This window comes from Lepisosteus oculatus, chromosome 2 (genome assembly GCF_040954835.1).
Source record: "Lepisosteus oculatus isolate fLepOcu1 chromosome 2, fLepOcu1.hap2, whole genome shotgun sequence".
In the NCBI taxonomy this organism is placed as follows: domain Eukaryota; kingdom Metazoa; phylum Chordata; class Actinopteri; order Semionotiformes; family Lepisosteidae; genus Lepisosteus; species Lepisosteus oculatus.
The window spans coordinates 72,690,730-72,803,218 of NC_090697.1; the positions used below are offsets into that span (position 1 = coordinate 72,690,730).

General features: G+C 39.3%; 3 protein-coding genes across 7 annotated transcripts; all 3 read left to right on the forward strand.

Moving 5' to 3' along the window:
* The first annotated feature begins 28,600 nt into the window (after positions 1 to 28,600).
* Positions 28,601 to 56,211, forward strand: adrb3a (adrenoceptor beta 3a). 2 transcript variants are annotated; one of them, XR_001477882.2, is made up of 3 exons: positions 28,602 to 30,743; positions 41,708 to 41,859; positions 51,945 to 56,211. XR_001477882.2 is itself a non-coding variant. In XM_006625303.3 (2 exons), the coding sequence occupies exons 1-2, from the start codon at positions 29,449 to 29,451 to the stop codon at positions 51,970 to 51,972; spliced, it is 1,323 nt and encodes a 440-aa protein (XP_006625366.2). In that variant the 5' UTR covers positions 28,601 to 29,448; the 3' UTR covers positions 51,973 to 56,211. The 2 variants fall into 2 exon arrangements, 1 of the variants encoding a protein (XP_006625366.2); XM_006625303.3 differs by lacking the exon at positions 41,708 to 41,859 and having other exon boundaries at positions 28,601 to 30,743.
* Positions 56,212 to 63,620: 7,409 nt separating this feature from the next.
* On the forward strand, positions 63,621 to 71,036 carry npm2a (nucleophosmin/nucleoplasmin, 2a). Of its 3 annotated transcripts, XM_006625474.3 has the most exons (7): positions 63,621 to 63,766; positions 66,373 to 66,485; positions 68,202 to 68,284; positions 69,749 to 69,865; positions 70,106 to 70,199; positions 70,458 to 70,511; positions 71,000 to 71,036. In XM_006625474.3, the coding sequence occupies exons 2-6, from the start codon at positions 66,425 to 66,427 to the stop codon at positions 70,508 to 70,510; spliced, it is 408 nt and encodes a 135-aa protein (XP_006625537.1). In that variant the 5' UTR covers positions 63,621 to 63,766; positions 66,373 to 66,424; the 3' UTR covers position 70,511; positions 71,000 to 71,036. The 3 variants fall into 3 exon arrangements, with proteins under 3 accessions (XP_006625537.1, XP_069042369.1, XP_015212253.1); XM_069186268.1 differs by lacking the exon at positions 70,106 to 70,199; XM_015356767.2 differs by lacking the exon at positions 63,621 to 63,766 and having other exon boundaries at positions 64,832 to 66,485.
* Positions 71,037 to 73,618: 2,582 nt separating this feature from the next.
* got1l1 (glutamic-oxaloacetic transaminase 1 like 1) lies at positions 73,619 to 81,576 on the forward strand. Of its 2 annotated transcripts, XM_006625473.3 has the most exons (8): positions 73,619 to 73,869; positions 75,089 to 75,270; positions 76,141 to 76,264; positions 77,360 to 77,577; positions 78,032 to 78,182; positions 78,675 to 78,840; positions 79,442 to 79,584; positions 81,426 to 81,576. In XM_006625473.3, the coding sequence occupies exons 1-8, from the start codon at positions 73,752 to 73,754 to the stop codon at positions 81,563 to 81,565; spliced, it is 1,242 nt and encodes a 413-aa protein (XP_006625536.2). In that variant the 5' UTR covers positions 73,619 to 73,751; the 3' UTR covers positions 81,566 to 81,576. The 2 variants fall into 2 exon arrangements, with proteins under 2 accessions (XP_006625536.2, XP_015202972.2); XM_015347486.2 differs by lacking the exon at positions 73,619 to 73,869 and having other exon boundaries at positions 75,214 to 75,295.
* The last annotated feature ends 30,913 nt before the right edge of the window (positions 81,577 to 112,489 follow it).

Sequence of the window (112,489 nt, forward strand, 5' to 3'; positions counted from 1 at the left end):
GGCAATTTCCATATGAGACGAGAAACGGACTCTCTGTGCTTCAGTGTTTGTGGAAGTGCATTAGCAATTCAGTTTGCATCATTCGTGTCAGGTGCAGGTACAGGCTTGATGGCTGAGGTCCTGACACATTGCTGGAAAGTGGGAGCTCTTTTGTAACTTTTCATCTGAGAGCATGTGAGGACAGTGGGAGCTTGCAGGCCTGGGAATACCGCAGTAATGTCTACAGTGCGATTAGATCAGGAAGGGTGCAGAGGCTGGTATTTTTGGTCTTGTCTGATTTTCATTTTAATCAGGCTTGCCACGGTCAGGAGACTGCAGCCTTTGTAATGGGGATTGAGGGGACTTTCTTTCCAAGCTGAAGTGGACTAAACTCACTGTTTTCATAGATGGCTAGAGGTCCGCATGGACTCCATACCAAAACTGTGTAGACTGCCTGACTGGTGCAGTACAGTTCCCCAAAATATGGCCCCTCGCTTTTCCCTCACTATTTAATGGGAATGTCTGTCAAAGACATGCAGTTCTCCTATCCATAGTCTCAGTCACTGACATTGGCACACATGTGTTTTATTTGAGTAATGCTCAACATAATTGTCAAATTATATAGATAACTTTGCGATTTCATTATCTGTCATTTCTACCCTTGCACTAATGGGCTAGTTATAAACAATGCAGAAACATTTTAAATGTGGCATCAGTGGTAATAATGCCTTATTAGAGAATTTATAAGAATTTTCTCTTTTTGCTGCCATGTTGTGAATACAGTATATAATACTGTAGTGTAAAGTTACTTTAGAGATTTAAAAACATGGTAAGCAGAGAACCCTTAACTATGGGATGGGGTGGGGTTCTTCTACTCATTCTTCAACATTGGCTCTTAACGTCCTCTACAGCATCCATGTCCAACTGATTGCAAGCCAGGGTCTTTTGGAAGAAGCAGTCTAGTAATTACAGATCGAGGAAATGGAGGATGATAAGTCAATAAGTCCAAATCCACAATAAGGCCTTCTTCTAATCCTTGTGAGATATTAACCTTCCTTGGAAAGACAGTTGGACTTTCATGACAAATAATCAGTGATTTTAGACCTCCATTTGTGTTGCATTTATCCTGTCCACAGCCCCGCACTTCACTTCTGCAGCTGTGCCCATCTGATCCATGGCAGGAAGGGGAGAGCAGACCCGCACCCGAAAAACTGAGCAGAAAACAGCTTCCTCCAAAATATGACACTTTGGCAAAAAACAATAATGTCATACAAAGAACACTGCAGAAGAATGCAGAGAATGCTAAAAGCAGAACTTGACATGGATAGAGCTGAAGCCACAAAGCCTATGCAAGAACATGTTATTTTTCCTGACAATGATACATCAATAAATAAAAAAGCAAGTTGAGGGTACATTAAGGCTCATCTGGGCTCTTTGATGTTCCTAACCACAGCCATTTATCTCTAATCCCTAGGAACAGAGATGCCCATTTGGCATTGCAAAAGGTCTAAGTGTCACACAAACAGGCCCAATGACAGACTGGGAGCTTCCTGGGAAACTGGGGACCCCGAGCGAAGCCTCCGCTCTGATAAGCAGTACGGTTCAGCTCTCTGCTGGGCATGAAAGTCCATACAAAGCCGCTGATTTTAACAAGCACATCTAGTTTAAAGTGGAACACATTCTGAACATCGTGTATTGCGTTTCTCGGCCAGGGAGCAACGGAAACAGCGCTGGTCCGTCAGACTGCAGCCACGGAAGTGAGAAAAACCAAGATGGAATCATTTCAGTAAATATTGTTGATGTATCGGTTTTGTGAAGTAACCAAAGTGTTGTGGTGCGCGTTCTGTGTCTGCACACAAGACAGAGGCCAGACATCTGTGGTGTGAGTTGAGTTCTTCACGTTTGACGGACGTGACAAACAAAATGACAAGAACTACTGAGAAAGGCTGAGCAAGAGCTTTGATCTGCTGCCCTCCTGTTCTGCCAGGACAAGGTGCTTATTCACCTTGAGAGACAATCTCAGAGTAAACACTGAAGTAAGTTTTATTTACAATATTAATAACAGGACAGCACGGTGGCTCAGTTCGTATTGCTGCCTTGCACTTGGGCCCTGGGTTCAATTTCTGACCCTGGGGTGCATGGTGTTTGGGCTCCATATGTTAATGTGGGTTTGCTGCGGACGTTCCAGTTTCCCCCCACCCCAGTCTAGCTCTTGCTGGTTGATTAACTGGCTTCAGGTAAAACTGGCCCTGGTATTACTGTACAGTATGCATGTCTGTGACTGTGTTTGTGTCTGTCTGCCCTGTGATGTGCCTGTGATGGACCGGTTTCCTGTCCAGGGTGTACTCTGTTGTGCCCATGGTCAAACTTGGCCTTTACCAATCATGGCCTCCCAATAATTTTAATCAATGATGCAGATTATTATTATTATTATTATTATTATTATTATTATTATTATTATTACTACTACTACATTATTACATACATGTCAGGCTCTGCTCATACAAACAGATTCCCAGCAGATTATTAGGCTTGAATTATTAAGATTTTAGCTAGTGAGCACATTATGTTATTGGTAAAATATTTTTGTGTCATTACAAGTCTACCCTATTTTAAAGCTATAATTCCCTGTCATATAGTGGTGCATATTTCTGTTTTTAAATTTGTTCAAATCTACATTTAAAGCCAGTTTTTCAACATGGCAAATAGATGGTTGGATTGGCTCTTTATAGCAAATGTATTTGTTTTATGAAGCGGATAAATGAAAAAAAAATAAATAATAATAATCATTTAGGCAAAACCTGTGACAACCCTGGACAAATGCATCTCCTAAACAAATAACGAAAAGTGTCATCTGTCTTTTGCATATTTTGCTAGATCATTGATAAAACAAGTTCTGAACAAGAACAAAAGTCCTGAATAACAACATAGACTCAAATTTGAATACCCCACCAACATGTTTGGCAGCACAGTTAAACCTGCACTATCTAATCTCCAAGAGCATACACAGGCCCATAGAGCAGTTTTCTGCGGTTGCTCTGAGGTAAATATTCATCACGGATTAGAGAAATCAAAACACAGGCCCCACACAGAAGTGGTGATCAAGGGCATTAACGTTTTATCGAGGGAATGGCGTTTATTCGCCAAATAGAGGGTGGTATGAGGGCTTAGGACAAACTTCTGTGACAAGACACCCCTTAACCATTCTTGGCTTCTGCTCAATCCTCAGATCTGTTGTGAGAGAATGATTTCCCTCCCATTTTCCCGCTGTAGGAATGACAGACCCAGGACGGGCTGTGTTCTTATTTCAGTGTGAAATCGCAGGAGAGGTATCAACCAGCAGTGTGGCATCATTTAGCAGAGAGATAACCTGAGACTGGGATCCACCAAGAGACTATCACTGTTAATAAGTGCCATCTCCATCTTGCTATCAATTTGACCAAGACCAGCGAACCAGGCTTGAAATCATGAGCTTGCATGGAGAATTCCTCTCCTCTCTTGCAGGGAGTTTCTTTATTTCTCACCCACAGAGTGCTGAGTAATGAAGACAAATGTGCGCAGCTATTCCTCAATTATAAATGTTCATCTTCTCAGTCGGTATCATTCCCCACCCCTCGCAAAAAAAAAAACCCAACACAATCCAAATGATTGAATACCCATCCTGTGCAACTCTAAAGGTGAGCAAGTGGCTAAGATTTTTTTTCTCTCTCTCTCCAGCTCCATCCCGTGTTACTTCACTATCTCCCTCTCCGCCGTATCTGGGTAGCTGTGTGTCCCCTTGACCGAGTTCACGCTGGATCAAGGTGTTCTGCCAGCAAATCCAAATATTTGTCCAACCCAGCTCCAGCAACAGAGTATTAAAAAAGTAATTAGATGTTAGGAAGCAGGCTGGTGGGTGGCGTTATTTGGTTAATTAAATCTGTCGGTTAAGCTCTGCGCTGGCTGGTTTGCAATCGCGGGCACTCTACTGTCACTGTGCTAAAGGCGGATGGGGGGAGACAATCTTCACCTTTCCCTCTGGAATTACACTCTCAAGATAAGAAATAGCTAATCTCAGCCTTGCAGATTTAATGGAGTTTGTACAGCACAGAAAACCCACAGATGTGGTCCATACCTCTGGGTTCTCTTAGCTAAGCTAAAAAAGAAATAGTGACAGTTGCTAATCCCCCAACTATGGGGACATCCTGTTATATCAATTTTGTTTGTCTTTCTAACCCCTTTCACAATGTGTGGTTGTTGACTGCCATGTGTTTGAACCCTATATGACTTTTAATGGCAACACATAAAAAAAGTAATAAATACTGTGATTTAGTGAGTTCCTGGACAGGAGTGAAAACAAAGATGTACTTTAAACATCTGCTTTATAAAGGAATGGAGTCCTTTGACTTCAGCAGGTGGACAAACAGCTTATTTGTCCTGTCTCATCTGTCCATCAGCTCATTAGCTCATCTCAAACAGATAGAACATAGTCCTTTAAAGGGTCCATTAGCTAACAATGTGAAGATGTTTGCTGTGACTTCTTGAAGGTTTCTCACTGTGATCAGTACAGTACATTTATGTTCAGTATTAACCTGCAAAATGTGTGTTTTTGAGGGAGAATGTACTTTTTCTGCGCTGTTCTAGTGACTCAGGACAGAGTTTCCTGAATGCTTCGGGAAGGTAAAATTCTGTCCTGCTCTGTGCTGACTGCAAAGACACTGCTGCCTGACCCTGACTACCACTTGTCCCGTTACACAAAGCGTTGTCAGACCTTTGGTAAGGAAGGGGGGCTCTGATGTCTTGAAGTGTTGCTTTTATTTCATTCTCAGCATTATCCTCCTTTCCTTTTAGTTTTTCGTTCTTGTTTTTTGGAGGTACATTTGTATTTGAACAAAGTCATCTTATCTGCTTCAAAATAGATTGGGACAATACTGTATTTAGCTATGTCTAAAAAAAAATATTTTGACGAGTTTCATGAAAACTGATACTGATGTTATACTTGACAAGTTAGAGAACCCTAGTTTTTTAATTCATTCCCATAACATTAGGTTAAAACACCATATTTTTATTTTTGGGGTAAGATATTAACTATCTGTCCTGTTTATCTGAATCAGAAATTATTCCATAAGAATTAAATTCATAGGGTATGATCTACAGTAGCTTGATTTTAAAAAAGCTGAAAAATAAAAGTTCAGCAGTGAAAAAAAGGCGTACCATACCCCAGGCACACTTTTTTTTTTCAAATTTCTGCTTTGACAATTTCTACTAGAAAATATCTCTTAAACAGAAATGTGGGTCATCATCAATAAGGGGAAGTTATCTGAAAAAGACCAAAACCTTAAATGTGATTGACTTCTTCATTACTCCTGTGTATTACAATTGAAAAAATCTGGAACAGAAATTTACTACTGTACTGTAGCTGTGCTGTCACTTGAACTTACAATATTTGGAATTTATTTGGAAAATTAAATACAAATCGTTTAACTGTATTTTGAGCAATTGAATGCAGACCTAGCATAGTTTTTAAGAATAAGGCAATTTTGTCTCCATTGATTATGTGAAGAGAGAGGATTTTGTGTCATGTATATATTTAAGAAGTTAGCTTTCTGGAAAGGAATTAAAGAATTGTCACATTCACGTGATTCTTGCCAAATACCATTTTGATCACTTTTCACGAAGCAAAGATAATTTATCAGGATTAATCTGGAGTCTCCTTGCAGTCCTTGTCTATAATTTATATTTTTTCCTCTATGCATTCATTCGCCTCTTACCTTATTCTTTCACTTGTGTCTTTTTCATGTATGTTTACGAGATGTAACCAATGTCAAACAACACTGTGATTTACTACTGAAACTGAGATATGAAAATTGAAAGCTGGCAAAAGTAAAAGGGATTTTTGTTTAATCTGTTTAAAAAAATCTACTGCAAGAGAGGAATCGTCGAACCAACAATTAGCTTGACATCAAGGGCAGACTTGCAAAAGTCAATTTGTCCTATCAATTACTGGACAAACAGCACAATATAAATCAGACTCTGCATACTGTCCTATACTCGTATGCTACATCTGCTGTACAGATTAGTGCACATTAATATGTAGGATGTACAGTATGTGTTAAAATAAAGTTGAATTTTTCAACATTTTCCATTACGCTTGTATAAAACAGTGTTGTTAACAGTCTGTGACCCCTCCCTCAACTCCTTCCCAGCCTGCTAAAGTTGCCTGTTGTTGCAACTGCAAGCTGTAGATAGTTTTTGTTCCACTAAAATCTAAAATGGACAGTGAAAATGTTGAGCTGAGCTGTGCTTCCGTAATTAAGAGATTTTGATGTATTTTTATGGAGTAACAGTTATAGCTCTGGACTCCTGAGCAGTGTAAGTGGGCACCATATTGTGTCTGTAAAAAAGATAAACACTGTAACCGTATAACTTCTGAGACAAATATTAGACACACCAGCTAATAACTAATATTTACTACAATAGCAAAATATATTGTTGGATCCTTAACCAGTCTTCGGTACAACAGTTTCCAAATGGATGCAAACTTAAAATTGGATTTGAGTGTCAACTTCTTCCATTGGTCAGCTGGAGATTATGAATTTACCTCCACTGCAGTATTGGCCTAGGCTGAGACATTAATCATTGATGTATTCAATAATCTGTTGTCCTAAAAACTCACATTCACATTTCCATTTGGCTTTACGATGGCTTTAAGATGCCCTTTAGAGAATTCAGAGGATATGTGTGCTAAACACCTTAGGTTTAAATAAATGGCAGTTTTGAATACAGTAGGTTTTGACCCTATGATACTACCTACTGTCCTATCTACCTTGCCAGGGGTACAGACAGAGAAGCTTGCTTCAACTCAAGTTGCAATTGAGTGAAAAACTAAGAGGGAACTTAATTTAAGAAGTCGTATAAAAATTGTTCATTGAACTTTCATATCTATAAAGCAGTTCTGTTACTAAGTGGGATTTCACAAGCAATTGTTAATGAAAAATTTGAAGCAATTAAGAAGAAATATGCATTTTGAACTTATTGACTTTCATCACAGGTTCTCAGGCTGTTCTCACAGTCTGTGGATTCGATTTTAAGTGCCGTATTATATGCAAATATTCGAATTATGCATTTAAGTGATAAGATGTAAAGCAGAGAAGCCTGTGTTTCATGTCTCAACAAACTGAAAAAAGCTCTGCATTGGCAATTAGTTTTGGAAACCGAGAATGATTTAAGTTTCGAACTGTGGCTGAAAAAGTTCATCAGCAGAACAACAGACTGCAATTGAAATTAACTCAGCCGAAGCCACAGACTTCTGCTTAAAGCAAAACGAAGTGAAAGCAGATTCAGAATGACAGCCATATACCTTCTACTGAATCAATAAAGATAGCAAAGCCCATTCGAAAGGCTTCCAGTGAAATCATTGCTAAACCTTGTCCTTGCAGGGCTTTTTTTACCATGTACCCCTTGTACACACAGTAATGAATGAGGAATACTGTTTCTTGTTTCCTTGGTTTTGGAGTAATTTAGAACATTTATGAATAAATTGTTTAAAACTTGGTGATGTTCTAGTTGTTTAATTATTTATAGTAAAACAAGAAACCTTTGTGTCAAGACTAAGTAATTAGTACCCTTAGGGACCGTTGCAGAGAGATATTGAACTGCTCTGGAAAAAATCACTGGCGTTTTTACTTTCTGTGTCTTGTGGTGTAGTTTTATGGCACAATCTAAGCAGGCAAACATTCATTAAACTAGCCCAAAGATTACATTGATGTTCAAAATAAATTAAAACAAGCTACAACTGTGCATGTCCTTTAAGTGGCAGATTTATTAGGAAAAGGGTGTTAAAAATATCCCCTTTGTGCAAATTAGGTTGTATTAACCTTTGTGAGGATCAAGGTTAATGCTCTCTTATTCAAAATGCTACAGCAATGTTGTAAAATAGGGTTGTGTTGCTGTACCTATGCTTTAATGAGAATGCCCCCCCTCCACCATAAATGAACTCACTAGTGAGAACTAGTAATAGACCTGTGATTTGACATTAATCTCCACTGGCTTATATTATTAGAGACAACTTATATTGTCTTTAGGTTTGCACACTAGGTTTGAGATGGTGTGCTTTTAGTTCCCCCTTTTCTCTCTGTATCCCCTTATAGTAACTTTTCATAGGAGTAACTATTGTAGAAATAGCTGATGAACCCACTCTAAATCCCATGGCTGACTTGAACCATTTTGTCCCATGTTTAGGCGAAGATCCCGACAGGGGTGTAAGCCTGTAAGGCATTTTCAGTGACCACCAAAACATCCCTTGGAGCATCTTTGACATCTTTGTCTCATTAACCATTTCAATCTTCGGCAATAGGGAGTAAATTAAACAAATAAAACAATGAACTTCCCAGGTGCTGATTTAGCAAGTCAAAGTCAAAGTCAAAGACTGTTTTAGCAAGTCAAAGTTGTGGTTATTAAGGCAAGTGGCAGCCTGAGCCCAGGTTAAGGATGGATCGTAAAATAAAGGCCCAGTAGTGAATTGCATATGGTTATTCGTCTGAGGGCAACACTCTGTAATCCTATTACCCCATTATGGCTCATGAAAGAAGTCAGCATCTGCTTACAATTACAGTGTAATAAAGGTTATTTCCCTGGAACATGTCCTGTGTGATTACTACAGTGTGAGCAACAGGCTTCACTACTTCTCTAGAGCCTCAGTTCCATAGCTGTGGAGGGTAGTAGGGTATGAGGGGGCTTTTCCAGAGGGGTAATTTCATCCAGTTCAATTGAAGTCTCCTGCTGTTAATTTCTGATTGTTTTACTACCCTACAAGGCAACATAAATGGTTACACATGTTACAAGGTGAATTTGAATGTGAGGGTAGAAGACAGTCTTATTTTGTACATAGTTTATCAGCATCAGAAAGAATTCATACTCTTAATGTCAGCCATACTATGCTAAAGTATTTCACTAAGTGAGAAGCGAATTGCAATTTAAAGTTTTTTTTTAATTAATCTAGAACTCAGAGCTGCCTTTCTAAGAAATACAGTGTAAACTCACATCTCTGCAGAAAAGAACATGAGTATCACAGCATGCTCAACAAAGACCATGGAAGCTGACAAAATCCATTTTTTTACAAAATCACCACAATGCAAAAATTCTGATCATTTTAAAATTGAAGTGTTGTATTTCTGCAAGTGGTGGTAAGTACTGTGCAGTGCTGGGAGACTTCTAAATTGCTTTAAATCATCAATGAAAACATGCTATAAGTTCGGCCAGTCACCAGTGAAGAAAATGGAATGCAAACCAGATGATGCTGGGTCTCTGACAGACGTGAGCTTGCTACTCCAGAAAAACAATGACGTCAGGTCTAGCTAATCCCAAGATAAAAAAAAGAGGAAAACATGATTGACAACATGCTGAAAAGGAAGGTGTCGATAATCCAGCACATATTCTTCTCCTAAAGCTGGATGTCAAAATCAGGCTAAAGAGCTGAGAGGAAAGACAAAGAGTCTGTTTCATTCTCCATTATCATCTTTCCCCTGCCCACAGCACATGATTCAGGAACTGCAGTGAATAACAGAGGGCCTCAAATCAGGCATCTCACGGATTTATTAAAGCAATAAAGTTTCACTTCTCACTACGAAAAAGGTACACCTTTGAAAGGTACACCTCTGAAAGTGGAAGCAAAGGCAAGCTGGGTTTCACAATTGGGTTAAAAATCTCCAGAAAATAATACTGAAAACTTTACAACAGAAGTATGCCAAACAGGTCTCTTCTTGTTGGTCCATTATTCTTAATAGGGACATGTCCTGTTCTCACATGAGACTCTTGCTGGATGGTCTGCTTGCATGTAAAGGGTGTTGGCATTATATGGGGCACCACTGGAACCCTCCCCATCTTGATATGGTTCATATGGAGCTTTGACTGCTGGGATATGTGGCGCGTGTGGAGAGATGGGGTTAGGTGTGTAGTGCCACTGCTGATGTAGCCAAACCCTTGCTCTGCCCTACAGTGGGGGTTCCACTGTAGCTATTTGCCCATCTTTTAGGGGTCCTTAGATAGAAACTGGGGCGACGCTGAGGACAATGGAGGGATGAGTGAAGGGGTCTTGTGGTGTGGGGGAAATGTTCATGTTTGGAACACATTAATAAAGATAAGGAAGACAAGATAAAGAACAATGCACATCTACAGTGCATTTTCCTGCAGCCCTGCTGTTGCCTTTCGTCCTGTTTTGATAATGACCATGGCTTTCAAATTAATTCCCGCTTATTTGTGATGCATTCTGTCTGCGTGGTAAAAACCGTGACATTTTTAGGGCTAAAGGTTAAGCTTCTGGCTAGGTCATTCGACCAATGCAAGAAGCTGAAGGACAGCTATGCCCTCTCCTCTGGGTCTCTTTGAAGACTGAAGAATGTAGCATGGACTGGCAAGACCAAGAACTTCACCTCAGTGAAGTTGCAGCGACGTCTCCTTTGGAAAGGACAGTGATTTCCAATCTGTGGTCTGGGGACCCATGGTGGCTCACGAAGCTACTACAGGGGCTCCATGGAAAAGAAGAAAGTGATGAGCAATCAGGTTTAAGGCTAAAATTATCACGACATCCCGTCTTTGAAGTCAGCGACGAGGCACTGACTGTCTCATGGAAGCAATTTACTCAGCACACAACTGTTCATGCACAGGCACGGCTGTGTTTTGCAGATCCAACTGTCGAGGTGGTGAATAGGAATGTCACACAGTTTAAAGTGTGCGCATTACAAACAACCAGCAGCAAGATCTGGAATTGAAAAGCGGTCTGCACACACGAAAAGCGTGGGAAGATCTGCTATACAGTAGGTGAACGGGCTAAAGAGCTGTTGCATGTATTGTATATAATGGAGGTAATGCAGTAATATACTGTAGTAAGCCTGTGCTTGGAGGAGCTTAAAAGTCTTAAGTGAAGTGGGGTGGGAATGTGAGTGTTTTGCACTTGCTAGTTTCCTCTTCTTCCTCCCACCCCCCTGTTCTCTCAATTAGTCCTTCCAGCTAATGTAGAACTTCCTGTGTAAAAAAAAGAAGCAAAATAAAAATATTTTAAACAAACTTAATCAACCTCTCTGTGGAGATAAGCTGCAAAGTCACGACAAGCTGTAAGAGTCACTCTGAAATGCATCCCGACTACACGAGCTGGGCGCGGGGGTTTGGACTCCTTTCTGCATATTCTGTCTGCTGCCCAAACCTTTAGAAAAAGAAGTAAAGATAATGATTGTGGTTTCTGGTGTATCCAGCTGCTTTTTCTGAGTTTTAAAACCCTGCCGACACCCTTTCCCCTTGGCCCTGTTTCACCAAGAAACGCATCTAATTTGCACAAGCGAATTATGAAAGGAATTTGTAAAATCATCTACAAGCAACCCTGCTGTATCCCTTGCTGAGCCATTACAATGGGATTTTATGCTGGCTAAGTTACAGTTTACAGTATGTATACAATACAGTACAGTACAATACAGTATTGTAGTGAACACTGACCTATCGCAATCACCACCAGACACTGTACAGAATGTACAGAAACCCCAGGTAGGCTCAGATGAACAGATGAACAGATTATATTCACTGGAGTCCCCGAATTTTAAAAGCAAGCAGATTAAAGACCATGTAGGGTTAATGCTGGAATTTGCGTTTGGAGTTTAATGAACAGATCCCTAACACTGTTCTCTATCCAACTGATGTGCTGTAACCAGTGAGACTCCACATATTAATCTACATCACAAGCTTTGGGGGAAAAAAGGGCTTACTTTGCTGGGATTTGTTGTCCTGTGTTTAGATAGATGAGCACAATAATGATTTTCTACCATCTTACGTTTTCAAAAAAAGAGTCTCTCATCTGTCAGCTTTTTTTCAAAATATGCTGCAGGCCAAGCAAATTCCACTAACACAGCCTCAGGGCAAAGGAAGGGGGGAGGAAAAGATAGTAAAAACCTTAATGAAAAGGCAAGATGCCTGATAAAGACCCCTACTTCCACAAGACATCTTAAAGATAAAGGCTTTTTTATTGCAGCTATTGAAAGAGCGATAAAGTAATAACTGAAAACTAAATGTGTCCAAAAAGAGCTCTTTCCATATCCTAGCCAAGTAACGGAGACGCTCCTTGGGTTTTCACAGTGAAATGTTTCCCTTCAGGTGAAACATTATTGTTCAGGTTCTGTCTGTTGAGCTCAACAGCACACATTAATGGGGCAAAGGATATTTTATATTGCCTAAGAGCCGATATGTTGTTCTTCACCTAATACTAATTCTCAGTCAGATTATTGTGTTCATTACCTGGAACCTAGATGCAGTTAAATGGTAAAACCTTTAAAAAAATAATATACACTAATGATTTATGGAGAACTATGTAATTAACATTTTTTAAAACACCAAAGATTTCTCTTGATTCAAAAATTAAACCTCCTTTGATATCATGCCTGAAGTGTGATGTAATCAAAAGGCACAGTGTTCGGCATTGTACTGTATACGTACCTGGTTTTAGGTTGGATTCATTTTCGCCTGTGGCATGCCCACCTCAGGCAGTGTAAATACACGCAGCTAGAAAGTTTGGTTTTAGAAACAAGTTAACTGCACAGGTCCATAAGGTTTCATAGGTGTTATTCTTTCAGTAGTTAAAGAAATATTCTCATGACAAATTGGAGGAAGGTGGGTTATAAACAGGCTTGCTCTCCCCTTCTGTGGCAGCCCTCATGATTTACCACTTAAGAGATATAACTGGGCAGACCTAGAAGGGCTCTGGAGTTTATAAACTGGTTTCCTGCTCTGAGAATACAATTGGCTTTAAAGCCTGTGGGCTGGTTTTCAAAAGCCTTTCAAGTGACAGTAAAAACATTCATGTGATTAAGGTCAAACAGGGTGGAGTAGCATGCAACATGCGATTTATATAAATTAATAGATTCTTTACCTCAACCTGCCACGCTTGCACATTTATTGTTTTTTGTTGCTTGTAAGTATTGATTGGGGATAAAGGGGAGCAATTTGAATTGAAAAATAATTCAAGATTTGAATGTCTGGAAATCACATTAGGATGTATATCACTTTATCTGCATGCTTCACGGCTTCGTAGCATCTTCCTTCCAACTCTTCCCAAAGATCATCTTGAAGACTTTTCTTTTAGGAATCGCGGGGCCTGGCAGTGGGAGTTGCGAGACCTCTCTTCGGAAACAACATCACGGACAAAGAATGCAAACTTGGATATTCACCAAGCGCGGAGCAAGATCTCCCAAAAGTTGGGGTTAGGAGGCGCCCCCCCGAAGCCAGAAGAATAGCCACAATAATTCATTTTCCCTTCAAGAACTGCAGACATTAATGTTCAGAAAAATCAACTGAAGGGAAATGAATGTGTAACTATCACTCGCTTTTCAGTCTGCTGAAAAAAAAGCCCTGAGCTCATTCAAGCATGGTGCAAAAACACAGTGTGTTATGATAAAGTACAGGTATCCAGCAGGATTTAAACTGTAGATCTTAACATCCATAATCCTCCACAGACTGCACTGAAATAACGCTATCTAGTGTATGGCTAATTAAGCCTAGTGACAGAACTGGTTATAGCCAATGTTCAGAGTGCAGGCTGGAAGTCACAGTCCAGAGATCCCATTGTAATATAAATGGTAACTTTACTGGATTCCTATTAATACCTGGTTTGGATTTCTCCAGGTATGGTAACACGGGTTGAAGCCCTGGTGGACATTACATTATGGTGGTTGGCCAATTAGAAGAAGAATTGGTGAGATTCGGAATTGAGGCTGGAGCACGGGAAATAAAAGAGGCTCCAGCAGGATGAAGCCGGCATCACAGAGCCCTCAAAAAAATCCCTGTCAACAGCCCTGAAAAGTCCGATCCCACCTCAGTCCCACTCGCAATCATCAGCAGCTCTGTGTGCCAGGCCCAGCGCCTGCTTCGCAAACATTCCCATACAGCTCATGTTGTCTTCTCACGCAAAGCACATAAACTGACAAACTCTGCCAGCCCTCGGACAGTCTGACAGCGATCTCGCAGGGCCCCTTGTCTTCCGCTGCGACCCAGCACGGCTCTTTCAATAATCCGCTGAAACGGATGTCCACTTCTGAGAGTATCTCTCACTCTTCAGCAAACGATTTCCTTTGGAGAGGGCTGCAGCTATACTGGGACTAGGCAAGCACACTTTCATCGCAGGGTAGCTGCATTTTCAGATTTCACTAAGTGAATGAAAGTTCAGAGAAATAAAAGAGTACCACATGTATTGTGTGACTGTTGTTTTTAACTGTATTAAATCAGATTAAATCTGGACTTCAAATCTACTTAGAAACCGCTCTAAAGAAATAATGTGCATTTCCATTATTAAACAAATTGCATCAGGAAGCTTGTCCTAAGATATAGTTTTAAACATTAATATACAGATGTACCGATGAGCCTGTCTGATCACAATAATTATTAGCTGAAACAATTTGCAGAGATTTCTTATAGGACAAAAAGCATCTTCAGTACCACAAGAAATAGGTTAATCTCTGGCCATTAACCTTCAGAGAAGGGCGCAGGGTTTGGGAGGCTGTATAAGTTCCATGGGAGAACAGACACTCACTATATAAGGGACAAGAACATCCATATCCGTTAACTTACAGAAGTCATTATTATTATTATCATCATCATCAAACACCCTTTGTAAGGCTCAGCAGCACATGATAACTTAAATAAATCGTTTATACCATAAGTGAGTTTCCCAGCTTTCGTTCCAGAGAACCAATATTTTGGGTTTCTTCTTTCTGGTGACTGGTGGGGCTCAATGAAGATTCCCACAATAATTTAAATCCCTGATCATGAGAGTGTTCAAAAGGCAACATAAAGCATCACAAATTTAAACATGAATGATGAGGTGCTGGCTGGATCAAAAGCATGGACTGGGCATTCTCTGCAGGACTGGAGTTGAGAAAGACTACCATGGGGAAAGAGCCCAGTGTGCTGGCTAACGCACACTTCAGAGATGGGCAGGGTTATATAGAATTTTTTTTCAGAAAACCGTCTCGCACCACAAGAGACAGGCTCAATTGTGAAGCTTAAAGAAAGTCCTCATGGGACGAGCTAACCTCTAATGTCATGGGACAGGCTATGAGCACAGCTTCTGGGTTTAGACATGGGCCCCACAGGGAGCCCAGCTCGAGGTGTTGGAGAAGGCTTTGACAGCTAGGACACCAGGCTGCAGGAAAAGAGCTTGGAAAAGTACCATTCGGCAGAGGAAACAATATTGCAAAAAGGGATTTATGTTCCATGCCAAACCCTTCTGTCTGTAAATGCCCCTGCCAGCGGACACACAGCAGAATTTAACTAAAATAAACTGTGCTTGGTTTGTACAAGAAGCCTCAAATCAATCAAGACTGAACAATGAAAGGCTCTGTAACCCACTAAAAAAATACCTTTTCCCAACAGAAAGCAAAGAATATTAATAAGCTTTTTACTGCAAAAGCATGACCAACAGCAAGTACTTGTTTTTCTCCATAAAAAAAAACAGACTGAGTCAAGAGGAACACTGTTTTTTATTTTATCTACTTCATTAGGTAATAATCAATAACTTAAAAACTTATTTAAATCAAATGTTTTTACTGGCCAAATGATTGGAAACCTTCAGAATCAGAAAAGTTCGTTTCTACATACTGAAAGAAAACTAGAACACCTTCTATCTGATTTCCATTTTTTGTATATGATATTATCAATTCCTATCAGGGTCTACAGGTTTTCTCCATTTTTGTCTGCTTATGTTATTAATTCTAATGATGAAACCAAATGCATGAATTGGAGGGTTGGCTAACATATTCATCCAGTTGCGTCCCTGTGACCAAATTGCGACAAAGGACTAGCAATACAATGCAATTTGTAAATCTAATACAAGGACCAAAAATAATTCATTCCTACTAGTGTCATCTCTGACTGATTAAGCTGGCCACAAAGTTCTCGTAGAGGTGACACCATTAATATTATTAGGAGAGAGAGACCATTCCTGAGGAGGAGTGAAAACACTGTGCACAACATCCTGAGAGTGGTGACACTCAAGATAAGGGCATGACCTTCTTGAATACAGCCTCTCAAGGCTTAATCATTACAAATGGAAAAAAAAACTCCAAAAGAGGATAAAGCTAACAAACAGCATAGGTTATTAAAAATAAGGAGATAGTAACATATATACTAATAGTAGTTCAGGTGGGTAGCTGCGTCAGCATGCGTAGGCTGCAAAGGAACAAGTAATAGGTTTATTCGATGCTGAAAAAAAGTAGAAAGAGAACACAACGTTTCACCCATGGACCCTTCTTCAGGTTTGTATATATACTAATATTCCAGCAGACTTAAATAATTATTTACATTATTGTGCTCTGTAGCCCTTTAAGAAACAGTAGATATAGTGTTTCAGGTCTAATCAGCAAGACAACTGTAATCAGAAATGCAATATAAATATGTGAGCTTGTTTTATCACTTTGAAAATACCAATTTAATTAAAGACACAGAGGTTGGGATAATTAAGCAACTGGAGGATTCCTAATATTCAGTCCCTGGGACACCTCAATCAATTAAAGTTGCAACATAGTCCTCGACAGGAGAACTGAGAAGCTGTTCAAATACACAATTTTAAAACCCAGGAAAGGACCATTTTTTAACTGTATATCCATTTTCTAACTGCGTCATACAATTCAGGGTTGTGGGGGAGTAGGAGCCTATCCCAGCAAGCAGCAGGTGCAAGGCTGGGTACAGTCTGGACAGGATGCCAGTCAATCACAGGGCAGACTCAGACACAGCCATGCACACACTCATACCAGGGCCAATTTCCCCAGAAACCAATTAACCTACCAGTATATCTTTGGTCTGTGGGAGAAACCAGACCACCTGGAGAAATCCCACATGAACATGAGGAGAACTTACAAACCCCATGCAGACAACACCCCAGGAACTGAACCCAGGGTCCCAGTGCTACGAGGCAGCAAAGGTCACTCCTGTGCCACCAAGCCAAAAATAGACAACAAAAACACTAATATTTTTCCTCTCTAAATTTATAACTAAAGATAAAAGAAGAAAACAATGCCACAAAAGCCCACAAACCACTTTGTAATGTTGTGTATTCAGTACTGCTTTCCTGTGGAAGGGCATGTGTTAGAAGAACTCTGAATATCTATTAACTGAACACGGTGTGCTAACACACTTACAGTACATTCATTATCCTTCTGGTTACCATCTCAACACCGACCTACAGTATATTGAATTACTGTTCAGTTTCCAATTCATTTATTACAGACCCTCCCAGTTCTGAAAAGCCTGCTGAATAAAAAGTCTAGTCTTAAATCTCTACTAAAATGCTTCACGTGAGTACAGAAGTGCCTTCCTACTGTATGAAGGGGAGGCCTCACCACCTTTCAAAAGTGTTGCTTGCTGAACAACACCCCGGGCAACGTCACAAACAAGAGCAAGAGTGGGATACTTCTTCAAAGCCTGCAGCTCTGAAATACAAAAGCCCTCTGCTTCACCAAACCCAGGCCAACGTGCTTCCTTCACGATTTACTGCACTTTGTTTGACTGCCACCACCCTGAACCGCAGTCACCTTTCATGGGCTGTTGACATAAAACACAGGAGAAAACGTGGTGTGCAGCTTGTTGTTTTAGATGGTGGCGGGCCTAAATGATACCATTGTTTCTCGGTCTCAGCAGATGTCCGCTCTTTCGCCTCTTTGCCCCCTTTTTCAGAAAGTAATCAAACACATGGTGCAGGAACAGGTCAGAGCGCATCCTGCACTGATCTTGTGCACAAACACACACCACTGAATGTGCTGATTTCACCAGGACAAGCCCTTGGTTTTCTGTTTTTACCTCATTCCTGCTAATCTGTCTGTTTGGAGATCATTGCTCGTGTTGATTTTTAAGTTGATTCCTTGACCTATTCTTTTGCCATGGTCCAATATGAATACCAGTCCTTTTTGATTCTCTCATGCATTTACTATGTTACAGGAGAACACCGGTTGCCAGCAAATGTAATGACAGAACATTTAATGCTTGGTAGGGCTGCACTATTTTGGATGCAGAGTCACTGCACACAATATCATTCCACAGCCCAAACACTGAACTGCACCCATGACGTTAAATCAAATTGCTTTTCTTTCTATTACGTTCACAACAGTTAAGTCAGGATACATTCCTAGGATCTATGTCACCCTGCGACTCACAACTGGCACCCCACTGAGGCAAAGCAGGTGTGATCCTGGCCAGCACATGGTTGGGAGACTTTCTGGGAAAGCTAAGGTTGCTGCTGGTAGAGGTGTTAGAGGGACCAATAAGGACTGCTCACCCTCTAGTCTGTCTGTGTCCTAATTCCCCAGTATAGTGTTAGTGTAAAAAAGGTGCTGTCCATTTTTTACATAAAATATTGGCCCTGACTCTGTGTGGTCATTAAACACCCTGTTGCATCATCCAGGTGGAGGCTACATATTGGTGGTGGTGAAGGGGAGTCCCTATTACCTGTGAAGCACCTATAAATTATCCAGAAAAGTGATGCATAAAAGTAAAGCTTATTATTAATAAAGCTACTGTAGTCTTATTCTTATTGTCAATAATAATGTAAAGTAGATGTAAAGTAATCTATGTAAAGTAGACCTTTTCTGACTTTTACTATTTCCTTATTATTCATGTTTAATGGAAAATAATATTTCCATTTATGATTGTCCTTTGTGATGCAAAGTCATTCTGTATTGTTCATTAGCTGATCCTGGATTGGTCTCCCTAAGGATATGACCTTCTAATTTTGGGCTTATGTTCAGAAAGACAATAAGAAGACAATAACCGCTTTCAGTTGATGTACATAATGGCCGCTGAGAAATCTTTACTGAAGCCAATGATCATGGGTATTGGTCAATGCTTTTGTTTAAAATGCAGAGATGCTGCGGAACCTCATCTAGTGTATTTTACATTGGGCAACGATGGGGAGCTGTTGATCATCAGACAAAGGTCAAAGGTCAGAACACTTTTTAAAATGGCTCCCAGGTGGCTCATCCAATAATATTCCCTTCTTCCTGCAAGTTACTAGACTGAGTGCAGGCTGTGTCCTTCACTGACTCAGCCAAACTGGTGAAAATCATTAAGTGCTGCAAAGCTAGGACAGGATGGGGTGAACTACGCTCTCCCTTTGAAATTTTAACACATAAGCCAGCTCAGTCATTGGCTGAGCACCTTTCCCACTGTCAGAAAAATGACTCAGTATGATTTCAGCATCACTAAATGCTGTATTTAAGAGATTTGTACTGAAAAACAAAACCATACAAAATAGAAATTCTTGTGTTTTCCAGAGACATATTACAGGCTTGCAACAGGAGATATTAAATATTTGTTTTGAAATAATAGCATTAGTGTGACACAGACTGTATACAGTACAGTACATACACCTACGCAGACAGACACAGACCTATCCATACACAAATAAAAGGCATTGTTCACTCGGAATTTAAAATCCCTCCACTGGCAGAAGGAAAGCTCACAATGGGATCTTTGAGAAGAAATTCTAAGTGGGAAATCAAATTTAAGTGAGTTAGTGACTCAAGAAGATCTTGAGAAAAACCTTATTGTTCAGAAGGAGGACAGGATTTCTGGAAATAATCAGGTTTTTTACAGAACGAAGAAGACTTTGAAAATGCTCTATTTCACAGCTGGCACTAGTGCTGCTGTATCTGTATTTGGATGAGATGGAGTTGCATTGGGAAAAGTACAAATAGAAGTGTATCTTATATACACTTCATATATCATCTTTGAAGAACAGTCTCATGAAACCACCTTAACAAGCATTAAGATTTCAGGTAACCATTTCTTACTATTGACACGAGAACACTGTATATTTTAATTTTAAATTTAATTTTATACCTGGAAACAAGCTGCAGACAGATTAAGAAAACAAATCTTTTGGATTTGTCCTGGATGCTACAAGTGACAGAAGATTCAATCTTGTGTCTGAACTTGGTGAGCCCATATCTTATACAGCAGTGAAAAATTCATTTAGCACACACCATAACTTGTGAAGCCAAGACTGAGAAATCCAATTAAAATTAAAATACTAGGGAGTCTCCGAGATGTCAAGCAAGTCCTGTATTTTAGTAAACAGGAGTGTAGAAACTTTGAATAACCTGACAAATGATACAGAAATTCATGAGCCACATTAAGAGAATTTCCAGAATCAAAGACCACCTAGAAAAACTTTCTAAAGTTGTGCCTAATGTTTGATTTTATTACAGTAATGCCCAAATTAGTTTTGAATACTTTTCATTGCTTTAATATTTTTCCCCCAAAATACAACTGTAATTTATGGATCTCATATAATTTATTTTAATGCAATAACAGTCTCCAGCATACTTGTTTCCCAGACAGCTTTATTTTTGTTTTTTGAAGCTTTCTGAAAGGCACAGATGTTTCACTTCAGTCTGCAGACTATAAAGCTTTCAGAGATCGCATTCTCCTTTAAACTCAAGTCAAACAGGAATAAATACACAAATTATATGAAATTAAAAAGTAATGCACAGTTAGGACAAAAAAGGACCTGATGGACACTGTGTCAGCAAGCATCGTCCTTCTGTACTCATGCAACGTGCACCCAAATCCTGATTTACACACCCCATTCTTTCTGACATGCGCCCCACTTTACAAACATGAGAGCCACATGTCATCTGCTGATGTACCTGCTGTGCCACTGCCTGAGAAGGATACCCTGATCATAAAATACACACATCAAATACAGTACTTTAGTTTTATTGTATTTACTTTAATTATACTGATTTAATTCATAGTGTACCTAATGATGTACACATAATCTGTATGTATCCTACCCTTCATCCAATATGTAGTGTAGTGCAGTGTCAAACAGGGATGAATACTGCACATGGAGACAAATTGGTTTAACAATGGGGACAATGTTATGATTCACATCTGAAAATCTCACCGTTACACCTCCATATTGCCATTTTATCTCCATTCCCTGCTCACAGGGAGTGATATGTGTTCTTTGGAAATGTGAAAACTGAACAGAATCTTTGAGCCACTAAAATGAAAAAAAAAGGATAAAATTCATCAGTTATAAAACTTACATTTATAACCATTTAGACAGCTGGGCATTCTGATAAGGTAGCAAAAACAGACAATTGAATGTGGCTGAAACTCAGACTGGAGACGGATAAGAGTGGTCTTTTCTGAGACTGATCTTCCCTCATCGATTTGACGGAGCATTCTGGGAGATTTGAGGCACTAGGAAAAACAAACAGGTGACGCGTGACGGGAAGAGCGATGTATACAGTTTACATGAGCCAAACATTTCTGCCTTTTACAAGCGAGTAATGCAGAAAAGGGCATCCATTTAGAAACAGTCTCTGAAAAGTGCTTTAGCATCAGTAAACACAAAGCATGGGAAAAAATAATGGGAAAAGTAAACAGTGTTAACCCGTGGCATGTATGGTCTGTGAAAGACCTACAAAAAAGACAGGAAAATATGGGTCAGGATGCGAGAAAAGACAAATTGTTAAAACAGACCCACAAACAGGAACCTCCAGCAAAACTCAACCATTAAAATTGTAGTGGACATCGGTAGGATGGAATCTCCATTATTTTGGAGGATATTCGATGAAAGGGAACTGATGCCACCAATCCAGCAAGTTGTTTATATACTGTAACCGGCACATTGGTTCAGTACTGGCATTAAGGCACTTACCAACACTGGTCACATTACATTGAGTTTACAAGAGAAATGAAATGAAATACTTCTCATTCAGCAAGAGAAATGAAATGAAATACTTCTCATTCAACAAGGGAAATGAAATGAAATACTTCTCATTTGTAGCATCTTGTACACAGTGTTTTCCTAATTTTATTATTAAAAGGAAGTCCCCAGGATGAGCAAGTCTTAATCTTCTGACAAAAGGTCAGGATTCAAGTATCTACAACTGAAGACATGAAATGCTCATATTAGAAAACAAGCCTTCATGTGTTATTGTGCATAATTCATAGTTGGAAAAGTACCAAACAGAAAAATGCCGAGGAATACCCTGACTTACATACTGTATGTCTGTCTCACATGTGACAGTCTTTCCTCTCCCCATTTTGGCGGTGAGAACATAATCGCTTTTAGAATACTTCAGAATTGTGACACCTGCGAGGGAAAAAAAAGGAATTAATCACTGTGATCTTTCATATCACTGTGATGCATGCACATTTTTAAACTTGCATGTAGTATTAAACTTAGTCGCTCACACTGAAGACTTCTCAGGGTAAAAGAAGTCACAGTAAATTGCAGCAAAAAGAAAAGAGGAAAACTGCTAAGTATTCAGATCCGATAGGCTTCTATCACCTGTGCACGCTGGGTTGGTGCACTTTCTGCCCTTTTGTCTTGGTCTATTTACTCAGGCTCTCTCAGATTGCTTGGGCAGCAGTTTACAAAACTTTTCACTGATTCAATAGGATTCAAGTCACTTGACTGGGCCACTCAAAGACATTCACTTTCTCATTCTTCAGCCAGTCTAGTGTAGGTTTGGCCTGGTGCTGTGGATCACTGTCCAGCTGAAAGATGAATTTTCAGCAGACTGAAATAGGTTTTCCTCCAGTATCTGCTTGTATTCGTCTCATTACATTCTTCCTTCAGTCCTACAGTAGGTTTCTAGTCCCTGCTGAGAAGCAGCATCCCTATAGCAAGATGCTGCCATCACCATGCTCGACTGCAGCAATAGTGTCGACAGGGAGGAGAACTTGCTGGATCTGTTCCAAACGTAACACTTGGCATTTAAACCAAAAAGGTCCAATTTGGGCTTGTTTAATTTGTTTTAATTTCAAATGTTTTGTTTTTAGTAATGAATCCTTTCGTGCCACCCTACCATACAGGCTAGTTCTGTGAAGTGGTCTGGAGATCGTGGACTGATGCACATTTTCTTCCATCTCGTACCCTTATCCTGACCTGTGTGTTTTCATGACGTTCTTTGAAAGCTCTTTAGTCTTCCTATTTTACTCTTTTAACATGAAATACTGTATACTTACAGAAAGTGCTCTGTGAGTGGCTCATTAAGGTAATTTTGTGCACATAATTTAATTTACGTTTACATGTAGCACAACAAAAGGTTACTTATCTATTTTTGTTTGCTTTGAATGTGTTAACTACTATTTCAAAGTGTTTTGAGTGCAAGCTTTAAAGTTACAAATACTGAAAACTGCACACTGGTATGAATACTTTTACAAGGCTCTGTATGTTGTCAAACAATACACTCAGTCTTTTATTAGGAGGGACAGAAATTAACTGTATGGTTATAATACATGGAGACTTACTGCAAAGAAGTAACAGGTTTGATTGTAGTTTTAAATGACTAATCTAGGTATATTGTTCTGGTATAATGACCGTCAGTCATTTTCAGAGCAAACTGGAGTCATATCAGTTCAACTACGTTCACAAATGCAGTGTGTGCTTACATTTACAGCTTCTAAACATTAATACAAAAAACAGAATGCAGGAAGAAAATTCTTGACCATTTTATGACTCTTATAATGATTTAATGATTATTTATGATGTGGTTATAAAGGTTCATTGATATCTTCTACAGAATGTAAAAATCTTTTACTAAAATGCACTAAAATTAATTGTAAAATGGGAACCACTGCACCCAGCATGCACACCTGTTGAAACTGATATGTACTCCAGTTGCACCTTACCAACAGTACTTCAGTATTTAACAGCACAAGAAGGACATTTCCACAGCTGGTACAGAGAGAAACTTTGCAGTGGTTTTCAGGAACTTGCAGTAAATCTCTCCTGAAAGAAAACAAAACTAAAATCAGAAAAGACTCTTAAATATCAAACGAAGGTTAAAACAACGCAGAAGTTTACCAGTCATAAAAATCTGTTTTAATATTGTTTGAGTGTGTCTAATTATTAAAAGCAAACACAATATAAAATAAATAATAATAAAATAAAAATTACTTTTAGTTTTAAAATAACACCAAAATTGTAATACAATTAGCTATATTTCACTATATGAGCAAATATTGCATCAATATAAAGGTAACAAAATTGATTGCATGTTTATTGACCTGATACATGTTTCATCCTACAGAACGTCAAATTCTAGCTAAACCTATTTTAGTACAAAACAGACAAGATGAACAAAATATGTACACTCATAGAAGCAAGTGGCCCTGAACTTTAAGCTGAACAATGCACCTGTGCAATTAAAAGCTATATCTTCTTGATTATTTTTTACTCATACTTTAATCACTTTAAAGTTATAAATCAGTACTTAGAATCTGTCATAATTCCACCAAAAGGAAGAAGAAAATACTTTCACTTACACTTTGTTTCAAGCCGTTTAACATACAGTATAGCACCTGCTCGTAATTCTTGCCTTGTAATGTTGTGCAGGGCTGTTGCAGCACAGATGTTATATTCATAGTCTAGTATTATCCTGCTCTCCAAGTCTTCTCAGTCCACCAATGTACTGTACCTCTCAATATTTTCCTCCACTGCTGTGTGAGCCACTTGATTCCCATTGACTCCAGGCAGTCTTGTATTGCTCATCTTTGAAACGTTTCATACTGTACAGCATAAAGTAGAAAACTTTACGATTGTGGAACCTGTCTGCACCGTAGAACCAGGCCTTTGTGCAATACACCCCTTTTGCCTCATCTGCGAACTGCTGTGCTATATTTTCTGTCATTTTCTTTTGTTATTTGGTACAGTATATTCATATTGATTTGCACAGTGTATTGCATATACCAATGATATGGATACATTATATTATAGGAGAGCTTTTCCCCAGTATACGCGTTTTTCATTATATATAGGTATAAATATATAATATAAAGGAACAAGTAATAGGTTTATTCCATGCTGAAAAAAAGAAGAGAGAAAATACAACATTTTGGCCGTGGAGCCTTCTTCAGGTGTCAGAAGAAGGCTCCACGGCCGAAACGTTGTGTTTTCTCTCTTCTTTTTTTCAGCATGGAATAAACCTATTACTTGTTCCTTTGCAGCCTACGCATGCTGACGCAGCTACCCGCCTGAACTACTACAGCCTATATATAATATAATGTAATTAGGTGTACAGTTGAAAATTTTAACATTAGCATCACAAACCACGTGCACTTAAATGATGTTGTCTCCTTTCCGATATAAAATGCGATGTTCATCAAGTCAGGTGTAGGCAAGATACACCAACAGCTCCTTCAAGGTTTGGGAATCCTGCAGTGGAAAAGAAATACCTTTTCATTTTGCTAAAAAATATTAGAAACTCACAGAAACGGAGACAGTCTGGTTGTAATTTCCTTGACTACTTCTTGAACTATACATGAACCACCATATTTATACAGTTCCACAATATCTTCCTCAGAATGTAAAATCAAAATAAAATCAAAGCACCAATAACACCTGAGGTACTTGAGGTGACTCTATAGTATCCTTAACACCTTCAACTAATTTTAAGATGTGGTGCCTAGGTACAGTAAGTGAATCTTTTCAATTGCTATACCACAGTTTCTGAATAAACTTCCCCTGGATTTTTATGGTCTGTTAACACTCTTTTCTTGGCACTCAGACAGCCCAAGCATGTGGCAGGAGGCCATGATTTCTCTCTTCATGTTTGTGGTGTCCATGGAAACATGGGTCTCAATTACCAATTAGACTGGGTGTGAGAAGACTACCTTTTTAAGCTAAGAATTGGCCACTCTGGGTTTCAGTTTATCTATTTAGCCGACTGGTAGTCTAACACAAAATAAATGAATCGTTATGACAAGAAAAGGAAAAGTTGAGAAGGAATGTCTTAGGGCAGTCTGTCAGATCTTTTCTGAGCATCCTGCTGCCTTTCCATTTTGACCCAGGCCTGTCCATTTCGCTCCTTTTAAACTCAGCTAGTTAAATAATAATTGCATACATAAACACTACATTTTAAGACAATCAATGACAAGGTTTTGAAATACATGATCATTTAGATTCTAGATAAAATGAGTTGGGGGAGCATGGTGGCAAAGTGGTTAATATTGCTGCCTCGGGTTAGCAGTGCTGGGGCCCTGGGTTCAATTCATGGGGTACTATCTGTGTGGAGCTTTTATGTTCTTTTTTTCCGGCTGCTGTAGGTTCCTCACACACTCCAAAGTCATGCTGGTACAGTAGGTTAAATGGCTTCTGTGAAAACTGGCCCTGATGTGTGTGCGTGATTGTGTATATTTGTGTCCTGTGATGGACTGGAGTCCCATCCAGGATGTACCCTGCCTTGCACCCAGTTCTACCCAGGATAAGCTATGGGCCGCTGTGACCCTAAACTGGATAAGTGGTTATTGAAAGTGAATGCGGTGGTAAAAAAAAAAGTCTGTCATCTGAAGTTGAGTGGAAACTGAGATACAGTTCTCCTCAAATCTACTGCATGGGTCCGCATTCTTCTGTAGAACTGTTCTCATGGAAGAAAGTACTGTATATCCAGGTTCCATTTGGTAATGTAAAACTGAAACAGGGTGGTCTGCAAGCTCTCGTTTTTTTTTGTACGCGCTTTTCTGATCTTGTTTTTCCTCCCTTTTCGAAAAATAAATCTGACAAAAATAGGTTCTGGACGGATGAGACGCGCACAAGTCTGTGGGAAACGCTTTGAGATGCGATGTCTTGGGGTGGAAAGGAAAGGAGGCGGGAATGACCGGTCTCGGTGTCATTCGTCGCGCAGTAGGAGACCCGGACTGGACTGCGGTGACAGGTAACGTCAGTGAGCCGCCGTTTCAAAACCGGGCAGAAATGAATGTTGCGCTGACTCAACCCCCGCGGCGACCAGTGAAACCTGAAGCCTTTCCGACAAGCATGCGAAGCATTTGTTTTGATTGTTCTTTGAAACTTCCTCGTTGTGGAGACGCTGCGAGATAGCGATCAATTATTTTTAGTCCTCTTGTCCTGTCTGTTGAAGAGAGGGAGGTGATTCAAAGTTGAGCTGGGGAAGCGGTCAGGTGTTTCTGTTTCATAGAAAGAGCCCATGTGCACTTTCTTTGAACTTCCTAAATGTTGCTTTTTGCTACATTAAAAAAGCGGTAATTTTCTCTTCAACCAAAATGGAGAAGGAGCTTACATTATTACATATATTATGTTATCATAAGGACTTTATAAAGTTCTAATCCCATAAAAGTATTGTTTTTTAAATAATCACATATATGTGGTTATACACGTGTTTTAGGGATGGTATTTTTAAAACAATCACAGTTACAAGTTATTTAAACAAAAATGTAACTGGGTGAGGTATTACGTCGGTAGAAATTTTTCATTTATCTTAAATTAGAGGTTTACAATCTATGTTATTGCAACAGATTACTTTAAAAAGTAAATGTCCCCAACATTAATACACACATAAGTCATTTGTATTCCTAAAACTGTTCAAGTCTACCATTAATTCTACCATGAAACTATGTGGGTGCAAATAGACTCAAAACCATTTTCAGATTTTAAAAAGGCTGTTAGATCTGTAAAAAATGGCTCATAAAGTATGTCCTCACATTATTTGTTAGGATTCTTTTTGAATAAATGTCTTCAGGTTTTGTCCCCACATTAACAGTGCTCGAACACATACATTTGTGCACAGTAACAGGATGGTCCCTTAACACTCCACAAAAAGCTATTTTCTATCCTAAATCTATGTTGAGTGTTGTGATACTGTCTCGATTGTTTTACAAAACTGTTTTTGTTAGCCTACACTTTAATTCTGCTTTGTAACGTATTATTTATAGATTCTTTCCGTGCTGGCAGGAGAGGTTGTTTACTAAAAAAAAAACTTTTACAGCATTTCAAAGGAATATCACATAGGGGAGATGACTATCTGGCCAGGAAATGAAGAGCAAATCATTCAAATTCTTCTGAATGATTTTCAGAGTGATTGAGGCCAGGGAATGGAGGTGGCCATAGGCGATACAGGCAAGGATAAAACTTTGTACAACCCTCATTCTTTTCAGTGGAAAAGTATGTTTTACATTGATATTACTAACACTTACTCTATGAATTGTGGATAAACTGAAATGTTGTCCTAACAAATGGGATTTTCAGTTACTGTAAGACCAAATGTGCAAAATATTTTATTTTGAGGTTGCATTTGTTATAACTCATTCCATAGTAACTGTGTTTTTGTCATTATCAACACGCGAACAATATTTAAGGTAGTTTATAAAAATTTGTATTTCATTAATGGTTTCCCAAATGAAGAAACACTAAATACCAGACAAATGGTCATGGGCATCTAAAAAGACTACCATAAAAGCTCTCAGACCAAGAAGATTATAATATTTTCCATGAGACATAAATGTCCCGGGTTGGATTTAGTGAACAATTTTGCATTTCGTTTATTTGTTTAAAAAAAGATGTACAGAATGGGAAATTGGGATGTGTTTAACCCTCTTTCAAAAATATAATAAATGAAGTATCGCAAAATTCTGTGTCTAAAAGTTTTGAAATCAAATCCAACAATCTGCCATCGGGGCTCAATAATAAAACTGGCAAGACTGCAAGTTATTTTTATTTAAAGTAAAACCAGATATAGTCTCCTTTCAAGATCATCCTTTTTTTTTTGCGGGGTGTCTCTTTAACTCCAGAGCCTGTCTGATCGGCCACACTTCACAGCTCCTCCCCTTGGGCTGGGAGCAATTAAAGACAGCACAGTCTGTTCAAGACCTGCACTCTGGGCTCCAGCCCTGCACACAGCGACAGAGAGGCAGGCAGAGGCAGTCAGAGAGAAGCAGGCAGAGAAGCAGCGCAGTGCACTCCTGGATCTTTCAGGGCTAATTCTCCTTCACTCATACCGGCAGCAGTAGAGTCTAACAATGAAAGGAAGCTCACATAAAGTCTGTCCAGGTGACACTGGCTCAAAAGAAACAGACAACTGCAGAATGGATTTTTCTGAAACAGAGGGGCACTTTAAGGCTTTTAAATAAACTTTTAATACATACCTTTTGAATTTCTCAAAACTTTTTTTTTCCCAAAAAAGACGGAGAAAGAAAAAATGAACTGAATGCATTTGGCTTTGTATTTCTATAAGTGTTTGAAGCAACAGAAAGATGACTGATTTCCAGAAACCAAAAGAGGATTGCTTCTGTTCTTCTGTGTTTGACACTGGGTTGCATGGAAAGGCAAAATCACAAAAGAAACCCAAGAGGGACCGAGCCAGGAAAATTTAGCCTGCTCGGTAATCGAATGGTGATTGCTTGATCATACTGCCTTTTTACTTCTTTTATCTGTAAACTTGACCTAGTGGTGACATTTGAAGAGAAGCTGAAAGGGACTCAACCACCTGTTTTTCCATCTGAAGCACTTGAATTCCCTCTGTAACTAATCATCCTGATCTCCGATCAATCAGTTGATGAGGCATATAAAGAATGTTGCCTTTATCTTTTGTGGATTCTTTTTTGAATCATGCAAAAACCACAGGAGAAACCTAAATACATTTATTGTGGAAGCTGGTATCTGGAAGCATCCTGATTTGCACTATAATCAACAGACAGGTCAAATCAAAGATGGACACATCCTCAAATAATACTATAGAAGCTGCCACTGGGGGTTGGCTCTTGAGTCCCCTGATGGCCATCATCATCCTAATTATTGTGTTTGGGAACCTGCTGGTCATTATAGCCATCACGCGCACCTCCCAGCTGCAGACCACAACCAACATCTTCATCATGTCTCTGGCCTGTGCAGACCTTATCATGGGTGTCCTCGTGGTACCTCTGGGGGCAACCATCATTATATCAGGTGAATGGCTGCTGAGCACCACTTCTTGTGAGCTGTGGACCTCGGTGGACGTCCTGTGTGTGACCGCCAGCATCGAGACACTGTGCGTGATTGCAGTGGACCGCTACATCGCTATCACTAGACCCCTCCGATACAAGGTTTTGCTGAGCAAGCGGCGTGCCCGGCTCATTGTGTGTGTGGTGTGGGCCGTCTCCGCGCTTATCTCCTTCCCACCCATCATGAACCACGACTGGCGGGACATGAACAACACCGAGGCGCAGGAGTGTTACAATAAGTCCACCTGCTGCGACTTCATCACCAACATGCCCTACGCCATCGCGTCCTCCGTGGTCTCCTTCTACATCCCCCTGATCATCATGATCTTCGTCTACGCCCGCGTCTTCATCATCGCCACCGGGCAAGTGCAGCTGATCGACAAGAACCGCCTGCGTTTCCAGAGCGAAGGGGCCCTGGTGCCACCGCAGTCGCAGCAGCTGCAGCAGCAGCCTCACGGCAACAACAACCTGCCGGCCTCTGGTGCCACGGCGACCCGCAGGAAGAACTCCAAGCGCCGGCCCTCGCGGCTAACGGTTGTCAAAGAGCACAAAGCGCTCAAGACCCTGGGCATCATCATGGGCACCTTTACCCTGTGCTGGCTGCCCTTCTTTGTGGCCAACATCATCAAAGTTTTCTACAGGAACACTCCTGATCGCCTGATCTTTCTCCTGCTCAACTGGCTAGGTTACATCAACTCCGGCCTCAACCCCATTATCTACTGCCGCAGTCCTGAGTTCCGTACCGCCTTCAAGAACTTGCTGGGCTGCCCGTGGGTCTCTGCGCCCCGCTTGAACGTCTTCTACAAGGAGTTCCGGACTCACTGTCCCTGTTTGTCGGGGGCACCAGAAGTGAGCCTGGGCGACTCCTTCCAGAAAAGGCCCCCAGAGAAAACCGAGGGGACACGGGGGGGCGAGAGCCTGACCAGTAGCCAGAGCAGCTGCAGGAGTGAGGAGCCCTCCCCAGGACCCCCGTTTTCCAACGGCAGCACTCACTTCAGTGACCTCTCGGAGCCTGAGACAGAGATGTAAGTGTGGCTTCTATCTTGAATTTGCCCTTGCAGTTTGTGTTTGCGTTTGCACCAATCACTGTATGGTTTCTGAGCTTTGATGCAACATTGCACTCACAACTGGGGGAGCAGAAATCTCCATGAACGATTCGATAAAAACAAATGCACACTCGAAACACGCTCAGGAATCAGAATTACTGTACGTTGGCACAAGCAAAGATTAAGCTGGCAGTTTTCAAACAAAAAACAACTCTATACAAGCACTGCACTCCAAAATCAGACTACTTCTGGCGTAAATGTCTGTATCTTTAAAACTACTGTGGGAAAGTGGTATCACAACACGAACTGCATCTAGTTAGTACAGTCTTCGAATGTGGTCTGTGTGGTTTGATTGAAATAGAACAGTGGTATAGTTCTATCTCCTGATCTGACGTCTCTAGCTTCCTGCTGATTTGAAACTCAGCAGTAAAATGGTCCTGAGAAAGACCAAACAGTGAAAACAAACAATGTTGATGCAATGCAGCGGGAGTCTTATCATGTCTGCTCAAACAATGAAACACAACCAACTTCTGTTGTCATACTTAAGTTCTGAACATTGTGGTCACAGTTTAGAAGGTGCACCCTGCATTTTCAATGCCCTATAGCTGCTAAGATCTTTGACATTTAGACCAGCTGGCATTTTGTTCTCATGCCTGTACAACCACATTCTTTATCATGTGTCTATATCCTGTGCTTTCTGAATTTTCCGTGCATTCTTTCAGTAGTAGGCATATACTATATTTACAATACCTGTCATGTTCTCCACTTAGCATTGAGGTTAAATCAATATAGCAATTTAATAATCTTATTGGCAGCCTTGAAAAGAGATTGAATCCAAGGACATTGATTTTTATTGTAAGTGGGTTGTTTTTTTCAGATGGGGCTACAGTCAATATATTTTGAATGCTGAAATTATCAGGAATGTAAGGATTAATCTCAACAATTTATATGCTACACACCGCTGCCTCTTACACAGAGCCATCCATATGTGTGTACTGTATGTGAGTGTGTGGACAAGGGCTCTTGGGTATATGTATATATAGCGTATGCACATATATAGAGACGTTTACACATCAATTGCAGAGAAATTCTTGTTCTATTCAGAGCTACTGAATAATATAATTTGACTTTTACATCTATTGCTTGATGTTGTTTTCATTTGTTTGACTTTTAGCCTGAATCATATTAGAATATCCTAACTATCTGTACAAGTCCTCAAAACTTTCCAAAACATTACAGAGCTGTTTTCCTGTTTTACACTTGGAGAAGTCAACTGTTATTGGCGCAGAAAATTCTAAGAACATTAAATGTAAATGATAAAACTGTATTTGTCATAAGCTTTTTACTGCCATTCAGTAACATTGTATATCTATTTTAAAGAAATGACTGTGTCATTTTAACAAGAAGAAACATTATTTACACAGTTATAAATTAAACAATACATTTCAGGAACCAAAACCACCAAAAAAAAAAACCAATAAAAAATCACAGAGAATTTTCCTCTCGCTGTTTAGTATCAGGATGTTTTGATAGCATGATTCCATGTTTGTTCTTTTTTTTATTTTTGTAGCATAAAAGCTTTTCAGAGTACAGTACAGGTTTGCTGTTGTGCAGATGAAGTGTGAAATGGCATAGATAGAACAGGAGACCGCACTGAGCTGAGTACAAGATGTACTGTACTGACTGTAGGACCACTTCCCAGCACAAATGCTGTGATCCTTTCATTTTTGAAAGCTCACTAATGACAACTGGACACATACAACTCAAGAAACAGGTGCTTGGAAATGTAGATCCAGTTGTTTTGAAAATGAGGCTGGTCAGTTCTTGTTCAGTCAATTCAAATCTGTTATTACAATCACTAAACTTTTCATTTTCCTATTTTACCAAATAAAAACATGCTTGTTTTTTTCATCTTTGTCATGGACACATAAGACATCAGAAAACCACTTCATTAACATTGAACATACATTTATATATTTCATACTGTATGCAAATCCTTACAATTACTTAAATGTAGTCAACCACAGAATATGCAAAGACAAGAATAATGGTAACAAGCCTTTTTTTTGGGGTGGGGGGTTAATACATTTTAAAAATATTATCATTAATGATCTTTACATGTATTCCAATTTTGACCATTACTATGTACTGGTATCCCAGTTCTAGGACACTGAATTACACCTTATTGTATCATCTTGTAAATACAGATTTTAGTTTGTATAACCAACTGACCAAATCTGAAAGAAAATAAAAAAATGACTTTAGAAAAGTATCACAAGATATAAAATATAAGAATGGTAACTCATGCATGTTTTAAAGTGAACAGTAAACAACATTACTTCGAATTTAAATGTCTTCTTCAGTGGATTACAAACTGGATTTAAGTTTATAATTTAATTATTTCAGATAACATTTTATATGTACGCAGGTTTAATGAAAATTGTGTAACTGGGTGTATATAAATACTAAATTGTATATATAATCTTTTGGACGAGTTCAATGGTTCATTTCTCAGCAGTTCCATAGTGAAGAATTTTGTACTTTGAGAAACTAGCCCTCCTTGGAGTTTGAGAAAGTTTCTTAAAAAGTTGTAAAACATAGCTGCCTGACAAATTATTAATATGTGATTTTTAAGTAAAAGAAAAAGAGAAAAAGTCCAAATGGAAAAAGATTCTAACAGGCTGTAGTGTTTGGAAAGTGGAAGGAACACACAGTCCCCCATGGCCCACATTAATGTGGGAAAGATCTGTGTGCATCTGCAGAAAATTCACACATTTCCATATGGTATGTTAAGTGGAAAAAATACAGCTGTGTAAGTATTAGCGCTTAGTATTTGATACAAAGATCTTCTTACAGTATTTCTACAATTGCCCAGGCATCTGTGGATTACTGGCACCATGTATCAAAAATTGTTGAAATCACTAGAACACCATACTATGTGTTGGACTGAACTGGACATGGAATTATACTAAGTATATTATAATAACAATATTTACAACACTTAATAAATAAGGGAAAAAGTACAAGGTTCTAGTACCTTACATATGAAAATAAGTACCTGACAGGGTCGTGTCATTATGTATAAGCAAAACATCATACTGCATCTTATTTTGAGGTTTGTTTTTTTTGTCACTCAAAATAATGTTTTACATCTTATATTTAGAAACTTCACATCTCCAACATAATCAAAGCAATTTTAATAAATGCTAATTGGAGTTTAAATAACACATTACAGCCTTGTATATTATAAAGAACTGTTTTGATGTGCTACCATGCACAATATATTTATTCTGTTCTTCCTTAGAAATTATTTTAAAAACTTTATCCCATCTGCTCGCTGAATTTAATCAGATATAGTTCTACTGACAGATATTCAGACAGCGTATACTTTACACATTAGGACCAATATTTAAAATACTTATGTGCTGTACTTATTTCCCAATAGGACACAATGGGAAATTAAGTGCTTAAGTGTTTTAAATATAGAGCTCCTAGGTTTTAGATAAATTACCCTAATTATTTAACAGCTATATTGTGTTTACTTTATATTAAGTCTTTATATAAATATTTTAACACCATTCTGTTGCAGGGCCTGTACTTAATAACATACCACATTTTCACATATCAGCAACAGATGTTTTTAACAGTCAGTGAGCAAAACATTTTAATACATTCCAACATTTTGATCTATGCCAGCTCTGAGGAGTACATTGTGGTTTGTTATTTCTTTTGGAGTTAAATCTTACATATCTTAATTCTATTAAGAGGGATATAAAGTCATAACAGCTGAAAACTGAATAAATATATATATAGAACAAAAACAGAGTAACAAACCCATAATATAATTTACGGTATGAACTGCAAATTTAATGGAAAGGTTTTGAATTCTGCTGTGTCATTGATGTATTAAAATTAAAACTATTATATCCAGTAGTATTTGTTAAAATACATGTAATTATATATAATTTAAGATCTCTGTCACAATAAGACGTATGATTAAAATTATTTTAACTAAGTGAATTTTAGTTTTAATTGCAATTAATCCATAAACAGGGCAAATCAACGTAAAAAAACATTCATTCGCTAAACTGAAGGAGATCTAGTACTGTATGTATTTGCTTTTCTCTGTAGCTTTGCTGGAATTGTCATGCATACTATATTGAATTCATTTGGACTGCTAGTTTTTCGGTGTGCATGTGGGTCTTGTCGTTTTGTCTCTCTCTGTGAGGGCCCCTCTGCAGGCCGCCCATCGCATTCTGCGAGCTGATAAAATTTATCATTGTGGGACCAGTCTTCCGTTAGCTGCCATGGTACAAGCTGTTTACCAGCTGTTTACAACCAGAGAGCCACAGGGAGTATAGGCTTGGATCTCTCTCTAAGCGATTCGCAGCAGAACAGGAGTTCTCTCCATCTACTGTATATCATTGCATTAACTTCATACGGTATATGACAGCTCATCTTAATAATACTGTAATGAATACGACCGACATTACAGGTTGTGCGAGTCGGCTTACCAGCGCGGTGAAATCACTGCCCTTCCCTGTGAATAGCAGGGACCTCAGCCGCCGGGCTGAGGGGAGATTTCCCTTTGGCTCAGCTGGCTGGTTCCCTGTTGAGTGATGTCGGAGGTCCGGGTTCGAGTCCCCAGCGGTGGAGGGCCGACCTGAGGCGGCAGTGGAGAGGGCACATACCCACGTGAACCCGAGAGTGCTACAAAACTATGCTTAACGTTTGACAATGAGGGCGAGTCGCAAAGCCATTATAATAAAACCGTAATCTTAACTGTACGAACGTGTTAGTTGGATGAAATTAACACTAAATGTTGGTTGATAATAGCATCAATATGATTGAAAAACACAATTTTCTGGAAATGTCATAAATATCTATGTTATATATTATTATAGATTATGTTACAGATAAATTAACGTATTGAAGGAGTAATAAAATGTCAACGTCTGGCAAATTTCGTGAAATTAGATTTGAAAATGTGATCTCCTGATCTGTCTCACTGAATCTCATTAGGATGAGATACAATCACAGTGAAGTGCACTAAAAGTGTACTAATTTAAATCAAAGTAAATTATTTTTGTAACTTTTTAAGGGGATATACTTATTCGTTTCAATTCTATTCACTGTTTCTAAAAATACACAAATGGGGTACAAATATGTGAAATGTTGAGAGTTTTTATTGTACAGTATGTGGAAGGGATAAATCCCTGAAAAAATCACTAAAGAACAAAGATACTTTGCTCTGCAACAAAATGTTTCGATACATCAGTTAAATGCGTTTAAAAACCAATATGCAATAAACTGTATTCCTTTTAAATACATATCTTATGACTCAAAGGGATCAATTACAGTATTATCTACAGTGTTGATTAATATACAGTATTCTTATTCCATTCTCATTCACTCTGTTACATAACACACATATCAGTAAAGGTTTCAATGAGCTCTATGTATTGCTTCATACCAACGGCAATAAAACAGGAAACTTAGTTAATATGTAATTGGAACACAAAAACATAACAAGAGGAGATTGATCATTTCTTCCATTTTTCTGCAAATTAACTTAATGATTATTCATTATTTAAGTTATTCTTCACCTTTATTTATTCAGTAGTCAATTCTAAAGGACATAACTTTACCAAAGTAATGTATTTTGAAGACTAGTACTATGAAACTTTGAGCATTCACTTTTTCAGAATTGAATGTAGTGCAATGAGAGAAAGAGCAAAGTCCATATTTTGCAAGAGTGGAAACAAATGTAATAAAAAGTTAGAAACCTACTGTATGTAGTGCATGAACTAGATGCCGTTTTTTCAAATACCATAAATCATTTTGGAACAGAACGAGGAAACTTCTTTTTTCAGCATTCTGGGTGTTTTTCGTGCTTTTCTGTGATTTTTGGAGGGTGCCCCTGCTTAGATTTTTAATTTGATGAGCATTCTGTTCCAGCCAAAATACTTTCTGAAAAGGAAGACCTTCTCAAATGTGATGGAGACCGCAAGCAATTAATGGTACACGCCACTGCCAGGCCACGCTGCTTCGCAAAGATGAAATAAAACTCAAGTTACAGCACAGATGTATTTACCTTTCCAAGAAAAATAGACAGTCTTGCAGAAATGACTCCCCACCTGACAGCAAAGACGTCTCCGTTGCTGCTGTAGGAGAACCCATGACAAAAGAAGCTAAGTTTCCTGATTTAAAGTTGCCAAAATGAAGTTCCCAATTGTTCTTTTCTCCATATGGTTTGGAGTAAAGCTGTAGCCTGAAAGTAGTGAACCAGCTGAAACAGTATGTTCGGACCATATTTACGTGACTGCAAAGTAAACCATGATATACCATAGACTGCTTTTGATCTCACATACAGTAGTTCACCACAGTTTTGCAAATGGGAATTATTCTAGTATTTGTTCACCTTGATCTGTTGAAATACCAGGGCCATCGTGGCTGATAACGTAACCATGAAGAAACCGAAGAGGTTTTGGCTTAAATTACTTAAGCCTTTCAAAGACAACTACTTGGAAAATCATTAATAATTACCCGTAAAAAAACCCGCCTGTGAGTAGCTGGCAACAGTAATGAATAGCGATGACAGAAATATTCATCCTGCTTACCAAGATACGATTCCAGGGAGCGGTTTCTAGGGCATTTTACCAAACTGTATTTCTGTTATCTTAATAGCCAGTTTGTATAATTTTGCTTTTTCCTGTTATTTCACTTTTAATTGCCTTGTATCCTACTGTGTTGTTAAAGGAATCTGGAGTTTCTGGGCTCACATTAAAACCCTTTGGCACCAGAACATTACTGTACATTACTGTACTTTGATGTGCAATTTTGGACTGCAGTTTGAGGTCACTTAGTTGTGCTTTAAGAGGGTAGTTTTGTTGGAGTAGCTAGCATTGAAGAATAATGCAAAAAATACAAACAGGAAAAGTTGCACAATGTGTATACATATGAATAAAAATCAATACCTATTTTTAAATTTAATTTTTTCAGGAAAACTGGCTATGAAAAGCAGTAAGACATGTCTAACATATCTATGGTCCCTCACTGTATAAGGTCAGAGTACAAAGGTTTTGCCAAGCATTTCAGATCTGGATTATCAGTTTGTGTTGAAATTTGCAACTACTGCAACTTCTGGGGATAGGTAACGGAAGCAGGCAGGTATTTTTCAGTGTTTTACTTCTTTAAAGAACTCAAATAACATCTTAGTTTAGAGGATTATTTTCAGATGTATTATTAAACAATGTTTGTATTTTTGGGAACAACAAATACATGATATTTAAATTAGACTAATATAATAATAAGGACCTTATGGTTCATAATTTTATTACCTACAAAACATTGTAGAAGTATGTTAACTCAGTGAACCTCCTGCTTCAAGTAATTCATTTCTTAAAATACACCGAGATGTTTTAGCAATTTTTAAAGGGTATAATTAGCTCCAGGTCTTTTGTTTTTCAAAAAAGGCATGACTTTTATTCAATTTTATGCTATCAGTTTTATTTAATCCTCATTCCTTTATGCAAAAGATACAAAGCTTTTTAAAAAATCAGCAGTTTCGCTGCATTGCTTACGAACGTATAAACCCATGATGAAAGACTGTCTTAATCTTGAGGGATCAAGATAACAGCTTATAATCACACATGTACATCGGCCTTGACCTTTTTTCTGTAAGAAAAATGTAGTTTCCAACTCATCACAGGGATTGTTATGCAAGTCTACATTATTTTAGAATTCCACATGAAACAATTTCCCCTTTGCAATGTCATAGTCCTGCATTGGTAGCCTCAATTTTTATGAACAATTGTTCTTGACTGTGAAAGGTCAAAAAATTCCAAAAATGAATATAATCCCTTTTAATTTACAGATTATCTCTGCTCTTTTCCCTTCAAGAAACATCACGTACCACTGGAGGCACAGGGGATATAACTTAAGGACACAGGGGCTGAGGATAGCTTTGATTTATTGGGTAATTTGCAATGCTTTTAGGAAAATGGCAGAATGTTTCAGTCCAGTCTCAGTAAACTACTTCATATTGTGCTGCACTCATGCTCCCTGGCTCATTTGTAATACATCACCACTGAATCACATCTAGTTCAGGTTCATAAAAACTCGCCTGTCTGAATTCTCACTAAATTCTTGTCTGTCAATTCCTGGACAAAAATATTTTCTCCCTTGTTCCCCTGTGGGGCTGTTCCCATGGTACTGCAAACTACTGTTTACAATGTTAATACAAAAGAGCTTCGAGCTACAGTACTTTCTAGAACAATGGTACCAGTAGAATGGTTGGGACAATCAATTGATGTTAACAGTGTTTAGAAAATGTCATATGTTACACAATAACAAGAAGAAATAATATTTTTACACACCGATGCATCCAAACAGGGGGACTATGAGGGTAAAGCATTCTTCAATGGATCATTGAAAAATAGCGGTGAAATACGTGTTATCTGCATCTATCTATAATCAAACATTTGAAAACTTGGTGAACCCTGGGATATTTAAAATTGAATGGGCTTTCCTATTTAAATACAGTATCATACAGACTTAAAATTAATTTCCAAAATAACTGTAAATCTTAAGAGCAAATTAGTCAGTCAAAGATGTTATTGAAGTGCACGACTTGTATAAGTTGCATTTTGTTTTGTCTTGTTTTTTAACTGTTGTATTTACTGATTTAAAAATCAATCAAAGACATTATTAAAAGAACAAATTCTACAGCTGCTTGATGGAATAAAAAACAAGCACACGTGCCTGGCTCCCCAGACTTAACCCAAAGAAACTAATTTAAAATTTGGTGGATAAGAAATCTGTTTTTTTGTGAATTTTTTTGCCTGCACTTTGTTACTATACTGTATGTGCTAGCAGCACAGGTGAAGGAAACTATTGTTTTCCAATATCAGATTAAAACAAGGCTTTACAAGGATGACTTAGAAACCATTGAGTTGGAGAACAGTTCATGCACTGATTTGCCTGTGAATTAGATGTCCGGTCATTCAGATTCTACAAATTAACTGAATCGCAACAGAGACCCACATTCTATCCAGGGTGAAAGCAGTATGGAAGGAACTGCTTTGCTCTTGATAGGAAACACAAAAATTGCTAATAAGAGGGTGGCTTTGCTCCCTAGGCAGATTAATCAGTTTATTTCATTTTGTCCCATAAAGTGCAATACAAGTATATGGCACGCCAGACAGGAAGAATTGCTTGTTGATTTTAGTTTAATTACTACAGTATGTCCCCATATGCATAGTAAAACAAAAGTAATCTAAAGTATTGTCAGAGACATTTACAAGGTACTGCATAAAATAAATGGAACAACATCACGTCATGCTGACAAGTAGAGCAATAAAATAGTCTTAAGTTTAATAATCCTCCCTACCAGAATTCTGTTTATGAATACTTTTTTCTGACATGGCTAGATACAAACATTATAAAATTGAAAGACGCAATTCTGCCTCTCAAGCTATTCAATTCAATTCAACTTTATTGTCATTAAACTTACACAGGTGCATAGTATAATGAAAAGTGTTTCTCATTAGTCACTCAGGTGCAGTATATAAATAGGACAGAAGATAAGACAATAGACAGTTACACAATAGCAATAACAGTAACATGTAATAACATAACATAAATAACATGTAACCAAGTAATCAAAACTGTGCAAAATTCCGCAAACAGAGACAATATAACAGGACAAAAACAGTGCAAAGTAATTCTTGGAACAGTGCAAAAATAATATGGTTAAAAATAGTATGGTTAATTAATAAATATTAAATATTATTACGACCGGTACAGTTTTACTGGGCTATCGAGGGGACAGTACAATTTCGGCTTACGTGTGTGTGGTGGTGTAGGAGTACAGTGGTTGTGGGTACAGGAAGACGTTAGGAGAGATCATAATATGGTGGGAGGGAGTGGGGGCGTCACCAACTTGACAGCTCTGGGGAAGAAGCTATTTTGGAGCTTCTTCCAAAATAGCTTTGGAAGAAACTATTCTGATTGCCCTGCGAATTGGAGGGTCTCAGTGATTAAACGTTGTCTGGAAGGATCCCTGTGCTTTCCATGACTTTGGTCATTTTGTGCCTGCAAGTACGATTCACCGTGCAATGGAGTGTCTCCTCTCCTCGAGTTATGAGCCTTATCATGATTTAACTGGTTTAACTGGAAAGACGCGAGGAGGGAATGGAAGGGACAGCGGGGTCAGTGGACGCTGTAACCACACAGCGAATGGACATTCAGGCACAGTGAGAAGGGGGAGACCACCCCTGAGCAGTGCACTATTTCTGATCAATGATGTTCTCCACACTGGGGGTTGCCTCACTCCAGGGCTAATCATGCTTTTAAAAACTCATTTCAAAATACCGGGATTGGTTTATGAAGGAGCAATGCAGTGCAGTGCTTCGATTCCTAATGCGCGCACGACTCCAAACTCCAACGGCTCCCACAGTCAAGAAATACAATACATGCTGGCCCTCTTGCACTCAGCATACCTTCTCACTGAGTTCTCAACTTTTTTTTCCCCCTGTCACACCTTCTCACAATTGGCCTCGACAAGTGCCTTGGAACTCCTGTGGCTGCCAGATTTGTGAGTAACAGCCATGAGGAAAAATGACAGCCGCGGGTCATGTCAGACAGTGTTTTCCATCATGTTTCAAACGCCTGTCTGTCAGGGCCGTTGTGTTATAAGGGGTAGCTATGTAGAGTTCTGTAGTTGTCCACACTGCTGTGATGACTCAAGTGAGATACCTTATTCAGGTTGCTCCAGTTGTATAAACAGGTACTAAAACAGGTCTGGAAGAGAGGAAATTGTAATCATCACCATGGACAAAAGCTCATTTTTTTTTTTAATTACAATGCTATAGAGTCAATCCGACAGCTTCTGAATTTGCTGAATTTGAGCCTCCTAAATATCTGTTCTTTCTTCCATTTAGAAAATCGGTAGAAAACCAGGCCCCAGCGTTTTCTCCTCATGGCTCAGAAACAGGCGTGTCAATCATGCCTGGAGAAATCCTGCAGCACAGATGACTTCATGGTCGCAGGGTTGTTGAACTAATGAAACTCATGTGCCGCCTGAAGATATGAGGTAAAACAATGAAACACTTCAGAAAAAAAACGAATACAATTAGATAGGTTAACACACGAGAAGATTCAAGTGGAACTAACACTGCTGGGAAGTTTCACATCTGTAATCACACCATCAATACACTTTAATGTGTTTGACATTCGTTGTGCTTATTTTGGCTGTAATCAGGCAGCATGAATAAAAAAACACTCCCATTAAATTCTAGAGACCTCAATTGCATCACAGCACTGTTTTGCATTGTGTAGTATATTATAAGCTGCTCCTTTTGCACAAGCCACACAAAAAAAACAGACCTCCTGGGCAGAGCACAGATGCAACAATGTGATTATAAACAATAGGAAATGACAGATAATACCTGCTGTACTTGTCTTAGTGTGCATGTGATAGTACAATACAGTTCCAATTCTTCTACAGATGGAAACGTTGTTTTGTAGTTGGCGTGCGTGCAAAAGGTGACAGTAGCTTACAATGGTGTACAAAATGTCACTCAGGATAAACATTTCTCTGTGAAGTCTGTACTAAGCACTTGTAATAAGAAAATAATACAAAATAACATAAGAAAGGCTACAAGTGAGAGGTGGCTATTTGAATCTTCTCTCACTTGTTTGGTACTTAGTAGTTAACTGATCTAAGAATCTCATCAGTTGCTTGAAAATAATTGGGTTATCAGCATTAACAAAATAACTAAGTAAGTTGTTCCATACTTCCACACCCTTGTGGGTAAGAAGTTGCCTCCTGTTCTCAGGTTTTTGAAATGCACTTCCCTGTAGTTTCCACTTCTAGTGTCCGCTGGTGTCTCTTTCACCATTCAATCTGAAGAACTCTGCTGGGCGGACTTTGTGAATGCGTTAGAGAATTGTGAAGACTTGAATAAGGTATCCTTGTAATCTTCTCCATTCAAGGTTCTTCTCCGGCTTAGATCCAGAGAAGCAATATCATTTTTGAAACCTGGTGACCACGTCATACACAATGTATTAATCTTGCTAATGCATTGTAATGTTAAAATTGTTCACCCTGATTAAATTAAATTACATTCTATACTTTTAACTATGTATCCTATTTCCCTACTTTGTCTAGAAGATTAAGATGGTGCTTCTTCTAGCTCAGTGTTTCCCACTATATATTCATAGTTTGCTGTTACTACCAACATGGAACATTGCACTTGCTAACATTGAATACCATCCACCAGGAACTTGAGGTTTTAAATCTATTTAATTCTACAGCTATCCCTGTGCAGCTCTTGCAAGTATTCCATAAAAGAAATATTTCCTACAGTAGCTCGATCCTGTATTTTCATTTCGAAGTCTCACATGGCCCCCAAAGACTTTTTCCATGTGTAAAATGTTCAACACTAATTTTTGCTCTGAAATCACCTCTCAGAGCTGATCAGTAGCTGGAGGTCAGCAGGGGAAATAAATGGCTAAAATCACAGTTCTGAAGCCCTGCTACGCCTGACATTTTCTGACACGATCTTTCTTCCAGTTCTCATTTGAGTATTTTTTTATTTAGCTGGAATATGTGTATAAGAGTTCTAGAAAGTTGACTGTGTTCGGGACTATGTGTGATAGTTGTGGATGTAAACTGTGAACTGAATAAAATGAAGATAATAAATCTTCAAGCAGTTTGGCAGTGGTACAGCCTGGTTTCATATGAAACCCACCTGTAGCTGACTCTCCACAAACAGTTCTGAGCACACACATGGCAAAGGAGCAAATTAATCCAACATCCATTGATTAGGCCCCGTGGGTGGAAAGGAAATTTTAAGTTCAAAGCATGTTTGTCCTCCCTCAATCTCCTGCAATCTCGTGCGGGTTGCAAAGGTGAACTTTGGGGTGGCTTTGTGAAGCAGAGAGGAAAGTGGAAGTAAAAATATAAGACATTTTTAATGAATAATAAGAAAAATTTTGAGCTCTGTCTGGGAAAAATCCACTGAAAAGCCTATCAATCAGGAAGATCAAAGAGTGACATCAAAAGTGCTTTTCGTGAAAAATTAGGAGTTGTCAGGAACAAGACAGATAGAGAGTCTGGCAGATTCAATTAATGGGGTTGTATTGAGTCTCCCAGTGAGTTGCTGGTTTATTTTGGAGAGTAGAGCAGTTCTTGCCTGGCTGGCTCTTTGTTCTTTTCTGAGCGGCCTGTACTTTTTTCCTCAAGAAAAATACTTCACTGTAATTGACATGAAACAAAAACTTTGCCATTCTCCCAGAAGGACAGAAATAGCTGTCCCAGGCTTCTTATTCCTTAGGCATCTTTTATAGCTAGTCATGTAATACAACACAAGGTACAGTAGTCCACTTCAGAAGATGAGAGCAGGAGGTTGGCTGTCGCTGTAGAAATGCTTTCCCTCGCTGTTTTTATAGTGCATTTTTTATTTTCAGTACAAAGCTACACCAAAGATTACGATTAGAAACTTCATCATGATTGTAGAATGGTTATTGGTTATTGGTAATATCCACCGCTCATCAGAAAAGGTCACAGTCACCCAGAGTCTATCCTGGCAGACACAGAGAGCAAGACAGGATCTCATCCTGAACAAGACACCAGTCCACTGTAGAGCCCCCACACACAAGCACAAAGGGATAACTTTAATTTAATGAACCTTGTTATCATGAGTTTGAAAAGTAAATCACCTGGTGAAACTGCACACATACAATGAGGCCACCATGCAAACTCCATAAAGAAGACACAGTGTCCACAATCAGTTTCAGGACCCGACAGCTGTAACATAGCAGCACTGACTTTCAAGTCACCATGCTGCCCTAAATTAAAACGTTCATCACAAAATATGAATATGAATGTGCTATTAATTCACATTCCTTTTTCACAGTTGCTGTGCAATAAATCCTTGATTGTACTGTGCCAGACGAAACTCTGTGTGAAGACCTAACAGATTAGAATTGGGCAGCTGATGTTATCAAGTTATTTTAGTCTCTGAAATGTAAGAAATTACAAAAACAAAGAGCTTATAGTAAAGCCAGAATAGACATTCTAAATAAAACACAAGATGCTACGATTCTGAAATAGTCTTCAAATTGAACCAGAGACTTTCCAGGCGTGTCCTAATGCTTTCTAAATCAAAGACTACACAATAATACAATCATTGCCATGTACAGTGCCAGTGGGATTCAACACATTATCTGTGTTTTCTGTTTTACTGTATGTGTGTTTCTTTATTTGTCACAACTCCAGACCTATTTTGTCTTTGTTTGTCTTTATTTAGTGGTTAGTGGCCATGATAACTGTTTGCTGTAAAATTAGATTCGGGAGAATCTCCACATCTAATTGCTAGGAAGCTGCCACATGTTTAGAGATAGCAGAAATGCTAAAAAAAAAACACCTCTCTCATTGCTCACTTTAAGCCATTATTACAGACATTCAGTCCAGTTTTAAGACTATTTTACAGTGTCTCTCTGACCACTTTTATAACCCATTTTTGTGACCTATCCCTAGGCTGCCCAACCAGCAGACAGCCATTTATTTTTATGTACAGTAGTTACTGCCCTTCATTTCACATAAAACAGCTGAATTACCTTCCTGTTGAAGGGAGTGGGTCCTGACAGCTGTAACATATGTCACCTAACCTAAGACCCTCCTCTTCTTTTTGCTCATTCCAACATGAGAAAAACACTAGTTTCATTCCATTTTTTCAACATTAAACTGAACAATTGGGACTATTTTAAGGAGCATCACCTTTCCCTCTAAATAATGTTCTTCTACTTTCAGTCTTTGGGTAGTTAAACAAGTCAATTCCAGATATTTACTATGTTTCTAATGACTTTATGCACTACTGATAAAGAAATCGCATTTCACTCATTAAAAATTATCCTAAAGAACTTCCCGATGTTTTATAGAAGCAATTGTAATAAAATAGTAATAATAAGTGTTACTGACAAACCCATAACAACATGATATGAACTGAAGTCGGGTTTGACCCACACAAAAGCTTACTGTATTTATGTGGATAACTACAGTCGTTTTTTCTATATGACCTGCTTAACAACCACACATACTGTATAATAGTCTCAGGTCACACAAAATATTAGCAAAGATTATGAGTACAAATTAACAGTATGCATGGTCTGCCCTCACCAGTCACACTTCCAAGACTGCTTTTAAAGAAAACTCTGGGCTTAATGCAATATTAAAGGCTGTATTTCACAAAATCCTTGTAATAACTTTGGACTGTACTCCTGCTGTGTTATGTTTCCTGTTTAAACTGAAGCCTGTTTAAAACTATCACCAGATGAGCACGCATGTTCTCTAAAAATTGGTATCAGCTCACTTTAAGAGCAAAAGCAAAACTAGGAACCCCAACTAGTCTCCAGAGCCACGCATTGTGAAATTTTGTGCAGAAAGAAGGGCCCATTGTTGGATATGTTAGCACACACAAACAGAAAATGATTTACTGAGATTATGAAATAGCCAAGTTAAGATGCTTTTTTACAAATATGGGAGCAGAGAATGGAGTCGCATTGCTTGTTTGCATTTTTAGGGACTGTAGCCCACCACTTCTCCTGAATCACATCCATGAATATCATTTCTTCTCCAGGGGAGCACAGAGACATGTTACAACACAATTATGGGTCTCCTGTGCACTGCCAGAGGTTTGAATATTCTTTCAATATGTAGAGCTGAATTTGCTGGAGGAAATACAAAGATCAGCCTAAATCAATTTAATGTTCTCTGAAGGAAATTCAAAACCAAGGAATTACAGCAAGTATGAATTTGTGTTAGACAATCTGAAGGGGACACTCACTTGCTTCAGGGTGGCACTCTCAAAGAATTATTAGGGGTAGAGTCTTCTAAAGAAGTCTTTGACGCCAACTTTAGACATTCACATTTTTAAAAATAGCTTGTTTTTCAACAAGTCAGAATCCACAGGACCTTATTAGGACTGCCACCTCCTCAGCCTTCAGTGGGTGTCAGACCTCAGTGTCACTGGGTGAAACGTTTTCACTTCCTTCAATGACCTGCAATTTGAACGGGGGAACCCCTTCCCCTAAGGCTTGACGTGACAACCCCCTGTTACTCCCAGAGACACAAGACATGAGTAGTACTCATGCATTAAATCGCAGGATTGTGTTATCATAGTGGCATACTTTCATAAATTTGTCAGTATTTCTGTTTATACACATAGCATGAACCAGAGATTATTCAGCATGAGATGTAAAGAAACAATGTCTTTCGATTCAGCATTTAGAAATGTGAATGTAAACACAGCACTGAAAAGAAAAAAAATACTAGTTCTAACTACTCACTGCTATTTTTTGTAAGGTATACATCAAACATGTTTGCCATTTCTAGAATAACAAAGTTTAAGATGTAGATGAAGTCAACTAATGACAAGGTTATCACTGTCTTCATTAGACAGTGGGGAGGGGAACAGAGTAATGAAGCCAATTCATAGATGGGGATTATTAGGAGGCCATGATCGGTAAGGGAAATTTGACCAGGACGCCGGGGTAACACCCCCTACTCTTTTCGAAAGCCACCCTGGGGACCACAGAGAGTCAGGACCTCGGTTTTACGTCTGATCCAAAGGACGGTGCCTTTTTACAGTATAGTATCCCTGTGACTATATTGGGGGCATTAGGACCCTCATAGACAGCAGGGTGACCGCCTCCAGCTGGCCCCACTAACACCTCTTCCAGCAGCAACCTTAGTTTTTCCCAGGAGATCTCCCATCCAGGAACTGACCAGACTGCTTAGCTTCAGTGGGTTACCAGTTGGGAGTTGCAGGGTAATAGGGCTGCTGACAGTCTCGCAGTATCATCACTGGAGACACAATGAGTGGATTACCTGAAAATACACTTTGCTACATTTAAGATCTAACAATAAAAAATACAATATTTGTGTATGTCAGCATGATTTGCACAGCAAACTGTTACCTTAGCATAATCCCTCTGTCTCTGTAGTGGGTTTGCATTCAACTGCTAACATGGACTGATTAGATATCCCTAGATTTGATTCCTCTGTAATCCTTAAATAATTTTATTTTTTCCTCTTTCTCTTTAGAAAAATCTCAGTTATAGTGTTTCTGGTCTGTACTGATTTAGCTCCAAAATGTTAGGTGAGCCACACTACTATAATCTGCTGAATGGGTGATTACAGAACCCCTGTGTCCAGTGCTCCAAAGCATTTTAGCAGTAAAGTCACAATGTAGATTAATCAACACTAACTCTTCAGAATGGTTTTAAGCATGGTATCTTTCATCAGTAGTTTATAGTTTTATATGCATGATCGGGCTGCTCATAAGTATGTCTATTTATTGTTTTTATCATTTTAAAACTAAAATGCATTTTAGACAAGCATCGACCTTTGAATTCCTTTTCCACTATGCAAATTCTAAAAGAATTTAAAACCAATGGAAATGGAGACTTATCCACTGAACTAAGACTTAGGTCAACAAAATAACTAGGCATTATAATGACCTTGCAAGAAAAATTCTTCACTAGCATGGGAAGGGAATGTTTGCCTTTATTGTACCCCTGTGGAGAATGTTTCTGTTAAAAGAGGTTATCTGCTATTCTGAAACCATGGCTATGTCTACCCTACATTTTCACATGCTGTAAAGAGTTAAATAAACTGCAAACATGATTCTCATCTGCATGAAAATGATGTACAGTACCAATGAACCCAGGAGTTAGTCTTATCTTGACTAAACAGGGTTGCCTGACTTTGTATAACTGTGATCTATTAAGAATGCTTAGCTTTGGTGTGAAGCAGTTTAGCATAAATTCTATACTGTTTTAATGTGTTGTCCTGTAATTCCTCATGCTGTGTGACATGTAAATGAAATAATGCCAACAACTTAACAAGTTGTAGTGGTGGCTCTAGAAAGTTCTAGAAAGAATAAATTGTCAGGTTTTAAGTATTAATTTCATACCACAGAGAGCAAAATAGCTTTATTCATGGAGCTGACCTATAGTTGTACAGTATAAGGTCTCTATATAATTAAAAATTACCTCCACTAATTAAAAACATGGAATTTTGTCTTAAATGCAAATATGGACTGCATAGAGTCTAAAGCATTTCAAGGTATATCGAAATTTTCTGTGAACCGAGACACTGAGCACATTTTTCTCGTTATTATGCATGTTTTTTTTACCACTTTATTTTAATTTTGTTCATAAACCTCAGTCCAAGTTTGGATCAGATTACATTGAAGTATTCACAGTCAATTCATAATCAGTCTTTCAGGTTATGTAATAACGGTACGTTCTTTCTCACTCAAACATACTCTGGTGGTAGTGCCAAAAAAGTTATGATCCAAACATGGAAGTACATCAAAAAGGGCCAAAACGTGCTTGATGATCATACTGCAATCATGGTTTAAAACACTTCATCTTTTGCCAAGGAATACTGTACAGAGGCAAGAGAATCCAGGACATGACTAAAGATTTGTCTTTTGCAATGTGTGTCGGGTCAGTTCTGTCCACAGTGCAGTGTTCACATCTTGCTCTCCAGAACTGAGGCTAAAAGAATAAAACTTTCCACCTCCTCAGTTTTCTTCAGCCCCTGCATGTTCTGGAAACACGTCCAGGTCTCTTGCAAACTGTCACAAGGCATTGTTTTGATGGTTTGGCCCTCTCTTATAACCTATTCCATATGCTTGTACTACCATGTGTGAAAAAGTTTATCCAAAATAACTCTTTATTCCTGGTTCTCTTATGTTTTGCATTGTTCTCTGTTCTTGCATCTGTTCTGTTTCTCTTTGTAACTGTGGAACCCCTCTGAGGTATACTGGAAAGGTTCAAAAGATATTTATGTCACACTTTGGAAAACATTGCACAAGCAAACTTAACCCCATCGTAAAATCTAGAATATTACAAACACTCAATTACTGTGCAGAGACTTTCTAATCTTACTGAAATTCTCCATAGAATTGTTATGTGTCTGAAAAGCTCTCACAGCTACCAGAAATACTAAACATATTGTCTTGGTGTCAATACCCATCTTTTTTTCAGCCAATTCTCCATAGCCAGGTACAGTAGCTCCACTAAACAAAAATTGGAAGACTGGTGATAAAACCTCAGATTCCTGTAAACCACATGGTACTGTATATAGAAAAATAAGCAAGATAATAATTTGTAGTTGTTCTACAGCTCTCCTGCTCATACTGTATATACTGTAGTACCTTAAGCCATTGTAAGACCAACTAACCTAAAGATGGCCTTTTTCCCAGAAGTCTACTGTGTCTGAGTTAATCTTTACTTACAAAATGACCCAGTATTCATCCCAGCATTATCTGTTCTACTTCTCTCTTTGGTAAATATTTTAGAGGTTCGAAGAGGAAGAAGAAAAATATTACAGGATCAAATGAAAAACACACAGTGGCACCCAGGAGATTGTTTACAGACATTAGTTCATTCTGGCACTGGGAGATCTGATAAGAAAGTGTTCTTAAAAGGGATCAAAAGATCTTACACATCTGCCCTGCATGAATATGACTTTACATAGAATACCCAGAGCTGCATGTGAAAGTACAATACATTTTACACACACTCTTATAGTTCCAAAACCTTTTTACGTTTTCAAACTTAAAGCATTTTTCAAAGCTTTGTGGGCAACTACATCAGCAAACAAAATTCAAATGCTTCATTTTCAATCAATTAATGTTCTTATTGACCTCCCTGTAGATTATGAATAAGAACTGCAACCCAGAGCCCATTTCTTCTGTGCAGTGTTCTCTGATGCACTAATCAGCACTCCATTAGGAATTGAAAGCAGTTCCTAAAAAGGCTTAGGCAGCGGATCTCTGCACTGTACATTTTGTTTTTTCCTTTTTTCTGAGAGCGAATAAACCATCCATGTTGTTTACCTTTTCCTGTGGAGACTTGAACAGTATCAGAGATACCATCGGTATCCAAGGCATTTGAAGAGAAAGAGGGAGAGGTAGAGTGGGAGAGAGGCTTTTTTAGCCTCTTAGGTTAGAAGCTTCACCTTCACCCTAAACTATGTGACATTTGAATTGGTTCTGTCTTGTACAATGGTTGTTACTCTGCATGGTATGCTATGCATGTGTCCCAGACTGAATTGTGTGAATGGCTTTGATGAAATCAGGCACAATGACTGCTTCAACCTTAACTAGACACCTTTTTGTTTCCTCTGCTGCTCAGAAGAATGAGTTAATAGCTGCTTCTGAAGTCTACTTCTAAGAGTATACTTGTCTTCTCTCTCTGAATCTGCTTCCAGAAATTGCTTCTCGGTGATTATATCAGGATTGCACCACAGTGCTGTAAGAATGGACCACCAAGCACAATACAACACCGATTGTTCTCCTGTAAATACCTCCCACCATTAACTTTGAGAAATTGTTTTTGGTGGAATAGTTATCTCACATCACAAATCACATTTAAAGCAAACAAAGCAACAGAGGAGAACACAGGACACGTTTAATTGACAGGCTGCTAGATCAAAACAAAATAACAGGAAAATACATGTTCTCTCCTTTTAAGGATAGTGGGCTGAATGATAGCCTTCCTAGTTACGTGCATGTGGCTGTGGATTTGAGTGGAAGAATTTCCGATATTATGGAAACACCCATACAAACATGTTGTAATGTCTTTCAACTGTATACTTGACACCTTTCACTTCCAAACTCTGTCAGACCCTTACTGAAACAGACTTCATTTACAGCATTGTCATTAAGGTATCAATGGGGAGCATGGTGACGAAAACATATCTCACTCAGATAATCCTCGTGTAATCTTCAGAACAACATTTTTATCTTGATTCATTGAATTTAGTTATCTCTTGGATTTGTGCTCACTTCCTCATTTTCAATACATGGTGTCACAATACATTTTGTTCACCACAGGTTGCAGTTTGTTATGAGGATAATTTTCTCATGACCCCAGAGTATTTCAGCATGGGACTCAACAGTAAATACTGTACAAAATGCCCATTTTCTAACTGTACAAAAGTGACTTTAGAGCAGCTGTTCAGTGTGTCAGTGACATACTGTAGATTCACAAGTGGAAACTACAGTAAAAGTGAAGTTTCTCTTCATACTAAATCTGACTAAATGAGTAATGAGTGACTGTCCCAGATGCAAGCTCCTAACTGCATTCCTGTGTTTTCAGCTTCTTCTTACAGGAAAAAGACAGCTGAGAAAGAACTGACAGATCTCCAGAAAATGAGGAATGGGCTTTGCTGTGACTGGCTGGCCGGGCTACCTATACCATCACTACAAACAACGCTATGGACTGATCAGATGGTGGAGAGACTGTCATGGCCATATCTGAAGAAAAGAAGTTGCCCCCAGTTTTTTGTGGGTGAAACTGGACAACCAGCCCAGTTTATTGTGCGACAGTAAGAAGGAAAGCTCTCTCCTGCTAATGTACTTGGCCATGACTGTGCCCTTTTGCAGCTAGAGACAGAGAAGAGCTTGAACCATTCGAAAGCACTCTGTGAATGCCCTAGCTCTTAAGATGTTCGGTAGGAGGCTCCACTGAATGAATAGGACTTTGCTTACAGCTATGGTATGCTGTCCACATCTACCAAGTGCAGAGACTTGAACTTGATCTAACAACCTGTGATACACACCCAGCACTGCACCTAATCTCCAGCACCATGTACATTTACAAGCATATAAAATGTAATATAAACTCTTTACACTTTTGTCCTATCGAAGGACACACAGTAGTCATGTAATGTGAAAAAAAACAGCATTTCAGCATTCAGGCACAATTCTAGTTTCTGTTAGACATACAGTGAATTACTGCATTCAGAATGCCATTTGATTTTGTTGATTTTCCCATTTAATTTTTGAACTTCACATTCGGTTCACCCATCCTCTCTATGCCTCACGGCATTAATTCAGCTTGCAGTCTTGTTCTACGCTCGGTTTCCCTCTTTAGAACCCGATTTTATTACAGAAGTCACAGAGGAATTCCCCTCCAACCACACAAAGTAAAGTGGTGACTGAGTGATGGTGTAGCAACCTGATCATCAGTGCATGGGACTTGAAAATCTGCAGATGTGAATTTGTTTGCAGCTATCCTGAGCGTTAGAAAAAAACAGACAGCAACTGCAGCAAGAATGTGCCAGCTTTCACAGATTTATTGGGTTTTTGCATTTTTTTCTACCTCTTACAGCCAAACCACCTTCCTCTAAGATAGCATCTAAATCTAACTGTATTACAAGCAGAAACCATTACTACTGGGCAGTACCTTCAGGAATCCTCCACGCATCTTCATAACTGGTTTACCAAGCTACACAAAATGGACTTAAGAAATATCGTTATGCATCTTCGTCTCACATCGGCACATAAATTGTAAGCATGTGGCAGCTTCACACTCAAAGGCACTGAACTATAAGGCAGTTCTGAGCCTTTTTTTCAAAACAGAAAAGCAAGTCGGAGGAAAGGAGATGTGGAAGAGCTCTGTGCGTTATCACTCGAGTCGTAAGTCATGACGCACTTGAGATAGGTGCATTAAGCAGCTATTTAAAATAATTCTGAACAAGATTTGCAATTTTACATTGGCACAAACCAATGATCACTGCAAAAGCTTTGCTTTAATCAGCCTTATTCTATTGTTCTTTAATTGTTCAACTTTGTTTTTCCACATAATGCATGCCACTGTACTTCAGACTATAGCAGTACCTACATGTTCCAGAGTGGTACTGTACATCTTGTATAAAACTGACCAGGGCACAGAGCCCAAGAGAGCCCAGAGATAGCAGGTTTGAATCCAGTTGGTCTCTCTTAAGGATTTCAGCCAAGTCTGATGACAAACATGGATCCACGCTTTGCCACACAGCCCAGAGAAACACACAAAATTCCTGTTTCATAGCAGGTGGATCTGTTTTGGATATTGCAAAGTGCAGACTCTTTCACAAATGATAATGATGGAGGGGAAAAGCTTAATATTTTATACTGTTTTACCTTCACATGTCTGCCTGTGCAAATCTACTCACAGTAAGGTAGCAGGTTTGAAACATACATCATCTCGTGTCAGATGATATAAGCATTAGCCTCCCAAGATCTGAAATAGATCAAACTTCTGTGTAATGGAAGTCTTATCTGTTGCCTGGCAAAAACAGCCCATTCTGAAGCTGTAGGTAAAGAGTGTTTCAGTTGTGTTGGCAATGTGATTACCATCTGTAAGGAAATGTGGGGAAACAGTTTCCAGAAAGAGCTTTCTTATCAAACAAATGGAACACGAATATAATAATACAGTCATGCATTCAGAATTGTGGAAAATATTATTCAGGAGCGCTTGATCTTCAGAAGACACCCATAATGCTTCAAATGCTAAACACTTCAGAAAAGAATAAACTGTGAAAGAAAAAAATCGCAAGTTACTAGCGCACAAGTTTTAATTAGATTGCACCACAAAGGCTGCAGCCTGCCAACAGGTGGCAGTGTTGAGCAGCAGCTGTTTCGCACACGGGCACCCAGATGACACTTTATCTTTGGGTTGTGAATTTTCTTTCATTCACTATTGTCTTTTCTTAGATGATGCCTAATTTATTTCAGTTATGTCACTTGTTTTATTATTATTGATACTATATCGTATGCCGATGTGTCATAATGATATATAAATGTTTATTTTTATACAATGTTAACTGATGTGTAGGGAGAGTGATACAGCATTTTACTGAGTTGTATGTAATATAAAAAACAAAAAACTGTACGAAAGATCCCTGGTGTTTAAAACTGAAACTTTGAGGGAATTTACATTGATATGACCAACTATCAATTTATTTGCTATCAAACACGCAAGAGACTATCTTAGGTTTAGAAGTCATGCTCTCGATTGCACTTGGTTCCTATTTCTGTTCTGACTCAGTATTCTGTCTGGTTTCTTTGTTCTGTAGAACATAGTGTAAATGCAGTTAGCCATTCATCCAAATTCCTCAAGGCAGCTGTGCCATGCCCTCAGAAACAGTAGCTATACACCCTCTTACACTTGACTTTTCCAGTTTGTTACATGTCATCAAAACGAAGACAATACTGGTACACTCGAGAAAATAAAACAAAGTCAGTGGTCTCGGAAACAAAATCCTTCTAGGGACCCCTTAAGAACTTCTCACGACCACATGTTTAAATCAAGCACAGAGGGTCACTGGGTCATGTAAAATGGGTATTGTGGAAGGTGTGGTGTTTAGCACCGAACATCACAGCTCTTGGGTCTGTTTCTGTCCTTCGGGACCTGTCTGTTACACATCTGTAGGATTTCCACAGATTCAGGTGGGCTTTCACCAGGTGCTCTGGCTTCCTCCAACCTCTTGTACTCGTGCGAGTAAGGTTTGACTGGCTAGATGGGCTCGCCCTCTCATTACTTGTCCATGAGCAGAGTGGCCTGGGTCCCACTCCTCCCTTCAACCAGTCCTGCTGGTGGGACTGCACAAACAGAACAGAAATGTTCCAGCTTGTACTGTACGTACAGTACCTCTTCCTTCCTGGAGTCTCCTGGAAGAAAGAGGCTTTATCTTATGGAGTTCAGTCCAGTCAGAGTGCTTTAACAGAACTCTGATCTGACTGTTTTCCACAGCTTTTTCACATCACAACACACACAATTCCCAGACATCAGTGGGACACACAGTCCCCCCCCACAAACTCTCCCTAGGAAGCCTACCGTTGATTTGACAGCAGTAAAAAGCTTTCATCTGGATGGACAAACCGCTCCTCCAGTCTCTTTGCCTGAGTTGTGTAAAACAAATGTTTCACCTTCACAGACGTTCAACAATTAAGCAGCATGAAAGTAAGAGACAACTGACAGGAAACAGGAAAGGTACACGAAAACATTCTGTCATGATGTCGAAGAACACGGATGAGGACAGAAGTGGAAATGTTCTTCCAGCAGACTAGTTTGGGTCTGACTTTCTGCACACCCTCTTAACTAACAGAAAAAGAGGTAGAGATGGCTGTGAAGTGTAACCTGCTATGGCTGTTTTTTAAGCAGAACATGCAAATCACACATCACAGTGCTGCTCGGAACGCAAACCCAAGTGGAAAAGATCTGTGATAACATTATTAACACGAGTTCACGGAAAGACCAGACAGAAAGTGCTCTGAACCACACAAAAAGTAAAGCACATGCATACAAGAAGCACAGAAATGGAAACCAAAGCTGTGGAAAGATAATTAGCCGTACAAATGTGTACAAATGCCAAGCCCTCCCCTGATAGTTCTGCATAGTTTGCAGGCATTCCCAATACACATCCCTTTCCAAATCCATAATTGACAACAGATCCCAGCCGAGCCAGAGATCTCTCTCTTAAACAGTGTACATAGTGTTTTGTAAATGCCTCATCTTGTATATAAGTGGAAAAAAAGTTTATTTAAAATGGAGTATAAAATATATAAATATACAAAGAAACATAATAAACACTGAAAAAATACTATTTTCTTTTTCACCATCTTTTTGTAGACCCAGATGTTGAGTATCTGATGGGAGGGGGTTACCGGGGGCTGAATGACTGCGAGAGATAACTACTGGGAGGCTAACTGCCTATTGTAAGATAGTGTTGTGGTATTACGGAGAGGGTTCAGGGATCTCTAATACTCATGATGTACTTACTGGAACCAGTATAACCCTCAACTATGATTCTACTTGAATCAATGTCAAAAGCCTGCAAAAAGCCTTCCTCTTTCCCTATTTAAATAGCCCTTAGAAATCACAAACAATATGGCCTCACAGAAATAAGCTGCTCACATACTGTACTGTATATTGGCATGTTTGATAGCAAGTATTACTAGCAATAATTGTAAAGTGCAAAACCACCCTTTGCTGGATGAGGATGTATGAATTCTGTTCTTATTCAACATTTTTCTCAGTATGACTGAGGCTGTATAAAACTTTGCAAGGCCCATTTCAGGAAATGAATACCAACTCTAGTTTTGTCTTGTAATGTGTAAAAACAGGACAGTGCAGCTGTAGGTCTGCGCCACTCGGGACACTGACCAGAGACAAGTAGTTATACGGTAACGATTATATTGTACAAACATTAGCGATTATTCTGTACAGTGGTGCTTAATCAATTGCACGTATTAACAAAAAGGCAGATAAAAAACCCTTTTAGCCACTTGTAAATCAGAAGAACTCATGAAACTATTAACAGTTCTGGGTATTGAAAGTGAACTATGATCTAAAAGACCAATTGGAAATCTAGCAAAAGGTAATGATGACCATACACTTGAGTGAAAGCACACTAAATAATTATTAACTCCTACATGCATCTGCTAAATTTTTTGTCAGGTGGATGTCACACTGTGATCCATAGGGCATAAAACCAAATTTACAAGTTTGAATCTTAATTTAAATAAATATAAACGCCTTAAGAAAACAACAAACTGTGAGATAATAAATATCATGTCTCTTGGTCTAGTGAAGTTGATCCAAATGAATCACAAAGGTAAAAATGCACAGTATGAATTTTCACCATGCACAAAAGAAACATTCATCTTTCTTTTTAAAAAGATTGACGAAGCCTTTACAAAGGTTCCTTGAAAACTGGGAAAACCAGGCAGGATGGACTTGAAAATACCTTCAGAAAAAATTGCTGAAAATTACCCATAGCTATTTCAAGAGGACACCAAGCACAACAGGTCAAAAATAATGAAATAATGCCGAGTTCATCAGCTCTAACTATTCTTATTATAAGGGCATGTGCAACCTTTTCCTCCAGACTTGCAAGACAAAGGTGAGTCTGACAGACAGAAAAGAACAGCACAATTTAAAATGGTTATATAAATCTCTCTAAATAGGTGGTAATTTAGGAAAGAACTGCAAAATGTAACCAGCTCTTCCAAAACCTGCCTCTGAAGTTAATTCTCAAGTATTTTTTAATGTGGTGATTCGTAATCTTCCATATATGTTGTCTTTGTAAGGCAATGTGTGCGTGAATCAGTAAACTTAATAACATTGAACATTGCCCTTAAAGGGGCTAGGTTTGGGCAAAAACAACTAGCAATTGCTCAAAACAATCGAAAACACGTACCAGACTGCTCAAATTCCTATTACATGTCAGTTGCAATATAAAGAAAAGGCTGACATGGGAGTCATAGCATTCCTTGACCATGACCATGAGCTCTGAGGAGTAAAGGTGAATGGATACACACTGCGCTATGGTTAAGATTTGTACTTCCATCCATAAGGGTATGATGGAGGGAGGATAACCAAGTCTGAGTGGCTGGGGCACCCCCCTCACCCCCATTAGGTGTGTCCTGAAATAAGTGGAAATCCTTCTTTCTTAAAGTCATTTGAGGATGCTGAATGAATGCCCTGTTTTTTCTATATTGAAAGTGAATATAATACTTGTCATATCAACTATTACATGGACCACTTCGACTTACTTACGTGTCCCGGCAGGTTTGCGTGGAAGGTGTGGTGGAGACTGGGGCTGGGGCGCTTGCTTTCACAAATACTGTAACTCCACCACTGCAGGCTGCCAACAGCTCGATGGCCAGGTCTGCCATCTGACACAGGGGTAGGAGCAAAGCTCTAACCCATAGAAAACACGCAGGCGGAACAGAGGCAACCTGACTAGATGTCAAATTGCAGAACGGCACACAGAGAGAGGAAAGGGTAGCTGCTGAAAGACAAAGGTGACACTATAGTGATTTTTTATGAACTCGGGGATGTATAAAGCCATGGATATCTGACTGAAGCTCGATCAAATGAGGGAAAAACTCATTCTGTTCCCTGCTGCATGGGCTCTGTGACTGCCCGAATTAACGAAAGCTGGATAGTAATCAAAGAGATATTGAATTCAGAATACAATGCAACTTCCTCAAAGAATGGCTGGGTAACCAATACTGCAGAAGCCATTTCAACTCATTGCCTCGTGCTCTCTGATCGCGTTTTTTATCCATAATAGATCGCTATTTAGAGCCGTTAAATTATCTTTGTGCACCTGTAATTAGGATCACAATGACTATAGAATTGTTTCTCTGTGTAATGAATGCTTTCTGTCACCTCACCTCTTTTTCCACGTCCACCTGTAGCCATCTGCTCTGTCCTTCACAAAGTTTCATGCTGGTAAAAGAGTTGGTGGTATTTAAAAGATACCAGATCTGTGGGTTTTTTTCTGTCAAACTCATTCAAGCTTGACAGAGCTGATCCTGATGTGTAACCAGCCTCTGAAAGCAGCACTCTTGCCTTTCAATTGCCTTTGTTATCGCACTGTGCATCCTATGGTACCTCCAGAACAACATGCTCTGTATAAAGTGATGCAGCCTTCAAACACAGCAGTGCACGACCACAGGGATCAGTGTCAGACAGCAAGCCCAAAACACCCTTGGATGGCTCAATCCAATTTGAGCCTTAACAGTGACTGGTCACCTGGAAATACACATTACAGCCAACTCATGTCAAAGTCCAAACTTGAAGCAGCAATGCCTGGACAATAGGGCTCAGCCTGGGCTCCAAAAGAGTGAGTCAAGCTCAACAGAGTCTCTGGTTTCATGCAGATTCATCTATATCCATTCCTTTGAGGGTGGTTTTGTTAGAAATCAAGGAAGGAAGGGTGGAAATCTCATTATTCTATTATTATGCATCACAACATTCAGAGTACACTAGAGAACCTTTTTTGGGGGGAAGCACATATGTTAATCAACAAGAATGTACTGAATGCTCAGTTGCGACAATAAAAGAACAAGATTCTGAACCGCCTCAGAGACATTAGTTTAGATTTAACTGTAGACAAATCATCGAAACACACTGGGTCTGACTTTTTCTTGTGGGCAAAGGGCCAATTGACTTAATTTCCAGTACTTGGAATGGGCAGTTTGTACTAAATGGAAAATAAGAACCCCCCCCCCCCCAAAACAGTTCTCCCAGACCAGCACATAAAGTTCTTGTTTAAATAGAGAAACACTGTTAGCTTGGTCCTGGGGTGTATAAATCCAGTGCAGTGTTTTTAGTGTTTTTTTCCTACCTTAACACTTGGTAATGTAATTGAAGTAATTATTTCCTCAATGAGACAGATTCATCACTGTTTCCAGCTCATAAGCTTGGAATAACTTATCAGTACCTGCTGCCGGCTTCAACTTTATTCATACCTATGACACAAGCCTACTGAAAGTCAGATTTAATCAAAACTGAATGTAAATTCGGTTCAGTATTTGCTGCATGAATAAACTAAAACCTGAAAAAATGGAAGAGTATCATTATCGGATAAAACAAAAACAAATCTGTCGAAAACAAGTGCACGCTGGGTAAGACACTACAGCACAAATATTACTTTGAACATACACAGTAGACATTGAACACATTTTTAAATATTCACTGATATATTTACCCTTATCTTATAGGACTGTATTTGACAGCAGATTTACCCGGTCTGAAACCATCACAAGTTGCTAATAACATGACATTCTGGAGATACTAACACTGTCTAAAAACAAACTATGATTCTGAATGCAACAGCTCAGAAATTATTTTTCTGATGGTATGCTTAAGAGACTGGATAGTATCATACCAGTTTACACCATTCAGAAGAATGGAAATTCTACTGTTCTGATTGCAAAATGAATTTCTTTTTATGTATTGTACAGAAGGCTGTTCTGCTCTTTGTGAAACAGACAAAACCCTAATGTGTTAATGTTAACAATTCGGTACCTATGGACAGAAAAAGGACACAGTTTATTATGGTGTAATGATTTCAAGGCATTTTAAATTGTTTCATTTTCTGACTCTTCAATAGTGCCATCTTGTGTGTGAATCAGACAACTCACTGCAACGTTTCACATTTTTGCAGTTTTTACAGCTTCACAGCAAGTGTTTGAAATATTCGGAATATCATTTGCAACCCCTGCTACAGTGTTCATACTCCTCATTATGGAAATGTGTGTTTTACCTGACTGCAGGAAGCTAAGAGCCCAGCAATGAGTGTGTGCTACACATATACTTTTACCTACACAATTATATCTCCAATTAGTCTCAACATAAATTGAGTGATTGAGCTACCACTCATCTCTTCTTTGATACAAGCAGACCCTTCTGTACATCTGTGGATGCAGATTTGTAGGCCAGTGTCTCGTATTCGCTCTGTAGATAGAAAAGAGATATTTAGAATGTAGTCCTAAAATCTAAGGTATAATGTATATATCCATTACTGTCACACATGTTAGAATGGTACCAAAGTAGTCAGTCATCTCCTGTATTCTTCTGGACAATTTTAAACCCAGCTGTGGTGTTTTGTCCATGTGATCACTCAGACAAATCAGGACTGCACAGAAGACTGTGCCCACTGATAATAAGAGTTGCTTATTAATTTTAATCAGTGCTGCTCAAAATTGAAGCCAGTTCAGAGATGGGGATTATTAGGAGGCCATGATTGGTTTAGGCCAATGGGAAATTTGGCCAGAACTTTGAGATAACACTTGAGATAAGTGTTCATCTGACGAATTCCACAGGAGCCCTTGTGGTGCAAACTCCTGATAATCAATTTCTAGGCAGTCAGAGAGGCTATTTGTCCCCTCTACAATCACCTTACCTTAATTCTGAGGATCTTTGCTTTTAAAGCAAACCGGAACTGTGGCCATTTTAAACAATCAAACACACAGAACACATACAGACTGCTACTGCAAAGGGACAGGCAGAGACAAACCCCAGCCATGGCACGGCCTATGAAAGAGCTCAGTAAAATGACTCAGTCTGGGTCGTCCCCTTCAAAGTCGTGCCGTAACACTCTCCTAACCTGGCTGCTTCTTGAGACAGAGAAACAAAAACACCATCGAGCACATTGATAAGGGACAAGTTTCTGTCCCTCAGGAATGCAGAAGGCTGGCCATGATACTACCCCTGTCATGATATCTGGATGACTGCACTGTGTGTACTACTTACAGTAAGTATTCGCAACCACTCAGCAGGACTGAAGACAGGTGAGGTGTGAAAAGACACACATTACAGCCCTAAGCAAAACTGGACTTGATATTTCAGAGGTCAGATTGTGTCTTTCTCTAGGTGTAGTGCCAGGCATAGCAAGCATATGAGCACCCATCAGTGAGATAACGGTGCCTGACAGCAGAAAAAAGCCCGAATATTTTCTAGCTCACCAGTAAAGGAGCCATTAATATCAAAAGGCATCTCTTCTTGTTACAACTCCCAGCCATGCTATATCCTACTGTGAGGGTTAATAGCAATTCACAATTGTTGCCTCTGCTCTGAGCTCTTTCCCACAGAAGATAACCATGCCAGAAAAACTGCATCTGAAAAACAAATTCTCCAAGACTGGGTGTGAAGAAATAGGAGGTGAAAGGACATTTTACAGATCACTTTATTGGCCATATACAATTCCTTGTATTAGGAAGTTGTCTTTTCACAGACCCCAACTTGCTCTCCACGAGACACACAGACGGGAGAGAAGCTGGGGGTCAGAGCGCAGGGTCAGCCATTTATACGGCACCCCTGGAACAGTCGGGGTTAAGGGCCTTGCTCAGGGGCCCAACAGAGTAGGATTCCTCTTTTGACCGCAGGATACGAACCAGCAAGCTTTCAGCCACAGATCCTTTGGCACAGAGCCACCGCACAGCCCTGGTTAAAACAGACTTAAAGGAGTATTATGAATGATGTTCAAAGAAGACTAACAGATTTTGTTTGAGTATAGCAATTACTTAGAGGTTAAAATGATTATTAAGACTGTAAAATGTAAGGCTAACACCTACTTTACAACACTGTAATGCAAATGTTGAGTTTTGGTCACCACAAAGCAGTTCATAGAATAGTTACCAGAATTATTCCTGGTTCAAAGAAATCGATGCCAAATATTCAAAACTCCCTGAAGGTACAAAGTCAACCCAAGTACTACAGTATGTAAAAAGCAGCAATGACAATAATGATATTACAAACTAAGAATATTTAAGACTGAAATTAGGATCCCCTTCTAAGCCAACTTCCTCTTCTAAGCCAACTTTGGATTCTTTGGGAAACAACTGGAATTAATGCACAAGAAAGCTTGTTTTTTTCCCCGGTTTTGTCTTATGTTATGTTATTTTATATTCTCATGTGTAGAACAAACTCAACACTCCTCATAATAAAGTGTGTACTAAAAGTAGGTTTTTACAATGTCAATAACACGGACAAGGCCCCTTCAAGTGGTCTTCAGCACCTTGTTGGTCTCTAATTCATTTCTATACCACAAAATATTATATTATAGGAGATAAATCTGTAGATGTAGATATGCGTTTTTGAAGTTCAGTGTCAGGGGAAACCACCAAAAATACAAATGTTAGGATTTTTTTTCCCATGAAGAATCATGACAGAGCATGAGAAAAAACAGATGGCCTGGATGTTTTTTGGTTTCAATTATAAAGTCAAAATGCTAGAGAACAGGGGAAGCAGTACTCAATATTGGCAAGAAATTAAAAATGTTATGCTGTATGCCCATTATGCAGGGAAAAAATAACGATCTTTCAATGTTTGGCCCAATGAATCGGATTAAACATGATTTATTCATTCTTAAAATTTTAACAGAATATGCAAATCAGGACAATAATACAAAAATAAGAATTAAGAGAAGTAATCGTCTGACTAAAAAAATAGAAGAAAACGAAAAGCAAAAGAGATGGATTGTACTGCCATCTTGTGTGGAGAAAAGGTCAACGTCTTTAAAATGTCCAATATGATTTTACAAATTAATTTAGTTAAATAACTGGAAGAAACATTTGTTATCAATTCTGAAAACATACTGTAGGGGTATCTTCTGTGTTAAAATTAAACGACGACTGGTCTAAGACATGTTAACAACGGATCATGGGGACAGACTCCATTCACCAAAACATCTGAGTGGGGGGAAACCACGCGCAACGAAACCTCCTCGTCAGCTCACCTGATGAATCACGTAATTAATGGCCACTCTCTGTATAACACTAGCTTGGCAATTACTAATTAATGGCCACTCTCAGTATAACACTAGCATGTGTGGTCAACCCTGTTCTCGCCGCACTTTGTAGGTAAGTTGGATTCGATTTGCTTGTTAGTTCGCGATTCCAGGTTGCAGCGCAGACGTCACGTGTGAGTTTTTTTTTTCTTCGTGGTGTCCAACAACAATTCTTACGACTTCTGTTTTTTTCTTTTTTGTGTCATTGGGAAGCATGTAGCCATAATCCCAAATGACATTAATACCAAGAGTGGGTAGGGAACCATTTCGATGAACGGTAAAAGTGTCTGCATCACGAGTTTTACATCAAACCCTAAAGTTCAAATGCATTGCCCGGTTACGGGTAGTGTTTTTTTGTTTGTTTTCTTTTTTTTACCGTTTGAGGAAAACTTTTTTTTGTATTATTTTTTAGGTTGCTGTTGTCATTTTCGAGTAGCTCGGAGCTGCAGACTTACTGTAGTTGCAAATGCCGAACGAGCTGTGTAGTGAAATCACCCTGGCCACTTTCAAATTATTTTTAGTTATTACATCAAAAACCCTTCGTCCTTTTTGGTCTGCACACACTTTGTCCTGTGTTTTATTCCTGCACGAGTAAGTGCACCTACGATGAAGCAGAAACGCTGAAGCTGGGTGACACCGAACATACTGTAGTTTAATACTAAGACTCCCAATGTACAAATTTCATTACACCTAACAGGTGAATGGGCTTAAATGTTGTTTTATTCATTGCATATTCCCTATTAATGGTATAGAAGAGAACCTGTTTGTGGGACCTACTGTATGACCTGGAGCCTATGGCCATGATCCCATTACAAGAAGAGGCTCAGTCTTAAAATATTTGAGGTCCGTAATCAAATTGCTGTTGCTTCAATATTACATTGAATATTATTATGGAACCATTACTTAGTTTGTAAATATGAATAAAAGTTAACTGGCCTTTTAGTAATTCCCAACTCCACACTATTGCATAGAAATATATTGACAGAAATCATGCAATTGGATATAGGCTTTGTACATTGGCATTTGTTATTGTTATACTGTATATAAAATAATAAAAACACCTTTATGAGTTAATTGTATTATGTAAGCCAGCTTTGACATCTACTAATTGCTTTCTCTGACCAGAGGATGGAGGGCTTTATCTTTTAAATTGTGGATTACTTTGCCTGTTTGTTCTGGATTAGTGGTAAAAGTAAGGCTTTCAACTTGCATCTTCGAAAAGTGAAACATTATGCAAACTAGCATTCTCAGATGAAAAGGCTGATCTTTTGTGTGCAGTTTTTGTGCAGCAAAAATGGGAGTATAGGAAAGGATTAAGGGGAGCTCTTGTAAATAAATTTACTCATGTAAATAATTTTTCATGGGTTAATTTTGATTGAATGCTATATTGAAAATTCATAGGATTATTAATGTATATGATTTATATGCCTCTGGTTGAATAGAGTAATAGATAAGACTGCTGGGTCACCTGCTGTGTGTTCACAGCGTGAGAAAGTACCAGAACACCGGCATGAAAATCCACTGCACCTGTTTTCTTTGGATTTATCCTGACCTATTAAGCACCATTTGGCCAGAGTTTGCATGTAGAGTCCCTGTTTTTCACTGAACCTGTCTTGGATCCCTTTGAACACCTTTGTGTTCCTTCACGGAGTCTTTCCAAGGGAAGAAACTTAAAAATATAACTAAGCCTTATGTTCCCCTGTTTTACAAATTAATACAAAGCCATTCTAACCTAGAATTGATCTTTTTAGGCATGTGGCCGAGAAGTGGATTTTCAGCATACATGGGAAAGTGATGTGTGCCCCTTTTCGGTGTCTGTGTGCCAGTGTTATTCTGGAGGGGGGTTGTGGGGGCACTGCCAGTCTATTGACCACTGTAGATGATGAATTGTTACATGAAGTCTCAAACCACATGGAGTGTCAGTGCAAATAAAGAACGGCTCCATGCACCACTTCCCCTTCCCAATCACACCCTGGAGGGAGGTTGTAATTGGATTAGCTGTGGGAACAATGCCCCCTAGTTTTCTCCCAAAAAGCACTTGGATGCCACAGAGCCTTCTGACCCACTGCCAAAACCCTGTTCTTCCTGCAGTTTTCCAAACCGAGCCCCTGTGTCTCTCTCAAGGGGAAACTTTTCTAGTACAGCAAAGTTAAATGAAAAAAGCGTTAATCAAAAACATTTTGTCGGACATGTGGTTGCAAGGAAGGCCTGCTACTGTTCCTTCTCCATGTAGGATCAACAGCGGTTTTGATCGGAGCTATTTTGGAATTAAAATGTTAAACTCCAGAATAGAGCCTTGAGATGTACATCTTTGTGGTTTGTCGATATATAGATGATGATTTGCTGTGCAAACTATCCCAGTACATTATGTCTCTGTGTAGATTTCTCAGACTATTGCGAAGATGAAGGACCGTACGTGGTCCAGATAACAAAAAAGCAAAATATCTCCTGCAGGCAAGTAAAGCCATCATTAAATTCAAATTATTTTTTTCCCCATCTCTTTGTCTCATTCAAATCTGAGTTTCTCTTTTCAGCCTTAACACCACAAAAGTTATTCTCCCATGCATTTCTGAGAAGCTTGTACTGAAGAGGTTTTTAATGTGGTACTGTGCAACTACAGTGGGCTGACTCCCTGCTCTACTAAACTTTGTCAGGCTGTTTCAGTCTTCTTATTCTCAGCTCGGAACTGGTGGCCACTTAGTGGTGCAAAGAGGCTGCAGCATCAATCCTAATGGATCCTGTGGATGTCTCTTCCATCTCATCCCTTAGTAAACCAGTCTGTGTGCTGTGGGGTAAGAAAATGCCATTGCACAAATCCTGATGTTTCTCCTTGTGGGTGCTGTATGTGGATTAGAAGCTACAGTTCAATGTAGTAGGTGGTGACAGCTGTGGTCTTCAAGGGTCATGGATAAGGGGGGTTTCTATTTCTTGAAAACGACAGCTGATGACCAGTAAAAGATGAGTTATTTGGATCAGATTAACCCTACTTTCAGGTCTACAACTGTTCGTAACTTTCTTTCTTGAACTCTTCCATGAAGTTCCTTTGAAAGATGGTATATGCAGTATTGCAGACCAAAGATTTTATTTTCCAATTTAGAAACTGAAAATCTGAGCCAAAAGCAGGAAACACTGTAGGGCTTGTGAGAATGAGCCAATTTGGAATTCCGAGCATCCTTGTGTGTTAAGCTAGTGACAGACGGGTTCAGAGACATTCTTGTAATCGGCTGTCTGTTTTTCAACTAATGTCTTTAACAATTAAGCTGTTAAAAAAATATGAAAAGCCTACTCTACTGTGAAACTTGTTGGCTATCATTGATTTACTCAGGGGAACCCCAGCTCTGCATTTCAGTCTCAGTTGGCTAAAATGATGAGTAGATTATAAAGTTTTTTGTTGAAACTTGCAGTTTGCTACAGTTTCATGTTACAGGTGAAAATCCAGCAGAAGGCACTGTCAGTACTGAAATAAAACAAGTATCCTGTTTCCTCATGTAGATTTTAGCTGAAGAAAATTAATCAAAGTCCAGCGCTGGGAAAGTTTAGAGAATAAAAAAACTGGAGAATATTTTGTACATGAGCAAAATGTTTTGAAGTTCGTACTGAAACCTTTTTTTGTTTTTTAAGAATTGGCTTGCATCATCTGGAATTAATGATTCTTGTTTTAAGTGTCGGATTTCTATGATCTGTGAGATGCTGTTTTTACAGTGACTTTGTAGCATTCATTAGTCCTGTTCCTCATTTCCGTTCATAAGGTTTCCTGTTTTTTATTGAATCTCTGCTCGTAATTGTTTAAATTAAAGTACTTGCATATAAACTTTAAACATAAAAATAATTGCAATGCCTTTACTGGCTAAAATGTTGTTTAATTGATTGGTGCAATGCACACATTGGAAACAGTATGTTGAGAAAGCACGTGTTTTGGACTTTCTGCTACATAAATATTTTGATCTTTGGATAAATGGATGGGCCAGGAATAATTCTGATATTGGCTGTTTTTGTCCTGTTGTATTAACAGCTTCTGACCAGATTAGGTTATAGTGACTTCTACTTTAATAAACATTTTTAGAAAATACCGCACTGAAGATTTAAGTTGATGTCCAGTAAAGTTTTTTGGTTGCCCTTGTACTACAAAGCCTAAGACATTGTCCTACGATTGCCAGCAATATGATCATTATTATTGAATAGGAACAGCCAATGGCTTACTGGCGTGGTCACTTACAGTATATCATAAAATTGTTCTCTGTTAAACAACCTTTTTCTATAACACTCTGGGCTGGCACGTCATGTCAGGAGGTGTAGGAAGATGACTCACAACCTATTACTGCTGATGTGAATTTTAGAAAAGCAAAGCCTCTCTGCTAAATACAACGTGCTTTAGTAGTATTTTTTCAGCTTTCTGGTGTCTTTCCATTACGGGACTTTCACAGTGATAAATATATTCCAAATGTACACGTAGGTATTGCATATACACTCTTACACCCACCCTCTGCCTCTTTCTATGCTCTGGACAGGCTGTGAGCTGAATGGCACCCAGAGGAAGTTTAATTTTGAAGTGGAAGATGACCTTCTGGAGAACCAGCTCTTTATCAAGACGGTCAGTTTGAATGGCAGGCACAACACTATAATAAAGCCTTAATTAACATTTGGGGAAATGGGTTTGATTCTGAATCCCACAGCATGAATTAATCTGTAGCATTATGTATTGTTTATTCCCCCTAGAATCTGCTGTGATTGCACCTGTTCAGCACTGGGGCAGGAGTCCTTAACCGGAAACTGGATTTCTTCCAGTAGCAGCTTGTGAGTTGAGCCTAATGCTGTTTTATTGAGATTTTTGAATATTCACTCCTTTGAACACATTACAGACCATCACTTAATGCAAGCACAATGTGTTTTAACACTTAACTGTAGAAAATGCTTGGCTTGTAACGGTCACAAAACAGAGAGATCCGTCTTTTAAGTATCTGAAAGGACTGAAGGTGGATCAGCCTTATAAGTGATGCGTTTCATTTAGAGATCGCATATGCTGGTTTTGAACAAATTGATCTGTGCTTTCAGATTATTGACAAGATTAAGCATATACAGTGGGCAGTCACAAAAATATGTATTTAATATTTCATTGCTGTTATTATAAGCATTTAACTTGAATTTCAGCCTGTACTACAAATAAATCAATAAGCAATTGGGAAACTTCTAATTGATACTGGGGAAAAATACATCAGTAATCTGTGCAAAGTGGTGAAGGGGAAACCTGAATGAACTAGAATTATTAATTATCGCAATAAACAATTCCTGGCATTTCTTGTGGGTTTCTTCAGAATTAAGTGGTTCCTGATGGTTTAAAAGGTGTTTGAAGGGAGGAATGCAAAGAAACAGCATTAGCCTCCTCTCATGTTTTCAATTGGTTTCTGCACTACTCGAGTTGTAAAAGTTGTAAAATTAAAACAATGTCCGTAGTGTGTAGCGATGCATGTTTATTACCAGTCTTATTTTACTCTGGAGCAGGATGCTGTGGGGAGTTTGAATTCCACACTGGGCAAATGAGCCTGGCCAATACTGGTCAAGTCAGTTCCAGAGTGTTTAACTAATACTATTAAATCTGTCTGATGGTGCCACTACATGCACATGCCAATTCATTCAGTGAGAATGCAGTGGCTTTTCATGTTCTTCCAATTAAACGTGACCACTTCTTACACATCATCCGCATCACTGTTCCTTTTCAGTGTACAGTATGTCTGGAGCTAAGGGTCCACCACTGGGATCCGGCTATGAGGGCTCACCACGGTAAACTGAGCAATGAATACAGGTTACAAACGAGTCTTTGTTAGAAAACTAATCACTCTTCGCCCATGGAACAAGGAACTTTAAACTTAAAGGTATTTTTTTATCTGCATTTAGTCAAAGATCAGACAGGATCAGCTATGGTGTGGAACAAGATTGATCAACAATTAGCCAACCCACCCAGGGGCATAAAAAGAGAAAAATAACTAGGTTCCACCTAGTAAAACAAAGGCTTCATTTATTTCAAGGGTTGTTACTTGTCTTCCTGATTGGATTCTAGATCTGCCTGAGTGAGGACGCCAGTGACGATCTGCACGTTATCGAAGTGGAGGCCAGGATCATGCAGGATGTCCGCCCCATCCCAATCGCCACCCTGCGGGCCTCGGTCCAGCCCATGGTCAGCCACAGACCGGCGTCCGCTCCTGGGACAGTGAGGGAGGCGGTTGTTGATTTATGGGCAGTGTCGCCGAAAGGCCAAAACTAATTAGTGTAAAACATAAATGGCATGGGTTAGTCCTTTGAAAAGTGCGTGGCAAAGCAAGAAGAGTCCTTAGGCAGGACCGGTTCCTATTGTTCATCCCACACCCTCGCTCACTCCTCCCAATAACACGTCTGAACGAAAGCTGCTCTGTTGCAGGTGAGCTTCTATTGCTTTGAGTTAATGCCGCCGGTGACCTTTAACCTGCGCTCAGGGCAGGGGCCTGTCTATATTTCTGGTCAGCACTTCATGTGTGAGTATCTGAAGATGGTTGAGAGATTGAAAACTTGTGATACAAAAGCAACACGTGAACAATGTCAAGAAATTAGGCCATGAAATTTATTCTTGCTAGACTTATTTCAGTAAGAGCTATTTATGTACAATTTTAAATTCTGAATCCATTGTGTTTTGTACCAAAACAGGTTACATTTATGTTAATTATCCTTAACCTGTCCTTCTATGGATGCAAAAAATGGTTACTTTTTTTGTTTCTCGTGTTTGTCTTTTACAGTGGATTTAGAAGAGGAAGAGAAATTCTACTCCTTGCGTTCCAGTAGTTGCTAAGGTGAGGAAAGTGAGTAACAAAAAGAATGCTCACAATTCAATCCAGATTGATTTAGTGACTTCAGTCTGCTGACACTGAGGATATTTGTAAAAATTACCAATTAAAAAAAAAAAAGAGATCAAGAGTCAGGACTTGGAAACAAGCTTAGACTTTGCAGGGACTTCCATTTCAATGACGGAGGGAGCTTGAGACCTGCAGAAGAATTTTGTCTGATCATGTCTTTTTGTGGATGACAGAGGCTTCAGAGTCTCCATCTTAGCTGTGCTTATGACTCGGTGAGTTTAGGGCTGTGTTAATAAATAAATATAGGAAATCCAGAGTTGCTTTTACTTTCAATACCCACCAGTTTAAAAAAACTCCCTTGATTTACATGTGGAAGCTGTGTACAGATACTGTATGTGACCTCGGCTTCAACAGTTCTAGTGGTTTTTTTTTATCCAGAAACTAGGATATGCGTATACCCATTAAACTTTGTCTTCTCTTCACAGGTCTCTCCAAATAAAAGAATTATAATTTGTTCTTCAACCCTTTCCTGGTGACTCTTAAAAGACTTAATAATATGATTATTCGATTGTTTTTACATAATAATAACAAGCAATTTTTTTTATTTGCATTTGTTGTCTCTGTTGTGCTTTGTATCCACACTGTTGGGCTGCCGAGTACAAATCCACACTGCCTGTCTGAAGTAATAAGATCTCTGCTGGGGTATTGGAGCAGATCGGTGAAATCTCCAATGCTCAAAAAAGAAAGAGCATCACCTCTGAATGATAACCCCATGGAAACCGTGGAAAGCTGTCAGTATGTATCAAAGATGGCAAAACCAGATCTGTGTTTCAAGAACTGTCTGTCTTATTGATATAAAAGTAGGAACAAAGAACACTCGCGTTAAAACGCTGAGTACTGAGCATACCTTCTTTTTCATTCCCTCCTGTTCAGCTTTGAAGAGTCTTTTTCACCTCTGTTCTTGTAGATAATGCTTACTTACAAAAAGATTTTGGAGCAAGAAAACCACTCACTGATGCACTAAGTTAAATTATGTAAGTGAGAAAGAATGATGCTTGTTTTCTCAGCATGGCTTACCAAGTGTTCTCGAGTTCTCATCCACACAGGAAGCACAAGTGTGCACTTTTCTGTACTTGTATATAAATGAGTGGTTAGGTTTAGGGCAAGGCATAGAACTTAAGATTAGTGCTGGTAAAATTAAATGTGCTACAGTAAATAGGAGTGGTGCCAAGAACCCTTCAAACTCCTGTCTTTTTAAGCCCCGGTCTTGAGGGTTTAAAGCTTAACCAGTATTCAGAGCAGGAAACCTGCTTTATAAACTCCAGGGCCCTGCTAGGACTGTCCTGCCATATCTGTTTCCTAGTAAATCTCAGGAGCTGCCAAAGAAGGAGTGAAAGAAAGGCAGGTTATAAAAAGGCTCCCTTCAATTTATCATGAGAATAGTTCTTTAATGATTGAAGAAATAAAACTGATGGAAACCATGGGCAATATAGTGGCCATTTAATTTGTTAGTGTTAAATTTATGACTTTGAAAGTTGTTTGTATTCCTTAAGAAAAGAAGTATTTCTCCATGAGAAGTAATGTCAACAATCCTATATAGGGTATAAGGAGTGTGCCAAAACCCTGGTTACCTCAAAATGTTAAAAAGAATATGAAGAGAATTCTTACATTTCTTACACTGAAATCAAAATACTAAAGTGCCTTACATTAATAAACCAAAATTTCTTTCTTGATTTACGACAACTTGATTTACTTTCTTTTAAATGATTGAATATAGAGAACACAGTAGACTATTCAGAGATAGGAAAAGTGTGGCCTATTTGTGAGAGTTACAGTATCTGTTTCTCTACAAAAAATGTAGAGAAATTGGAAATGTCTGTAACTTGGCTGTTAGAGAATACAAATGACTGCAGCAAGACTCAGGTGTCCAGCAGGTTAATGTGGAGAGAGGAATTGGCACCAGAAAGAGCAACTGCAATTAGGAAACAGTCAGTGGTAAGGGAATCTCTTTGCCTGTGTTTCTTTATAAAGGCTGGGTGGGTTTGTTGCTCAACCCACCAGATGAGTTTATGTCCCTGGAGGAAGGGCTTCAAACTTAATGTTCAGTCACCCCAGAAATTATAAATATTTTTGAACACTCATATGACCCAACCAGTAAATGTGTTTGTTTTTGAAAGTGGTTGAAGCCTATAATCCAGCCATCTGTGTTTCCAGTCAGAGGCTCTTCCAGCAACTGAGTACAGGCTGCATTTCCAAAGTGGTGGGATACACTGACCGTATGGGGCTGCAGGGGTGTCTTACATCTTACGTCCTCAGCCATGACCCATGTGGAGTGCAAGGAAACTTGGGGTGCTAACAGTGAGAGCTGCTTCAGTCCTCCTGGAGGTGTTGTGAGGAACAGAGGGTGAGAGAAGCAGATGGCTCAACAGTGCAAGATGAGGAAGACATGGACAGCAACCCCTGTATTCCTCCCTTCCTGTCACAAAGGGCAAAGCAATGAGCTGAGATTTTTAACACTGGGGCTCAACTTGTACTATAACAATGTTTAATGTAAGAAAATATGCAACATTTATGTCATCCTACACAACAAACCCATGTCCAAGCTATTTCTGAGGCCATGGCAGTGGTGAGGTTCTGAATGGAAGCAAAGAAATGTTCTGCTGTATGTTGACTTTAGTACAGGACTGTGAGAAATGAGCACAGGAAACTGAACAAAACTAAAACCTGAAGACTGACCTCAAAATGCTTAAACCAAAAATTTGTAAATGTTGCAAATGATTTTTCATTTATTAAAAATTTAGCACAGTGTTTCGTCGTATTAGGTGCGTAAGATCTTACTTAGGTAACTGCGTTTTTAATGAACTTTCATGGATTATGCCACTTGCGACACAAGAAAATGGCATACTGTTTTTTTTTTAAAAGACATTCTAGCGTGGTCCAATAAAAGCCGAAATCTTTGCTGTTCGAAAGACAGGAGCACAATGTTACACTTTTGCAGTGTGATAAGTCCCAGAACAACAGGACGTTTCAAAATATTCCCCATCAGCGCAACTCCAGTCTGAAGCTGTAGCTGTAGCTGTATCTTGGCAACCCCTAGTAAACAAAGCAGGTGTTTGAGGAGCACCGGGCGAAACAGCGGAGAGCCCGGAAATAAAGATGAAGGCGTGCTGTACTTGTGGCGGCTGAGTAGGACACTTGGAGACTGTTCAATCATAAACTTTAGAAACAAAAGGCGAAATGTCGACTCTTTCCGTATTTATAGAAACCCCCACTGTCCCGCTGAGCCCGAAAACAACATTATTGGCGGCGTACACAACAGATAAGAACTTTAATAAGGTGTACCTCGGTGCGAAAGGTGAGTGACCCAACACAAGATAACTCCTTTGACGTGGTTGTGGTTGCATGTAATATTTATTTTTAAGCTCCTCATGCTATGAGTATTCAATTTGTCAATTTAGGTTTTAGTAAAGCAAGCAAAATAGTCATTAACCGATAAATATATTGTTTCAGTGTCTTTTACTGTCCAAAAAGTAATACAGGTACTGACACTTCTAGCATTCGCCGATGATATATTACATCGACTGTGTAATGTCTCTGCTTTTGTTATCTGCTGACTACAAGTTTGAAATCTTCATCGAGTTTCGGAGTAGACGTCTTTTCCTTCTCGGTTTTTAATGGATTTACAACTGTGAGCACAAATGACTTTTAAATTGTAACGGCGTTGTTGGGGGCAGATATGCCGTAGTTTCGTTTTTTTTTATATTCAACCCAAAGCTTTCCAAATAAAAAAGTGACATTGAACGAGTTTTTCATAACAATCCTAATAAACATTGGAATAGGTAAATCCAATTATTCTCCGTTATTACTGCTTAGAAAGCTCTTCACGCGTTCAACTGTAATGTATTTAAAGATGTATATGTACAAGTAAAGATGTTTGCGTGTATATACAGTATAGAGAGCATATATATTAAATAATTTTAGTTTGTAGTCTTATTTTATATTTGTTATTAAGAATTTGTAGATTTGTCTACTCATGAATAAGACCCCCTTCAATGGACTGGTCCCTCTTCTAGGTTGTATCCTCTCCTGGGTTAGCCCCCTGGCTTGCAACAATGCTGTATTGGAGTAAGTGGTTGTTGGAAATTGATGGATAGACTTCATTACATATACTGTACATGCTGTATACCTACAAATGCACACAAACACACTCTACTGGCAAAACAATGGAGGTACTGTATACTCTAATCACTTTATGTGTTTATTCATATTCAGCATGGTCTCTTCCTACCTTGGGTGCCCAGCACCTTGGGGATACTATAACTCATCTCAATAGGTATTTCTGTAGAACCTTTACCATAGAACACCATTGTTTACTCATGGTCCAGTACAATAAAGCAGTACAGTAAAATCAGAGTGAAACCATGTGAAGGTTTGACAACGTGTACAAATTCAGATGGTAAGCAGTTGTAAGGAATGGCCACACATTGTCCAGTTGTAAAGGTTTCCTTGAAGACTGTTGAAGTATCACTATTGTTATGTAATCTCTTCTACCTCTGTCTCATTCTCCAACTCAGAGTACCTTACAGAGGATGGACGGTGCTATATGTTTCCTTTTATTTGGAAGATCAAGCTGCGGATGGCAGATGACCCCACGCTGACCTCCAGATATCTGCCCATCTCAGGTTTCCCAGAATTCACTAGAAGTGCGACAGAGCTGGCACTAGGACAAGACAGTCCAGCCATCATTGAAAACAGGGTAATACCTGATGAACTTCACTTTGGTGAGACTGCGTGGTCTGATTGCTTCTGCCTTATAATCATGAACACGCTTCTTCTTGGCTATACTGATTACGAATTCTGACCCATGGAGAAAGCCACACTGACTTGTTTACCGGCTTTGCATATGAAGGGTAAAGTGCTTCTTCAGTAGAAGTCTGGTGGTGTAGTTTGGGCTATGGAGACCATGAACTGACGAGACACATCCCGTGTCAGACTTTAAGCTTCTTCCATGATGGATAGTATCTAGCAGTTCATTTAATTACTTTGCTCTCTTCTTTCAACTCCATTCAGATCCGGTGCCCACCTTTGCCTTATGAGTTTTATTGGAGCATTTTGATATGTTTTACATTAAAGAAGAGGAGGCAGTTGGTAAACTTCTTTGAATTAAATACTGAACCAGACTCCTAAGTTATAGTTTTTTTGGTAGTGTTTCCAAGTAGTATTTTACACAATAGTGAGTATTGTTCCTAGGGCTACAGTTAAATTGCATGCTGGTCTCACACAGTACAGCCTACCTTCATTAGAATAAGTCCTTGTTTCAGTTGCTGGAGTAATTTCTCTCTTCTTAGCTGCTGTGTAGTGAAGCTACATGCGCGCAATGGCTGCCACATGTCACCACATGTTAATATCACTTTATGATGATAAATGCTATACGAATGCAAGGAATTATAATTATAATAGAAATGTTTTTATAGATGTATTGTGCACAGTTACTTCGTGAAGTGGACTGGACGAGCTGAAGTACAATTAGATGCACCTTAAAAACATCTACTGTCAATAGTACATTTTCAGGTCATTCTGCGTGGCATTAATAACTTTATTTTCTCTGATGGTGTTGCTATTACAGGCAGGAGCAATACAGACAGTGGGCAGAAGTGGGGCAGTTCGTCTGGGGGCGGAGCTCCTACGTCAGTGGTACAATGTGAACATGGCCTGGTGTGGGCCAGTTTGCCTCTCCTCTCCCTGTGAAGGTCAGCAGAGGCCTTTCAATTAGGCAGGGTAGTTGAACCAAATAGATACAGTAGGAAAGTCTGGTTAATGTGCCTTAAGAATCCCAATAGGTGCCATGTTTCTAGTATCTGAAGTATTTGTAAACTTTATATAATCATTTTATAAATGCTTTGTATAATTGGTGTAGAGTTCAAAACCTGGAACTGCTGTACTGTTCAAATCCTGGTCTGTATGTCTGTATAGCCTCTTGCATTATAAGTTCTTGGACTAATAATAATGTCTCTTAGTATATTCCATAAGAAAGTGTTAAAAACAATCTGTATCTGAGATTTGAATATTTTATTTCATTCCATAACGCATGGATATTAAAATTCTACATCTTCATTTAACTCTACATGTATTTTATGTACTTTCACACCTCTGATATATCCATATTTGATTAAACTAAATATTTTACTGAAATGTAGATGACTTAAAGGACTTAATAGGTTAAATGTCTTGAAAACAAAGTAACTGGTAATTGATTTTAGGCAGCACCCCTCTAACCTACATTAATTAATGTTCACACTGTACAAATTGTCAATGACTAAGAGTACTATCATTTTTTAAAGTGCCGTAATTCCATGTATGCTATTACAAATGGGGAGTTACGAAAATATTGCCAACCAAGTGGTTGTTATAGCTAGAGGCACATGAATTCTTAGTTCTCTGCCACAGCTTTGTGTGAAAAGAGTAATAATTCAGGTACACTTGGTAAAAACAAGTTTGACAATCCACACACCAAACTACACATAACATAAACATAAAATACACAAGTTTCACAAATTTACAGTCATCCCAGAGGCCTGACGAAAGCCAGGTAGCTAATGGGATGTTCCCTGCTTTTGTATGAGCCTATTTATCCAAAAACAAACACTTGACCAACAGCAAACACCTGTCTGCCTATTCTCCCAATACATGTGGAATGCACTGCATATCAAGCATACACATCAAAAACCAGACGTCTTAATATGCTATGTTATCGTGAACGCAGTAGAGCAGGATTACTTTTGTGACAATTTTCTCCCGTATGCTCCAGTCGAGTCACTGGTCCCTTGTTGATTGTCTGTGGTCAGATTCCCTGGCTAACACCTTCCGTGCAGCAGGGATCACAGATGTGCGTCATTACCATTACTGGGATCCAGAGAAGCAGAACTTGGCAGTGGAGAAGCTCCTGGAAGATCTAGAAAAGGCTCCAGAGCTGGCAGTCATTGTCCTCTCTGCCTCGGCACACTGCCCTACTGGAACAGACCCCTCCCAGGACCAGTGGAAGCTGATTGCTCAAGTGATGATGGTGAGATGAGCTCCTGGTGGCTGGCTGTCTGATGAAGCATCGGCTTTAATAGTAATTATTATCCAGTATTAAACATTCAACAAGTAAGAGATTGGATCATTCTGATAACACAACTCGTTATGTGGGTATTTTTCATTGTAGAGTGCTTGAGAACATTGTATTTCTAGACATCTGTTCCTGCCAGATATCAAAAACACTATAGACATTTTTTTCCACTGCAGTAAATTATTTATATTTTTAGTTTGTTCAAGATTATAAGCTCTCTTTTATTTCATGGGAACAAGCCAGAGTAGACTCTCTTCCTGTTTCATAGAGGAAGAGAAATAGGGTTTGTTCAGGAAGAGCTTTGTGAGTGTGGTGTTGATGTAGTATGTAGTAACTCTAGTGAGCTCTTCCAGCTCTAGAATATGACTCCTTGACTTACAGTCTTGTTCATCTCTGATTGCCCCAACAGAAGCGCAGGCTCTTCCCCTTCTTTCTACTGCCAGCTCAGGGGCTGTGCAGCGGGGATCCTGCCCAGGACTCTTGGCCCCTGCGTCATTTTGTCTCCCTTGGACAGGAACTGTTCTGTGCCCAGTCCTTCTCTCACAACTTTGGGCTCTATGGTAAGACAGGACAGCACTGCTCTGTGATGTGTCCAGCACATGTACCAATCAGTATATTGAAAGTTTTGGGTTGTATTGATGGATCACTGGATGGATGGAAGAAAGCAAGAAAGCAAACAAGAAAGAATAAAAGAAAGGGGTTCCACTGTTGAGGGTAGATTGTAGGGTTAAGGCAGAGGTCTCCCCAGGTATCAGAGGTTGTATGTTTGATGTGCTGTCAAGCATGAACCTTTGGGTTATGTTTATCATTGGTCAGATTTTGAATAGGACAGAAAAAGTATAAGAGCGATAGTTGTGCTTCCTTAGGGTCCCTAGTAAACTGTAACCACTGTGAGCATTGTGCCAAGGTATTGTGAATCACTGTGATATATATGTGAGAAGCCTCATGGAATAAAACCTGGAACCATCAAGAAAACAGCAAGTAGGTGAGTCTCAGTGGGCATTATCTTCCACTGTCATTTCACGCTCTTTGTTTTTCTGCTGTGATCTCAGGAGAGCGAACTGGGTGCCTCCTGTTCGTCCTGAAGGAAAGTACCACTTTGTTGGCCGTCCAATCACAAGCAGAGAACATGGTTCGCACACTGTGGTCCCACCCACCTGGAATAGGAGCTCGTGTGGTCACCACAGTACTCAATAACCCCGCCCATCTGGCAGAATGGTGAGCAGAGCATGAGCAAGTGCTCCTACTGATCTGTAAGCTTTTTTTCACTACAGTAAACCCATTACATTAGCAGTTTGCTCACAATTACAGGTAAGATTCCTTTTTTATTTTATGATCAGGATCTTGAATAAGGACACACAATATTACATGTTGTTAAGGGTGCAGGTGGAAAAACACTAGATTACATACACACGTGGCAGTTCCCATGGCATCCTTAATTGGTACCATAAATAGAATACAGAACTCCTAGGAATAAAGTCCTGAACAGCCAAGCAAGACCAAGATTTCCCTCCTTGGGGTTAAAATGTGACAGCCAGTGTGTGAGAACCCCCTTCTGTCTTGAAATCTTTCCTGTGTGGCTGATCAGGACCTTTCCGGTTTTACTCCAATTTGAAATTAAGTATAAAATCTTATTTGTAAATGCTGTTTATTTCCCCAATATATGTTTTTAATGTGTGGTGGTACACAGTATTTATTATGAATATATATTTAGAGTTCATTATAAAGTGCTTTGTGTTTTATTGTTTATTGTTTTATGAAAGGCAATATAAAATATGTTTTTTGTTTGTAATTAATACTGTATCTTGTGCGTATGTAGGCAGGAGGGCTTAAAGAGAATCGTGGAGCAAGGTATGCTGGTTAGGGAGAGGCTGCGAGAGAAACTGAGGGTGCTGGGAACTCCAGGGTGCTGGGATCACCTGACACAGCAGGCTGGGATGTACTGTTACACTGGGCTGACTGGTGAGCTGTCCGTCAGTTTCTCTGGCTTCTGACCTTCTGTGGCATATATGTCTGTCCTCTGTTTTGTGCAGATCTGATGAAATACTATATATTTCTGCATATGTGTCTATAGGCGTTCAAGTAGGTAGCCGCTTCAGCATGCATAGGCTGCAAAGGAACAGCATGAAATAAACCTTTACCTGTTCATATGTGTCTGTAGTCCATTATACACAAGTGCACTGTGAAATGTCTGTTTTTGTCTCTGTGCTACCACATAGCAAGCTCTATTAGTCTCTTAAATGCTCCAGAGAACATCAAGCAACTTCTGTCTATCATTGAATATACCTGTGAATATACCCATCTTTTTGAATTGATCTCATATTGCCTGTGGAGGTGACAATTTGTTTAATCAAATCATTCCAATTATCTGTTCCTATTAACATGTCTATTTCAGTGCATCCACACATTAAGAAAAAGTTTTTAAAAATAAACTAAAAAAAGCAGCACAAACCCTGCTAAATTCTACCATTATACTATATCTAGCTGAAATTATTTTTATGAAGTACCAAATAGGTATTTTATAAAAGCTCATGCCAGATAGAATGAAAACGTAATTAGACCCGCTGTTTGAAGGCTTTTTACCTCTTACCAGTAGGGATTACTTTGAAATACATTTGCTGTGCTCTGCTCATTTGGGGGATATGTCCATCTACTTTTGTGCTTTATTTCACAAAAAATCCCGCGATGTGGGATGTAAATTGACATTCCTTGAGTAAAACACATTACCTTTACTTATCTCTTGAATGATTAATGTAGCTCTGTGGCTGGGGAGAGATGTAATACTACATGAAATGAACTGTTACTTTCTGAAAAATTATTGCAGGCACTGCATATCTGACTTTTGTTTATCCCATATGACTGTGTCTGTCTCTGTTTATCATTCTGTGTGAGTGGTTACCTGGGTCTCTTTAAAGTTTTTGCTGTCTGCCTCGTTCCATTTCCTTCTGTGCTTGACCATGTCACTTTGGGGGTTCTGTTTGATCCTGCTGTGCCTCTTTTTTTTGTCTGCCTTCAGCTTCTATCAGTTTTCATTCAGCGTCTGCTGCTACTGTACGTGTTAAGAAAGTAATTACACAGTCTTGCAGTTCTCCTTGGCAGCAGGATGGAAAATTAATGGTTTCAGTGATATCTTCTTAAAATAGCACTTTCTGTTAAATTATTACATAGAGTATAAGGAGATGTGATTAAAATAAATTATTTTTGCCCCAGGATAGTTAGTGACAGCAAATCAATGTTCCAGGAGATGCACACATTGCAGTATACAGACTATCAGTAGTCATATCAGAATTCATAAATGCATCATAGATATGGAATGACTTCATATTTATCAGGAAAGGAATGGTTTATATTAAAATACCAAGAAAACACAGTGTTTTGCAGTCAGTAGCACAAGCCAAAGCCATACTCAACACATGAGACTGTAATTGTATTTGACCCTTTGGACATGAAAATGTGAAGGAAACATTGTCTTGGCACATGAATTTGTAGATAACAAGTGAGTTGGAATGATTTACTTGTTTCAATGAGTAGAGTATTGAGCACAAATGTAGTACTATCTCAAAAGATTGATATATAACTGCTTTAAAAATACAAAATCTTCTGATTGCATTGTTCTCCTTTCAAAGGATTCCAGGTGTAATGAAGAGTGCATTAAATGTTTTCATTATAGCAACTACTACACTGTATTAACATTCTGAAACATGTGGTTTTATATTTTTGTGTTGTATTATCCTAAACTGTTGGTACATATACAGTATGTACATTTTTCCATTTACCTGATGGGCTTTATTTCTTTTCCGCAGGTAAACAGGTAGACTTCTTGGCAAAGAAAAAGCATGTCTACCTTCCAGCTGATGGCTGCCTGAACATTAGTGCCCTAAACAGTCGAAATCTGGACTATGTAGCTGAATCAATACACCAGGCCGTGACTTGTAACCTCTGACCTCAGGAACAGTCAAGTAATATAAATGATTAAGGAGGTCTAATGCTTAGAAGAAAAAACACTACGCTCTTCAAAAGGATGAATTAGCTATAGTTTCTGGTTGATGTTGCTTGTGTTTCAACAGCAGCTAGAGTTACTTACTAAGGGACTGCCTTTTTTGTCCTTTGCCTCCTGTTAAGTGAACAGATTGTCTCAGGTTAAAAAAAAAAGGAAAATGTATTTCACAAAGTTAAAAGAAAATATTTTGTGGTTTAAATCCCTGGACTTCATAATGTACGCAGGAGGACTACACCCACTGGTGCAAAATATTGAAAATGTAATAATTGATTCTGCAAATACATTTCTTGCATCGATTTTACAGTGGGTGATCTAAGCTTGGGGAGCAATCAGGAGAAGTAGATTACAGAGCACAGGCTATTGGCAGCAGAATAACTATAGTTCTAGCCAGGGGTGGATTCCCCAGTGATTTACTCAATAACAGTGTGGACACCAGATGAGGCTAAGTGACCTACCCTGGACTAACGAACCACACTCACTTTGGCTCAGTACAGTCAGCTGATTACATTCAGCAGATGAATAACGGATCAGGCTGCTTTTGTATGCAGCAGTGGTGAAGCGAAATGATTAAATTGGTGGGGGACCAGGGAGAGACAGCAGTAAGATAATGGTAGTTACTGAATTCATCACAGCCAGTAAGATGGAGATCTGACAATCACCACAAGACAAAATAAACTGTGTTGGTTCCACACAACCTTGGGGGTGTGAAAGGTGATTACCATTACTTACAAAAAGGAAATCAAATGGTATGGTAATTGCACACAAAAGGTATCCCCTAAATGTACCACTGTATAGAGGAGCTTGATTGGCTTTTGTAATAATAACAGTAATAGTAATATCCTTGCAGGAAAATGTGATGCAAATGGCCTTTTGATAGATTTTTTTAGTGCAGGTCTTGTATGACTGAGAAGTAAAATAAAGTAAAGTCAATTTTTTAAACATTTGCTTTCCAGAGAGCAACTTAATAATTTTTACATTTAAAAACTCAAAGCACCTATCATTTTGAAGACAAAACACATTGCTCCCACAAAAATGAAGAAAATGTTAAATCCTTTGGGGGTGTTTGACAAGCATTATGTTGTAAAGTAAGCAAGTAAAAATGTAGTTTTATGTACATTACTATACTGTATGTATATACAGTCCCCCTTAACACTATTCTCCTTCCTTTACCGTTGTATAATGAGTGTCCACAAGGCGGTGCTAGTGCTCAGGAAATGTAGCCCTTAAGGTATTTAAACGATTTTTTGACCTATTGCAAGTGTTTACTGTGCTTCCTCTTGATTGATTAAAGTGTCTCAAAAACCAAAAAAAAAAGTGTATCTTGTGCACTTTACAGAATATTACCACTGAAGGTCAATAATGGTTTAAGTTCAGTTTCTAGAGGGTACTCTTCTTCCAATATCTCGTATCCCTGTTTAATAGGACCTGCTACTCAGGACAAAATAAACCGATAAAGGCGGTAAAAATATTGGGCGGATCAATATATCTATAATAATAATTTGTGTTGATAAAAATAGAATCATTGATTCTGCTAATACCACCCTTGCATCCATTTTACAGTGGCTGTTCTAAGCTTGGGGAGCGATGGGGAAGACCACCATTGCATAACAATTTGATGCATTTCAGCACAAAGAATTAGTCTGCATGCAGCACGGTGGTGCAATTTGTTCACATTGCTGACTTGCAGTGCTGGAGCCCTGAGTTCAATTCTGCATCTGTGGTGCTATCTGCATGGAGTTTGTGGATTTCCTCTAGGTACTCCAGTGTCCTCCCACATTCCAAAGACTAGTAAGTAAGTTAATTTGCTTCTGGGAGAACTGGCCCTGTTGTGAGTGTGGTTGTGACTGTCTGTGCTGTGTGATAGTCTGGTGTCCCATCCAGAGTGTATCCCACCTTCTGCCCGTTGCTTGCCTGAATACACTCTAGGGCCCTCCGACCCTGTATTGAATAGGGTGTTTAGAAAATGGATGGACGGATTAGTCATTGTTCAAAACAAAGACAAAATCATGAATTGAAAATTATACCGTATACTGTATATACTGTAACCTTCATCCTTTATCAGAAATACATTATATGTCTTGTGAAACTGGAAATGGACTTGTGTGCGATGCTTTGGGACACTGTATTTTGTTTTCTTGTTACTCTATAAAGGCTTTTTAAGAGCCTTTTTTTTTTTGCTTGAATAGGTTGCACAGTAATTGAAATGTCAGCAGATAAAGAACACAGAACAATTACACAAGAGAATGCCTGACTGTATATTAAGAAATTATACCGCAAACCTGTAGTTATTTTTTTTTATTTTATTATCTTGTATGAAATGTATTAACCGAGAACAATCCTAGCATATAACTGTTAATTATTCAGTTTGTTCACCTGTTGTGAGAAACTCTGCTTCCCTCCATTGTTTAACATTCTGATGCTAAATTCTAAATTATGTTAAAACAGGCTAATGATTCTCCTTCAGCAGGTTCGCTGCAATGTAAGCTTGAACTGAGGCCAAGGGCATTTGTCTGTTTTTTAAAAGTTCTGATTCGGAAAACAAACGAGGAAAGTGAGACATTAAAAAAAAGATTTTGGAATTCTCTTTGGACAAGCCGGTTGGAGATCTTCAATGTCACCAGCTTTGCAGCCTTGATGCAACTCAGAGGTGTGGGTGTGCATACAGTACATGTTCTGAGCAGAGGCTCCGCTAGGCGAAGGCAGCCAGTCTGTGATTGATGCTTGGAGCCAGAGCAGTGCTTGCAATAACATTATTAAAAATGCAATGGTATTGTTAGATCCCAGGGGTTGTGGAAGGACAGGGAGCAGGCATGAGATGCAAGTGGATTTTCAACTCCAGTTCTTTCTATTAAAGATTAAATAACCCCTCTGCAGAGAGTGAAACCTTTGTTGAGTGCAAGCATTGCATATACAGGATTGCCTGTGGCTACAGCCCTTTGTACTGATTGAGTTCCTTACATGCTGGGCTGCTGTTTACTGGACATAACTGGCCGTCTGTGTTAGTGTGAAAAGCAATTTCAGAGCACAGGGCTGTCACAGCAGTGCGGGGATCACTTCAAAATGCTTTCGTGTCCGAGGAAAATGTTTTGAAAAGAGTATGAAACTACTCGCTTGTTCTTGTAAAAAACAGAATGTTCTACACATACATGCCTCTTGGAATAATCCACAGGAAAAAAATCCCCCTTCTTTAGTCTGTGACATTTAATTACCATCTATGTTTTTTCCAGTCAATTTGCAAAATCTTGTACTAACACCCCTTTACATATTTGGCTACTCCTGAGCGCAAGATCCATCATGGGAGAGAATGGGCTCCTCACCTATTCAGGCCTTTTTCATGGCCTTATCACATGCCATGCAGTTTGTTCTAGATCTAAGGCTTTACTTATTCTCTTGTTATATAAAAATAGCTAATCCTCAACCCCAAATTTGTGGTTGATTCTTCATTTTATATATTAAATCCTGCACTGTGTAATCTGCGGATTGTGCTGTTAGCTGTACAACTGTTTTCATTGTTGTTGTTCTGCATCACATAATGCATAACTATGATTGAGCATGCTCTTCTTACTGTATGTATGTCATGCACCGGATTTTGACGAGTATTACTTTTAAAGTCACCTTGGTTAAGACGAGGACACTTTGTGGGACACTTAGTCTTCAGGTTGGAAAACAGATATACTGATAGCCCAACAGTGTCTTTCCTCTGGGGGCCTTCCTGAGTAAATCAAGGATTACCTAATGCAACCACAGATAAGAATTGAATAACAGAATTAAGAATAATCAAGACTGGGACTAGGGCCTTACAGCAATTGTAAGTCCATTTGCGTCACTACAAGATAACTGATGACTACTCTTTACCAAGTCTCTTAAAGCCCCAAGCATGCTGGAGCTTTGCCTTCAATTATATGGATGAATAAGAACCATTTTCAAAAACTTAACTTGGAGAGATCGGTAAAGCTGTGCTGGCAGCTGACCAACATCCACAAATGGCTCTGGGTGTGTATGTTAGTTAAGAGCAATTCTATTATTGATTCAGCTTACCTTCTGAATTTAATGCATAGGGCAAATGAGCCCTCCAGGGGCTGTACAAGCCTGGTGGCCCTGATAATGATACCAGTGCGTGTTAAGGAGAAAAATGACAACCTATGCAGCCAACCCTGTGCATAATGGCTTTGAAAAAAACTCCAATAATAAGGCAAAAACGCGATTAGTGCACAAATTTTAAAGTAATTTGGCTTTACAAGGCTGGTTTGAAGATGGCAATCCTATGTGACCACTCCAGCATTGCCCTAAAGCTTTGATAAGGAGGTTTAATGCAGCTATAATTTAAACAAGCTTTTTTGCTTAATATTAAACATTGAAAGTTCAGAGTTTTACCACTTGAAAAACAACTCAATGGCACATCCACTTTCTTCAGGCCTTTTTTTTTCCAACCTGCCTCAATGGCTGTAATGTGCTGCTTTTTGAAATCACATCACAGTCCCACATTCCTGCAAGTACAAGATCACAGCAGTTAAGTGACGATGCTAACAAGTGCCATAAAAACTGCCCCCATGGAACTTGTCTATGCTGGGTATCCAGCATGGATAAATGGTTAAACATTTTAAATTGTTTTCATATTATCACTACGGAAGACATCTGGGTGTCTAGCCTGGAAACGATTCATGGCAATTCTCAACATCTGTAGTTTTCATGATGTCACAAACTGACTTGTTTTCAGTCATAGGGATTTTGATCTGTGTGGCTGCACAACCGTATTCAAGAGACCCAGGAATCAAGCAATCTGATTTGTTTCTATTTTAAAAGAATGAAAATATGAGAAACTAATAACAAAAAAAAAACAAATGGATGTTTCGTCACAGTTTCTTAACAGTGTATATTGTTCCAAATAAGGGGTTACAAAAATTGTGAGTATAAGAAATAGCTGAGTGGATTTATCCATAGGTAAATTAAATGATCATAGACTCCAACTTGTATACAGAAGACCTGGACAACTGGTATAATTTGAGGTACCTGGCTTCTTTGTTCTCTGGCAGAGCTTTGGTGAAAAGAGTAATAATTCAGGCACAATGGGTTACACAAATATTTATCAACAATAATAACACACACACTAAACACACAACATAAATATAACACCCACAAATTACAGTATGTCCAAATTTACTAACAGGGTATTTCAGAGTCCTACACCCTAACTACACAGGAAAAACACCAGACTGCTACTAAGTATTTCAACTCATCTATAAAACCTACACAGGCCAGCAGAAGAGAAGGCCTCTTTTAAACTAAACAGAATACAACCTACAGTTACATCTCTTTCTTTGTAGACCTGGATGCTCCAAAATGAATAGGTACCCATCTCTCTATTCTAAAAATGCACACAGTGACCGGGAGAGGCTATTTTTAGTTAAAGGATTCTTTACACAGTAAATGAAAGTTCCTAACAACAACTGAATAGCAAATTCAAATACCTAACTTCAGTCTGGACTTTATGGATAATCTGGACAAAGAGCTCTTGCCTTCTGTCTTTCTGTGCCTTGATGTCCCTCCTGTCTGTTTCTTGTCTTGTTCTTCCTTCTGTCTGCCTGTTTTATGCTCTGTTCCTGGACCGTTGATTGATACTTCATCATTTACCAAGAACTTTATTATCTAAGGTAAAACAAGGTATTAAAATTCATCTGAGATTGATTGACATCATCATCACTGAATCTTGTACCCCTGCTTCTCAGCAAATATCTCCTTGCTCCTGATAACCGGAAATGTTGACACTAGCCAGGTGTTACTGGTTGCATCAAGATTCTTAAAAAAAAACACTTCAAAAGTCACAACAGTTGTAACAATATGAATATTGCAATATGTTAAAATCAAAAACAATTGTATAAGTTGAAAAATTGCTTCAATGACAGAAATGTGCAAATTAAAATCCAAAACACAAAACATAAAATTAGTTAAAAAGTGTTACCAACATTTCAAGCAGTTCAACTACCTGAGGAGCAAAGTGACATTCAAGAAGTACCTTACTGCCTCTGACAGCTTACTCTAAATAAGGTCAAACAGACAAAAATGTCATGGTTTATTATTCCTCAAATACCAATCTGCTCATTAGTGGGCAGGAGTTTAAAATTTGTGTCTCTCTTCTGAATTCTTCAAACATACTGCAACAGTGAAGTGATCTAGACAGAAGATACCAAGATTATGACTCTATGTAGACGACTGAGAAGTTAAATTAAGACTAGAGAGCTATGTTTTTTTAGAGGCCATCAATTTAACTTGAAAGCTGAAGTTCTGTGTTTTTTTTAAATGATCTACTGCACCAAATATCACTCTCAGGCTTCTGGACCCTTCCAGAATAACACTGTATTCCATGCAAAAGGAAAAACTAGGACCCAATTTTATCTGTATAAAATAATTGCACTCTAAAGACATAATGTTTTCTCATGACTAACAGATTGCGATGATGTTAACCCTCTTCCATGAGTCATTGTTTTAGCCCAGAACTGGTGCCATATCCCATCTCAGAGGGCCACTGAAATGATCTTATTATTAAAGGGTACCATAGCTTTTGTCTCAACCACAGTGCTATTTAATTTCCAATATTTTGTCAAATCACAAATCTATCTTTGAATTATTTGGGCAAAACAAAGCTATAGCTAAGTGTGAAAATCCCTAGAATTGGACAATAGGGTATCTTAGTTTCTGGAGGAATAGGCTGGGGCAGTTCAAGGTGCCAATTAGGAGATATATAATCAATTAATTTTCTGTTTATACCCTCAGACTGGACCTTCCTGTTGTTAAGCACATCAGGTGTTTGCAAGATTTCCCTCAGAATACGTCTTGTCAGTGTTCTGACAAGAATACGTTCTTGCTACTTTAAGTCTAACAGTGTCTACAGCAAAGATAACACTAGCTGAAGAAGTGCAGCAGTTTCCACTGACAGCTCTGCAGACGCCAAGGTGCTGAATAGATGACTGGTGTTCCTGATGAGTGGCAGACTGGAGGTGTCCAACAGGTTGAGCCACTCAGTTGTGTGCATTGTACTTCATGACATTCCTACCTCACACAATAGCCTGTAAAGGACTGCATAAATTCAAACTCTGCTCCTTTTTGCCATTTGGTTGGCCTCTATTCTAATAAAATGCACAGGTGAACTAAGTAATAGGCTCACAGAATCTGCACAGATAATTGTGGAGCCAAATTGTCAATATAACTGAAAATCCCTTGTACTGTGCATAACAAAAAAAAGTCCTTATGGGATTGATTTTTTAGAAAATGGTGTATCGCACACATTTTGCAATGGATTCATGTGTTTGGAGTTTATTTTTTTTAATGGGAATTCATGCACAGGAAGACCCGTGAGAAACAATAACACTTTAAGTGCCAGCATTAAGCTTTGTGTGGGTGTGAAGAAATGACAGCCCAGAGATGCACTCTTTAATCTCTCTGTGTAAACGGCACAGAATATTACATCTGAGCTACCTGACACAAAGAAGACGGTGTCACTGCTGGAGCAATTACTCCTACAGTATTGAAGAACAATTAAGCCTTACACAAAAGCAGTGTCTTGTGTACACAGCAAACCCATTGAGCCCTGAACTTTAAACATTGCCTTGCCAAGTTTTGGAGTGACACAGAATCCTTCCATCTCCTTCTCTCCCTCCACCTTTTTTTAATGAAAGCGCATTGCAGTGCAACTCGCAAAATCTGTTCTATTGTAATTTGTTGAAGGATGAACTATGCAGTCAAAACTGATGCCACTGCAATACGGTGAAGGTTATGTTAGATGAAAGGTTCTTACATAAAGAAGGGGTAAACCTATTACCAACAGCTCTGCTTCCAGAATAAGGTGTAATGCGGGTCATCAATTCCTAAGGAGATTTGGGGAAGGAATCCAGCAGACAGTTCATAAAAGCTACAAACCTGTGTGAAATCACAAACTGCATTGTCACTCCACACATTGCCAAGATGGGCACAACACATTTTAGTCTCAGACAGAGAAGACTGCAGGGGTAAATAAAGAAGTCACAAGCCTCAAAGAGACCGACCAAATCAAACGAAAGGTCTGCTTCAGACTCAGCCATGAAACTCAAACTGGACTCCAGAGGAATGTGCACCTAAACCAAGAACATCAAGCACTTCTTCACACAAAGGATTGTGGGAGCCATGTTGCTGAAACTGAAAACCTGGCTTCTTTCGAGAAACAACCAGATGAGATCTTCAGAACGATTAACTGCTATGTGGGGTTGATGAGCAGAATGTACTCCTTTCAAATGCTGTCATGTGCTACCAAAAAATAGACTGCAAATTCAAATAACAGACATACGAAAACTGGTACCCATAATTTCTTAAATGTTATATTTTAAGAGGAATGACAATCCCATTGTTGGAAAGAGATGGTTTGGAATTGTGAGTGAAACAAAATTCTGACTTGGAGCTCATTCCTAGTTCCTGCAGTGAGACTATGAATATATGTATTGTTATTTTACATCAGACTTAATGTTTTCAGCCAGAATCGTGGAACACTACTTAAAGGCACAATAGGGAAACTTGTCTGCAGCATATCCTACTAAACACAGATAATTAAAAAAAACAACTTTGTTTAGAATTTGGATTGGCCATGAAATAGCACCTCTGAGGTCCCCTCTGTTTTAATTAGGCCTCCAGTGAGACAGAGACAGAGACAGTTGCCCTGCCTGAGCCTGATTGCCTGACACAGGGATCTGTGTGCGTAGGAGTTTGGAGATGGTGGTGGTGGGGGCTGCTCCTCATTATGGGCTGAACAAGAGATTTCCTGCTGGCAGGCCAGTATTGATGAGCCCCTGTCAATCATTCTGACAAAACACCCCTTCGTGTGTCCATTTCAAAGAGCTGCTTACAGAGCAGAAAATATTATTGAGTGAAAGAGGAAACCACACTGTTAACTAAATAAAATCCAACATATCAGAACACAGCCAGCAAAAAGAACCTTCATCTCTTTGCTGTTACAACCTTTCCAGTACCTATGACACTGGGTTCAGATCTAGATGAGCTTTGCTCACATGAGTTAGTCCCCTTTTCTCTGAGGGACTTTTTAAGTTTGTATTTGTTTTTCTTAAAACTTAACTGCAGGATGATACAACAACATAAAAGCCAAATTAAAAACACAAAACTGAGGGCAGCAGTGTAAAGCAGTGATAGGATTCTGGATTAGTAAATGGAAAGCTGAGGGCTCAAACTCCAGGACAGACACTGTGGTTGTACCCTTGAGCAAGGTGTTTCACTTGAAATTCCCATCGTATAAAATGGATGCAAAGGAAAGCAAGTGCTGACCAAATTAATTAGTGAGAAAGTAGTAGAAGGGGCTGATTGAAAAATGCAGCTGTCTAGGCTGACATAGCACACGCTCTTGCAAAATGAAATTCACTTCTACCGCCTACCATAAGAGCAATTTCTATAAGTGAACACAACCAAGTCTGAATCAGAGAGGACTCACCCTGTAAAACTGATGCTTTGGCTGTTCAAGTTCCAAGGATGTTGCACCTGAAGATCGACATCATCGCACTTTAATACTTAAGCATTTATTTTCTCAACCCATTGGCAGTGTTGATGAGACGAAACCTTGAAAAAAAACGATACCGTGGATTAGGGGATGCAAGTGCCATTTCTAAACAAATTTACTACAAAAATGTTTATACTGATGGAATTCATATATAAACTGTAAGGAGTTTAATCCTAGGGTTAGAATTATTTAATAAGGTTTTAGAACTGTTTATAACTTAAGTAGTAACATTTTAATTTTATATAGGCTGTTATAATGGCAATACAAACTAATGTGTTACCAAAAAACACCACCAGAGTGGTGCTGTGGGTTCATGCCAGATTTTCGTTATTCACTTTGAATATGACACTCTCACTATCGTTTTTCTTCAGGAAAGACATTGCATCACATTGAATGTAGCCAGGATCCACTGTCGTAGAGCACTTTAAGGGCCACGTTACAGCTCATTCAAAAGTGACTGAGAGTCACAAAAGTAGTTAGATCAAACTCATTCACCAAGCCATGCACAGAAAAAAAAAAACAGTGACAAACTAAAAACCGGGGCTAAATTTGGCCCATCAGCAACCAACAGTGACTGACATTTCAAATCTGCAGAGCATTAGCTGTTACCTGTGTTTTATCTGTGTTTAGTGTTGTAACCGATAGTGGATTGACAGTGTGGTCTTTGACGACAGAAACAAAATTTTGGACAGCTTTAATTTCTATGCAAATGGCATTTTCAGCAGAAATTGGATTGATGGACTAATTCAAATTAAAGTTATCTATTGTGCTCATGACCTAGCCCTTCAGGTCTGTAAGCAAGACATAGCTCATATTAAGCTCCCTAAATTAAGAGGTAACTACGCTGTTAGGAAGGGTGATAAACTGGACAGCTTTCTAATGAAGCTCTTAACAGACATGCCTGCCAAGAAAATGGGCCTTAATCCATTTGGTCACTGATGTTACTCTATTACTGAAGGCTGTGGGCTCTGCCTAATTGTGAGCTCTCTGTCTCGTTTTCTCTCTCTTTCTCTGCGGATGGAAAATAGGATTGCAGCAGACAAGGGAGTCAGCGAGGGCAATGCTAAAGGGCTCAGCTTTCATCACAACTGCAAGGAGTGACAGGCAAGCTTCCAGACACATGGGCCGAGTCGGGGGTCTTCTTCATTATATTCACTTAGCAGCTGAGAGCGTGCAGAAGAGGGACACAAGCTAGTTAAAAAGCCAAGAGAAAGTGTAGTATGCGCTGAGGCCTGATGGAGGTGCCTTTACCTTTGCCTCCAGGAATAAACAAAAGCACTCTGAGTTTCCGAGGGGCTTGATTACCACACAACAACCAAGATGTAATAAAATCCTGAAGTGACAAGTCCTCATCATTTCATTTCACGCCCCTCCTGTCGGGTCAGTCACGGTAAGGCGATGAGATGAGCCCTGATACACGTAGCCTTTAGTGTCCTGTAATCCAAAAGGTTGTGGGTTCAAGGCCCCAGAGAACACACTGCTGCAGCAAAGTACTTTATCCCAGTAAACTCTGCCTGCATTAGTGGTTTCCAGCACTAGCAAGGAAGTTAATATGGTAGTGAACCGTGCTCATAGAATCTTGGTCTTTTTAAGCTACAGAAACCAATCAAAGCTATAGCTCTAATGAAGAACTCTTCACAGAACTACAATGAAATGAGGGTGCGGAACTTTATCTCATATGCATTTTTTAAAACCTCAGGCTGACCTCATCCCTCAACCCTATCCACAGAAGCCAACATCTGGCACACAACTTTATTAACCCATGCAGATCTACAGTTATTTTCACCCTCTTAATCAAACGAGGGTGAACTTGCTGTGTACAGAAATTTGTTGCGTTCCCCTGTCCTGAGTTGTGGGGGATAAGGAAGTATCAAATCTCATCAGATCATTGTGTTTACCCTGCCCCCTGTTTTAAAGACAAGCCTGTCAGAATTTTCTAAGACCTGTTTCCTGGAGTTTTTCCATCTGATATTACTCGGTTTTTCTAGAGTTGTATAGGAAGCACACAAACCTGCACCATAAAGTACACTTTTCCAGAGGGGCTTTGACCTCAATCTAGGAGAGGCTGTATACTTTCACTGCCTACTCACCTCTTTTCCAAACCATGGGCCCAAGATGAGTGATGTCTGTAATTATCACCTACGCACACAGAGAGACATTAACAGTCCGCAAAGAGCTTTTTCATGTGCTTCTCTTTTCATAAAACCCCATAATGAATGAAAGCACCTCTGTCACCTTTGAGTGCATGTTAAGAGCTGTGTGACTGCTCCACACAATAAACTGCTCTTAATGGAGGGACGAGAGATCAGGGACAGTTTCTGAAAAGCAATTAGAGTCAGCCTCCAAATTCCTCGAGCCTGTTGAACAGCATTGCAGGAAAAGCAAACAGAACTGGCTGGCCGCAGAAGCAACATCCATTTCTTCCTCTATCATGCATGATGTGTCAGCATAAATTTAAAAAGACCCCTATTTAAAGGTGTCACCTGTAAACTGCGATGCCTAGGCTCACTCACAGAAACCATAAGTATCACTTCTCTTTCGGTCTGCTTTTCCACAGCATGGATGCTGACTGTAAATACTGTAAATATAGAGTATGCTGCACAATAAGGTGAAAATGAAGGCCCTCTGTCTGCCTACAGTAGTTCCAGACTCGCTCTTCCGGATAACCAGTCCATCCTATTTTGCAGAAAACGCTTCAAGGGAGCACAGATTTCCAGCTCTCTTTCAGGTGTCTGCTTGTAATTGCTTCTTCGCTCACAAAAGCTTGAAAGGCTTTTAATAAGCCGGGAGTGAAATGAGCTTTGTGTACCCCACGCAGGATGAACGACAGCACCTAGTGTAGTTTCTAATCAGTGAAGTGCCGGTGAGTGAAGAATGTGACAGCACCTCCACTTCACACCAATTACTAGGGAGAGTGGGGGGAAGAAGTCCTGCTTAGGCCTGTCTCTCAGGATCACTAGTGAGCTGGGGATACTACTGTGTCCCCTGCAGGACACACACATGCTACAGACCGTCATGTGTCTCTGGGATCATCTATAAGTAGAAGATGTACAATGTGTCAACCCCCACCCACTCTCGGGTGCTCTTCCTGATGAGATTGGAGGAATCACCAGTGGGCATCCTGACAGTTTAAATGCTGCATCAACGCAATAGCAAGTGAACTTAAGTCTAGGGATGGAGAATCTTCCAGTTTTTCCGTCTCCCCTGGGCTACAGCCCACTCAGGATCTTTATCCTAACACAAATGTTTTGAGCTGACTAACGTAGAGAATTAATTTCAAGTCCAGGAAAGCTACAGTGATTTGAAAATCTATTTCTAAGGACCCCCACAAGCATTTACCTCCACAACCTTATGCTGCACCAGAGTTTTTTTTTTTAATGGGACATACATTTGCTTTCATGGTTCCATTTTGTTTCCATTTTTTGGCGTTTATTCACTTTCTGGAATGCAAAATTACAAATCCGTTTCCAAACTATGCTCTTGGCAGCAAGTCAAGTCGGATTTAAATAACATAAACTGTTCAGAAATGCCACTCAGGCTCTGACTTTCATTTTACAGCTCTGAGTGTCAAAGTGAAATTTAGAGACTGCTAAATGATATTTTTGCAGTGCTAGCAGGAGGATAGCCTTTCACATGCAGTCATGGTTATCGGTGTACTTGTACAGTATGTGCCAATTGTGTTGAATCATGCTTGTTAAACAGAGCCAGGAAACATTTGGGATCAAGCTCATAATGTCCACTGATAACCAGGCAAGCCTGAGCTGTCATGAAGTGATGAGAATAAGGCTAAAAGGTGTGGGCTTGTGTCAGTAGCTTTGGTAGTCATGTTTCTATGAACAAATACAGCCTTATGCACCCTGAAGGATACAAGAGCATAATTAAGCTCAGCTTCCAAATGTACAAGTCATTCATACTTTGGCAGGAACCAGACAAGGACCATGAATACTCAGAGCTGCCTTCTCAAGAGAAGCAGTGGAGCAGAGGCTAGGAGACACAGAACAGGATTAATGTGCTCATTAAAGGCATCAGGGAATCGAATGGGAATCAAAAGGTTTTTTTCTCTCGAAAACGTGCAGAAAACCCACTGCCCGTTCTTTGTTTTTTTTTTCCCTGGGATTTTTTCTAAATTCATTTCCTGACAATCCTGTTTTTCAGCCTGTTTAGTTATCAGGATCAATCGAACAGACTTCACAGACTTGCCTGAAGTCATCAAGCACTCTGACACGGTTCGGAAGACTTCACAGACAGTGCTGTAGTGACAGTCAAATAACCCTCGTCACACACTCAGGGGAGCTCTTTGTTCTAAAACACATTACTAAACTTTTGGTTTCATACGTACTCATTCATATGCGGCAATATGCAAGCTGACTGATGATGCAGTTTTTGTTAATTTAATTATTCATCTCATTTCTTTGTTTTTTTTTTTAGGTAAACAACAGAATGCAATTCAAAAATCTTTTAAAACAGACCACTTTACACACTTGTGAAGCACACCTGTACGGGCGACACTATGATAGAAACAGACCACTTCGTCTGTGCTGGAGACAGCAATGTCTGGTGAATAAACAGTCCAACGCATTGGTGATGAAAGGAACAACTGTCTGTTTTCTGAATTTAACAATAGCTTGATAATTGATAGGTTGATACTGTAAAATACAATGTAACAAAAACAATATTATTGCCAATGGGTGTTACTTGATCTGCATTTTAATGTACTGTGTATATCTCAATAGTGATGAATTGTATAACCATAAAACTGCAGCTTAGATAGCAGCTTTGAATCCATATGATGATAAACATTTTTACAGGCAGCGCAGAAAACTACAGGGTGTCAGCTATTCCAGAAAGATCTCTTTAGAAATGAAATAGGAAATAGAATTTTCAGAATCAAAAGAAACGATAACTGCAGAATCAGCCTTAAAAGCAACAAATGATGTTTGAAACAAGCTGCCAGGATTTCCCATATGATCTCCAGTGTTTTATGTGAGTGCCATACTGAAACAGGTGAAATGATGATACTGTATGTCAGTCCTAAATCCCTAGTGTGGGTGATTTATTACAAACATCACCTGCTCTGCACATTGCTTGAGGGGACTGGATGTATAGTCTAAATTGCAGCCTTCATTTAAACACACAAAACATTAGGTATAACAGATATTTGTTCCATCTCCAGTTCTGCATCAACAGATTATTTTTACTAGAACATGATGATATTTTTATAATGCCACTGAAAGATGGCTTATTATAAGACTATTCGATCCCGATGGCCATTACAGCAAATTAACTATCAATACAGCAACAGTGAAGTTTCAGACTCCTGGAATGGACAAGTGCTCATCACTAAGGCACAGAATGAACTAGAACCCCATCACGACACTTCAACAAGACCTGCCTGTTCATTAACTCGGGAAGTCCATTCTCATTTTTGTTTTTTTATTTTTCCTTTTATTGCTGGGAGATGATGCATCAACCATTTACATATTTATAACTTCTCATTGATTTCTTCCCGTGCTCGTCTTCCTTTCAAATCACGTCCTCCTTTCAAATTTCTCTAGCCAATCACACGAGCCCCCACCCTCCCTGCCCCACTCCATCACCGCGAAAGCAAAGCCGCGCCAGACTCTGCAATCAAACACAAAGGGAATGTCAGCTGTCCCAATTATTTGCCCCGCTATTATCAATAATTAGTGCTATTATTGGAGCTGCACAATTTTTTGCGACTGAGCAAGGGGGAGGAAATACGGAAAAAGAACAAGAGATTGAGTGCAACTTGACACTTGTGAATCCCCCCTTGGACTGTAAAACAATTGCTACCTGGAGCAATCAAAGCACAAAACACAGCGACCAGAAAGAAGAGCATTACTGCAGTGCAGGAAATGCTAGAGAAAGGTCAGTAAACTGCATGATGCTGAATGGCATGTTCCTGTGCACTAAGAAACAAGAAAGGCTATGAAGAAGATGAGATTGTTCCATCCGTTTAACCTGCTTGGTTTGCTAGGAGGTAATTGGTCCGAGGACCTCAAACAGCTGTTTCTTGAAAGAAGCCAGCTTTTGACAGCATGACCGGGCTCCAGACTCCCACAACCCTTTGCGTAAAGAAACGTCTCCTGTTTTAAAAGCGCTTCCCCTCTCTTTTCCACTTGTGCCCTGTCACTTATTTCACAGCTGGTGAAAATGGGGCCTAGTGGTTCATCTTGCTCATTTGATCACAGTTCTTTGGAAGCAGCATTTTGAAGCACCCCAGGTTTGTGTGAAGAGTTCTCACATCTTGACAGCCTTCAGCACACTTGCTCTTTAATTTAATTTTAGGTCCTTACATCTAAGTTTCCTCTGGGAAATTTGTTGTTTTCATTTTCATAGTACACTAAGATATTGTGTCTAAAGGCACCACTATGCATCCTCGTTTGTTACTCATTAATTATAAAATGCATTGTGTCAGTTTAACCTATTTACTTGTTTTAATGGCTGAACAGAAGTGCAATAAACTTGTTTTTGAGTGAAAATATGCTTCCAATTTTCAGCCTTATTCCACACTCACATTTGTGTCCCTGAGGCTTAGTTTACTTATGGAGTTCGAAACAGTTGCTTATGTTAAATTTGTTAAATCTTTTGTTTACTTTAACATACCGTTTAGCCCTTTCAGACATTGTTCTGGGTTCTTGTCTTTGAAATCTTTCCAGGATTTTGATGTCCTTTTTGTTTTTCAAAACAGAATCTAATACAGATGCCACCTTGGGAGTTCAGTGCCTGCAAGCAAAATGAAAGCATGGCTTAGTCCTTTTGCCTTCTGGGACTCTACAAAGTGAACAAATATGTGCTGAATATTGATATACAACATACCTGTGAGAACCCCTATCCATTCATTTACTGCCTGTTATTCAATTACTCTGATACCCACTGTTAGAAAATGCTTTCTTACTTTTATCAGCAATGCATAGAATTTCATCCATCACGTTCATTCTTTATACACTTGATACAGTATGTTTTTGTGCCACAAATTACAGCAGTTAGTTTGAATCCCACAACGACGCCCTTTTAATCTACTGCAATTAATTAATTCTGTTCAAACATACAATGGAGAATATAGGCAAGCAGAATACACACATGGACTAAATAAGATGAACAGCCTGGAAGCAAAAAAAATAATAAGCTGGCATGAGCTATTCATTTAGAGTCATTGAACTAGAACTAGACATCTCTAACATCACCTGTAGTTTAGGATTCAGCTTGCCTAGCAGAATATTGAAAGGGTGCCTTTTCTTTGGGAGTGGGAATAAAAGAGTCTAATTAAAAGGCATAATGCATTTCCCTCTTTCATTGACAAGCCCAGCTTAGCTGAATGTGGGAAGCCTGGTTTTCTGATAACTCTGCGGTCACCTTTAGGTACACTCTGTGTGAACTGTGACAATAGACTGCTGAAGCTGGAGGTGTTTGTCTGAGATAGACTAGAATGGCTGACGTACAGTATGTTACTACACCTAGCTGAAGAAAAGTTGTGAATGCCATATTATTGGATCAAATGTACGCTAAATAATAACTCCATACATTACGAGCTTGAATACTTTAAGAATATATGGTGTCAATCACTTCACCTCATATCTATAGTATGTGCAGTACATGTGTATGCAGGGTGTGCTCTCAGAACATTCAAGTCCTGCTGTGTGGGACCAGCCAGATCTAAAATGTGAATTTAACATGCAGCTGAATATTTCTATTTAGGTGTTTTGTTTTCCACAGGTGCATCATGTGTGTTTGATCCCACACTGGGGCAGTAATCAGGCTAGCGCTGTCATCATAGTACACATTCTCCCAGCATGCTCCACGAGCTAGCCTCCCATATCAGCACATACCGCACAAGGGAAGAGAAAGAGGCCAGGCAGCTGAGGGAAAAGCTTTTAAGTTTTAGGTTTTCTATGGGACAGGGTGAGGCTGGTGACTGCTACAGTACAGGTAAGGAGGGGACAGCAAGATACACTGATTTGTACTCTTAACAGTAGTAAAGGAGGAGTACAGCACCACACTTTACATCATCTGCCCTTGTTCTAACCCCCCCTTCAGAGGAGTATTTGTATGGATGGATGGATTGCACAATGGATACTTCCTTATAAATTATAGATCTCCAAGCACTGTTGAAGCGGTCAGGCAGTCAAGACACAACACTGTCATCTGACCACACCTGGGAATGCATCCCCAACAGAGTGAACCTGTGACGGTACAATATGTGTGTTTATATTACATCATGCTCTATCCACTCCACTGCAGCACTGCACTGAGCTGGGTGGTTCTTGAATATGGATTGATGGATGAACTATTGTAATGAATTGAAATCAATGTAACTGATATAGATTGAGCTGGATGTTATACCTAAATGTGTGATTATTCATGCTTCTAGGCATCTGCTATGCAAGTGCATTTGTAGTGTACGTGTGTAAAATGTTTTATCGACTGAAGGTAAATGCATAATTCTCAAAGAAAGCTATAGTTTACACCATGCAACTATTTGAGAAGCTGCCTAATTATAACATACATGAGAAATAAAATGTATAAATAATATAATAATTTAAATTAATATAATAATAATAGTATTATTAGAACATTTTGTTTACATTTATATTTCATTAGCAGCCAGAAAATCGTTAAGAGCTGTTTGTTGTAATATCAACACAGCTGAGAGTTTGAGGAGAAGGTATGAGAATTGTATCACCGTAAAAATTAAACAATCTATCATTTCAGCTGAAATTCAAAGGGCTCAGAAAACCTACAGCTGTTTTGATGTGGTCCACGCAAGTCAAGAGCCACACACCCTGACCCTGCCTGCTCACCTTTCCCTTTCTTATGGCTGTGACTTGACTTTGTAGGCAGCTAACTGGCAAAGGATACAGCCTGAACCTGTAAAATGTGTTAATCACATCAACAAATCCTTTCCACACAATACCTTACAACATGAATATACCCATTTTTACAACGGTTTTGTCAGTGGGCTATTATTTCTTGCCCTGAGGGCCACATATTAAGTACCTCTGCATTATGGGTTAAAGATCAATAACAATGGATGACAAACCTGGTTGTGATTTAATGCTTTGAAATGTATGCAAGGCACTGACAGAAACTAACTGGAAAGTGTTTTGAGCTTCATTCCGTATGCTGTCAGTGGCCTTAATGCCATTTACCAGCATTTCTCTGCCTGATCAATGCTTTCAAGTCAATCAAAAAAAAGCTTGTTTGACCAGTTAAGACACCACTTAAAACCAAAACCAAACATTATAGTAGAGGGGACATGTAAACTGATGTCAAGATCTAACTGTTATTGTATATTGGCAGAATAATTTGTTGCAATTAGGAAATATTAAACTGAGAAATATAGAACTAAATTCTTTTTTTCTGCTTTACCCTTATGATAATAGGAATTTCATTGTTATAACACCAATTGACTTTGATTCTTGCTTACAAAATTCTATGACTATATTCACTTCCTCTTACCTTCTCTAAAAAGGCATTTTAACATTTGAACAGTAACGTGTTGTGCGGAAAACTGGACACTTTTTTCCAAGTGTCGACAAGGCGTAGAATCCTCTGGCATTGTGACAGGTCATCTCTGTGTGGCTCTGGAGTGGAAATTGATTGTCACAATCAATCTCAGGTTCTGTGATAGCTGAAATAAGGGACCTGGGAAAACCCGATAAATGTATATGATGTGTAGCGGTTGAGGGGGAAATAAGGGTGTTTGTGGAATGGAGAAGGATCGTATACCACACAGAGGCAGGGGAAGATGACAGCGGGCAAGCTGAGAGAATGAGCTGTCAACACATGGCTGCCTGAGATACAGGCTTCACAGCAATGAAAAATCAAAACCAAGAACTATGTGTAGCTTTACATCAATTATATGTGGAAATATAAGCACAACAATAATTTAGCTATTACTAAGATGCTTCTCTAGCACTGATGAGCTAATGGTAGTGACTGAGTGAAGACTGTATATTTCAAGTCTTACTGCCATATTTTGAAGAAATTATGCAGATCCATGATATCTATGTTTTCTTTATATAATGCTCTTTAAAGAACAAGATACCAAAAAAAACAATTAAAGAGATGGGAAGCCATTCCTTAACAGAAATTATTCCCATTTTTCAAGCCTGTAATACCAGTTTTCCATCTATTTTGGGGGATTAAAAGAATATTAATTCATCACTGTTGCTGCATACATAGTTTAATGCTCTCTTTACAGTAACTCTATATTATAAATGTAATCCACATAAATATCAGATGGTAAAGTATTCCACGATAGCATCACATGGGAAAGACATTCTTATCTCCCGTAGAAATATAGTGTTGTGTCCCAGCGGACATCCCCACCAGAGACTGAGACAATGATGTCCTGAAACTCAGTCGATGATGCTGAAGGAACACAGATCTACTGATTTACCACAGCACACCGCATTCGTGGTAGACTCTTGCTTGGATGGAGAAAGTGAGTGAAAATGTGGAGAGACAGAAGACTAATTATGACTCCTAGTTCCCACCACCTGCAATAGAAGACCTTTTTGTGCTATTATGTGCCTTCTCTTTCCTTAAGAACATGATATGAATGCCCATTAATACCAGATTGTGAGACTGCGAAGCACTCTCACCATACTTGAAGGAGAAAGCAGAGAAAGACACATGGCAATGTGATCTGTCAGATCTCAGCATATTTAGAAGCTCTGTTGTTCAGTCTTAGTCTTTAAAGGCTAATGCGAAAATGTTCAAATTAGATAGCTAATGAACAGGAGTACGGGAATCCCAGTGACAGGCCAAATCAAAGCATAACAGCATAACATAACCTTTGCTTTATGCCATTTGTTAACTAGGAGTGCAATCTGAGCATCACAGTGTAAATCATTGTGCAGTACTCATGCACTAGCTCATACACCATTATGTTTGTTTCATGGATTTCCTTACCAGAAGTCCTGGGACCTTCTCACTGCCCAGTGGAACATGACTTGGAATAGATCAGATGCAGAATCCTTGGCATCTGTTTGCATTCTTAACTACAGAATAGAGAGGAGAAAGGCAATGGTTATGAAAATGACAATGTATATCCTTTCCCCTTTTTTCCCATTTATATAATGCCTTTTGGAATTCATAGTTAGTGGACAGTTTAGTTTTCTATCCTGTCTTTTACAGCACTGTTCATTTTCTTTGAAGCGAAAGGTTTCAAAGACTCCAAGCTCTGAAGAAACCAAGACTGGTCTGGAATGAAGGATTGTGTAAATAATTTTGTACTTATTTTTTTTTTAAACTTGACCATCCCCTCTTTTTTATTTCAATCTGGAATTGCCAATTACTCTTTTAATTGCACATACACCCAATGTGGAATTGCTAATTGTTCGGAGACTTTGTGCACAGACACAGCCTCTACGCAGCATGGGAAGAATGAGGGCCTGTAGACACGCCCACCCAAGTGAACCATTCACCTTCTGACGAGCTACAGGGGGAGAATCAGGGCCTGCAGACACGCCCCTTGGACACGCCCACCCAAGTGAACCATTTACCTTCTGACGAGCTGCAGGGGGAGAATCAGGGCCTGCAGACACGCCCCTTGGACACGCCCACCAAAGTGAACCATTCACCTTCTGACGAGTGCAGGGGGAGGGAGAATGAGGGCCTGCAGGCACGCCCTTTGGACACACCCACCCAAGTGAACCATTCACCTTCTGACAAGCTGCATGCTGCTCTGTGACATCTGGAGAAACAGTGTGCCTTATGTTGATGTCACTGCAAGACTGCAGGCACCCCACAAGTCAGATGTTTTGCTGAAAATCGAGAAGACCCTGGACAACCGGAGCCACAGTGTGTGAACCTGACTCGGCTGGTGGCATGTGGGCCACAGTGCCCTTACCCAGGTCTGCAACCGTGGCTACTGCCTGTTCTGGGTGAGCTTCAATCCCTCCCAGTTAAGTTCAGTATTAACTCTTATCTTACTTTTTATTTTTTCTTCGCAGATTCTTTTGCTATTACAACTATGGGTGCTGCACCTGTTAGCCATATTATTTTGAAACTTTGTGCAATAAAATAAGGAGAAGCAATAATAAAAAATAGTGTTTGGGTGAACACCTGCTGATAAGTGGCTGCATGTTAAAATACACAATGAAAAATAATCAATCAAAGCAAAAAGCTTTTGAAAAATGGCAATTCAAATACTATTCACTAAACCATACATAAAACTGATAGAAACAAGCAAGAATTTGTAGCTGCTGAAAATGAGCAGAATACATGGTATCTAAATATAGTGTCTTCATGCCATCTGTAAGATCAAGCACCAATCTGTATCGAATTGAGACTGATGAATCCAAACCATCATGGCTCTCAGTCCACACCTCGTGTGTGCCAGCTTCTCATTATGGCCTCAAAAGGCAATAAATGATTACAAAATAGCTAATTAGCAGCTGGTGGAGTTCGGACAATTGACAAAGCAGTCACACTGCCACTGAAATCTACAGTGCTGGCTCAGATGTTGGAAAATATCAGAAAGAGCCTGCACTAGAACTTGCAATAGGTTGTATTAAAGAAAAGTTGCACCGAAGCTCTGTATCGAGACATTAATGAATTCTTAAAAACATAAAAATGAACATATATACAGGGTATATACCTGTCTGTAACTCTCATCATGCTAAGCAGGTTTTATATTGTTGGATGGATATACTGTAGATCTTCCATGCACAGCCATAGACAGATATCATTTCCCTTGTGTGTGGTTGGACGTCGTTTCTGGGATTCTGCTTCCTTTCAGACTATTTTGTTCATAGTAATGTCATTTCTGTTCTGGGTTGTAGTGTTTGAATTGGATGAGTTAGTCAGCCTACCACAGGAGCCCAATGGGAAATCATCTTCAAAGTCACTCTTGCATAAATGAATAGGCTTTAAAAAACAGTTGTGCGCTTGGCCTGACACATTTAAAGCTGGGTGTACTGCTCACCTGAATGAGGCTGCGAAGAGTTTTCCACGTTTTCTTCCCAGTGGCAAAAAGTTGAAAAAAGTAGCTATAAAATGTGAAGTCACATAGTGGGTTTGAAATTTACTTTTTCTTGGGTGGGTTATAATTTTCGGAATATAGTTCAAGGCCTCAGTGGCAAATTTATTTAACTAAACCAAAGGAATTTTGCATTAAAGATGAAAAATCACAAATGTAAATGCAGACAGCTTTGACAACGTGCTGTGCTCTATCAGAAAACAAAATGCAAATTTCCAAGCTTCTCCCTGTATACTGCTGTAAAGACAAAGGTTGTGTGTGTGGTGGATCTGGAATGTATTACACATCTTTTTTAGTTAGATTTGTAGTGCATATATAGAAGAGAAATCATAATGAGAGTTTCAGCCATGAATCCATATTCTAAACCATCTTATCCAACAGAGGGTTGCAGGGAAGTTGGAGTCTTATCTTGGCAAGCAACGGGCTCAGGACATACCCTGGATGGAACTCCACTGTATCACAGGACACCCACAGACACACACACTCACACCAGGGCTAATTGTCTCAGAAGCCAGTTAACCTACCAGTAAGTCTTTGGACTGTGGAAGGAAATCAGAGCACCCGGAGGAAACCCGCACGAACACTGGGTGAACATACAAACCGCACACAGGTAGCACCGTGTACTGTGTACTAGGAATGGACCCCAGGGTCCCAGCACTGTGAGGAAGTAATGTTAACACTGTGCCACCATGCTGCCCTGCACAGTTTCAGTTTTGTGCACTCCTTGACTTGGTCTGTGGTTCCCTTATCGTCCTTTTAGCATCACTGCAGTAGCATGTCACAGCAATACTCAACAAATGGTAGTGGCAACACACAGAGAACTGACTCATTCACCGATATGGCACCAGCACCCCAGTAATGAATAAAGTCATTTAAACCTAACAAATGAAAACCTGAGCTTTTTTGGCTCCTCAGCTGGAATGGGTAACACCAATTACTGGTAGCAGTTTAAACTCAAAGTTGAACACAGCTTTTTAAAATTAATGGACCAACAATGGGAAATAGGTGCTGAATCTCATCTTGGTTTTATATGATGAATTATTACCTCTCTCTCAAATAACTAATCTGCAATTCACACATTTTGGCCCTTAAGAAAGTTTTGAACTTTCTACTACTGTAACTACTGTAGCCCCCTGGATTGTCTATGGTATATGACAAAAATTCACAAATAAAATACTAAAATACTGAAAATGTTTGTGAATGTGGCTTTGAGAACAGTTAGCCATGACCCTGACCAGGAGACGTGGACAGCAAATGAAGGTATAAATGCTGTATAAAAACAATGAAGTATAGCAAACCTATTGTGATTGTGGACTAGGATGCTTTTGGTGTGGAGTTTGTATGTTTTCCCCAATTTGATGTGGGTTTCTGCTGGGTGCTGTGGTTTCCTCTCATCTTCCAAAAAATGCTGGCTAGGTTAATAGGTGTCTCTAAATTGTCTCTGTGTTTTTGTGTCTGTGTGTCCTGTGACAGATTACTGCTGGATATTTTGTCCAGAGTGCAGTCAGTTCCATGTTGTGGCCTAAGCTTCTGGCAGATTCTCTGGGTTGTCGTGTCTAAATGGCTTTCTGATAATGGATTAACAGATGGTCTGCTTTAGATTTGATCTTTAGATTATCCTCTATTAAGATTGTAGCCCTGAAGTCTAAAAACTGAAGAAAAAAAGCCAAAACACAAATTCTGTTTTCATCCTACATAGCATTTAAGTACATTTGCACAATGGGAACACAGAGAGATACTTCAAATCACAATAGATTTAAAATACATAGAATAATATTCTTATAATTCCACAAACCTTTTCTCATTCTTTTTACTTCAGAAGATCAACGTGGATGTTCAAGCATGCCCCTTGCAATTTGTAATGGTCTGCAACTGCTGCTCTTAACTTCACTGGCATAAGTAATAAAAAATCCAGACTGAATACCCTGTACTATAAAACAGTAGAACCCAATTACATCAGTGCACAACCCTGCCTTGAACCCAGATCATTCTAAGGTGCTGGCTTCACATCAACTTTGTAACATTAACAAAAGTATAATAGTGATTCTCAATAGGTTGTGTAGATGAATTTCCTCAGCTCTGCTGCCTTATCTATGCTTTTTACTGTAGGCAGCAAGAGTACACTCATCTGGGCTTCCACCAATCAGAGCAAAGAGGACTGGAATGATGAATGCACTGTTCAATTCCTTTCCAGAGATATTCAAAGAGTGTAACATTAATCATGCCAGGGACACAGATAAGACTCCCATGCACAGCATGATTAAGCCGTTCCATGTGTTACAAGCTCCAGGCCCTTGTTGAAGTTAAAACTAGATGTTGGCTATGTCAAGCTTGTTACCTTATTCTGATGAAGCCTACAGCGACAGATGTGTGAAGTTAAAATGATATTGAAATGAATTCTCTTCCCAGCTTCAAGCCAAAGCACAATTTGCACAACAGACTGTAGCTTGCAAAACCTGATTTGAAAGGACCCATCTCTATTAGGATACCAGAGCAGTTATGTTGGATGAACATGATGTACAGCAAAGCCTGGCTTTCTAAAATGATTAAGGGCTTTGAAAGCAAACTAGCATAATACCAGTTCAGGCTGAATCCCCTTTACTATAAAGCAGAAGGGCTTTTATAAACAAGCAAGGCATGAGCCCCATTACATCACCCTCATCTCTTCACAGTGCACAAACTGTTCAATCAAACTTAAAGCAAAAGAGGAGCCTTCCTCAGGGAAGTTAAAAGCAACAATCTGCAGCTCTTGACTCATAAACACTGGCGCTTTGATCTGATCATACAGCAGCAGATGAAAGTGCTCACGTAAGCCAGGTAATGGAGACTACAGCAATCAGGACAAGTCTGTTTGAAAGCTCAGTCGTCACAATAAATGAGGGCTCCTTGTCCGGCCTCATTGTGACCACCAGGATCTGAGCTTCCATGAAGCGCAATGTTGTGATTGTTGTGATTGAAGGAGGTGGGCTGTTGCGGGAAAGCATGTATTTGTACTGTTTTTTAAACCTGACCTCCTGAGCCATCCAATTTACTTTCGGCTTTGTTCCTCTTGCTAATTTAAGGAAGTGCAACTCATATTTATTACTACGTATTTCCTCTAGTTGTGCAGATCATCTGAGAAAACTAAAATATTGCATGCATGCATACACGCCATTTTTAATTCGTCCCTTATTCTAATCAGATCCACTTCACTTTGTATGCAAATGAACATCTCTAGAATCCCCAGAAAACATTCTTATATCAAAAGCAATCTTCATTTGGTTGAGTTAGACTGCATTTGCTCCTAAAATTCCCAAAGCAGAATATATAATCATATTCAGTGTGGTTTTCTCCCATTTTCCAAAGAAAGGTGGCTAGATGAGCTGTTTGTGTGTGATAGACTGGCGTCTAGCATCATGTCCAGTGTTTAGTCCCTCCTAATACTTTCAGAATAGGCTTCTTGCTGCGACAAACAGGAAAAAGCAGCACGCTGGTAATGGATGTATACAGTTTTACATCTTTCACAGAACTGAATTTATTATGGTATCAAATGTACTGCATATTTCCGCTTTGAACCATGAAAACTGATGAACCCTCTAAAAATGTCATTTCTCCCTCCAGCCACAACTGTTTACCAATTTCAGAAATATTAAAAAGGATAATAGCAACAAATCCCCCAGAGGTTACACAATATGTTCAAAAATGAGCTCCCACTGTCATCCATAAATTCACCATCCACCACTTGAGTGTTAACACACAGATGTGTACACATTCTCAAACAAAAGTACATTCAAACATACACAGAAAGATGCACTTAACTAAATTCAAACAGACGTGTGAGAGAAATATGCTGTGCATAAGCACCCACAGACGCACAGTTATTATTCATTGAGAGGTGTGCTGTCAGCCTGACCCAGCCTGTTAGCAGAGACTGTGCTTAGATTACTCACACCAGGGTTTGGCTGGAGGGGCCAAAGCAGATTACAATTGACAGGGAGCCCTCATTTCTCAAGGCTCACACTGACAAATGGCACAGACTTACATGGCCTTTACTTCAAATCTATTTTGCACGGATCGTGGCTTGAGGTAACCGGACTGGACACATAGAGCTTGTGGTGGGTGAAGGATATTCTCATTGAATATTAATGTGGGGCTCTGGGGCCCTGGTTTCGATTCTGTACCTAGCTATCTGTGTGGAGTTTGCAGTTTCTCTCTGTGATTGTGTGAGTTTCCTGTGGGTGCTCCGGTTTCCTGGTGTGAGTGTGTGTTGGTGTCTGTGTGTGGCCTGCGATTGACTTGTTTCCCTTCAGGGGGTGCTCCGATTCCCCCCTGAGACCCTGTATTCGATAAAGCAGTTCCGAAACTGGATGGCTGCACTGCAGCTGAACTGCTTCAACCAAGAGGACCGAGTAGGGAGCAGCACCAGTGCGTGAGGAACAGTGCCACTTGGAGGAGCAACATTTCGGCTGTGGAGCCCCTTCAGGTGTGTGAGAGAGAGCAGGAGGCAACGGGTTTGGGTTCAGAATGTGAGAAGGGGTTTGTGAGGTGAGAAAGGGGGTCAAAAAAGTGAACCACTACAAGTGCAAAATTGCCAGAAATCGGCAAATAGATGGAGAGATTTAGGAAGAAATGAGACATTAGGGACTCGGGGACTGTAAAGTGCGGCACTCAGCTTGAACTGGATGATGTACGGTTCCTGTTTTCCGAGGAGAAAGACACAAAAAAGAAACTGAAAGATTGTTTCTACACAAAGGAACACGTTACTAAAATTAGTAATGGGAAAGAGAAGAGAGGGAAGTGTTGTGGCAATTTTGCCAGTACCTGAAGGGGCTTTCTCTCTATAAGGGAAGTCTCATAATTCAGGGAATTGTGCTTTTTACTTCGTGTCAGCAATGCCCCTGCTTGTTTCTAGAACTGCCAGGATTGCCTACAGCAGATAACAATAAAAATCTCCACAGTAATTAAAAATCCTCTCCCAGCTCTTTTCCAGTCACCATGGATACAAATGGAAAAACTCGATGATTGAAAACTCTTGTATCTAATTACCAATATAAACTCTGATGTCTCTGCTATGCAGTCCCAACACCGAAGATGCATTTAGTAATCAAACAGTCCACAATGCCTTTTTCTGCTGAGCATAGGTAGTTTCGCGGCTTCTTTGTCCTTATTGAGGTTTTTTTGCTTATTCATCATAGAAAAGTAAAACAAAACACAGCTGTAAAAATAAGCCACAAGCAGCCTGTGATTCCTTGTTTATGATTCCTGTTAGTGCCGCATGGTTTACAGAAATATCCAAAACATTGAGCTTTGTATCTCAGAAGGCTTAGCAGTGAATTTTAATGACATGGCATTTTAAATGGTTTAAAAAATTTGTTGCCATTTGTTATTTAATGTTATGCTGATGCCCCATTCATCAAAAAACTAATGGAAGTGTTTTAATTATACATAACAGCACATCACTCACATTGGATATTAATACTTGAAAGCATGTATTATGTAATTCTCCCTAATTACTTTTGTGTGTTTTTCATTTCTCATTCAAAGTGAGTGATCCACTCGGGATGCGAACCCAGAGCATTCCAGTTACAGATCCAGGGTCTTAACCGCTCCTCCACACTGCTGTAGCAGGTCATTGACCACTCACGCCCCTACAGAACTGTTTCTGCATGTTCCTTCCTCTTTCACGCTGAACCCCAGCAGTGAGGGGGATCATTATTGCACTGTCAACAAAACAGTCTTCCCTTCCCTTAGAGTGGCGCACCAACACAAAATTGAACAAGCCATTATTTTGTTGAAAAGTGTATTAGTATTTTGACCCCCTACTGTAGCCCAAATTCCCCATATTCCAAAGAGCATTTGCAGCCAGCAAGACTAAACTGCAGCGGTTGAGGAGTGATTTTGCATATTTATAATATGCAAATAAGGTATAATACTCAGATATTATATATTTATACAAATATTAAATAATATAAATATTTAAAAAGCACCATTAACCAAGGAACAGAATGATAATATACACAGGGAGCAAATCACCTTACCTTCACAGGAGGTAGTGATACATCAGTAGGGAAATATAAAGGTTCTTAGTAACTATAAGAGCCTACCACTAAAAATGAAGTGCAGTGATAACAACCTAAAATACTTTTGACCTAAGCCCCCACATTTCAAGTATTACTTTAATGACTGTTTAAAATCTCTGACACACAATAAGAGACCGCGCTATTTAGGTGCCAACTAGATAAAACAAGAGCCCTGTCTGAATGGATATCATATATTGAAACAGAAAATAGATGCTATTTGTTTGCGGTCAATGGAGACCTAACAGCCAAGATCTCCTCATAACTCATTTCCCTGTCTCTGTCTGTCTGAATTTTTCCCTGCTTTATCCTTTTTCCTTTGGAAAGGGCAGCACAGAGTCTCTCTCTCTGATGGATAAAGAACTCTGTGAATGTTTTGTCGGTAAAAGGCTGAGGCTGCAACTGAGGCTGATGCATTAATTCTATTTTTAAAAGTGTAATTTATAGTCTAAAAAAGTAGATCTGACCGAGGACTCAGGCACAACAGATAACGTTATGGAAAGAAATGAGCTGGAGTGCCAAAGAGGTGGTAATTCACTGGATTCTGGTACTGAAGAAACTGGGGGCTGGAGTATTTGAAGAGAAGCAAGCACAAAATGAATTCTGGCATCCAGCTACTTCTCTCTGTGAATTCCTCTTAAAATCCTGACGGATTCAATTAGAGCCAGGCAGGAAAAATCTATCTAGTACAAATAGAGAAACCTTTCATTTACTGGGAGTCGGGTGTCAGCAAATAAGCACTCTTACTGACATTGCTTCTGCAATTTTGGATATAACTCTTTAATAAGGATAGCAATATAAGAGTATATTGTGTACATGCACACCTAAATATATGCTGCCATTTTTAGATAGCAATGCAGATCACATGTATTGAGAATACACAATAATGTCTAAATAGCTGACTGTTACTTAAATGGGGTCAGTTGGTGTTTTCTGCATTTCTTCACTCCATTTTCTGATTATAGCGGCACATGTTGTTACTAAGTATAGACTCCCATTTGAGCTTCGGTTTTCAGTTATAATATAATCTTCCAGGCCGACAAATTGCTTCTGAAGGAAAAAAATATAAAGCTTCTGAAATATAAGCAGATGAGTAACTATATTGTGAGAGCAGGAGTCATGCCTGGATATTCATCCCTCACTCTTTCCACACAGCCATGTTCTGTCAATTCTGTCAAACTCAAATTTCTTTTCCTCTTCAAGTTAGGGGTTCCACAGGGTTCAGTTAGGGGGCCACACTAATTTAACTGACACACAAGTAAAGGGGCTGAAGGTAGTGATTTGTCCTTCAGTATTGCTGTCTGGTCAGACTGCATTATTGGTCAGACAGCCCAATCAGCAGGAGGAGCTACACTGCAGGCTCTTGGGTGGCTGAACCCAACCCTAACTCTGCTGAGGTATAGCTGAATCACAATACATCCAATTTCATCTCAATTCCTTAACTGTTAACTGCTAAATCACTCCAATTTGGGGGCATCACAAAGTAGTGGCTCAGAGTGGACTTAGCAATTTTGGGTGCCAGGACAGTAGGTCCTATGTAAATTTCAAAAGGACGGAGCTCACCAGATGTTGACTGGAGAGGGGGAGCTTTCAGTCCTGTGGGCTTCATTGTCTATTCAAATAATCAATGGTTATTTACCTGGGCTCAATCACACTTTCAGCCAAGTGAGAAAATAATTTACTCGACTCAATACCCATGAGCTCAGAGTGGAAAGAAAATAAACAAACTGTGAAGCCACTAGCTCTGTCTGCTTTGAAACACTATCAATAGGATTGAACTGTGGATATTTGTATTTTCTTTAGTGGAAGTGAAAATCAATATTCCCCCTTTAACATCAGAGATGGAATTTTCAAATGGTATTTAGCTGAACCATAGCAGGTTCATACCTGGTTATGAGGTACACAAAGCAGTAGATATTACAATAAAGGGATACAGCGACACCAGAAAGCTTACAAACAAATTTGGCTCTGCTTGGGCACTTGATTTCTCCTCCATTTCTTGTGGACAATCAAAGAGAACAGCTTTTAAAACACGACTTTTCCATTACAACTCTTTGTATGAATAAATTCTGAGACCTACAGTAACTCTACCACCTCTCAGTTTTCACTTGAGAACTGACTATGTGTTGTCTTCGAGTTTGAAATAATTCATTGTTTTAATGTATCGTCAACTAGTTCGGTTACATCGAAATGAAGAGACGAAATATACAAATTACCTGGTGTGAGGGAATAGCAGCCTATCCTCACTAATCCTCACTCACTACTGAGAG

Excerpts from the sequence above, each read along its gene's own strand:
- got1l1 (XM_006625473.3), top strand. The coding sequence starts at position 73,752 with ATGTCGACTCTTTCCGTATTTATAGAAACCCCCACTGTCCCGCTGAGC. Across the intron at positions 78,183-78,674 it reads TCACAACTTTGGGCTCTATG|GAGAGCGAACTGGGTGCCTC; the intron begins GTAAGACAGGAC and ends CTGTGATCTCAG. Across the intron at positions 79,585-81,425 it reads CTGTTACACTGGGCTGACTG|GTAAACAGGTAGACTTCTTG; the intron begins GTGAGCTGTCCG and ends TCTTTTCCGCAG.
- npm2a (XM_006625474.3), top strand. The coding sequence starts at position 66,425 with ATGGATCCTGTGGATGTCTCTTCCATCTCATCCCTTAGTAAACCAGTC. Across the intron at positions 68,285-69,748 it reads ACCAGCTCTTTATCAAGACG|ATCTGCCTGAGTGAGGACGC; the intron begins GTCAGTTTGAAT and ends ATTGGATTCTAG. Across the intron at positions 70,200-70,457 it reads TTCTGGTCAGCACTTCATGT|TGGATTTAGAAGAGGAAGAG; the intron begins GTGAGTATCTGA and ends TGTCTTTTACAG.
- adrb3a (XM_006625303.3), top strand. The coding sequence starts at position 29,449 with ATGGACACATCCTCAAATAATACTATAGAAGCTGCCACTGGGGGTTGG. Across the intron at positions 30,744-51,944 it reads TCGGAGCCTGAGACAGAGAT|CTTCTTCTTACAGGAAAAAG; the intron begins GTAAGTGTGGCT and ends CTGTGTTTTCAG.